The sequence below is a fragment of the Pinus tabuliformis genome, chromosome 9, assembly GCF_031772625.1.
Source record: "Pinus tabuliformis cultivar Carrire ecotype Pingquan chromosome 9, CPIR1, whole genome shotgun sequence".
Taxonomy (NCBI): Eukaryota; Viridiplantae; Streptophyta; class Pinopsida; order Pinales; family Pinaceae; genus Pinus; species Pinus tabuliformis.
In genome coordinates, this window is record NC_142307.1 from 447,332,406 (window position 1) to 447,476,584 (window position 144,179).

At 33.2% G+C, this 144,179-nt stretch overlaps 7 protein-coding genes and 3 pseudogenes across 7 annotated transcripts; 1 reads left to right on the plus strand and 9 right to left on the minus strand.

Moving 5' to 3' along the window:
• Positions 1 to 10,700: 10,700 nt before the first annotated feature.
• On the minus strand, positions 10,701 to 10,952 carry LOC149149109 (uncharacterized). The gene has a single exon (XM_089445080.1). It carries the CDS (start codon positions 10,950 to 10,952, stop codon positions 10,701 to 10,703), a length of 252 nt encoding a protein of 83 aa, XP_089301206.1.
• A 16,146-nt stretch (positions 10,953 to 27,098) lies between these two features.
• Positions 27,099 to 27,356, minus strand: LOC149149110 (uncharacterized). Its single transcript, XM_089445079.1, has one exon. It carries the CDS (start codon positions 27,354 to 27,356, stop codon positions 27,099 to 27,101), a length of 258 nt encoding a protein of 85 aa, XP_089301205.1.
• Positions 27,357 to 29,234: 1,878 nt separating this feature from the next.
• Positions 29,235 to 33,163, minus strand: LOC149149111 (GDP-L-galactose phosphorylase 1-like; annotated as a pseudogene).
• A 15,213-nt stretch (positions 33,164 to 48,376) lies between these two features.
• Positions 48,377 to 48,634, minus strand: LOC149149112 (uncharacterized). The gene has a single exon (XM_089445078.1). The coding sequence runs from the start codon at positions 48,632 to 48,634 to the stop codon at positions 48,377 to 48,379; it is 258 nt and encodes an 85-aa protein (XP_089301204.1).
• Positions 48,635 to 62,229: 13,595 nt separating this feature from the next.
• On the minus strand, positions 62,230 to 62,490 carry LOC149149113 (uncharacterized). The gene has a single exon (XM_089445157.1). It carries the CDS (start codon positions 62,488 to 62,490, stop codon positions 62,230 to 62,232), a length of 261 nt encoding a protein of 86 aa, XP_089301283.1.
• Positions 62,491 to 64,951: 2,461 nt separating this feature from the next.
• LOC149149114 (uncharacterized) lies at positions 64,952 to 68,331 on the minus strand (annotated as a pseudogene).
• Positions 68,332 to 81,844: 13,513 nt separating this feature from the next.
• Positions 81,845 to 85,073, plus strand: LOC149149115 (uncharacterized). Its single transcript, XM_089442388.1, has 3 exons — positions 81,845 to 82,261; positions 82,537 to 84,647; positions 84,938 to 85,073. Exons 1-3 carry the CDS (start codon positions 81,845 to 81,847, stop codon positions 85,071 to 85,073), a joined length of 2,664 nt encoding a protein of 887 aa, XP_089298514.1.
• Positions 85,074 to 95,176: 10,103 nt separating this feature from the next.
• LOC149149116 (uncharacterized) lies at positions 95,177 to 95,434 on the minus strand. The gene has a single exon (XM_089445076.1). The coding sequence runs from the start codon at positions 95,432 to 95,434 to the stop codon at positions 95,177 to 95,179; it is 258 nt and encodes an 85-aa protein (XP_089301202.1).
• Positions 95,435 to 122,359: 26,925 nt separating this feature from the next.
• On the minus strand, positions 122,360 to 122,617 carry LOC149149117 (uncharacterized). Its single transcript, XM_089445077.1, has one exon. The coding sequence runs from the start codon at positions 122,615 to 122,617 to the stop codon at positions 122,360 to 122,362; it is 258 nt and encodes an 85-aa protein (XP_089301203.1).
• A 2,452-nt stretch (positions 122,618 to 125,069) lies between these two features.
• On the minus strand, positions 125,070 to 128,454 carry LOC149149118 (GDP-L-galactose phosphorylase 1 pseudogene; annotated as a pseudogene).
• Between the last annotated feature and the right edge of the window lie 15,725 nt (positions 128,455 to 144,179).

The window sequence follows — 144,179 nt, forward strand, 5'->3', positions numbered from 1 at the left end:
TTGAAGAGATATGACAATAGTACCAACATCATTGGAGAGATCCTCCAAAGTATTACCCCCTTAAAAAAAAAGACCCTCACAGGATAGTCGAGAAGCTCCATGATATTAACCTTGCCTTTCTCAGACCTTCATGGTACTTTTTTTTGGTGCTTTTTCAATGAGGAAAGGAATGTTGAGGTAATATCCTTTCCGCATTAATTCATCATGCCAATTTTCACAATATTTAGATATCACAGTTGTAATCATATCTCTATAGTTTAAAAATTTGTTATCAAATTGAAAAAAATAAAAAGAATGAAATATTTAACCTCTTCTTATTATTCAAAATTTCCACCAAAATTGTTTCAATCCATAAAGCGTCAAATGTTGCAACTAAAATGGTGGAGTTAAGTGGAATTGTAGTTGGTTTATAGTTGTAAAATATCAGAGTCTCTTGTACCCATGAGAGAAAACAAGAACTCCACTTCATAAATAAGAGAATTCACCCATCTAACACATTCTTACCACTCCCCCAAATTATGAGTAGTGAAGGAAAACAAGAACTTCACTTCATAGATCAGGGAATTCACCCATCTAACACATTCTTCCCACTTCCAAAAATTATGAGTAGTGTTGTGACCTACAATAGAAAAAAATGCATATAACTCAAACTCCCTCTCTCTGACATAGAAATGTATATGTATAATAATTCCACCTCGAAGAAAAAGTTTCGAGCTTAATGGTTTGTACCAAAAAAAAATAAAAAAAAAATTGAATCAATGAATATTATTACATGTTTCTTTAAAATGTATTTATTTTTAACTAGTATATTTATTCTTTTAATAATAATAATAATAATAATAATAAAAAATAAAATAATAATTCAGTTATGTTTAATGATATTGATATGTATAATGAAGATGTAATTTTGATATGTTTATCAATGTTTACCAATTGTTTAATTTATATGATCATCCTAATTTAATTATAATTAACTAAACACACTTTTCAATATTAAAATCATAGAACCATACATCTTTATAATTCACAGACTCGTTTAATTTATATGATCATCCAAATTTAATTATAATTAACTAAACACACTTTTCAATACTAAAGTCATAGAACCATACAACTGAACCATGGCCCAATTTGAAGAAAACATAAAATTCCTATCAATTTATTGTTTTTGTATTTCTGTATTGTATTCTTTCATGTGGGCATGATCTTAAATTAACCTTTTATTTCCTTAACAAATTTACTTGTATTTTTATTTCCCTCTTAATTTATCTTAAACTAATTAATTATAGAAAATATCATATCAACACATATAATATTAGGTATGTGGTATTAAGTCGTGGTATTGGCCCATGGTAATATAAGAGGAGTTATTTACAAGTTAGGAATTTCCATGATAAAATGAATAAATGAATATTGTTACGTATTTGTTTAAATGTATTTATATTTAACTAATATATTTACTCTTTTCATAATAATAATAATAACAATAATAATAATAATTTAAAAATAAAATCATAGTTTAGTTAATTTTTATGATATTGAGATGCATAATGGAAATTTATTTTTGATATGTTTATCAATGTTTACCAACCTTTTAATTTATATGATTATCCTAATTTAATTATAATTAACACACCATACTTTTCAATACTAAACATAGAATCATATATCTTTATAATTCGCAAGTATGTATGTCACGATTTTAAAAATAAAAATGTTTTCCTATCAATTTCTATTTCTTGTTTTAGTACCTATATATTGTATTATTTCATGTGCACGTAGTCTTAAATTAACCTTTTATTTCCTAAAGAAATTTACTTGTATTTTTTCCCTCTTAATTTATTTTAAATTAATTAATTAAAGAAAATATCATATCAACACATATAATATTAGGCATGTCGTATTGATAAGTAGTGGTATTGGCCCATGGTATTATAAGAAGAGATATTTACAAGTTAATAATTTCTATGATAAATTGAATCAATAAATATTATTACATTTTTTTTCTTCAATTTATTTATGTTTAACTAATATATTTAGTCTTTTAATAATAATGACAATAATTTAAAATCACAATTTAATTAACTTTTATGATATTAAAATGCATAATAAAAACATATTTTTGATATATTTATCAATGTTTATCAACCATATAATTTATATAATTATTCTAATTTAATTATAACTAACTCAATACACTTTTACATATTAAAAAATAAAACCATACATCTTTATAATTCACAAATTTGATTACCTATAAAATCTCAGTGCATTTTAAATATAAACATCTTTTCCTATCCACTTTTTGTTTTAGTATTTATGTATTATATTCTTTCATGTATGCATGATTCTAAATTAACTTTTTTATTTCGTAAAAAAATTTACTTTCATTGTTCTTCCCTTATTTCGTGTTTATTAAACTAGATTACCTACGAAACCATGTTGCGATTTTAAAAATAAACATGCTTTCGTATTAATGTTTTGTTTTATTACATGTGTATTATACTTTTTCATATGCGGTTGCATGATCTTAAATTAACCTTTTACTTCTTAAAGAAAGTTTTTTCCCATTTATATTTAGTACTCGTTGAACTGGAAACATGCTACGATTTAAAAATAAATACTTTTTCTTATCAATTTGTGATTTGAGTACTGTTATATTGTATAATTCATGTGGACCTGATTTTAAATTAATTTTTTATTTCCTAAAGAAATTTACTTGTATTTTGTTTCTCTTATATTTAGTGCTTATTGATCTTGTAATTTTTTTTTCTTATATTTTATATTTGTTAATGGGGTAGGTTTTTTTTTAATCTAATCATACCATTTGACCCTACTCATTATGATGAATTTGGGAATCGAGGGAATAATAAAGACTTTGAAAATATTCAATATTTCTTTCCCAATGAAAGTATGCAGAAGAAAAAAGACATATATATATATATATATATATATATATATATATATTTTGATAATATTAGATATGAATGATTCTTTCCAATTTGATTTTGATAGAAAAAGATTTTTTTTTGCTCAAAATTTAACATTTTTTTTGGATATCACAGTTTTCTTTAACCCCACTCATTATGATGAATTTGGGATTCCACGGAATACTCAAGACTTTGAAAATATTCAATATTTATGTCTAGATGACTTTGAAAATATTCAATATTTTATGTCTAGATGAAAATATAAAGGGGTAACATATCATGTAGTGCTTATTATTTCATCTTGTAAAACAAAGTATTATGTCTACATTTCTTATTTGATTTTTTTTCTAAATTTTGATAATATTACATAGGAATCATCCTTTCCAATTTGATTGTTGGAGAAGAAGTATTGAAGAGAGTGTGTGGTTATTATTTCATCTTGTAAAACAAAGTATTATGTCTACATTTCTTATTTGATTTTTTTTCTAAATTTTGATAATATTACATAGGAATCATCCTTTCCAATTTGATTGTTGGAGAAGAAGTATTGAACAGAGTGTGTACGCAGTTATTTCATCTTGTAAAACAAAGTATTATGTCTACATTTCTTATTTGATTTTTTTTCTAAATTTTGATAATATTACATAGGAATCATCCTTTCCAATTTGATTGTGGCAGAAGAAGTATTGAACAGAGTGTGTACGCGGTTTTTTTTTTTTTTTTTTTTTTTTTTTTTTCTTCTGAAATTTTAATAACTATTTTTCTGGTAATACAATTTTGTTTGACCGCACTGATTATGATGAATTTAGGAATCGATGATGAATTTGTGAATCTAGGGAATACTGAAGACTTTGAAAATATTCAATATTTCTCTCATGATAAAAATATTCAGAAAGGAGCCACATTATTTCATCTTGTAAAACAATGTATTATGACAACATATTTTTAATTTTATTTTTATTTTTTCTATTTTTTGATAATATTACATAGGAATCATCCTTTCCAATTTGTTTGTAACAAAAGAACTGTTGAATATTATTGAGAGCCCATACATAGACTCCTTTTTGTTAAATTTTAACAATTGTTTTTCTGATATTACAATTTTGTTTGTACATTTTAAATGCCGATATGGAATACTGAAAGGAGGTATTAATTGAAAATTTCTCATTTCATTCAAAGATTCTAAAAAATGTTCAACCCTTTAGATTTGAATACCAGTTTAGGAATTTGCGAAATAGATTTATATAGTTTGAAATACAAGAACAAGGACACTTTACGCCCAGTTCTGTTGAATGTAAACGTGGGCATTATAGAGGAAAATAGATATCTATAGTGTAAGGAGACATATTTGGAGACTACTTTTTTTATCAAAATGATGGACAAAAAAACTACCAAAGATTAGGATCGTATGATATTAAAGATTAGGGTTACTAATCTAGGAGGATTTCGTTGATTCAATTGCATAGGTGTTCAAGTGTCGTCATCAGTATTCAGTGTTGTTGTCAATTCAGTTCAACTTCGACAGTTTGACAATGTTGGTTATGGATCATGTTGTTCATGTAATGTTTATGGTTTTCATGGCATTTAGAAGATATGGGTTTGTACCTGGCTGTAGACTTGTGTCCATCAATAGTCCTGCCATGATTGGTTGATGACATGTGTCATGTCATTTCCTCGTAGGTTGATCATCATTGTGGGTTGTCATCCACATTGCAGGGTTTGATATGGTATGTCAACATAGGGTATCGTCATGTGATATTGGTACAAATGTAACTTTGTGATGAAGAAAAGGTACATAGGTTATTTTGTGAAACCTAAACCTAATACAAACTTAATGTTAAAAACTTAAACCCTAAGTGCATTAACCTAACACCTAAGCCCTAAACCATTTATCAAAGCCTAATTCTATACCTAATGAATCATTTCCTAAGTCTAAACCTCTAAACCTATGCTCATATAACTCTGGACTATATTCATATGTTAAAAACTTGCAAAAAAAACATAAAACCAAGGCCATAGGCCTTGACCACAACCACGTAGAAGGTTAGCTGCCACATGTAACCACTGGGAAGTTGTCACATGTGGGTGGTTAACGAAGCCATCATCAAAACCATCAGGATAGCCGCCAGATGTTAGGTCGTGGTTAGACCGCCCTGTTCACATGTGGGCGGTCAACCTCCTCTGCGTGGTTAGCGAGCTGCCAACGGTCCTGTGGTTATTATAAAGTTTATTTATGGTTTTTTTTGTTGAATTTGTTAAAACAACAAATGTGATGGTCATTAAACCTCACCTAGGTGTCATGGAACCACAATACCAAGTTCCACTCATCCTGAGGCAACCAAATTCACCCTGAATTTAGCCAAGGTGGTTTTCATGAACCTGGAGGCTTTTAAAAAGTGAATTTTTCCTTCATTGATGAGAAGAGTGGTTTTTTTACTTTTTGCTTACAGATTCTTGAGGTCCTAGGAAATTTTGTTTTTAGTGTTATAGGAACATCTCGGGTCGGAATTAGAATCCATAAGAGGTGTTGGAAAGCTGGTTCAGAGGACTACATGATATATCCCATTGAGTTAAAATAATTGGCTTAATTGTGGTCATTACAAAATGTAAGTCTGTAAATGTAGTAGCTGCGTAGAAAGAAAGCAAGAAATCCACTTCATAGATAAGAGAATTCACCCATCTAACACATATTCTTACCACTCCCCGAAATTATGAGTAGTGAAAGAAAACAAGAACTCCACTTCATAGATCAGAGAATTCACCCATGTAACACATATTCTTCCCACTTCCCCAAATTATGAGTAGTGTTGTGACATAGAATAGAAATAATAATTATCACTCAAACTCCCTGTCTCTGACAATGTATATGTATAATAATTCCACCTCGAAGAAAAGGTTTCGAGCTTAATGGTTTGTACCAAAAAAAGTTAAAAATAAAATTGAATCAGTGAATATTATTACATGTTTTTTTTAAATGTATTTATGTTTAAATAATATATTTATTCATTTAATAATAATAATAATAATAATAATAATAATAATAATAATAATAATAAATAAATAAAATAATAATTTAGTTATATTTTATGATTTTGAGATATATAATGAAGATGTAATTTTGATATGTTTATCAATGTTTATGAATCGTTTAATTTATATGATCATTCTAATTTAATTATAATTAACTCAACCGAGTTTTCAATACTAAGGTCATAGAACCATACATGTTTATAATTCACAAACTGGATTTGCTACAAAACCATGCTGCAATTTAAAGAAAACAAAAATTTCTATCAATTTCTTGTTTTAGTATTTTTCTATTGTATTCATCCATGTGGGCATGATCTTAAATTAACATTTTATTTCCTACAAAAATTTACTTGTATTTTTTCCCTTTTAATTTATCTTAAATTAATTAATTATAGAAAATATGATATCAACACATATAATATTAGGTATGTGATATTAAGTCGTGGTATTGGCCCATGGTAATATAAGAGGAGTTATTTACAAGTTAAGAATTTCCATGATAAACTGAATCAATGAATATTGTTACATGTTTTTTTTAAATGTATTTATATTTAACTAATATATTTACTCTTTTAATAATAGTAATAATAATAATTTAAAAATAAAATCACAATTTAGTTAATTTTCATGATATTGAGATGCATAATGGAAATGTATTTTTAATTTGTTTATCAATGGTTACGAACCATTTAATTTATATGATTATCCAAATTTAATTATAATTAGCTCACCATACTTTTCAATACTAAACATAGAATCACATATCTTATATGATTATCCAAATTTAATTATAATTGACTCACCATACTTTTCAATACTAAACATAGAATCACATATCTTTATAATTCACATAGTCGATTACCTACAAAATTATGCTGCTATTTTAAAAATAAAAATGTTTTCCTATCAACCTATATTTCTTGTTTTAGTACCTGTGATTGTATTCTTTCATGTGTGCATAATCTTATATTAACCTTTTATTTCCAAAAGAAATTTACTTTTATTTTTTTTCCCTTTTAATTTATCTCAGATTAATTAATTAAAGAAAATATCATATCAAAACATATAATCTTAGGTATGTGGTATTAATCCGAGGTATTGGCCCATGGTAATATAAGAGTTATTTACAACTTAAGAATTTCCATGATAGACTGAATCAATGAATATTATTATATGTTTTCTTAAATGTATATATATTGAACAAGTATATTTACTCTTTCAATAATAATGATAATAATTTAAAAATAAAATCACAATTTAGTTAATTTTTATGATATTGAGATGCATAATGGAAATGCATTTTTAATATGTTTATCAATGTTTACCAAACATTTAATTTATATGATTATCCTAATTTAATTATAATTAACTCACCATACTTTTCAATACTAAACATAGAATCATATATCTATATAATTCTCATACCCAAGTTTGATTAATAAAAATCCTTCAATGTCTTTCAATACTCTCCCTGATTCAACCTCAGTCCATTAAATTCACCCACAATCTTGATTTTCTCGACTCCTAACCATTGTCACAGACAAAACCTTTGATGCAATAAAATAAGACACAAAGAAGTCTCAATTTGATATAGTAATTACAATGCCAATTCTATATATTTCCATGAATATATTCAATCACGAATTCTTGGATAAATTTCCTAACAATGATAACTCCTCATCTACATGATTTGGAGACACCTTAGTTATGGTCTTATGATGGGCATAAACATTGGTGTTTCCTCTCTCAGGTATCACACCATTTAGCTGCAAGTAAATGAACTCAATGTAGAAGAACCCATTTCAATTTTAGGAAACAAAATTGGAAAGCCATTCATAAATGACACAAACACACTCATCAGCCTAATCAGTTTTGTGTTAGCCTGCTGGGACAAGTGTAGCCCTCTCCCTCTGCTCCTGATTAGCTTCTACTTTGGGAAATAGATCTTTTGGCTCTCCAGGCTCCAACTCTAGCTTCTTCCTCTAAAACTTGACTTCTCCTTAGCAAATACGAATCTCCCTCTAAAGGTATGCGATGCCTCTCTTCACTGTGTCAAGATTTCTGTGGAGTACACTCTCTCTCTACTATGCACTCGCCAGATCTGGAAAAACTTCCTTCCAAATACTATCTCTGCCCCTCGCTGCAAGAAACCACTTCAAATCTCTCTTTCGTAACTATTGCGTCACTCTCTTCATAAATTTGATCTCTGATATCTTACTCGATGTTCTCTCCAACTTCCGAGTAAGCCTGCTCTTATAATCCTTCAATTGAGAACCAATGACCTAGATTAGATTCTAATCAATGGCTCAAATAATTTTTGATTGATCCTCGTCTTCTTCTAGAAGTTTCACCCACAGATTGATTAATACCATTTAATGATTTTAATTTCCTAAGCTTAGAATTAGGGACCCATTAAAAATAATTAATTATTTTAATAAAATTGTCTCGAGGTGGAATTTCCAAAAATGATTTCTACGTATTATGGAATACATGTGCCCAAGGCTCCCTACAATTTTTCAAGCTTACAACACATCGGATACTATCAGAAATCAACAATTTACACCTTTGTAAGTCATGCTAGCCACATATTCTAGGAATCAAAAGTGCATATCATCATGTTTATATTCATATCATCACTAAGTTTGAAATCGTCCCTTTTACAAAGAGTGGTATGCATGACATCTACAATTTAGCATGGAAATTAGAGAACCAATAACATATCGGAATCTTCCATTCCTATCATTTGAAATTATGATGTCAGCACATTCATACAATGCACAACCATCATCAAAATTATGTAGTAGAGCCCCACTTCCTTCTCGAAGGGTGATCCATTACTTGTGTTAACATTTCCAAAAAATTTAAATATTACAATTTGTCATGACATTTGCAATATGGGTAGTAAAAGGGTTTTCACACTAGAATACAAGTGTACACCTCAGCTTCACATTTTTTACCTTTCCAATGGTCCATAAGGCCAAAAGTGCCAGCTCTTCAAACTCAAAACAACCTAGATACTTTTTCAAATTGGGGCGCATTACTAAACATTAAAACCCACTATTCACATTAAGAAGTTGTGTTTTGAGAAAGATATAAGTTCCTTTTATTCCATTTTGTTTCTAATGACAGACTAGTCAGTTGTAGTCATAGGTCGTTATGGTAAATTTCTAGTGAGTATTCTAAGTGAGCGATGAGTCATTCCTAAAAAAAAATACTCATTTTACTCTCTAATATTTAATTTTTAGCTATTTCAAAGCGATGAGTCATTCCTAAAAAAAAATACTCATTTTGCTCTCTAATATTTAATTTTTAGCTATTTCAACTAATGTATTTGAGAATCATATATTTGGAGAGCATTTTCTAGGCAATGTAAGGAAATGTCACTTGATAAATAGGTTTAGATGTTTCTAAATTTACATTGTTATCATATTAATATAAATATGTCCTAAAAGTAAAAATAATACTACACATGTTTTAATGAGTTCAATGATTAAGAAATAGAGTAAATTAGAAAAATAAAAGCATTTGTTACCACTTTGTGTATACTTTTAATTTATTCTTCTTTCTAGACATCTATAGTTGTATTCAAATGACAAATCTTTGATGTCGAACATTATTAGATATAGGAAGAATGAATCTCATACAATAGATATGATGTAATAACTTATTATAATTAGGTACTAATTCTCTCCATTTTCCTATATCACCATAGTCATTACTAAGAATTTTGTCGAACAACATGGAAAGTAGTCCAAATCATACATATGAGTTCCTTGTTTCATTAGAAGCACATGTCATTTCTTCTAAAAAATTACAATGAGAAACAAAAAAAGAATGAAAATATTTAAGGATGAACATGCAATACTATGAATCATTTAGTTCATATCTTAGAGTTGATTCATGACTAAATTTACATGCACGCCATGTATAGTTCTTTTATGATATACGAAAGGGATATATATATATATATATATATATATATATATATATATATATATAGTTTTAATACACAAGTTTTAGATATATTAATGGGCCAAAATTAAATGTTGAAATTAAGTTTCATTTTGTATCATTTGGATGGATATTCAATTTATTACAGAAAAAAATTATGAGATATGTTAAATTTCTAATCATTAATTGACATGCCTTGACCTCAAACCATGTCTTTATATTTGATCCTTGAAGGCAAGTGTTATCACATCATGATGAGAACAAATCATTTAGAAAATTGTAAACACTATTTATATCCTAAGAATTAATAGATGATTTCACAATTTTTCCATAAAATAATCTTACAATCCTTTAGGCCGAAATGAATTTTTGATATGTTAGTTTAAAGAGTATCAATATAAAAAGAAAAATAAAATATTAATTAAATTTAAAAAATTACTATTTTTAGGTTTAATAAAACTTTATAATGTGTAATACTATTTTTTTTATCACCACTAATAATATAAATGATTTCAAATACTATTCAGATAAAAGGGACATTCATATCATCATGCATAAATAACTAACTGTAACCATTATTTTAAAACTTATACCAAAAAGGTTCACACAATTTTATTGAGATTGAGATAAGAGAAATGTTTTGCCAAATGATTACATTACTTGAATGGCATTTATTTATTTACTTGCTAGGAGGTGATGAGAACCTAGGGTAAAAGCAAGCAGACCACATTAGTGATGTGCATGTGCTCCTGGTGAGATTTAATAACACAAAATATGAGACCAGGGAGATTAAGCATGCGGGATAGGACGAAGGCGATGGGCATGGGGAGGTGGAGATGGAGGGCAGTGAGAATGAGGGGGTACAGGGTAGCCCGGCTTGTGGCACCCGGATGCGGCCTTTGTCGACCCTTCTGCCAATCTTCCAGAACCTACTTCTTCGTTAGACTTAGCGGCAGCAGCTTCAGCTCTAGCGTGTGTCACCAGAATCGTCGAAGTTAACAACAGCATTGCTACTATTGATATCCAGCACAACCGCGCCATTTCCGTCTTCTTGGATTTCATGGCCATCTTGTTGATATAAAGTGAAAATAAAATGATGAATTCTAACTCTACTTGCAGAATGTATAACGGAATCGATATTAGAAAAAGGAATTGAGAATTGGGTTTTGGAATTGTAGTGCGATGGATGGAATTTACTTATAGACAACACACCGGCATGGCATGGAGGGTTTACAATCGGTCGAAGGAATTCAGTGAAACTCAACCCGAAATCGTGTCAAAGCGAAACCCGACTTTCTCACTCTCCGTCACGGTCAACATCTACTTGTGCGTGACACTCGTTTTTCACAATCACCCCATCTCTCAAATCTGTTACATGAATCCCCAGTATTTGATTTTGCGTGTTAATCTTTGACTCTTGAAATTTAGAATCTGATTTCAACTTGCACGATGATGGAATCCTTGTTGCCGGGAATGAAAAGAAGTGCAGGCCGATACAAATTTAATTATTGTAAAAGCCCTCATGGTAATTTCTTAACTAGGTTTTAATTATGTTGGTTCAAATCTATATTTCTAAAAAACTATCCATTCACATCAATGGTAAATTGAGAGAGAGTGAGTTACTTAAGGTTCATACCCTTCTAGGGTACTCCCGAAATCGTGTCAAAGCGAAACCCGACTTTCTCACTCTCCGTTACGGTCAACATCTACTTGTGCGTGACACTTGTTTTTCACAATCACCCCATCTCTCAAATCTGTTACATGAATCCCCAGTATTTGATTTTGCGTGTTATTCTTTGACTCTTGAAATTTAGAATCTGATTTCAACTTGCACGATGATGGAATCCTTGTTGCCGGGAATGAAAAGAAGTGCAGGCCGATACAAATTTAATTATTGTAAAAGCCCTCGTGGTAATTTCTTAACTAGGTTTTAATTATGTTGGTTCAAATCTTTATGGGAAAATGAATGTTAAGGTAATAAGTTTGCCACATTGGTTCATCATGTCAATTTTCATAGTTTTGAGATATCATAGTTGTAATTATATCTCTATAGATCCAAATTAGTTATCAAATCGAAAAAAATAAAAATGATACATATTTTTAGTGGCTTTATAATTATACATAAAATCCCACATTTGGAGAGTCTCATAACAATACATGGAGCAAATGTGTATCGAATGTCATCTTTCTAACCCCATTGAGTATAGTACCACAGAGGTATATTATACTTGTCTTCATCAAAGGTACTACAATTTTCATTACTGATATGCTTCTAGGCCGAAAACATCGAACCCCAAAGAAGCCATTTATTTAAAGATTTCCGCGACTATTTCCGAAACCTTGTACATAGGGGTATCCTCTTTTTGGAATCAACTTACCATTTAAGTTTATAATGAATTCATGTTTTTCCACATAGAAGGATGAACTTGAGTATCTATTCTCCCAAAGCTTGTTTTTTTGCATAATGCTAGTTACATAAACAATTTGAAGATATTTAGTAATATAAAAAGGGATTCTATTCTTTATAAAAAGAAACAAGTATCAACACAACCACCAATGCAAACTACACTACTACATGAGGAAGGAACACATATTGGTAATATGCTATTACAATATACTTCAGGAAATGAAAATGTTGTTTTGCAGCAATTTGCAATGAGAACATTGTATGGTATGTTGTTACGTTGAATACAAATCCAAGCACTACCAACAACATTAGAGAGATCCTCCAAAGTGTTACCCCCTTAAAAAAGCAAGCCCCTCACAAGATAGTCAAGAAGCTCCAAGATATTGTCCCCACCTTGTCAGACTTCCATGGTACTCCTTTTGTGGGTGTGGGAAAGAACGTTAAGATAATAATCATTCCACATTGATTCATCATGTCAAATTGTACAATTTTAGGATATCACAGTTGTAATCATATCTCTACAGTTCAAAATAAGTTATTGAATAAAAAAATTAAAACAATGAATTATTTAACATTTTATTTATGTTCAAAAGTTGTACCAAAATAGTTTCAATGAGTAGAGAGTCACATGTTGGAACTAAAATAGTGTACTTAAGTGGAAGTGTAGATGGTTTATAGTTGCAAAAGATCCGAGGCTATTGTAACCAAGACGAAAAATTGGATTTCCAGCCTCGAAAACCAAATGCAATGGTAACGATAAGCTATCATGGTAAATACATTGTGGAAAGCATTCCAATACGCTAGGCACAATTACCACATGCCCCTATTCAATTGGATGCACCTACAGTATAGAAAAGAATAACATTAGAAGCGCATCATTGAATAATATAAAACCCAAAAAACTCCATGGAAAGGTGTTGTCATAATCATTATTTCTAATTAAATTTATGGAACACACATTTGGACTGTCAGGGGCATGAAGAGACTCTTTCCGCCCTACTTTGGTGAAGTTGAACTTACAAGGGTTGAAGCCCTGCAAGACCTTCTACACTTGAAATTCAGTAGGAAATTTCTTAAGATGATGTCCTTCATTCAGTTGAGCAATGAAAACATATTCGTCTGTGATGATCTACAATTTATTACACTCGCATAGTCTGCGGATAGAATCCATGTTAAAATGTGTCCTTAAAAGCATCACCCCAAAAGGCATAAGCAAGTTAATGTGTGTTCAATAGGAAATTTCAAGAATTTGCATCACATTTTGCACTTTGAAATTTTATATGTTCCTACAATTTTCCATACATTCAATGCTTTTATGGGATGCAATATTTTAGTATGTATTAGGTTCCTATACCTAAAGAAATTCGAACAATTCTTAGTAACTCTCACAATAGGTAAATTGTTTATTTACATAATAATGAATATAAAAGGTGAGAAAGTGAGGGTATTGATTTAAATCCTACAAAGGAGTGGTATACCTATTTGAAAAATAGGGAAAACAAGTGTATTAATCTCACCTCGTAAAACCGAATAGAATTCCACGGGAGACTGACATTCATGCGAACAATGGAGATATTGGCACAAAACACAAATTTTACAAGCTCAAAGAAATGTAAATGGGAAGCCTAGATATAACCCATAAAATGAAGAATAATTTTCATTAGTATGGTCATTCCAAAATGTAAGTATATCAATGTAGTAGCTGCATAGAAAGAAAACAAGAACTCCATTTCATAGATTAGAGAATTCACCCATTTAACACATATTCTTCCCATTACCCCAAATTATGGGTAATGTTGTGACCTAGAATAGAAATAAATGCAAATCTCTCTCTCTCTCTCTCTCTCTCTCTCTCTCTCTCTCTCTCTCAGAAATATATATGTATTAGAATTTCGCATCAAATAAAAGGTTTCGAGCTTAATGATTTGTAAACAACACAAGTAAAAAATCAAAAGAAGTCATCTAACCAGAGAATAAATATCAATAAGCTTTAAAATTACAAATGCTTCAATATGATAAAATTAAATAACAAGATATCCTCTACATTGAGATGAGGTGTTTGTCTTACATATAAATTCTTTGATAGTAATTTATGAGCTTGATATAGATTCTCAGTAACTTCTGTCACTACCTTAGTGGTTTGTTAAACAATTTCTATGATATTTTTGAGCTTTTTGGGTTCTATGTTTTCAAGATTTGCAAAGATAATGATTGTTTAAAATGTTTTCTAAAGGTATAGTTAATACTATTAGGAATAAGTAATATATCGGCCCAATTTTGGGTAGTTATGATAGTATTTATATTTTATTGGAATAATAAAAAAGAACCAAACTTTGTGAGAGCTAGCAAGATCTTCGACACAGATGTATGAATCCTTAACCAAGGGACAAAACAAGTGTGGTGTATAGAACCAAATGATAAAACCGGGTCTTACATATCCACTGAACTACATTTCTGGTTAGTGGTTTTTCAATTATACATAAAATCCCTCATTTGGAGAGTCTCATAACAATACATGGAGAAAATGTGCATAAAATTCCATCTTTCCAACCATTGAGTACATTACCACAGTATATTATACATGTCTTCATCAAAGCTATGACAATGCTCATTACTGATATGCTTCTAACCCAAAAACTTTGAACCCCCAAGGAAGCCATTTATCTAAGCATTTCCTGGACTATTTCTCAAACCTTGTATATAGGGATATCCTCCTTTTGCAATGAACTTACCATTTATGTTTTCCCACATAACAATATTAACTTGAGTGTCTAATATATCTTAGTCCACTTCTCTCAAAGCCTATTTTTCTACTTAGCATTAGTTATATACACAATTCAGAGATGTTTAGTAATATAAAAAAGGATTATACACTTTATTAAAAGAAACAAGTCTCAACATAGCCATTAATGTTAACTACGATGTCGCATGAGGGAGGAACAAATATTGGTAATATGCTACTACAATATACCTAAGGAAACAAAAAACCCTTTTTGCCACCAATTTGCAATGAGAACAATGTATGGTATGTTTTTATTTGAAGACATATGACAACACTACCAACATCATTGGAGAGATCCTCTGAAGTATTACCCCCTTAAAAAAACAGACCCTCATAGGATAGTCGAGAAGCTCCATGATATTGACCCTGCCTTTCTCAGACCTTCATGGTACTTTTTTTGGGTGCTTTTTCAATCAGGAAAGGAATGTTGAGGTAATAACCTTTCCGCATTAATTCATCATGCCAATTTTCACACTATTTAGATATCACAGATATCTCTATAGTTTAAAAATTTGTTATCGAATTGAAAAAAATGGAAAGAATGAAATATTTAACCTCTTCTTATTTCTATTCAAATGTTCCACCGAAATTGTTTCAATCTAAAAAGAGTCAAATGTCACAACTAAAATAGTGGAGTTAAGTGGAATTGTAGTTGGTTTATAGTTGTAAAATCTCAGAGGATTTTGTACCCATGAAAAGAAAATGGGTTCCCAACCTCGACAACCAAATGAAATTCTAGCAACAAACTATCATGGTTAATGTGTTTAGGCAAGCAGTCCAATACTCAAGAAGCACATTCTCACACTCAATTTGACTCACCTACAGTATAAGAAACAATAACATGAGAAGTGCATCAAAGTGCACTCAAAACCCTCAAACACTGCATCAAAAGGTGCTTACATCCTCGCTATTTATGGTTACATTTATGGAAATCAGAGTTGGACTATTAAAGATAGGGAATTTTTCCAAGTACTGAAATTTTTTTTGCTCACTTTCTTCAAAATGGAAAAACACCTCTTCCTCGCCTACTTTGGTGAAGTTGAATTTACTAGGGTTGAAGCCCTAAAGCACCTTGTCCACTAAAATTCAGTAGGACATTTCTTAATATGACACCATTCATTCAATTGAGAAATGAAACCATATTTTATAGGGATGATGTGGAATTTAATACCCCCACACAATTTGTGGATACAATCCATGTCAAAACATGTCCTTAAAAACATCACCCAAAAAGGCATACCCAAATCAATTTGTGTTGAATAGGAAATTTCAATAATTTGCATCACATTTTGCACATTGAAATTTTATATGTTCATGTTGTTTTCCATACTTTTAACACTTTTATTGAATGTAATATTTTTAGTATGTATTCAGTTCCATATAAAAAAATACTAACAATTCTAAGTAACTTTGACAACATCGCAACAATTTATTTATATAAAAATGAACAAAAAAGGTGAGAAAGTGAATGTCTTAATTTAAATCCTATAAAGGAGTGGGATACTTGTTTGCAAAATAGGGAAAACAAGTCTATCAATCTCACCTAGTAAAAATAGACATAATTCCACATGAGACTCACATTCATGCCAACAATGGATAAATTGGAACATATCATAAATTTTTCAAGCTCAGAGAAAGGTAAATGGGGAAGCTAGATATATCCCATATAATGAAAGTAATTAGCTTCATTGTGGTCATTCCAAAATGTAAGTCTGTAAATGTAGTAGCCGCATAGAAAGAAAACAAGAACTCCACTTCATAGATAAGAGAATTCACCCATCTAACACATATTCTTACCACTCCCCCAAATTATGAGTAGTGAAAGAAAACAAGAACTCCACTTCATAGATCAGAGAATTCACCCATCTAACACATATTCTTCCCACTTCCCCAGATTATGAGTAGTGTTGTGACCTAGAATAGAAATAAATGCATATAACTCAAACTCCCTCTCTCTGACATAGAAATGTATATGTATAATAATTCCACCTCGAATAAAGGGTTTCAAGCTTATGGTTTGTACCAAAAAAAAATTAAAAATAAATTTGAATCAATAAATATTATTACATGTTTTTTTAAAATGTATTTATGTTTAACTAGTATATTTATTCTTTTAATAATAATAATAATAATAATAATAATAATAATAATAATAATTTAGTTATGTTTTATGATATTGAGATGTATAATGAAGATGCAATTTTGATATGTTTATCAATGTTTACTAATCACTTAATTTATATGATCATCATAATTTAATTATAATTAACTAAGCACACTTTTAAATAATAAAATCATAGACCCATACATCTTTATAATTCACAAACTTGTTTAATTTACATGATCATCCAAATTTAATTATAATTAACTAAACACACTTTTCAATACTAAAATCATAGAACCATACAGATTTATAATTCACAGACTTGATTACCTATGGAAGCATGGTACAATTTGAAGAAAACAAAAAATTCCTATCAATTTCTTTTTTTGGTATTTCTATATTGTATTCTTTCATGTGGGAATCATCTTAAATTAACCTTTTATTTCCTAAAGAAATTTACTTTTATTTTTATTTCCCTCTTAATTTATCATAAATTAATTAATTATAGAAAATATCATATCAACATATATAATATTAGGTATGTGGTATTAAGTCGTGGTATTGGCCCATGGTAATATAAGAGGAGTTATTTACAAGCTAAGAATTTCCATGATAAACTGAATAAATGAATATTGTTACATATTTTTTTAAATGTATTTATATTTAACTAATATATTTACTCTTTCAATAATAATAATAATATTAATTTAAAAATAAAATCACAATTTAGTCAATTTTTAGGATATTGAGATGCATAATGGAAATTTATCTTTAATATGTTTATCAATGTTTACCAACATTTTAATTTATATGATTATCCTAGTTTAATTATAATTAACTCACCATACTTTTCAATACTAAACATAGAATCATATATCTTTATAATTCACATACTCGATTACCTAGGGAAGTATGTCGCTATTTTAAAAATAAAAATGTTTTCCTATCAATTTCTCTTTCTTGTTTTAGTACCCGTGTATTGTATTATTTCATGTGCACATAGTCTTAAATAAACCTTTTATTTCCTAAAGAAATTTACTTGTATTTTTTCCCTCTTAATTTATCTTAAATTAATTAATTAAAGAAAATATAATATCAAGACATATAATATTAGGCATGTGGTATTGGCCCATGGTAATATAAGAAGATATATTTACAAGTTAATAATTTCTATGATAAATTGAATCAATAAATATTATTACATTTTTTTCTAAATTTATTTATGTTTAACTAATATATTTAGTCTTTAATAATAATAACAATAATTTAAAATCACAATTTACTTAATTTTTTTATGATATTGAGATATATAATAAAAACGTATTTTTGATATATTTATCAAAGTTTATCAACCATATAATTTATATAATTATAATTAAGTCAATACACTTTTAAATATTAAAAAATAAAACTATACATCTTTATAATTCACAAATTTGATTACTTATAAAATTCCGTGCATTTTAAATATAAATATCTTTTCCTATCAACTTTTTGTTTTGTTTTAGTATTTATGTATTATATTCTTTCATGTATGCATATCCTAAATTAACTTTTTATTTCCTAGGAAAATTTACTTTCATTGTTTTTCCCTTATTTCAGGTTTATGTAACTAGATTACCTACGAAACCATACTGCGATTTTAAAAATAAACATGTTTTGATTTATTACATGTGTATTAAATTTTTTCATATGCGCTGGCATGATCTTAAATTAACCTTTTACTTCTTAAAGAAAGTTACTTGTATTATTTTTTCCCATTTATATTTGGTATTCGTTGAACTAGAAACATGCTACGATTTAAAAATAAATACGTTTTCCTTTCAATTTCTGATTTTATATTTTATATTTCATGTGTACATGATTTTAAATTAATTTTTTGTTTTTTAAAAGAAATTTACTTGTATTTTGTTTCTCTCTTATATTTAGTGCTCATTGATCTTGTAATTTTTTTCTTCTTATATTTTATATTTGTTAATCGTGTAAGTTTTGTTTTTTTAATCTAATCATATCACTTAACCTTACTCATTATAATGAATTTGGAAATCCAGAGAGTAATAAATAGCATTGAGATCAAGGTGGGACTATCTACCATTTTTTGATTGACTTTGGCATTGATGATATAGTTGACCTAGTGGTCTAGCACACACAATTGCTAGGGAAATTCCAGTCAACACCAGTGGCCAGTTATTGTGTGAGGGAGCTCCATGGCTCATCAGGTTATGTTGGTTATGCATGGGGTCACGAGTTAATCAACACACCCTTGCAGGAGATTGTCAGAGGAGGTGGCATTGGCAGGCCACCAGACAGTGCCTTGTATGGGGTTGGGAATTCTCCATAGTTATGTGGGGCACAAAGGACATAGAGGAGCAGAGCATTGGTGGCATCACTACTAGTACGTAAGGAGATTCACTTCTCGAGTCCCTCCAGGAGGATTTGGAGGGGAGATTCATTCATCGAAGGGTATGATGATGCAATAGTGGAGGTGATGATGAAAATCGGGTGTAGGCCGACGCATACTGACACAAATTTAGGCCATGGAATCCAGGGATATGTAGGAGCATACACTGATGAGCAATGGCCTACAAAGGAGCACAAAGATGCATGGTTATTTGTTGTAGCATGTTGGTGTGTGCTGTGGAGTAGGAGGAGCGACTCCCATCACACTGAGTACACACAGGGAGTGTTAGGTACAGTGACATAGGTAGTTTTTTTCTCAAAATTTAACATTTTTTTTTGGATATTACAATTTTGTTTAACCCCACTCATTATGATGAATTTGGGATTCCACGGGATACTCAAGACTTTGAAAATATTGAATATTTATGTCTAGATGAAAATATAAAGGGGTAACATATCATGCAGTGCTTATTATTTCATCTTGTAAAAAAAAGTATTATGTATACTTTTTTTATTAGATTTTTTTCTAAATTTTGATAATATTACATATGAATCATCTTTTCCAATTTGATTGTGACAAAAGAAGTACTTAATAGAGTGGATACGCAGTTTTTTTTTCAAATTTTAATAACTATTTTTCTGATATTACAATTTTGTTTGACCGCGTTGATTATGATGAATTTAGGAATCGATGATGAATTTGTGAATCTAGGGAATACTGAAGACTTTGAAAATATTCAATATTTCTCTTGTGATGAAAATATTCAGAAAGGAGCCACATTATTTCATCTTGTAAAATGATGTATTATGTCTACATATTTTTAATTTTATTTTTTTTCTATTTTTTGATAATATTACATAGGAATCATCCTTTCCAATTTGATTGTAACAAAAAAACTGTTGAATATTATTGAGAGTCCATACATAGACCCCTTTTTCTCAAATTTTAACAATTGTTTTTCTGATATTACAATTTTGTTTGTACATTTTAAATGCCGATATAGAATACTGAAAGGAGGTATTAATTGAAAATTTCTCATTTCATTCAAAGATTCTAAAAAATGTTCGACCCTTTAGATTTGAATGTCAGTTTAGGAAGTTGCAAAATAGATTTATATAGTTTGAAAATACAAGAACAAGGACACTTTACACCCAGTTCTATTGAATGTAATCACGGGCATTATAGAGAAAATAGATATCTATAGTGTAAGGAGACATATTTGGAGACTACTTTTTTTATCAAAATTATGGACAAAAAAACTACCAAAGATTAGGATCATATGATATTAAATATTAGGGTTACTGATCCAAGAGGATTTCATTGATTCAATTGCATCGGTGTTCAAGTGTCATCATGAGTATTCAATGTTGTTGTCAATTCAGTTTAGCTTCGACAGTTCGACAATGTTGGTTATGGATCATGTTGTTCATGTAATGTTTATGGTTTTCATGGCATTCAGTGGATATGGGTTTGTACCTAGCTATCGACTTATGTCCATCAACAGTTCTGCAATGATTGGTCAATGACATGTGTCATGTCATTGCCTCACGGGTTTATCATCACTACGGGTTGTCATCCACATTGCAGGGTTTGATATGGTTTGTCGACATAGGTTATCGTCCTGTGATATTGGTACAAATGTAACTTTGTGACGAAGAAAAGGTACATATGTTATTTTTTGAAATCTAAACCTAATACAAACCTAATGCTAAAAACATAAACCCTAAGTGCATTAACCTAACACCTAAGCCCTAAACCATTTATCAAAGGCTAATTCTATACCTAATGAATCATTGCCTAAGTCTAAACCTCTAAACCTATGCTCATATAAATTTGGACTATATTCATATGTTAAAAATTTGTAAAACAAATATAAAACCAAGACCATAGGCCTTGACCACAACCACATCTAAGGTTGGCTGCTAGATGTAACCACTGGGTAGTTGTCACATGCGGGTGGTTAACAAAGTTGTCGCTGAAATCATCGGGATAGCCGTCAGATGTCAGGTCGTGGTTAGACTACCCCATTCACATGTGGGCGGTCAACATCCTATGCCCAGTTAGCAAGCCGCCAATGGTCCTGTGGTTATTATAAAGTTTATTTATGGTTTTTTTTGTTGAAGTTGTTAAAACAACAAATGTGATGGTCATTAAACCTAGCCTAGGTGTCATGGAGCCATAAGACCAAGTTCGAAAACTCATCCTGAGTCAACCAAATTCACACTGAATTCAGCCAAGGTGGTTTTCATGAACCTGGAGGCTTCTAAAGGGCGAAGTTTTCCTTCATTGATGAGAAGAGTGGTTTTTTTTACTTTTTTCATATAGATTCTTGAGGTCCTACGAAATTTTGTTTTTAGTGTTATAGGAGAATCCGGGGTCGGAATTGGAATCCGTAAGAGGCATTGGAACGCTGGTTTAGAGGACTACCAGATATATCCCATTGAGTGTAAATAATTGGCTTCATTGTGGTCATTACAAAATGTAAGTCTGTAAATGTAGTAGCTACATAGAAAGAAAGCAAGAAATCCACTTCACAGATAAATGAATTCACCCATCTAACACATATTCTTACTACTCCCCCAGATTATGAGTAGTGAAAGAAAACAAGAACTCCACTTCATAGATCAGAGAATTCACCCATGTAACACATATTCTTCCCACTTACCCAAATTATGAGTAGTGTTGTGACATAGAAGAAAAGGTTTCGAGCTTAATGGTTTGTACCAAAAAAAGTTAAAAATAAAATTGAATCAGTGAATATTATTACATGTTTTTTAAAAATGTATTTATGTTTAACTAATATATTTATTCGTTTAATAATAATAATAATAATAATAATAATAATAATAATAATAAAAAATAAAATAATAATTTAGTTATGTTTTATGATTTTGAGATGTATAATGAAGATGTAATTTTGACATGTTTATCAATCGTTTAATTTATATGATCATCCTAATTTAATTATAATTAACTCAACGCACTTTTCAATACTAAAATCATAGAACCATACATCTTTATAATTCACAGACTGGATTTCCTACGAAACCATGCTGCAATTTAAAGAAAACAAAAAATTTCTATCAATTTCTTGTTTTAGTATTTTTGTATTTTATTCTTCCATGTGGGCATGATCTTAAATTAACCTTTTATTTCCTACAGAAATTTACTTGTATTTTTTCCCTCTTAATTTATCTAAAATTAATTAATTATAGAAAATATCATATCAACACATATAATATTAGGTATGTGGTATTAAGTCGTGGTATTGGCCCATGGTAATATAAGAGGAGTTATCTACAAGTTAAGAAATTCCATGATAAACTGAATCAATGAATATTGTTACATGTTTTTTTTAAATGTATTTATATTTAACTAATATATTTACTCTTTTAATAATAGTAATACTAATAAGTTAAAAATGAAATCACAATTTAGTTAATTTTTATGATATTGAGATGCATAATGGAAATGTATTTTTCTTATGTTTATCAATTTTTACGAACCATTTAATTTATATGATTATCCAAAATTAATTATAATTAACTCACCATACTTTTCAATACTAAACATAGAATCACATATCTTTATAATTCACATAGCCGATTACCTACAAACGTATGCTGCTATTTTAAAAATAAAAATGTTTTCCTATCAATTTCTATTTCTTGTTTTAGTACCTATGATTGTATTCTTTCATGCGTGCATAATCTTAACTTAACCTTTTATTTCCTAAAGAAATTTACTTGTACTTTTTTTCCCTTTTAATTTATCTTAAATTAATTAATTAAAGAAAATATCATATCAAAACATATAATCTTAGGTATGTGGTATTAATCCGTGGTATTGGCCCATGGTAATATAAGAGGAGTTATTTACAAGTTAAGAATTTCCATGATAAACTGAATCAATGAATATTATTACATGTTTTTTTTTAAATGTATATATATTTAACAAGTATATTTACTCTTTTAATAATAATAATAACAATTTAAAAATAAAATCACAATTTAGTTAATTTTAATGATATTGAGATGCATAATGGAAATGCATTTCTGATATGTTTATCAATGTTTACCAACCATTTAATTTATATGATTATCCTAATTTAATTATAATTAACTCACCATACTTTTCAATACTAAACATAGAATCATATATATATATATATATATATATATATATATATATATATATATATATATATATATATATATATATATATATATATATATATATATATAATTCGCATACCCAAGTTTGATTAATAAAAATCCTTCAATGTCTTTCAATACTTTCCCTGATTTAACCTCACTCCATTAAATTCACCCATAATCTCGATTTTCTCCACTCCTAACCATTCTCACAGACAAAACATTTGATGCAATAAAATAAGACACAAAGAAGTATCAATTTGATATAGGAATTACAATGCCAATTATATATATTTCCATGAATATATTCAATCATAAATTCTTGGATAACTTTCCTAAGAATGATAATTCCTCGTCTGCATGATTTGGAGACACCTTAATTATGGTCTTATGATGGGCATAAACATTGGTGTTTCCTCTCTCAGGTATCACAACATTTAGCTGCAGGTAAATGAACTCAATGTAGAGGAACCCATTTCAATTTTAGGAAACAAACTTGCAAAGCCATTCATACATGACACAAACACACTCATCAGCCTAATCAGTTTTGTGTCAGCCTGCTGGGACAAGCGTAGCTCTCTCCCTCTACTCTTGATTAGTTTCTACTTTGGGAAATAGATCTTTTGGCTCTCCAGGCTCCCACTCTATCTTCTTTCTCTGAAAATTGACTTCTCCTCAACAAATATAAGTCTCCCTCTAAAGGTATGTGCTGCCTCTCTTCACTGCATCAATATTTCTATGGAGTACACTCTCTCTCTACTATGCACTCACCGGATCTGGAAAAACTTCCTTCCAAATACTATCTCTGGCCCTCACTGCAAGAAACCACTTCAAATCTCTCTTTGGTAACTGTTGCGTCACTCCCTTCAGAAATTTGATCTCTAATATCTTACTCGATGTTCTCTCCAACTTCTGAGTAAGCCTACTCTTATAATCATTCAGTTGATAACCAATGACCCAGATTAGATTCTAATCAATGGCTCAAATAATTTTTGATTGATCATTGTCTTCTTCTAGAAGTTTCACTCATAGATTTATTAATACCATTTAATTATTTTAATTTCCTAAGCTTAGACTTAGGGACCCATTAAAAATAATTAATTATTTTAATAAATCTGTCTCGAGGTGGAATTTCCCAAAATGATTGCTACGTATTATGGAATACATGTGCCTTAGCCTCCCTACAATTTTTGAAGCATACAAAACATCAGATACTATCAGAAATCAACAGTTTACACCTTTATAAGTCATGCTAGCCACATATTCTAGGAATCAAAAGTGCATATCATCATGTTTATATTCATATCATCACTAAGTTTGAAATCGTCCTTTTTACAAAGAGTGGTATGCATGAAATCTATAATTTAGCATGGAAATTAGAGAAGCAATAACATATCAGAATCTTCCATTCCTATCATTTGAAATTATGATGTCAACACATTCATACAATGCACAACCATCATCAAAATTATATAGTAGAGACCCACTTCCTTCTCGACAAATAATGAAGGTGATCCATTACTTGTGTTAACATTTCCAAAAAATTTAAATATTACAATTCGTCATGACATCTACAATACGGGTATTAAAAGGGTCTTCACACTAGAATACAAGTGTACACCTCAACTTCACATTTTTGATCTAATAATGGTCCATAAGGCCAAAAGTGCCAGCTCTTCAAACTCAAAACAACCTAGATACGTTTTCAATTTGGGGTGCATTACTAAACATTAAAAACCACTATTCACATTAAGAAGTTGTGTTTCGAGAAAGATACAAGTTCCTTTTATTCCATTTTATTTCTAATGATAGACTAGTCAATTGTAGTCATAGGTCGTTATGGTAAATTTATAGTGAGTATTCTAAGTGAGTCATGAGTCATTCCTAAAAAAAATACTCATTTTACTCGCTAATATTTAGCTTTGAGCTATTTCAACTAATGTATTTCAGAATCATATATTTGGAGAGCATTTTCTAGGCAATGTAAGGAAATGTCACTTGATAAATAGGTTTAGATGTTTCTAAATTTACATTGTTATCATATTAATATAAGTATGTCCCAAAAGTGAAAATAATATTACACATGTTTTAATGAATTCAATGATTAAGAAATAGAGTAAATTAGAAAAATAAAAGCATTTGTTACCACTTTATGTATACTTTTACTTCATTCTTCCTTCTCAACATCTATAGTTGTATTCAAATGAGAAATCTTTGATGCCGAACATTATTAGATATAGGAAGAATGAATCTCATACAATAGATATGAGGTAATAACTTATTATAATAAGGTTGTTAGGTACGAATCCTCTCAATTTTCCTATATGACCATAGTCATTACTAAGAATTTTGTTGAACAACATGGCAAGTAGTCCAAATCATAAGTATGAGTTCCTTGTTTCATTCGAAGCACATGTCATTTCTTCTAAAAAAAATTACAATGAGAAACAAAAAAAGAATGAAAATATTTAAGGATGAACATGCAATACTATGAATCATTTAGTTCATATATTAGAGTTGATACATAACTAAATTTACATGCATGCCATGTATATTTTTTAATGATATATGAAAGGTTTAAGAAATATATATATATAATTTTTTAATACACAAGTTTTAGAAATATTAATGGACCAAAATTAAATGTTGAAATTAAGTTTCATTTTGTATCATTTGGATGGATATTCAATTTATTACAGAAAAAAATTATGAGATATGTTAAATTTTTAATCATTAATTGACATGCCTTGATCTCAAACCATGTCTTTATATTTGATCCTTGAAGGCATCCGTTATCACATCATGATGAGAACAAATCATTTAGAAAGTTGTAAACACTATTTATATCCTAAGAATTAATAGATGATTTCACAATTTTTCCATAAAATAATCTTACAATCCTTTAGGCCGAAATGAATTTTTGATAGGTTAATTTAAAGAGTATCAATATAAAAGGAAAAATAAAATATTAATTAAATTTAAAAAATACTATTTTGAAGTTTAATAAAGCTTTATAATATGTAATAGTATTGTGTTTATCACCACTAATAATATAAATGTGTTCAAATACTATTCGGATGAAAGAGACATTCATATCATCATGCATAAATAACTAGCTGTAACCATTATTTTAAAACTTATACCAACAAATTTCACAGAATTTAATTGAGATCGAGATAAGAGAAATGTTTTGCCAAATGATTACATTACATGAATGGCATTTATTTATTTACTTGCTAGGAGGTGATGAGAACCTAAGGTGAAAGCAAGCAGACCACATTAGTGATGTGCATGTGCTCCTGGTGAGATTTAATAACACAAAATATGAGACCAGGGAGATTAAGCATGCGGGATAGGACGAAGGCGATGGGCATGGGGAGGTGGAGATGGAGGGCAGTGAGAATGAGGGGGTACAGGGTAGCCCGGCTTGTGGCACCCAGATGCAGCCTTTGTCGACCCTTCTGCCAATCTTCCAGAACCTACTTCTTCGTTAGACTTAGCGGCAGCAGCTTCATCTTCAGCTCCAGCGTGTGTCACCAGAATCGTCGAAGTGAACAACAGCATTGCTACTATTGATATCCAGCACAACCGCGCCATTTCCGTCTTCTTGGATTTCATGGCCATGGCCATCTTGTTGATACAAAAGTGAAAATAAAATGATGAATTCTAACTCTACTTGCAGAATGTATAACGGAATCGATAATAGAAAAAGGAATTGCGAATTGCGTTTTGGAATTGTAGTGCGATGGATGGATCTTACTTATAGACAACACACCGGAATGGCATGGAGGGTTTACAATCGGTCGAAGGAATTCAGCGCAACTCAACCCGAAATCGTGTCAAAGCGAAACCCGACTTTATCACTCTCCGTTACGGTCAACATGTACTCGTGCGTGACACTTGTTTTTCACAATCACCCCATCTCTCAAATCTGTTACATGAATCCCCAGTATTTTATTTTGCGTGTTAATCTTTGACTCTTGAAATTTAGAATCTGATTTCAACTTGCACGATGATGGAATCCTTGTTGCCGGGAATGAAAAGAAGTGCGGGCCAATTCAAATTTAATTTATTCTAAAAGCCCTCATGCTAATTTCTTCACTAGGTTTTTTATCCAATTTCTTAACTAGCTTTCTTATCCAAGGTTGTTTTTGTGTTTTCCTTACCCTCCACACATACCTATTTTTTTTTGTTTTTTAATTCATTTTACTATACTATTAAGGCCTCTCTTTTTTTCTTCTTCTTTTTCTTTTTTCTTTTTTCTTTCTTTATCTTTTTTTTTTTCCTTTTTTTATTTATCTTTACTATATTATATTCATTATATCTTATAGTTAATATTTAATGATTAAATGCTATTATTATTATCTATCACTTAATAAATGTTTTTTAGCTAGGTAAGCACCCACGAGGATTTGAACTAGTAACCTATCACAAAGAGTGCTTTAAGAGGGCACCCATTCACCGTCAATCCAAAGTCCCATGGGCTTATCACTTAATAAACATTATTTTAGTTATGTTGGTTCAAATCTATATTTCTAAAAAATATCAATTCGATTCAATGGTAAATTTCATATATATATATATATATATATATATATATATATATATATATATATATATATATATATATATATAGAGCTTTACTTCAGGTTCATACCCTTCTAGGGTACTAGCTAGCTTGGAAATTTGGAAATGAATGGTTTGTGAATGTAAGTATGGATCTTTTATTGAATGTGATGGTTCTCTCACGACGATGTTTTTTTAAGATGCAATGAACCCGTAACTTTGACTTTTTCTGCTGGCAAGAGTAAAGACATTCTTTGGCGAAATGGGTGAAGAGCTTAGTGAGCATTGTCTTTATTGGTAGTCGAAGTGATGTTGTTTAGTAAAATGACTATATCAACAATATTTAGTTGTTTCATATGCATTTATCTTAAAAGCATCACCCAACCTTTCTCAGACTTCAATGATACTCTCTTTTTGGGTGCTTTTTTTATGGGAAAAGGAATGTTAAGGTAATAAGTTTGCCACATTGGTTCATCATGCCAATTTGCATAGTTTTGAGATATCATAGTTGTAATCATATCTCTATAGTTACAAATTAGTTATCAAATCGAAAAAAATAAAAATGATACATATCCTTAGTGGCCTTATAATTATACATAAAAGCCCGCATTTGGAGAGTCTCATAACAATACATGGAGCAAATGTGTATCGAATGTCATCTTTCTAACCACTGAGTATAGTACCACAAAGGTATATTATACATGTCTTCATCAAAGGTACGACAATGTTCATTACTGATATGCTTCTAAGCCAAAAACATCGAACCCCCAAAGAAGCCATTTATTTAAACATTTCAGCAACTATTTCCGAAACCTTGTATATAGGGGTATCCTCTTTTTGCAATCAACTTACCATTTAAGTTTTTAAATGCATTCATGTTTTTCCACATAGAAGGATTAACTTGAGTATCTAATATCTCTTGGTCCACTTCTCCCAAATCTTGTTTTTTTGCATAATGCTAGTTACATAAACAATTTGAAGATATTTAGTAATATAAAAAGGTATTCTATACTTTATAAAAAAAACAAGTATCAACACAACCATCAATGCAAACTACACTACTACATGAGGGAGGAACAAATATTGGTAATATGCTATTACGATATACTTGAGGAAACGAAAACATTGTTTTGTAGCAATTTGCAATGAGATCATTGTATGGTATGTTGTTACATTGAATACAAATGCAAGCACTACCAACAACATCAGAGAGATCCTCCAAAGTGTTACCCCCTTTAGAAACCAGGCCGCTCACAGGATAGTCAAGAAGCTCCAAGATATTGTCCCCACCTTCTTAGACTTCCATGGTACTCCTTTTGTGGGTGCGGGAAAGAACGTTAAGATAATAATCATTCCACATTGATTCATCACGTCAAATGTACAATTTTAGGACATCACAGTTGTAATCATATCTCTATAGTTCAAAATAAGTTATTGAATAAAAAAATTAAAACGATGAACTATTTAAAGTTTTATTTATGTTCAAACGTTTCACCAAAACAGTTTCAATGAGTAAAGAGTCACATGTTGCAAGTAAAATAGGGCACTTAAGTGGAAGTGTAGATGGTTTATAGTTGCAAAAGATCCGAGGCTATTGTAACCAAGACGAAAAATTGGATTGCCAGCCTCGAAAAGCAAATACAATGTTAACGATAAGCTATCATGGTAAATACATTGGGGAAAGCATTCCAATACTCTAGGCACAGTTACCACATGCCCCTATTCAATTGGATTTGCCTGCAGTATAGAAAAGAATAACATTAGAAGTGCATCAATGAACAATAAAAAACCCCAAACACTCCATGAAAAGGTGTTGTCATAATCATTATTTCTAATTAAATTTATGGAAAACACATTTGGACTGTCAAAGGCTTGAAGTGTCTCTTTCCGCCCTACTTTGGTGAAGTTGAACTTACTGGGGTTGATGCCCTGCAAGACCTTCTACACTTGAAATTCAGTAGGACATTTCTTAAGATGATGTCCTTCATTCAGTTGAGCAATGAAACCATATTCATTTGGGATGATCTACAATTTATTACCGCCGCGTAGTCTGTGCATAGAATCCATGTTAAAATGTGTCCCTAAAAACATCACGCCAAAAGGCATAACCAAATTAATGTATGTTCAATAGGAAATTTCAAGAATTTGCATCACATTTTGCACTTTGAAATTTTATATGTTCCTACAATTTTCCATACTTTCAATGCTTTTATGGGATGCAATATTTTTAGTATGTATTAGGTTCCTGCATCTAAAAAAATTCCAACAATTCTTAGTAACTCTCACAATAGCTAAACTGTTTATTTACATAGCAATGAATATAAAAGGTGAGAAAGTGAGGGTATTTATTTATTTCCTACAAAGGAGTGGGATACCTATTTAAAAATAGAGAAAACAAGTGTATTAATCTCACCTTGTAAAACCTAATAGAATTCCACAGGAGACTGACATTGATGTGAACAATGGAGAAATTGGCACAAATCACAAATTTTACAAGCTCAAACAAATGTAAATGGGAAGGTTAGATATAACCCATAAAATGAAGAATAATTTTCATTAGTATGGTCATTCCAAAATGTAAGTATATCAATGTAGTAACTGCATAGAAAGAAAACAAGAACTCCACTTCATAGATTAGAGAATTCACCCACCTAACACATATTCTTCCCATTCCCCCAAATTATGGGTAATGTTGTGACTTAGAATAGAAATAAATGCAAATCACTCAAAATCTCTCTCTCTCTCTCACTCTGAGAAATGTATATGTATTAGAATTTTGCATCAAATAAAAGGTTTCAAGCTTAATGATTTGTAAAAAACACAAGAAAAAAATCAAATGAGGTCATCTAACTAGAGAATAAATATCAATAAACTTTAAAATTACAAATGCTTCAATATGATAAAATTAAATAACAGGAGATCCTCTACATTGAGACGAGGTGTTTGTCTTACATATAAATTCCTTGATAGTAATTTATGAGCTTGATATAGATTGTCAATAACCTATGTCACTACTTTAGTGGTTTGTTGAACAATGTCTTGATGATATTTTTGAGCTTTTTGGGTTCTATGTTTTCAAGATTTGCAAAGATAATGATTGTTTAAAATGTTTTGTAAAAGTCTAGTTAATACTATTAGGAATAAGTAATATATCAGCCCAACTTTAGGTAGTTATGGTAGTATTTATATTTTATTGGAATAGTGAAAAAGAACCAAACTTTGTGAGAGCTAGCAAGATCTTCCACACAGATGTATGCATCCTTAACCAAGGGACAAAACAAGTGTGTTGTGTATAGAAAAAAACGATAAAACCGGGTCTTACATATCCACTAAACTATATTTTTGGTTAGTGGTTTTGTAATTATACATAAAATCCCTCATTTGGAGAGTCTCATAACAATACATGGAGAAAATGTGCATCAAATGCCATCTTTCCAACCACTGAGTACATTACCACAGTATATTATACATGTCTTCATCAAAGCTATGAAAATGCTCATTACTGATATGCTTCTAACCCAAAAACTTTGAACCCCCAAAGAAGCCATTTATCTAAACATTTCCTGGACTATTTCTCAAACCTTGTATATAGGGGTATCCTCCTTTTGCAATGAACTTACCATTTATGTTTTCCCACATAACAATATTAACTTGAGTGTCTATGTTGGGATCACGATTTCTATTACACCAAAACCCGCAGGTGTTAGTAAACGGACGCATTGCCAGAGTTAACGGATCCTCGAGAGGCAGTTAGTCCATGTCATGAAACACACGGGGAGCGCTGGATTCTCTAATGCCCAACAATCTCCCCCCCAGTGCGAGCCGGGTGTGATTCGAACTAGAGACCTTTGGCTCTCATACCACTTGTTGGGATCACGATTGTCGTTACACCAAAACCCCCAAGTGTTAGTAAATAGACGCATCGCCAGAGTTAACGAATCCTCGAGAGGCGGTTAGTCCATGTCATGAAACACACGAGCTCCGATACTAGAATGTTGACACCTAATCCTTGTGATTGGGTGAATTTATGTAAATAGATAAATAGGAAATATGAACAGTCTTTGGGAGACGAACTAAACAGTCTCTCCCTCATGTATATAATGAAGACCTACCTGATGGAATAAACACATGAATCAGTTTTTGCTTTGAGGAGTTACTGCCTGGTCTGACATGGTATCAGAGCCAGCTCGAAAAATAGCTGTAACTCCCTTTGGCCTCCTGTTCTCTGTTCACTGCCCCTGTGTGCTCTATCTGCCATGAGTCTGAAACCTCTGACCTGTCAGCCTCAGACCTAAAAACCATCCGAATCGCTGCATGCCTTGAGGCCGTGTTGCTACATTGGTGCCTCCACGCAAGAGCGAACTATGTTGCTCTTGCATCTTGAATGCTACTCCTTTGAAGAACCATCCGTTGAAGAACCAGAACAAATCAAAACCATTGTTGGGATCTGCGTGCGTGAACCAGGTTCCATTGCTGGGATCTTACAAAATTAATTTGTTGAAAACTAGCCGATGCGCGTGGTATCAATGCTGTGTATTACTGTGTGTCAACGCTGTGTATTAGCATTGTGAATTTTCACGTCAGTTTCATGTTAAGGATGTTTATTAATGCTACTATCATTGTATGCGTTGAACTCTTGATACGCCGATAGTTTGTTTCACCCTGTTCTTCCTTGAGGTTCCTCACTAATTGTTGCTGCTCTATCAATATTAGTGGCCCTTCTCCTGACAGTCCAGCGGCCTGGTTGTGCATTGAGAAATTTTTTGATTTCCTCATACATGTCTCTTAGTGGTTCGTTTGCCCGTGGATTCTTGCATCCTCTTACCAGATTTCTCCATTTACGAACACGTCTCTGCACTTCTTCCATATCCTCGTTCTTTCATGTTTTCTGATATATTTTCCCACAAAGTTTCGTGCTTTACTACTGCCTTGTTGAATGTGGTGTGCATTTCAACCTTCGATTTAATCAAGAACTGTATCTCTGGCTTCTTCCAGTTGCCATGGGCGATAACCTTGTGGAGTTTGCTTCGAAACTCCTTATCAGATTCAGTTCCATGGTTGCTCTGTACTCTGGCTTACATTTAAGGCAGTTTCTATTTACTATCGATGGATTTGTTGTAACTTTCTTTTCATGCATGGAGATGTGATGACTTGTCACTTACATTTTTTTAAACTGACAGTGACTTACAAAAGGCCGTGCAAGTTGAGCACTCATCGTTATCAGCACTCATGAGCTGTGGAGTCGATGGTTGCTATTAATGATAAATAGTTACTTGTATATATAAACAATGCTTGTTTGATGCATAGTTTTGGAGGGGATCGTGGACTCCTTGGTGTTGGCGTTTGAACACCCTTTTTTTCCTTTGTGATTGGTTGGATTGTTTTTTTCCAAAGTTGTACGATTCCAACCTACACCTACTTCAGTTTTGTTCAAGGATAAATTTATACCAGTATAAATGGTATATAATGCAAAAGCCTTTTAGTGGACACAGTGCTTTATGTTGTTGAGGATATTTTTTTGGACTTAATATACTGTCATATTCTATACTTTAAAGTTGTGGAGATGAATGTGAATTGACATTTGAGTTTGCTGTCAAGTCACATCAAAACTATATTTTTCCTTCCCATTAAGAGTAAAATTTTGTAGCAGAAGTATTTTTTTTTGTTACAGTATGCATTCAAGAGAAAGAGGAAGATATTTCAAAGGCAGGGGGGCAGACATTCTCAAGGAGAAAAGGCAGATTTTCACTGCATTCGCTGCAAAAGAAATGGATCACATGATGCCTCTACATGCAAGCTACCATGGGACAAAATTGAGCAGAAAAGAAACCAACAGAAAGGTAAAAGTGATGATACAGACAAAGATAAAGCACCTGAATCTGCTCACTATGTTGTGGCACAATGTAACATTGGAGTAAATGAAGATTTGTTTAATGCTTCACTTGCTTCTTGGAAAGATGGTTGGTTGCTTGATTTAGGGGAAACTTGCCACATGACTCATAGAAAAGATTTTTTTGAAGATTTCACTGACAATGTTGATGGAGTAGTATACTTTGTAGACCAATCAAAAATCAAGCCATCAGGGCTTGGCACAATCAGGCTTAAACTGCCTGGTCTCCCAGACTTTCTTCTGGATCATGTTCTATATCTCCCACAGCTCAAGAGAAACTTTTGTCCTTGGTCCACATCCACCAGCAAGTTCACTCCATTCATATGTTTGATGGCAAGCTTGAGGTAAGAAAAGCATCTCACCACTCACTTGTCATGAGGGGAATAGAGGAAGAAAGGCTTCTCAAACAAGGAACCTCTGCTCATGCACAACATTTCTCATACAATTCTCATCATGAAGAAGGTACACTTCCATCAAGTTTATTATGGCAAGCTAGATTTGGACATTTTAACTATGACAGTCTCCGCTTATTGAAGAAAAATGGTGTTTCCGGTTTGCCTACAATTCCTAGGTAACTTAAGCAATGTGATGCTTGCATTCTAGGAAAGCATAGAAAACAATATTTTCATGATTCACATTCAAGAGAACATAGAAAACTTTAACTCATTCATTCAGATTTATGTGGTCCAATGCCTGTTCCTTCTGCAAATGGAAATAAATATATCATGACATTTATTTATGACTACACCAGAATGCATTGGGTTTATTTATTGAAGAACAATTATGATGCTTTTCAAACATTCAAGAATTTTCATAAATGGATTGAAAATGATGCACAATCTCATATTGGGTCTATTCGCACTGATAATGGAAAATAATATACATCAAATGAATTTGAAAACTATCTTCGCCAACATGGGATCAAACATCAAACAACTGTGCCTTATAATCCCCAACAGAATGGTGTAGCTGAAAGAATTAATAGGACAATCTTAAATATGGTACGATCCATGCTCTTCTTCAAAAATGTAAAGATAATGTTTTGGGCTGATGCTGTTCTATGTGCTGAATATATAAAGAATAGATGTCCATCTAACGCTATAAGAAACAAGACTCCATATGAAATGTGGTATGGACATGTTCCTTCGGTAAAGCATCTCAAGGTCTTTGGTTCCACCTGTTATGCCTTGATACCAAAGGTACATAGAAACAAACTTGGTGCTATAAGTTGTAAGTGTATCTTTTTGGGGTATTCAAACACCTCCAAAGCATACCGCCTCTATGATGAAGTAAATAAGAAATTTCTTGTATCTAGAGATGTAATTTTCCTTGAATCATCCAAAATTGACAACGTTGTTGAGCGGCAACTTGATCGCTTGGATAGATTCGCAAAAGCAAAATCATTTCAAGAATTTGATAATTAGATTCCACATCTTGAAGGGGGTATTCCTATACTAGATCAACATGTGGAATCTTCTTCTGAAGAACACTCTCCCCCGCATGAAACTCCAACAACAGATGATGCTTTAAGTGATGTAATTGATAGAATTGGGAGACACAATCTTGATTCAGTCCCAACTCAATCAACAGAGCAGCCTGGACCATCTGAGAAAGGTCCCCCAAAGTGGCTGAAAAAGACACTTGAAAGTGTTCATCCTGATGAAGTTGGAAAGACAGGAACCAGAAATTCAAACAGGAAAAATGGAGGTGATGTAGATGACTCTAATTCCCCTGTTGATATGGATGTTTCTTATGATTGTGAATTGAACTTGTCTACAGATTTTGAACCAACTTCCTTCAAAGAAGCTTCTTCTCATGATGAATGGAAAGAAGCGATGCAAAAGGAGTATGATGCCCTCATAAAGAATGACACTTGGAAGCTGGTTGATCCTCCATTAGGAACCAAACCAATTGGCTGCAAGTGGGTCTACAAGAACAAGTTTAAAGTTGATGGCTCACTTGACAAGCACAAAGCTAGGGTTGTGGCAAAAGGTTTTGCATAGAAGGAAGGGGTCGATTATGAGGAGACTTTTCCCCCCACAAAAAAATGGGCTACCATCCGGACACTCTTTACACTAGTAGCTAAGAACGATTGGAAAGTCCATCAAATGGATGTAAAACTACTTTCTTGAATGGAGATATACAAGAGAATGTTTTTATGTCCCAGCCTGAAGGATTTGCTATGAAAGGACATGAACATAAAGTATGCAAACTTGTGAAGTCATTGTATGGCCTCAAACAAGCACCACGAGCCTAGTATGAAAAACTAATTGAGCATCTTCTGAAACTCAATTTCAAACATTTTGATCTTGATGATGCAACTTTATTTGTCAAGAAAGTTGGCAAAACAGTTGTATATCTTGTGGTATATGTAGATGATCTTTTGATGACAGGGAACAATGAAAGCTACATTGCATCCATAAAGAAGGAATTGGGGAAAAGCTTTGAAATGACTGATTTGGGCTATGTTCATTACTATCTTGGCATTGAAGTAACCCAACATCCAAAGTCCATATTTCTTTCTCAAAAGAAATGCATTGGAGATCTGTTAAACATGTTTGGCATGACAGAGTGCAATCCTCTTACTACTCCAATGGAACAAAACTTAAAGCTCACATCTATTGAAGGAAAATAATTTTAGGATTCAACAAAGTATAGACAATTTGTAGGAAGTCTTAACTACCTAACTACTACCAGACTAGACATTTCGTTTTCTATTGGAATCCTCTCTAGGTTTATGCAAAAGCCTTGTGAGGGACATTGGTCTGCTGCAAAAAGAGCTCTAAGGTACTTGAAGGGAACTCAAGACTTTGAAATCAAGTCTACACAGGTGGATGACTTCAGTTTGATTGGATACTCTGATTCAAACTTCAATGGAGACAAAAAAAATGGGGTATCAACTTCAGGATATGATATGAGTCTTGGATTAGGAGCTGTCTACTGGAGATCACGCAAACAATCAGTTCCAATAGATTCCACAACAGAAGAAAAATACGTGGCAGCAGCTGAAGCAACAAAAGAAATTGTGCGGCTCAGGAAAATTCTTGAAGATTTGCAGGTAAAACAAGTACAATCAACTCCACTCATGATTGAAAATACCTCTACAATAAAGTTGGCCAAGAACCCAAAGTTCCATGATCGAACGAAGCACATCAATACTAAATATCATCTGATTCGACACCATGTTGAGGAAAAAACAATCCATCTCTGTCATTGTTCCACAAATGAGCAAATTGCAGACATCTTCACCAAAGCGCTTGGAAGAGAAAAGCTTGAACGATTCAAAATGATGCTTGGACTCACCAACATCCCTTCAGATTAAGGGGGGGAATGTTGACACCTAATCCTTGTGATTGGGTGAATTTATGTAAATAGATAAATAGGAAATATGAACAGTCATCGGGAGACGAACTGAACAGTCTCTCCCTCATGTATATAATGAAGACCTACCTGATGGAATAAACACATGAATCAGTTTTTGATTTGAGGAGTTACTTCCTGGTCTGACAATCTAATATATCTTAGTCCACTTCTCCCAAAGCCTGTTTTTCTACTTAGCATTAGTTATATACACAATTCAGAGATGTTTAGTAATATAAAAAAGGATTATACACTTTATTAAAAGAAACAAGTCTTAACATAATCATTAATTTTAACTACACTACTGCATGATGGAGGAACAAATATTGGTAATATGCTACTACAATATACCTAAGGAAACAAAAAACCTTTTTTTCCACCAATTTGCAATGAGAATAGTGTATATACGTTTTTATCTTGAAGAGATATGACAATAGTACCAACATCATTGGAGAGATCCTCCAAAGTATTACCCCCTTAAAAAAACAGACCCTCACAGGATAGTCGAGAAGCTCCATGATATTGACCTTGCCTTTCTCAGACCTTCATGGTACTTTTTTTTGGTGCTTTTTCAATGAGGAAAGGAATGTTGAGGTAATATCCTTTCCGCATTAATTCATCATGCCAATTTTCACAATATTTAGATATCACAGTTGTAATCATATCTCTATAGTTTAAAAATTTGTTATCAAATTGAAAAAAATAAAAAGAATGAAATATTTAACCTCTTCTTATTTCTATTCAAAATTTCCACCAAAATTGTTTCAATCCATAAAGCGTCAAATGTTGCAACTAAAATAGTGGAGTTAAGTGGAATTGTAGTTGGTTTATAGTTGTAAAATCTCAGAGTCTCTTGTACCCATGAGAGAAAACAAGAACTCCACTTCATAGATAAGAGAATTCACCCATCTAACACATTCTTACCACTCCCCCAAATTATGAGTAGTGAAGGAAAACAAGAACTTCACTTCATAGATCAGGGAATTCACCCATCTAACACATTCTTCCCACTTCCCCAAATTATGAGTAGTGTTGTGACCTACAATAGAAAAAAATGCATATAACTCAAACTCCCTCTCTCTGACATAGAAATGTATATGTATAATAATTCCACCTCGAAGAAAAAGTTTCGAGCTTAATGGTTTTTACCAAAAAAAAATAAAAAAAAAATTGAATCAATGAATATTATTACATGTTTCTTTAAAATGTATTTATTTTTAACTAGTATATTTATTCTTTTAATAATAATAATAATAATTAAAAAAATAAAATAATAATTCAGTTATGTTTAATGATATTGATATGTATAATGAAGATGTAATTTTGATATGTTTATCAATGTTTACCAATTGTTTAATTTATATGATCATCCTAATTTAATTATAATTAACTAAACACACTTTTCAATATTAAAATCATAGAACCATACATCTTTATAATTCACAAACTCGTTTAATTTATATGATCATCCAAATTTAATTATAATTAACTAAACACACTTTTCAATACTAAAGTCATAGAACCATACAACTTTTTAATTCACAGACTTGATTACCTACGGAACCATGGCCCAATTTGAAGAAAACATAAAATTCCTATCAATTTGTTGTTTTTGTATTTCTGTATTGTATTCTTTCATGTGGGCATGATCTTAAATTAACCTTTTATTTCCTTAACAAATTTACTTGTATTTTTATTTCCCTCTTAATTTATCTTAAACTAATTAATTATAGAAAATATCATATCAACACATATAATATTAGGTATGTGGTATTAAGTCGTGGTATTGGCCCATGGTAATATAAGAGGAGTTATTTACAAGTTAGGAATTTCCATGATAAAATGAATAAATGAATATTGTTACGTATTTGTTTAAATGTATTTATATTTAACTAATATATTTACTCTTTTCATAATAATAATAATAACAATAATAATAATAATTTAAAAATAAAATCACAGTTTAGTTAATTTTTATGATATTGAGATGCATAATGGAAATTTATTTTTGATATGTTTATCAATGTTTACCAACCTTTTAATTTATATGATTATCCTAATTTAATTATAATTAACACACCATACTTTTCAATACTAAACATAGAATCATATATCTTTATAATTCGCATACTCGATTACCTAGGGAAGTATGTCACGATTTTAAAAATAAAAATGTTTTCCTATCAATTTCTATTTCTTGTTTTAGTACCTATATATTGTATTATTTCATGTGCACGTAGTCTTAAATTAACCTTTTATTTCCTAAAGAAATTTACTTGTATTTTTTCCCTCTTAATTTATCTTAAATTAATTAATTAAAGAAAATATCATATCAACACATATAATATTAGGCATGTCGTATTGATAAGTAGTGGTATTGGCCCATGGTATTATAAGAAGAGATATTTACAAGTTAATAATTTCTATGATAAATTGAATCAATAAATATTATTACATTTTTTTTCTTCAATTTATTTATGTTTAACTAATATATTTAGTCTTTTAATAATAATGACAATAATTTAAAATCACAATTTAGTTAACTTTTATGATATTAAAATGCATAATAAAAATATATTTTTAATATATTTATCAATGTTTATCAACCATATAATTTATATAATTATTCTAATTTAATTATAACTAACTCAATACACTTTTACATATTAAAAAATAAAACCATACATCTTTATAATTCACAAATTTGATTACCTATAAAATCTCAGTGCATTTTAAATATAAACATCTTTTCCTATCCACTTTTTGTTTTAGTATTTATGTATTATATTCTTTCATGTATGCATGATTCTAAATTAACTTTTTTATTTCGTAAAAAAATTTACTTTCATTGTTCTTCCCTTATTTCGTGTTTATTAAACTAGATTACCTACGAAACCATGTTGCGATTTTAAAAATAAACATGCTTTCGTATTAATGTTTTGTTTTATTACATGTGTATTATACTTTTTCATATGCGGTTGCATGATCTTAAATTAACCTTTTACTTCTTAAAGAAAGTTTTTTTTTTTCCATTTATATTTAGTACTCGTTGAACTGGAAACATGCTACGATTTAAAAATAAATACTTTTTCTTATCAATTTGTGATTTGAGTACTGTTATATTGTATAATTCATGTGGACCTGATTTTAAATTAATTTTTTATTTCCTAAAGAAATTTACTTGTATTTTGTTTCTCTTATATTTAGTGCTTATTGATCTTGTAATTTTTTTTTTTTATATTTTATATTTGTTAATGGGGTAGGTTCTTTTTTTAATCTAATCATACCATTTGACCCTACTCATTATGATGAATTTGGGAATCGAGGGAATAATAAAGACTTTGAAAATATTCAATATTTCTTTCTCAATGAAAATATGCAGAAGAAAAAAGACATCATTATATATATATTCTAAATTTTGATAATATTAGATATGAATGATTCTTTCCAATTTGATTTTGATAGAAAAAGATTTTTTTTTCCTCAAAATTTAACATTTTTTTTGGATATCACAGTTTTCTTTAACCCCACTCATTATGATGAATTTGGGATTCCACGGAATACTCAAGACTTTGAAAATATTCAATATTTATGTCTAGATGACTTTGAAAATATTCAATATTTTATGTCTAGATGAAAATATAAAGGGGTAACATATCATGTAGTGCTTATTATTTCATCTTGTAAAACAAAGTATTATGTCTACATTTCTTATTTGATTTTTTTTCTAAATTTTGATAATATTACATAGGAATCATCCTTTCCAATTTGATTGTTGGAGAAGAAGTATTGAAGAGAGTGTGTGCAGTTATTTCATCTTGTAAAACAAAGTATTATGTCTACATTTCTTATTTGATTTTTTTTCTAAATTTTGATAATATTACATAGGAATCATCCTTTCCAATTTGATTGTTGGAGAAGAAGTATTGAACAGAGTGTGTACGCAGTTATTTCATCTTGTAAAACAAAGTATTATGTCTACATTTCTTATTTGATTTTTTTTCTAAATTTTGATAATATTACATAGGAATCATCCTTTCCAATTTGATTGTGGCAGAAGAAGTATTGAACAGAGTGTGTACGCGGTTTTTTTTTTTTTTTTTTTTTTTTTTTTCTTCTGAAATTTTAATAACTATTTTTCTGGTAATACAATTTTGTTTGACCGCGCTGATTATGATGAATTTAGGAATCGATGATGAATTTGTGAATCTAGGGAATACTGAAGACTTTGAAAATATTCAATATTTCTCTCATGATAAAAATATTCAGAAAGGAGCCACATTATTTCATCTTGTAAAACAATGTATTATGACAACATATTTTTAATTTTATTTTTATTTTTTCTATTTTTTGATAATATTACATAGGAATCATCCTTTCCAATTTGTTTGTAACAAAAGAACTGTTGAATATTATTGAGAGCCCATACATAGACTCCTTTTTGTTAAATTTTAACAATTGTTTTTCTGATATTACAATTTTGTTTGTACATTTTAAATGCCGATATGGAATACTGAAAGGAGGTATTAATTGAAAATTTCTCATTTCATTCAAAGATTCTAAAAAATGTTCAACCCTTTTGAATACCAGTTTAGGAATTTGCGAAATAGATTTATATAGTTTGAAATACAAGAACAAGGACACTTTACGCCCAGTTCTGTTGAATGTAAACGTGGGCATTATAGAGGAAAATAGATATCTATAGTGTAAGGAGACATATTTGGAGACTACTTTTTTTATCAAAATGATGGACAAAAAAACTACCAAAGATTAGGATCGTATGATATTAAAGATTAGGGTTACTAATCGAGGAGGATTTCGTTGATTCAATTGCATAGGTGTTCAAGTGTCGTCATCAGTATTCAGTGTTGTTGTCAATTCAGTTCAACTTCGACAGTTCGACAATGTTGGTTATGGATCATGTTGTTCATGTAATGTTTATGGTTTTCATGGCATTTAGAAGATATGGGTTTGTACCTGGCTGTAGACTTGTGTCCATCAATAGTCCTGCCATGATTGGTTGATGACATGTGTCATGTCATTTCCTCGTAGGTTGATCATCATTGTGGGTTGTCATCCACATTGCAGGGTTTGATATGGTATGTCAACATAGGGTATCGTCATGTGATATTGGTACAAATGTAACTTTGTGATGAAGAAAAGGTACATAGGTTATTTTGTGAAACCTAAACCTAATACAAACTTAATGTTAAAAACTTAAACCCTAAGTGCATTAACCTAACACCTAAGCCCTAAACCATTTATCAAAGCCTAATTCTATACCTAATGAATCATTTCCTAAGTCTAAACCTCTAAACCTATGCTCATATAACTCTGGACTATATTCATATGTTAAAAACTTGCAAAACAAACATAAAACCAAGGCCATAGGCCTTGACCACAACCACGTAGAAGGTTAGCTGCCACATGTAACCACTGGGCAGTTGTCACATGCGGGTGGTTAACGAAGCCATCATCAAAACCATCAGGATAGCCGCCAGATGTTAGGTCGTGGTTAGACCGCCCTGTTCACATGTGGGCGGTCAACCTCCTCTGCGTGGTTAGCAAGCTGCCAACGGTCCTGTGGTTATTATAAAGTTTATTTATGGTTTTTTTTGTTGAATTTGTTAAAACAACAAATGTGATGGTCATTAAACCTCACCTAGGTGTCATGGAACCACAAGACCAAGTTCCACTCATCCTGAGGCAACCAAATTCACCCTGAATTTAGCCAAGGTGGTTTTCATGAACCTGGAGGCTTTTAAAAAGTGAAGTTTTCCTTCATTGATGAGAAGAGTGGTTTTTTTACTTTTTGCTTACAGATTCTTGAGGTCCTAGGAAATTTTGTTTTTAGTGTTATAGGAACATCTCGGGTCGGAATTAGAATCCATAAGAGGTGTTGGAAAGCTGGTTCAGAGGACTACATGATATATCCCATTGAGTTAAAATAATTGGCTTAATTGTGGTCATTACAAAATGTAAGTCTGTAAATGTAGTAGCTGCGTAGAAAGAAAGCAAGAAATCCACTTCATAGATAAGAGAATTCACCCATCTAACACATATTCTTACCACTCCCTGAAATTATGAGTAGTGAAAGAAAAAATAATAATAATAATAATAATAATAATAACAATAATAACAATAATAACAATAACAATAACAATAGCAATAACAATAACAATAATAATAATAATAATAATAATATATAAAATAATAATTTAGTTATATTTTATGATTTTGAGATGTATAATGAAGATGTAATTTTGATATGTTTATCAATGTTTATGAATCGTTTAATTTATATGATCATTCTTATTTAATTATAATTAACTCAACCAAGTTTTCAATACTAAGATCATAGAACCATACATGTTTATAATTCACAAACTGGATTTCCTACAAAACCATGCTGCAATTTAAAGAAAACAAAAATTTCTATCAATTTCTTGTTTTAGTATTTTTCTATTGTATTCATCCATGTGGGCATGATCTTAAATTAACATTTTATTTCCTACAAAAATTTACTTGTATTTTTTCCCTCTTAATTTATCTTAAATTAATTAATTATAGAAAATATGATATCAACACATATAATATTAGGTATGTGGTATTAAGTCGTGGTAATGGCCCATGGTAATATAAGAGGAGTTATTTACAAGTTAAGAATTTCCATGATAAACTGAATCAATGAATATTGTTACATGTTTTTTTTAAATGTATTTATATTTAACTAATATATTTACTCTTTTAATAATAGTAATAATAATAATTTAAAAATAAAATCACAATTTAGTTAATTTTCATGATATTGAGATGCATAATGGAAATGTATTTTTAATTTGTTTATCAATGGTTACGAACCATTTAATTTATATGATTATCCAAATTTAATTATAATTAACTCACCATACTTTTCAATACTAAACATAGAATCACATATCTTATATGATTATCCAAATTTAATTATAATTAACTCACCATACTTTTCAATACTAAACATAGAATCACATATCTTTATAATTCACATAGTCGATTACCTACAAAAGTATGCTGCTATTTTAAAAATAAAAATGTTTTCCTATCAACCTATATTTCTTGTTTTAGTACGTGTGATTGTATTCTTTCATGTGTGCATAATCTTATATTAACCTTTTATTTCCAAAAGAAATTTACTTTTATTTTTTTTCCCTTTTAATTTATCTCAGATTAATTAATTAAAGAAAATATCATATCAAAACATATAATCTTAGGTATGTGGTATTAATACGAGGTATTGGCCCATGGTAATATAAGAGTTATTTACAACTTAAGAATTTCCATGATAAACTTAATCAATGAATATTATTATATGTTTTTTTAAATGTATATATATTGAACAAGTATATTTACTCTTTCAATAATAATGATAATAATTTAAAAATAAAATCACAATTTAGTTAATTTTTATGATATTGAGATGCATAATGGAAATGCATTTTTAATATGTTTATCAATGTTTACCAAACATTTAATTTATATGATTATCCTAATTTAATTATAATTAACTCACCATACTTTTCAATACTAAACATAGAATCATATATCTATATAATTCCCATACCCAAGTTTGATTAATAAAAATCCTTCAATGTCTTTCAATACTCTCCCTGATTCAACCTCAGTCCATTAAATTCACCCACAATCTTGATTTTCTCGACTCCTAACCATTGTCACAGACAAAACCTTTGATGCAATAAAATAAGACACAAAGAAGTCTCAATTTGATATAGTAATTACAATGCCAATTCTATATATTTCCATGAATATATTCAATCACGAATTCTTGGATAAATTTCCTAACAATGATAACTCCTCATCTACATGATTTGGAGACACCTTAGTTATGGTCTTATGATGGGCATAAACATTGGTGTTTCCTCTCTCAGGTATCACACCATTTAGCTGCAAGTAAATGAACTCAATGTAGAAGAACCCATTTCAATTTTAGGAAACAAAATTGGAAAGCCATTCATAAATGACACAAACACACTCATCAGCCTAATCAGTTTTGTGTTAGCCTGCTGGGACAAGTGTAGCCCTCTCCCTCTACTCCTGATTAGCTTCTACTTTGGGAAATAGATCTTTTGGCTCTCCAGGCTCCAACTCTAGCTTCTTCCTCTAAAACTTGACTTCTCCTTAGCAAATACGAATCTCCCTCTAAAGGTATGCGCTGCCTCTCTTCACTGTGTCAAGATTTCTGTGGAGTACACTCTCTCTCTACTATGCACTCGCCAGATCTGGAAAAACTTCCTTCCAAATACTATCTCTGCCCCTCACTGCAAGAAACCACTTCAAATCTCTCTTTGGTAACTATTGCGTCACTCTCTTCATAAATTTGATCTCTGATATCTTACTCGATGTTCTCTCCAACTTCCGAGTAAGCCTGCTCTTATAATCCTTCAATTGAGAACCAATGACCTAGATTAGATTCTAATCAATGGCTCAAATAATTTTTGATTGATCCTCGTCTTCTTCTAGAAGTTTCACCCACAGATTGATTAATACCATTTAATTATTTTAATTTCCTAAGCTTAGAATTAGGGACCCATTAAAAATAATTAATTATTTTAATAAAATTGTCTCGAGGTGGAATTTCCAAAAATGATTTCTACGTATTATGGAATACATGTGCCCAAGGCTCCCTACAATTTTTCAAGCTTACAACACATCGGATACTATCAGAAATCAACAATTTACACCTTTGTAAGTCATGCTAGCCACATATTCTAGGAATCAAAAGTGCATATCATCATGTTTATATTCATATCATCACTAAGTTTGAAATCGTCCCTTTTACAAAGAGTGGTATGCATGACATCTACAATTTAGCATGGAAATTAGAGAACCAATAACATATCGGAATCTTCCATTCCTATCATTTGAAATTATGATGTCAGCACATTCATACAATGCACAACCATCATCAAAATTATGTAGTAGAGCCCCACTTCCTTCTCGAAGGGTGATCCATTACTTGTGTTAACATTTCCAAAAAATTTAAATATTACAATTTGTCATGACATTTGCAATATGGGTAGTAAAAGGGTTTTCACACTAGAATACAAGTGTACACCTCAGCTTCACATTTTTTACCTTTCCAATGGTCCATAAGGCCAAAAGTGCCAGCTCTTCAAACTCAAAACAACCTAGATACTTTTTCAAATTGGGGCGCATTACTAAACATTAAAACCCACTATTCACATTAAGAAGTTGTGTTTTGAGAAAGATATAAGTTCCTTTTATTCCATTTTGTTTCTAATGACAGACTAGTCAGTTGTAGTCATAGGTCGTTATGGTAAATTTCTAGTGAGTATTCTAAGTGAGTGATGAGTCATTCCTAAAAAAAATACTCATTTTACTCTCTAATATTTAGTTTTTAGCTATTTCAACTAATGTATTTGAGAATCATATATTTGGAGAGCATTTTCTAGGCAATGTAAGGAAATGTCACTTGATAAATAGGTTTAGATGTTTCTAAATTTACATTGTTATCATATTAATATAAATATGTCCTAAAAGTAAAAATAATACTACACATGTTTTAATGAATTCAATGATTAAGAAATAGAGTAAATTAGAAAAATAAAAGCATTTGTTACCACTTTGTGTATACTTTTAATTTATTCTTCTTTCTAGACATCTATAGTTGTATTCAAATGACAAATCTTTGATGTCGAACATTATTAGATATAGGAAGAATGAATCTCATACAATAGATATGATGTAATAACTTATTATAATTAGGTACGAATTCTCTCCATTTTCCTATATCACCATAGTCATTACTAAGAATTTTGTCGAACAACATGGAAAGTAGTCCAAATCATACATATGAGTTCCTTGTTTCATTAGAAGCACATGTCATTTCTTCTAAAAAATTACAATGAGAAACAAAAAAAGAATGAAAATATTTAAGGATGAACATGCAATACTATGAATCATTTAGTTCATATCTTAGAGTTGATTCATGACTAAATTTACATGCACGCCATGTATAGTTCTTTTATGATATACGAAAGGGTTAAGATATATATATATATATATTTTAATACACAAGTTTTAGATATATTAATGGGCCAAAATTAAATGTTGAAATTAAGTTTCATTTTGTATCATTTGGATGGATATTCAATTTATTACAGAAAAAAATTATGAGATATGTTAAATTTCTAATCATTAATTGACATGCCTTGACCTCAAACCATGTCTTTATATTTGATCCTTGAAGGCAAGTGTAATCACATCATGATGAGAACAAATGATTTAGAAAATTGTAAACACTATTTATATCCTAAGAATTAATAGATGATTTCGCAATTTTTCCATAAAATAATCTTACAATCCTTTAGGCCGAAATGAATTTTTGATATGTTAGTTTAAAGAGTATCAATATAAAAAGAAAAATAAAATATTAATTAAATTTAAAAAATTACTATTTTTAGGTTTAATAAAACTTTATAATGTGTAATACTATTTTGTTTGATTTCAAATACTATTCAGATAAAAGGGACATTCATATCATCATGCATAAATAACTAACTGTAACCATTATTTTAAAACTTATACCAAAAAGGTTCACACAATTTTATTGAGATTGAGATAAGAGAAATGTTTTGCCAAATGATTACATTACTTGAATGGCATTTATTTATTTACTTGCTAGGAGGTGATGAGAACCTAGGGTAAAGGCAAGCAGACCACATTAGTGATGTGCATGTGCTCCTGGTGAGATTTAATAACACAAAATATGAGACCAGGGTGATTAAGCATGCGGGATAGGACGAAGGCGATGGGCATGGGGAGGTGGAGATGGAGGGCAGTGAGAATGAGGGGGTACAGGGTAGCCCGGCTTGTGGCACCCGGATGCGGCCTTTGTCGACCCTTCTGCCAATCTTCCAGAACCTACTTCTTCGTTAGACTTAGCGGCAGCAGCTTCACCTTCAGCTCTAGCGTGTGTCACCAGAATCGTCGAAGTTAACAACAGCATTGCTACTATTGATATCCAGCACAACCGCGCCATTTCCGTCTTCTTGGATTTCATGGCCATCTTGTTGATATAAAGTGAAAATAAAATGATGAATTCTAACTCTACTTGCAGAATGTATAACGGAATCGATATTAGAAAAAGGAATTGAGAATTGGGTTTTGGAATTGTAGTGCGATGGATGGAATTTACTTATAGACAACACACCGGCATGGCATGGAGGGTTTACAATCGGTCGAAGGAATTCAGTGAAACTCAACCCGAAATCGTGTCAAAGCGAAACCCGACTTTCTCACTCTCCGTTACGGTCAACATCTACTTGTGCGTGACACTCGTTTTTCACAATCACCCCATCTCTCAAATCTGTTACATGAATCCCCAGTATTTGATTTTGCGTGTTAATCTTTGACTCTTGAAATTTAGAATCTGATTTCAACTTGCACGATGATGGAATCCTTGTTGCCGGGAATGAAAAGAAGTGCAGGCCGATACAAATTTAATTATTGTAAAAGCCCTCATGGTAATTTCTTAACTAGGTTTTAATTATGTTGGTTCAAATCTTTATGGGAAAATGAATGTTAAGGTAATAAGTTTGCCACATTGGTTCATCATGTCAATTTTCATAGTTTTGAGATATCATAGTTGTAATTATATCTCTATAGATCCAAATTAGTTATCAAATCGAAAAAAATAAAAATGATACATATTTTTAGTGGCTTTATAATTATACATAAAATCCCACATTTGGAGAGTCTCATAACAATACATGGAGCAAATGTGTATCGGCCGTCATCTTTAATTATTGTAAAACCCCATTGAGTATAGTACCACAGAGGTATATTATACTTGTCTTCATCAAAGGTAAAACAATTTTCATTACTGATATGCTTCTAGGCCAAAACATCGAACCCCAAAGAAGCCATTTATTTAAAGATTTCCGCGACTATTTCCGAAACCTTGTACATAGGGGTATCCTCTTTTTGGAATCAACTTACCATTTAAGTTTATAATGAATTCATGTTTTCCACATAGAAGGATGAACTTGAGTATCTATTCTCCCAAAGCTTGTTTTTTTGCATAATGCTAGTTACATAAACAATTTGAAGATATTTAGTAATATAAAAAGGGATTCTATACTTTATAAAAAGAAACAAGTATCAACACAACCATCAATGCAAACTACACTACTACATGAGGGAGGAACACATATTGGTAATATGCTATTACAATATACTTCAGGAAATGAAAATGTTGTTTTGCAGCAATTTGCAATGAGAACATTGTATGGTATGTTGTTACGTTGAATACAAATCCAAGCACTACCAACAACATTAGAGAGATCCTCCAAAGTGTTACACCCTTAAAAAAGCAGGCCCCTCACAAGATAGTCAAGAAGCTCCAAGATATTGTCCCCACCTTGTCAGACTTCCATGGTACTCCTTTTGTGGGTGTGGGAAAGAACGTTAAGATAATAATCATTCCACATTGATTCATCATGTCAAATTATACAATTTTAGGATATCACAGTTGTAATCATATCTCTACAGTTCAAAATAAGTTATTGAATAAAAAAATTAAAACAATGAATTATTTAACATTTTATTTATGTTCAAAAGTTGTACCAAAATAGTTTCAATGAGTAGAGAGTCACATGTTGGAACTAAAATAGTGTACTTAAGTGGAAGTGTAGATGGTTTATAGTTGCAAAAGATCCGAGGCTATTGTAACCAAGACGAAAAATTGGATTTCCAGCCTCGAAAACCAAATGCAATGGTAACGATAAGCTATCATGGTAAATACATTGTGGAAAGCATTCCAATACGCTAGGCACAATTACCACATGCCCCTATTCAATTGGATTCACCTGCAGTATAGAAAAGAATAACATTAGAAGCGCATCAATGAATAATATAAAACCCAAAAAACTCCATGGAAAGGTGTTGTCATAATCATTATTTCTAATTAAATTTATGGAACACACATTTGGACTGTCAAGGGCATGAAGCGTCTCTTTCCGCCCTACTTTGGTGAAGTTGAACTTACAAGGGTTGAAGCCCTGCAAGACCTTCTACACTTGAAATTCAGTAGGAAATTTCTTAAGATGATGTCCTTCATTCAGTTGAGCAATGAAAACATATTCGTCTGTGATGATCTACAATTTATTACACTCGCATAGTCTGCGGATAGAATCCATGTTAAAATGTGTCCTTAAAAGCATCACCCCAAAAGGCATAAGCAAGTTAATGTGTGTTCAATAGGAAATTTCAAGAATTTGCATCACATTTTGCACTTTGAAATTTTATATGTTCCTACAATTTTCCATACATTCAATGCTTTTATGGGATGCAATATTTTAGTATGTATTAGGTTCCTATACCTAAAGAAATTCGAACAATTCTTAGTAACTCTCACAATAGCTAAACTGTTTATTTACATAATAATGAATATAAAAGGTGAGAAAGTGAGGGTATTGATTTAAATCCTACAAAGGAGTGGTATACCTATTTGAAAAATAGGGAAAACAAGTGTATTAATCTCACCTCGTAAAACCGAATAGAATTCCACGGGAGACTGACATTCATGCGAACAATGGAGATATTGGCACAAAATCACAAATTTTACAAGCTCAAAGAAATGTAAATGGGAAGCCTAGATATAACCCATAAAATGAAGAATAATTTTCATTAGTATGGTCATTCCAAAATGTAAGTATATCAATGTAGTAGCTGCATAGAAAGAAAACAAGAACTCCATTTCATAGATTAGAGAATTCACCCATTTAACACATATTCTTCCCATTACCCCAAATTATGGGTAATGTTGTGACCTAGAATAGAAATAAATGCAAATCTCTCTCTCTCTCTCTCTCTCTCTCTCTCTCTCTCTCTCTCTCAGAAATATATATGTATTAGAATTTCGCATCAAATAAAAGGTTTCGAGCTTAATGATTTGTAAACAACACAAGTAAAAAATCAAAAGAAGTCATCTAACAGAGAATAAATATCAATAAGCTTTAAAATTACAAATGCTTCAATATGATAAAATTAAATAACAAGATATCCTCTACATTGAGATGAGGTGTTTGTCTTACATATAAATTCTTTGATAGTAATTTATGAGCTTGATATAGATTCTCAGTAACTTCTGTCACTACCTTAGTGGTTTGTTAAACAATTTCTATGATATTTTTGAGCTTTTTGGGTTCTATGTTTTCAAGATTTGCAAAGATAATGATTGTTTAAAATGTTTTCTAAAGGTATAGTTAATACTATTAGGAATAAGTAATATATCGGCCCAATTTTGGGTAGTTATGATAGTATTTATATTTTATTGGAATAATAAAAAAGAACCAAACTTTGTGAGAGCTAGCAAGATCTTCGACACAGATGTATGAATCCTTAACCAAGGGACAAAACAAGTGTGGTGTATAGAACCAAATGATAAAACCGGGTCTTACATATCCACTGAACTACATTTCTGGTTAGTGGTTTTTCAATTATACATAAAATCCCTCATTTGGAGAGTCTCATAACAATACATGGAGAAAATGTGCATAAAATTCCATCTTTCCAACCATTGAGTACATTACCACAGTATATTATACATGTCTTCATCAAAGCTATGACAATGCTCATTACTGATATGCTTCTAACCCAAAAACTTTGAACCCCCAAGGAAGCCATTTATCTAAGCATTTCCTGGACTATTTCTCAAACCTTGTATATAGGGATATCCTCCTTTTGCAATGAACTTACCATTTATGTTTTCCCACATAACAATATTAACTTGAGTGTCTAATATATCTTAGTCCACTTCTCTCAAAGCCTATTTTTCTACTTAGCATTAGTTATATACACAATTCGGAGATGTTTAGTAATATAAAAAAGGATTATACACTTTATTAAAAGAAACAAGTCTCAACATAGCCATTAATGTTAACTACGCTGTCGCATGAGGGAGGAACAAATATTGGTAATATGCTACTACAATATACCTAAGGAAACAAAAAACCCTTTTTGCCACCAATTTGCAATGAGAACAATGTATGGTATGTTTTTATTTGAAGACATATGACAACACTACCAACATCATTGGAGAGATCCTCCGAAGTATTACCCCCTTAAAAAAACAGACCCTCATAGGATAGTCGAGAAGCTCCATGATATTGACCCTGCCTTTCTCAGACCTTCATGGTACTTTTTTTGGGTGCTTTTTCAATCAGGAAAGGAATGTTGAGGTAATAACCTTTCCGCATTAATTCATCATGCCAATTTTCACACTATTTAGATATCACAGATATCTCTATAGTTTAAAAATTTGCTATCGAATTGAAAAAAATGGAAAGAATGAAATATTTAACCTCTTCTTATTTCTATTCAAATGTTCCACCGAAATTGTTTCAATCCAAAAAGAGTCAAATGTCACAACTAAAATAGTGGAGTTAAGTGGAATTGTAGTTGGTTTATAGTTGTAAAATCTCAGAGGATTTTGTACCCATGAAAAGAAAATGGGTTCCCAACCTCGACAACCAAATGGAATTATAGCAACAAACTATCATGGTTAATGTGTTTAGGCAAGCAGTCCAATACTCAAGAAGCACATTCTCACACTCAATTGGACTCACCTACAGTATAAGAAACAATAACATGAGAAGTGCATCAAAGTGCACTCAAAACCCTCAAACACTGCATCAAAAGGTGCTTACATCCTCGCTATTTATGGTTACATTTATGGAAATCAGAGTTGGACTATCAAAGATAGGGAATTTTTCCAAGTACTGAAATTTTTTTTGCTCACTTTCTTCAAAATGGAAAAACACCTCTTCCTCGCCTACTTTGGTGAAGTTGAATTTACTAGGGTTGAAGCCCTAAAGCACCTTGTCCACTAAAATTCAGTAGGACATTTCTTAATATGACACCGTTCATTCAGTTGAGAAATGAAACCATATTTTATAGGGATGATCTGGAATTTAATACCCCCACACAGTTTGTGGATACAATCCATGTCAAAACATGTCCTTAAAAACATCACCCAAAAAGGCATACCCAAATCAATCTGTGTTGAATAGGAAATTTCAATAATTTGCATCACATTTTGCACATTGAAATTTTATATGTTCATGTTGTTTTCCATACTTTTAACACTTTTATTGGATGTAATATTTTTAGTATGTATTCAGTTCCATATAAAAAAATACTAACAATTCTAAGTAACTTTGACAACATCGCAACAATTTATTTATATAAAAATGAACAAAAAAGGTGAGAAAGTGAATGTCTTAATTTAAATCCTATAAAGGAGTGGGATACTTGTTTGCAAAATAGGGAAAACAAGTCTATCAATCTCACCTAGTAAAAATAGACATAATTCCACATGAGACTCACATTCATGCCAACAATGGATAAATTGGAACATATCATAAATTTTTCAAGCTCAGAGAAAGGTAAATGGGGAAGCTAGATATATCCCATATAATGAAAGTAATTGGCTTCATTGTGGTCATTCCAAAATGTAAGTCTGTAAATGTAGTAGCCGCATAGAAAGAAAACAAGAACTCCACTTCATAGATAAGAGAATTCACCCATCTAACACATATTCTTACCACTCCCCCAAATTATGAGTAGTGAAAGAAAACAAGAACTCCACTTCATAGATCAGAGAATTCACCCATCTAACACATATTCTTCCCACTTCCCCAGATTATGAGTAGTGTTGTGACCTAGAATAGAAATAAATGCATATAACTCAAACTCCCTCTCTCTGACATAGAAATGTATATGTATAATAATTCCACCTCGAATAAAGGGTTTCAAGCTTGATGGTTTGTACCAAAAAAAAATTAAAAATAAATTTGAATCAATAAATATTATTACATGTTTTTTTAAAATGTATTTATGTTTAACTAGTATATTTATTCTTTTAATAATAATAATAATAATAATAATAATAATAATAATAATAATAATAATAATAATTTAGTTATGTTTTATGATATTGAGATGTATAATGAAGATGCAATTTTGATATGTTTATCAATGTTTACTAATCACTTAATTTATATGATCATCATAATTTAATTATAATTAACTAAGCACACTTTTCAATAATAAAATCATAGACCCATACATCTTTATAATTCACAAACTTGTTTAATTTATATGATCATCCGAATTTAATTATAATTAACTAAACACACTTTTCAATACTAAAATCATAGAACCATACAGATTTATAATTCACCTATGGAAGCATGGTACAATTTGAAGAAAACAAAAAATTCCTATCAATTTCTTTTTTTAGTATTTCTATATTGTATTCTTTCATGTGGGAATCATCTTAAATTAACCTTTTATTTCCTAAAGAAATTTACTTGTATTTTTATTTCCCTCTTAATTTATCATAAATTAATTAATTATAGAAAATTTCATATCAACATATATAATATTAGGTATGTGGTATTAAGTCGTGGTATTGGCCCATGGTAATATAAGAGGAGTTATTTACAAGCTAAGAATTTCCATGATAAACTGAATAAATGAATATTGTTACATATTTTTTTAAATGTATTTATATTTAACTAATATATTTACTCTTTCAATAATAATAATAATATTAATTTAAAAATAAAATCACAATTTAGTCAATTTTTAGGATATTGAGATGCATAATGGAAATTTATCTTTAATATGTTTATCAATGTTTACCAACATTTTAATTTATATGATTATCCTAGTTTAATTATAATTAACTCACCATACTTTTCAATACTAAACATAGAATCATATATCTTTATAATTCACATACTTGATTACCTAGGGAAGTATGTCGCTATTTTAAAAATAAAAATGTTTTCCTATCAATTTCTCTTTCTTGTTTTAGTACCCGTGTATTGTATTATTTCATGTGCACATAGTCTTAAATAAACCTTTTATTTCCTAAAGAAATTTACTTGTATTTTTTCTCTCTTAATTTATCTTAAATTAATTAATTAAAGAAAATATAATATCAAGACATATAATATTAGGCATGTGGTATTGGCCCATGGTAATATAAGAAGATATATTTACAAGTTAATAATTTCTATGATAAATTGAATCAATAAATATTATTACATTTTTTTCTAAATTTATTTATGTTTAACTAATATATTTAGTCTTTAATAATAATAACAATAATTTAAAATCACAATTTACTTAATTTTTATGATATTGAGATATATAATAAAAAAATATTTTTGATATATTTATCAAGGTTTATCAACCATATAATTTATATAATTATAATTAAGTCAATACACTTTTAAATATTAAAAAATAAAACTATACATCTTTATAATTCACAAATTTGATTACTTATAAAATTCCGTGCATTTTAAATATAAATATCTTTTCCTATCAACTTTTTGTTTTGTTTTAGTATTTATGTATTATATTCTTTCATGTATGCATGATCCTAAATTAACTTTTTATTTCCTAGGAAATTTACTTTCATTGTTTTTCCCTTATTTCATGTTTATGTAACTAGATTACCTACGAAACCATACTGCGATTTTAAAAATAAACATGTTTTCGTATTAATGTTTTGATTTATTACATGTGTATTAAATTTTTTCATATGCGCTGGCATGATCTTAAATTAACCTTTTACTTCTTAAAGAAAGTTACTTGTATTATTTTTTCCCATTTATATTTGTTACTCGTTGAACTAGAAACATGCTACGATTTAAAAATAAATACGTTTTCCTTTCAATTTCTGATTTTATATTTTATATTTCATGTGTACATGATTTTAAATTAATTTTTTGTTTTTTAAAAGAAATTTACTTGTATTTTGTTTCTCTCTTATATTTAGTGGTCATTGATCTTGTAATTTTTTTCTTCTTATATTTTATATTTGTTAATCGTGTAAGTTTTGTTTTTTTAATCTAATCATATCACTTAACCTTACTCATTATAATGAATTTGGAAATCCAGGGAGTAATAAATAGCATTGAGATCAAGGTGGGACTATCTACCATTTTTCGATTGACTTTGGCATTGATGATATAGTTGACCTAGTGGTCTAGCACACACAATTGCTAGGGAAATTCCAGTCAACACCAGTGGCCAGTTATTGTGTGAGGGAGCTCCATGGCTCATTAGTTATGTTGGTTATGCATGGGGTCATGAGTTAATCAACACACCCTTGCAGGAGATTGTCAAAGGAGGTGGCATTGGCAGACCACCAGACAGTGCCTTGTATGGGGTTGGGGATTCTCCATAGTTATGTGGGGCACAAAGGACATAGAGGAGCAGAGCATTGGTGGCATCACTACTAGTACGTAAGGAGATTCACTTCTCGAGTCCCTCAAGGAGGATTTGGAGGGGAGATTCATTCATCGAAGGGTATGAAGATGCAATAGTCGAGGTGATGATGAAAATCGGGTGTAGGCCTTTAGGCCATGGAATCCAGGGATATGTAGGAGCATACACTGATGAGCAATGGCCTACAAAGGAGCACAAAGATGCATGGTTATTTGTTGTAGCATGTTGGTGTGTGCTGTGGAGTAGGAGGAGCGACTCCCATCACACTGAGTACACACAGGGAGTGTTAGGTACAGTGACATAGGTAGTTTTTTTTCTCAAAATTTAACATTTTTTTTTGGATATTACAATTTTGTTTAACCCCACTCATTATGATGAATTTGGGATTCCACGGGATACTCAAGACTTTGAAAATATTGAATATTTATGTCTAGATGAAAATATAAAGGGGTAACATATCATGCAGTGCTTATTATTTCATCTTGTAAAAAAAAGTATTATGTATACTTTTTTTATTAGATTTTTTTCTAAATTTTGATAATATTACATATGAATCATCTTTTCCAATTTGATTGTGACAGAAGAAGTACTTAATAGAGTGGATACGCAGTTTTTTTTTTCAAATTTTAATAACTATTTTTCTGATATTACAATTTTGTTTGACCGCGTTGATTATGATGAATTTAGGAATCGATGATGAATTTGTGAATCTAGGGAATACTGAAGACTTTGAAAATATTCAATATTTCTCTTGTGATGAAAATATTCAGAAAGGAGCCACATTATTTCATCTTGTAAAATGATGTATTATGTCTACATATTTTTAATTTTATTTTTTTTCTATTTTTTGATAATATTACATAGGAATCATCCTTTCCAATTTGATTGTAACAAAAAAACTGTTGAATATTATTGAGAGTCCATACATAGACCCCTTTTTCTCAAATTTTAACAATTGTTTTTCTGATATTACAATTTTGTTTGTACATTTTAAATGCCGATATAGAATACTGAAAGGAGGTATTAATTGAAAATTTCTCATTTCATTCAAAGATTCTAAAAAATGTTCGACCCTTTAGATTTGAATGTCAGTTTAGGAAGTTGCAAAATAGATTTATATAGTTTGAAAATACAAGAACAAGGACACTTTACACCCAGTTCTATTGAATGTAATCACGGGCATTATAGAGAAAATAGATATCTATAGTGTAAGGAGACATATTTGGAGACTACTTTTTTTTATCAAAATTATGGAAAAAAAAACTACCAAAGATTAGGATCATATGATATTAAATATTAGGGTTACTGATCCAAGAGGATTTCATTGATTCAATTGCATCGGTGTTCAAGTGTCATCATGAGTATTCAATGTTGTTGTCAATTCAGTTTAGCTTCGACAGTTCGACAATGTTGGTTATGGATCATGTTGTTCATGTAATGTTTATGGTTTTCATGGCATTCAGTGGATATGGGTTTGTACCTAGCTATCGACTTATGTCCATCAACAGTTCTGCAATGATTGGTCAATGACATGTGTCATGTCATTGCCTCACGGGTTTATCATCACTACGGGTTGTCATCCACATTGCAGGGTTTGATATGGTTTGTCGACATAGGTTATCGTCCTGTGATATTGGTACAAATGTAACTTTGTGACGAAGAAAAGGTACATATGTTATTTTGTGAAATCTAAACCTAATACAAACCTAATGCTAAAAACATAAACCCTAAGTGCATTAACCTAACACCTAAGCCCTAAACCATTTATCAAAGGCTAATTCTATACCTAATGAATCATTGCCTAAGTCTAAACCTCTAAACTATGCTCATATAAATTTGGACTATATTCATATGTTAAAAAATTGTATAAAAAATATAAAACCAAGACCATAGGCCTTGACCACAACCACATCTAAGGTTGGCTGCTAGATGTAACCACTGGGTAGTTGTCACATGCGGGTGGTTAACAAAGTTGTCGCTGAAATCATCGGGATAGCCGTCAGATGTCAGGTCGTGGTTAGACTACCCCATTCACATGTGGGCGGTCAACATCCTATGCCCAGTTAGCAAGCCGCCAATGGTCCTGTGGTTATTATAAAGTTTATTTATGGTTTTTTTTGTTGAAGTTGTTAAAACAACAAATGTGATGGTCATTAAACCTAGCCTAGGTGTCATGGAACCATAAGACCAAGTTCGAAAACTCATCCTGAGGCAACCAAATTCACACTGAATTCAGCCAAGGTGGTTTTCATGAACCTGGAGGCTTCTAAAGGGCGAAGTTTTCCTTCATTGATGAGAAGAGTGGTTTTTTTTACTTTTTTCATACAGATTCTTGAGGTCCTACGAAATTTTGTTTTTAGTGTTATAGGAGAATCCGGGGTCGGAATTGGAATCCGTAAGAGGCATTGGAACGCTGGTTCAGAGGACTACCAGATATACCCATTGAGTGAAAATAATTGGCTTCATTGTGGTCATTACAAAATGTAAGTCTGTAAATGTAGTAGCTACATAGAAAGAAAGCAAGAAATCCACTTCATAGATAAATGAATTCACCCATCTAACACATATTCTTACTACTCCCCAGATTATGAGTAGTGAAAGAAAACAAGAACTCCACTTCATAGATCAGAGAATTCACCCATGTAACACATATTCTTCCCACTTACCCAAATTATGAGTAGTGTTGTGACATAGAAGAAAAGGTTTCGAGCTTAATGGTTTGTACCAAAAAAAGTTAAAAATAAAATTGAATCAGTGAATATTATTACATGTTTTTTAAAATGTATTTATGTTTAACTAATATATTTATTCGTTTAATAATAATAATAATAATAATAATAATAATAATAATAATAATAATAATTAAAAATAAAATAATAATTTAGTTATGTTTTATGATTTTGAGATGTATAATGAAGATGTAATTTTGACATGTTTATCAATCGTTTAATTTATATGATCATCCTAATTTAATTATAATTAACTCAACGCACTTTTCAATACTAAAATCATAGAACCATACATCTTTATAATTCACAGACTGGATTTCCTACGAAACCATGCTGCAATTTAAAGAAAACAAAAAATTTCTATCAATTTCTTGTTTTAGTATTTTTGTATTTTATTCTTCCATGTGGGCATGATCTTAAATTAACCTTTTATTTCCTACAGAAATTTACTTGTATTTTTTCCCTCTTAATTTATCTAAAATTAATTAATTATAGAAATATCATATCAACATATATAATATTAGGTATGTGGTATTAAGTCGTGGTATTGGCCCATGGTAATATAAGAGGAGTTATCTACAAGTTAAGAATTTCCATGATAAACTGAATCAATGAATATTGTTACATGTTTTTTTTAAATGTATTTATATTTAACTAATATATTTACTCTTTTAATAATAGTAATAATAATAAGTTAAAAATGAAATCACAATTTAGTTAATTTTTATGATATTGAGATGCATAATGGAAATGTATTTTTCTTATGTTTATCAATGTTTACGAACCATTTAATTTATATGATTATCCAAAATTAATTATAATTAACTCACCATACTTTTCAATACTAAACATAGAATCACATATCTTTATAATTCACATAGCCGATTACCTACAAACGTATGCTGCTATTTTAAAAATAAAAATGTTTTCCTATCAATTTCTATTTCTTGTTTTAGTACCTATGATTGTATTCTTTCATGCGTGCATAATCTTAACTTAACCTTTTATTTCCTAAAGAAATTTACTTGTACTTTTTTTCCCTTTTAATTTATCTTAAATTAATTAATTAAAGAAAATATCATATCAAAACATATAATCTTAGGTATGTGGTATTAATCCGTGGTATTGGCCCATGGTAATATAAGAGGAGTTATTTACAAGTTAAGAATTTCCATGATAAACTGAATCAATGAATATTATTACATGTTTTTTTTAAATGTATATATATTTAACAAGTATATTTACTCTTTTAATAATAATAATAACAATTTAAAAATAAAATCACAATTTAGTTAATTTTAATGATATTGAGATGCATAATGGAAATGCATTTCTGATATGTTTATCAAGTTTACCAACCATTTAATTTATATGATTATCCTAATTTAATTATAATTAACTCACCATATTTTAATACTAAACATACATTCTACATATAATATAATATATATAAATATATAATATTATATATATATAATATTTCAATATATATATATATATATATAAATATATATAATTTACCATAATAATATTTAAATTCGCATACTCAAGTTTGATTAATAAAAATCCTTCAATGTCTTCCAATACTATTCCCTGATTTAATCTCAACTACATTAAATTCACCCATAATCTGATTTTCTCCACTCCTTTCCATTCTCAAGACAAGTCATTTGAGCAATAAAATTAAGAGTCAAAGAAGTATCAATTTTGATTATAGGAATTACATGTCAATTATATATATTTCCATGAATATATTAATCATAAATTCTTGGATAACATGCAATAAGTATGATAATTCCTTGTCATAATGATTTGGAACACCATGTAATTATGATATTATGATGGGTTATAAATATATGGTGTTTTATATCTCAGGTATCACAAATTTAGCTGCATTAAATTAAATGTAGAGGAACCCAATTTCATTTTGTATCATTTGGATGGATATTCAATTTATTACAGAAACAAATTATGAGATATGTTAAATTTGTTAATGATTAATTGACAAGCCTTGATCTCAAACCATGTCTTTATATTCGATCCTTGAAGGCATCGGTTATCACATCATGATGAGAACAAATCATTTAGAAAGTTGTAAACACTATTTATATCCTAAGAATTAATAGATGATTTCACAATTTTTCCATAAAATAATCTTACAATCCTTTAGGCCGAAATGAATTTTTGATAGGTTAATTTAAACAGTATCAATATAAAAGGAAAAATAAAATAATAATTAAATTTAAAAAAATACTATTTTGAAGTTTAATAAAGCTTTATAATATGTAATAGTATTGTGCTTATCACCACTAATAATATAAATGTGTTCAAATACTATTCGGATGAAAGAGACATTCATATCATCATGCATAAATAACTAGCTGTAACCATTATTTTTAAAACTTATAGCAACAAATTTCACAGAATTTAATTGAGATCGAGATAACAGAAATGTTTTGCCAAATGATTACATTACATGAATGGCATTTATTTATTTACTTGCTAGGAGGTGATGAGAACCTAAGGTGAAAGCAAGCAGACCACATTAGTGATGTGCAAGCAGACCACATTAATAACACAAAATATGAGACCAGGGAGATTAAGCATGCGGGATAGGACGAAGGCGATGGGCATGGGGAGGTGGAGATGGAGGGCAGTGAGAATGAGGGGGTACAGGGTAGCCCGGCTTGTGGCACCCCGATGCATCCTTTCTCGACCCTCCTGGAAATCTTCCAAATTCACTTTTGTTCACAATCTCTTCTTCGTTAGACTTAGCGGCACCAGCTTCAACGTATGTTCCCAAAATCGTCGAAGTAAACAACAGTATTGCTACTGTTGATATCCACCACAACCGCGCCATTTCTGTCTTCTTCGATTTCATGGCCATGGCCATCTTGTTGATACAAAAGTGAAAATAAAATGATGAATTCTAACTCTACTTGCAGAATGTATAACGGAATCGATAATAGAAAAAGGAATTGCGAATTGCGTTTTGGAATTGTAGTGCGATGGATGGATCTTACTTATAGACAACACACCGGAATGGCATGGAGGGTTTACAATCGGTCGAAGGAATTCAGCGCAACTCAACCCGAAATCGTGTCAAAGCGAAACCCGACTTTATCACTCTCCGTTACGGTCAACATGTACTCGTGCGTGACACTTGTTTTTCACAATCACCCCATCTCTCAAATCTGTTACATGAATCCCCAGTATTTTATTTTGCGTGTTAATCTTTGACTCTTGAAATTTAGAATCTGATTTCAACTTGCACGATGATGGAATCCTTGTTGCCGGGAATGAAAAGAAGTGCGGGCCAATTCAAATTTAATTTATTCTAAAAGCCCTCATGCTAATTTCTTCACTCGGTTTTTTATCCAATTTCTTAACTAGCTTTCTTATCCAAGGTTGTTTTTGTGTTTTCCTTACCCTCCACACATACCTAATTTTTTTTGTTTTTTAATTCATTTTACTATACTATTAACCCCTCTCTTTTTTTCTTCTTCTTTTTCTTTTTTCTTTTTTCTTTCTTTATCTTTTTTTTTCCCTTATTTTATTTATCTTTACTATATTATATTCATTATATCTTATAGTTAATATTTAATGATTAAATGCTATTATTATTATCTATCACTTAATAAATGTTTTTTAGCTAGGTAAGCACTCACTAGGATTTGAACTAGTAACCTATCATAAAGAGTGCTTTAAGAGGGCACCCGTTCACCGTCAATCCAAAGTCCCATGGACTTATCACTTAATAAACATTATTTTAGTTATGTTGGTTCAAATCGATATTTCTAAAAAATATCAATTCGATTCAATGGTAAATTTCATATATAAAGAGCTTTACTTCAGGTTCATACCCTTCTAGGGTACTAGCTAGCTTGGAAATTTGGAAATGAATGGTTTGTGAATGTAAGTATGGATCTTTTATTGAATGTGATGGTTCTCTCATGACGATGTGGTTTGTGAATGTAAGTATGGATCTTTTATTGAATGTGATGGTTCTCTCACGACGATGTTTTTTTAAGATGCAATGAACCCGTAACTTTGACTTTTTTTGCTGGCAAGAGTAAAGACATTCTTTGGTGAAATGGGTGAAGAGCTTAGTGAGCATTGTCTTTATTGGTAGTCGAAGTGATGTTGTTTAGTAAAATGACTATATCAACAATATTTAGTTGTTTCATATGCATTTATCTTAAAAGCATCACCCAACCTTTCTCAGACTTCAATGATACTCTCTTTTTGGGTGCTTTTTTTATGGGAAAAGGAATGTTAAGGTAATAAGTTTGCCACATTGGTTCATCATGCCAATTTGCATAGTTTTGAGATATCATAGTTGTAATCATATCTCTATAGTTACAAATTAGTTATCAAATCGAAAAAATAAAAATGATACATATCCTTAGTGGCCTTATAATTATACATAAAAGCCCGCATTTGGAGAGTCTCACAACAATACATGGAGCAAATGTGTATCGAATGTCATCTTTCTAACCAATGAGTATAGTACCACAAAGGTATATTATACATGTCTTCATCAAAGGTACGACAATGTTCATTACTGATATGCTTCTAAGCCAAAAACATCGAACCCCCAAAGAAGCCATTTATTTAAACATTTCAACAACTATTTCCGAAACCTTGTATATAGGGGTATCCTCTTTTTGCAATCAACTTACCATTTAAGTTTTTAAATTCATTCATGTTTTTCCACATAGAAGGATTAACTTGAGTATCTAATATCTCTTGGTCCACTTCTCCCAAATCTTGTTTTTTTGCATAATGCTAGTTACATAAACGATTTGAAGATATTTAGTAATATAAAAAGGTATTCTATACTTTATAAAAAAAACAAGTATCAACAAAAACATCAATGCAAACTACACTACTACATGAGGGAGGAACAAATATTGGTAATATGCTATTACGATATACTTGAGGAAACGAAAACATTGTTTTGTAGCAATTTGCAATGAGATCATTGTATGGTATGTTGTTACATTGAATACAAATGCAAGCACTACCAACAACATCAGAGAGATCCTCCAAAGTGTTACCCCCTTTAGAAACCAGGCCGCTCACAGGATAGTCAAGAAGCTCCAAGATATTGTCCCCACCTTCTTAGACTTCCATGGTACTCCTTTTGTGGTTGTGGGAAAGAACGTTAAGATAATAATCATTCCACATTGATTCATCACGTCAAATGTACAATTTTAGGACATCACAGTTTTAATCATATCTCTATAGTTCAAAATAAGTTATTGAATAAAAAAATTAAAACGATGAACTATTTAAAGTTTTATTTATGTTCAAACGTTTCACCAAAACAGTTTCAATGAGTAAAGAGTCACATGTTGCAAGTAAAATAGGGCACTTAAGTGGAAGTGTAGATGGTTTATAGTTGCAAAAGATCCGAGGCTATTGTAACCAAGACGAAAAATTGGATTGCCAGCCTCGAAAAGCAAATACAATGTTAACGATAAGCTATCATGGTAAATACATTGGGAAAGCATTCCAATACTCTAGGCACAGTTACCACATGCCCCTATTCAATTGGATTTGCCTGCAGTATAGAAAAGAATAACATTAGAAGTGCATCAATGAACAATAAAAAACCCCAAACACTCCATGAAAAGCTGTTGTCATAATCATTATTTCTAATTAAATTTATGGAAAACACATTTGGACTGTCAAAGGCTTGAAGTGTCTCTTTCCGCCCTACTTTGGTGAAGTTGAACTTACTGGGGTTGATGCCCTGCAAGACCTTCTACACTTGAAATTCAGTAGGACATTTCTTAAGATGATGTCCTTCATTCAGTTGAGCAATGAAACCATATTCATTTGGGATGATCTACAATTTATTACCGCCGCGTAGTATGTGCATAGAATCCATGTTAATATGTGTCCCTAAAAACATCATGCCAAAAGGCATAACCAAATTAATGTATGTTCCATAGGAAATTTCAAGAATTTGCATCACATTTTGCACTTTGAAATTTTATATGTTCCTACAATTTTCCATACTTTCAATGCTTTTATGGGATGCAATGTTTTTAGTATGTATTAGGTTCCTGCATCTAAAAAAATTCCAACAATTCTTAGTAACTCTCACAATAGCTAAACTTTTTATTTACATAGCAATGAATATAAAAGGTGAGAAAGTGAGGGTATTTATTTATTTCCTACAAAGGAGTGGGATACCTATTTAAAAATAGATAAAACAAGTGTATTAATCTCACCTTGTAAAACCTAATAGAATTCCACAGGAGACTGACATTGATGCGAACAATGGAGAAATTGGCACAAATCACAAATCTTACAAGCTCAAAGAAATGTAAATGGGAAGGCTAGATATAACCCATAAAATGAAGAATATTTTTCATTAGTATGGTCATTCCAAAATGTAAGTATATCAATGTAGTAACTGCATAGAAAGAAAACAAGAACTCCACTTCATAGATTAGAGAATTCACCCACCTAACACATATTCTTCCCATTTCCCCAAATTATGGGTAATGTTGTGACTTAGAATAGAAATAAATGCAAATCACTCAAAATCTCTCTCTCTCTCTCTCACTCTGAGAAATGTATATGTATTAGAATTTTGCATCAAATAAAAGGTTTCAAGCTTAATGATTTGTAAAAAACACAAGAAAAAAATCAAATGAGGTCATCTAACTAGAGAATAAATATCAATAAACTTTAAAATTACAAATGCTTCAATATGATAAAATTAAATAACAGGAGATCCTCTACATTGACACGAGGTGTTTGTCTTACATATAAATTCCTTGATAGTAATTTATGAGCTAGATATAGATTGTCAATAACCTATGTCACTACTTTAGTGGTTTGTTGAACAATGTCTTGATGATATTTTTGAGCTTTTTGGGTTCTATGTTTTCAAGATTTGCAAAGATAATGATTGTTTAAAATGTTTTGTAAAAGTCTAGTTAATACTATTAGGAATAAGTAATATATCAGCCCAACTTTAGGTAGTTATGGTAGTATTTATATTTTATTGGAATAGTGAAAAAGAACCAAACTTTGTGAGAGCTAGCAAGATCTTCCACACAGATGTATGCATCCTTAACCAAGGGACAAAACAAGTGTGTTGTGTATAGAATCAAACGATAAAACCGGGTCTTACATATCCACTAAACTATATTTTTGGTTAGTGGTTTTGTAATTATACATAAAAACCCTCATTTGGAGAGTCTCATAACAATACATGGAGAAAATGTACATCAAATGCCATCTTTCCAACCACTGAGTACATTACCATAGTATATTATACATGCCTTCATCAAAGCTATGAAAATGCTCATTACTGATATGCTTCTAACCCAAAAACTTTGAACCCCCAAAGAAGCCATTTATCTAAACATTTCCTGGACTATTTCTCAAACCTTGTATATAGGGGTATCCTCCTTTTGCAATGAACTTACCATTTATGTTTTCCCACATAACAATATTAACTTGAGTGTCTATGTTGGGATCACGATTTCTATTACACCAAAACCTGCAGGTGTTAGTAAACGGACGCATTGGCAGAGTTAACGGATCCTCGAGAGGCGGTTAGTCCATGTCATGAAACACACGAGGAGCGCTGGATTCTCTAATGCCCAACAATCTCCCCCCCAGTGCGAGCCGGGTGTGATTCGAACTAGAGACCTTTGGCTCTCATACCACTTGTTGGGATCACGATTGCCGTTACACCAAAACCCCCAAGTGTTAGTAAATAGACGCATCGCTAGAGTTAACGAATCCTCGAGAGGCGGTTAGTCCATGTCATGAAACACACGAGGAGCTCTGATACTAGAATGTTGACACCTAATCCTTGTGATTGGGTGAATTTATGTAAATAGATAAATAGGAAATATGAACAGTCTTTGGGAGACGAACTAAACAGTCTCTCCCTCATGTATATAATGAAGACCTACCTGATGGAATAAACACATGAATCAGTTTTTGCTTTGAGGAGTTACTGCCTGGTCTGACATGGTATCAGAGCCAGCTTGAAAAATAGATGTAACTCCCTTTGGCCTCCTGTTCTCTGTTCACTGCCCCTGTGTGCTCTATCTGCCATGAGTCTGAAACCTCTGACCTGTCACCTTCAGAACTAAAAACCATCCGAATCGCTGCATGCCTTGAGGCCGTGTTGCTACATTGGTGCCTCCACGCAAGAGCAAACTATGTTGCTCTTGCATCTTGAATGCTACTCCTTTGAAGAACCATCCGTTGAAGAACCAGAACAAATCAAAACCATTGTTGGGATCTGCGTGCGTGAACCAGGTTCCATTGCTGGGATATTACAAAATTAATTTGTTCAAAACTAGTCGATGCGCGTGGTATCAATGCTGTGTATTACTATGTGTCAACGCTGTGTATTAGCATTGTGAATTTTCACGTCAGTTTTATGTTAAGGATGTTTATTAATGCTACTATCATTGTATGCGTTGAACTCTTGATACGCCGATAGTTTGTTTCACCCTGTTCTTCCTTGAGGTTCCTCACTAATTGTCGCTGCTCTATCAATATTAGTGGCCCTTCTCCTGACAGTCCAGCAGCCTGGTTGTGCATTGAGAAATTTTTTGATTTCCTCATACATGTCTCTTACTGGTTCGTTTGCCCGTGGATTCTTGCATCCTCTTACCAGATTTCTCCATTTACGAACACGTCTCTGCACTTCTTCCATATACTCGTTCTTTCATGTTTTCTGATATATTTCCCCACAAAGTTTCGTGCTTTACTACTACCTTGTTGAATGTGGCGTGCATTTCAACCTTCGATTTAATCAAGAACTGTATCTCTGGCTTCTTCCAGTTGCCATGGGCGATAACCTTGTGGAGTTTGCTTCGAAACTCCTTATCAGATTCAGTTCCATGGTTGCTCTTGTTGGTCAGGTAAATCCCCTCTGCGGACAGAGGCGATCCCACTAGCCTATAACAGAACTAGCCACAAACAAACCACGCTGCTACGCAAGTTCCTAGTTATGCATCAAAGGTGAATCAAGAAGACTAACCTGGATTCCAACGCTATGATTGAAGCAGAGTTGATATCCTCGCTCCCTTGCTCCAACAGATCACAAACGAACACCTGCACATGCAAAGGAAGAGACAAACACCAACATAAAAACTACCAAGGCACAACTATATTTCAGTCAGAAAGGAAATAAATCAACACATCACCATGATAGATAATGAGATTGGAACTATAATAGCAGTCGCTCATCAATTAATAAACAGGAAAAGTTACAACCATTGTTCTGATGTCGACCCTTCTCCTGGCTGGGCGAATAACTATATGTGTCTTGCCATGCATCTCCTCTCCGGCAGCATAACCTCTCTAGCACTCACTAGCATTCCTCCAAGAACTCAATAACTCAACATCTAACACTCCATGACCAATAATCATCACTACTATCACTCAATCACTAAATCACTAGCACTAACACTAACACTAACACTAACACTAACACTAACACTAACTTGTCCAATGCATAATGACAAGCTTATATAGATGAAGAAGGGAGGAGGATACAATGAACCGGGACACCTTTCGCGGATTAGCAAAAGCCATAAAGATGGATAAAGCTCGACAAAAGACTTTTTTATCCTCAGAAAAGCTCCATGTAATGAAGGAAACAACAGTCGGACGTGCGTTAAGGCAAAAAGCACGACTAAATTTGGTTGGCGTGACTGTTGCTCTAAGACAGAGCGCCAATGGTCGCGCCCTCTTTTGAGGATCTCCATCATTGGCGCGGGTAGGATACTGTGGACTTGCGCCAATGGAAAAAGAGCACTTTTTAGGGATAATCTGCAGAAGATGTCTTCAGGGAACATGGAGTACATACTCAGGGGAACATAATGCAAGTGTTTTTAGACTTTGTCACTTCTTATAAGTCCCGGGATGTGTCCTCCAAGGTACGACAAGAGGAGTAACAAGGATGGTGACAAATTACTGTGTAATAGATGCCCCCTAAAGCATGAAGTCTGAGAGGTGGAGAGGGGTGAAATGCTTTACAAGAACACACATAAGAACACATAAGAGCACATATAGTTATTGCCGCCGAGGAGCTGTATTAAGAGACATGACTGATAGTTCAATTACATGATGTACGTGGTATGGTCGCAGCCATCCATAAGAGAGTACATAAATAATCTGGATCCACAGTATGGACGCAACGATCTGGTTAGGATCAATGAACTGACTCAGGTATGGTTGCAGCCATCCAGTGAATGAGTCAAGTACCAAGAATCACGCCTGGATTACAACAGACACAATCCAGGGTCTTGCGCTCCATCTCGACCCGAGCAAGAGTACAAGTCCAAGCATGTGAATATATGAGCTGAAGTCGAACATGCATGAACATCGTCTGATTACCAGTCAATAATGGAAACTGTTAACAGACGCGAGAGGTACCACCAATAATGACAATGGCCCTCAAGGTACTATAGGTACAATCTACGGCGTGTGAATCAATGGTCTGAAGTCGAACACCCGTAGAATCATTCGATCGGAGGCCAATGATGAAAACCTCACGTCGAACATGAAGAACCTGCCATTGAGGCATGCAGGCTCCAAGGCACCGAAAAGGAGTCTCTAGATCAATTCCCTGGATAATGAGTTGAAGTCGACAGGGAGTGACCTTGATCGAAGGTGGGACATAATGTTTCCCACATCATCGACACGAGACATAGAGATGAAGTTGTGAATCAAGATTGTGCGAACTATCAAAGGGAGGTTGTTTTGCAGAGGTCAACTTCTCTTGAACATATCGGCGGCACATTAACGGAATTGGCAGTATTTGACATCAATGTATCAAAGGTCATGATGACGAGGCAATGAGTGAATGAGAGGTCAAATAGGGTACCCAAGTCCATGGAAGCAAGTGAAAGATATGAGATGAAATATCCCCACTTCGGACACGAAAGCAAAAAGTGCCATGTTCAAGAGCGACATACTGCCGTTACGGTAATAATTATGGTTCAAAAATTTTCTTTTCCCCCCGCCATTTCTGGCGAGTACCCCAGTTATTTTTAACAAGCTTGATGGGGATAGCATATGCTTGTGTTGTGACAAAATCCGATGTCATTAAGTTTTAACGAGTCTGACAAAGGAAGAACTCGGCGTCTTTTCACGTTTAGAGAGTTTGAAAGGACAGCAGAAAAGGAAACTCCAGGGATGTCCTTTTTCGTAAAGTTGTGTCTCTCGGGCCCGAAAAAGTATAAAATAATACCCGAAAGAACCGCCCGATCATTACGATCGAGGAGTACTTTTCATGATTAGTGACTTCGACCTGAAAAAGTAAAAAAGCGGTCAAAACCACGTCGTTTCGTAACCACTAACGAGTTTGAAATGACAAAAACCCGGTAATCTTTTTATGTTTTAACGGTCGACAAAAAGAACTTAAAACGACCGCCCCTTATCACCATTTAATGAGTCAAGAGGAGCGACTCGGCAATCTTTTCCTCTTTAAATGGTCAGAAAAGACCTGAAAGCGGACCTTGAAGTAACTTTTTCATGTTTTACCGAGCTCGAAAAACCGAAAAAAGGAGCTCGTTAAGTTGCTTGAGTGGCACTAATCCCTGTCAACATACAAAAACAGCGTAAAATCCTACTTTGACATAAAAATATTCACAAAAACATGATTTTAATGTGTTTTTTTTAAGCCAAAAGAAGTTATAAATAGTGAAATGGTAAAAAATAAATTTACTTTTCACTTTTTACCTTGTAAGTTTATCGTTGGAGGGTTTTGGGTGCAAACTTCAACTGCTGATTGCGACCAATCCAGGAGACCATTCGAGCCGCCGTTTGAAACAGGTAAGAGGCCTCATCTTTAGCTCCATTTCTATTCAATTTATTTAGTTTTTCTTCCACATAATGATCTTCTGCAAGGAGGATTGCAAAAATTAGGGTTGCGCCCATTGGCGCAAGTTTTCCTCACGGGACCACGCCAATGGGCAATTTTCTCTAAAGGAGACGTGCCATTGGCGCGACTGTTTTGAAAATAGTCGCGCCAACCGCGCGAACCAATTTTCCCATAATTTTGACCGTTGAACCTACAATTTTCTTTGATTTTTGGTTTCACCATTGATCTCATGATGTCATTTTGGTGTTTTGGTTGCAGGAATTGGTCAAAATGGCTATAGAATGGAGAGAAAGGGAACATGAGGCCATAGATGCTTTGGCATTGGAAGATGATGCATGCATGGATGCTTTGCGGGATTGTGGCTTGAAAAAATTCTTCCTTACCTCATATCTACGTGCACAGCCCGAGTTACTAAGCTTTATTGTGGATGCCTGGGATATTGAGGATCAGGTATTCCGCCTGAAAGACCAGACATTGGAGTTGGATGTCTCTGATGCCTATTTTATTACTGGACTATCTCGGCGGGGCGCACGGCCCATCTTGACCAGTAGTAGACATTCTGGGGAAAAGATGGGGGAGGTAATGGCCAGAGTTTGTCTTGGGGCCCATTTTGGATCCAATAGTGCCAAGGTGGACATTGTCACTATCCCAGTTTTGGTGCTACGAGTGGTACTATTCACTATCACTCAGACGGCTGGGGTACAGGCACCCCACGAGGCCAGCAAGAATCACTTGCTGCTGGAAACTGAGTGCCTACACCCTACATTATTTGATTGGGCCACGGCAGTAACAACAAATATCAAGAGGCAGCTTACCAAATGTAAGCGTGATGGCAATAAACAGTTCGGATATGGATCCATCATAGTATCGTTTTTCTTGGAGCGACTACCGATATTCCGGATCCCAGGAGGTATAGTGGCAGATCTAGTGCCACAGGAGCCGAGGTTAGATCGATGGGCACCACTTATCCCCAGCGGAGTCGCCAATTTGTTGGTCAGCTAAATCCCCTCTGCGGACAGAGGCGATCCCACTAGCCTATAACAGAACTAGCCACAAACAAACCACGCTGCTACGCAAGTTCCTAGTTATGCATCAAAGGTGAATCAAGAAGACTAACCTAGAGTCCAACGCTATGATTGAAGCAGAGTTGATATCCTCGCTCCCTTGCTCCAACAGATCACAAACGAACACATGCACATGCAAAGGAAGAGACAGAAACCAACATAAAAACAACCAAGGCACAACTATATTTCAGTCAGAAAGGAAATAAATCAACACATCACCATGATAGATAATGAGATTGGAACTATAATAGCAGTCGCTCATCAATTAATAAACATGAAAAGTTACAACCATTGTTCTGACGTCGACCCTTCTCCTGGCTGGGCGAATAACTATATGTGTCTTGCCATGCATCTCCTCTCCGGCAGCATAACCTCTCTAGCACTCACTAGCATTCCTCCAAGAACTCAAGAACTCAACATCTAACACTCCATGACCAATAATCATCACTACTATCACTCAATCACTAAATCACTAGCACTAACACTAACACTAACACTAACACTAACACTAACTTGTCCAATGCATAATGACAAGCTTATATAGATGAAGAAGGGAGGAGGATACAATGAACCGGGACACCTTTCGTGTATTAGCAAAAGCCATAAAGATGGATAAAGCTCGACAAAAGACTTTTTTATCCTCAGAAAAGTTACATGTAATGAAGGAAACAACAGTCGGACGTGCGTTAAGGCAAAAAGCACGACTAACTTTGGTTGGCACGACTGTTGCTCTAAGACAGAGCGCCAATGGTCGCGCCCTCTTTTGAGGATCTCCATCATTGGCGCGGGTAGGATACTGTGGACTTGTGCCAATGGAAAAAGAGCACTTTTTAGGGATAATCTGCAGAAGATGTCTTCAGGGAACATGGAGTACATACCCAGGAGAACATAATGCAAGTGTTTTTAGACTTTGTCACTTCTTATAACTCCCGGGATGGGTCCTCCAAGGTATGAAAAGAGGAGTAACAGGGATGGTGACAAATTATTGTGTAACAGCTCTGTACTCTGGCTTACATTTAAGGCAGTTTCTATTTACTATTGATGGATTTGTCGTAACTTTCTTTTCATGCATGGAGATGTGATGACTTGTCACTTACATTTTTTTAAACTGACAGTGACTTACAAAAGGCCGTGCAAGTTGAGCACTCATCGTTATCAGCACTCATGAGCTGTGGAGTCGATGGTTGCTATTAATGATAAATAGTTACTTGTATATATAAACAATGCTTGTTTGATGCATAGTTCTGGAGGGGATCGTGGACTCCTTGGTGTTGGCGTTTGAACACCCTTTTTTTCCTTTGTGATTGGTTGGATTGTTTTTTTCCAAAGTTGTACGATTCCAACCTACACCTACTTCAATTTTGTTCAAGGATAAATTTATACCAGTATAAATGGTATATAATGCAAAAGCCTTTTAGTGGACACAGTTCTTTATGTTGTTGAGGATATTTTTTTGGACTTAATATACTGTCATATTCTATACTTTAAAGTTGTGGAGATGAATGTGAATTGACATTTGAGTTTGTTGTTAAGTCACATCAAAACTATATTTTTCCTTCCCATTAAGAGTAAAATTTTGTGGCAGAAGTATTTTTTTTTTGTTATAGTATGCATTCAAGAGAAAGAGGAAGATATTTCAAAGGCAGGGGGGCAGACATTCTCAAGGAGAAAAGGCAGATTTTCACTGCATTCGCTGCAAAAGAAATGGATCACATGATGCCTCTACATGCAAGCTACCATGGGACAAAATTGAGCAGAAACGAAACCAACAGAAAGGTAAAAGTGATGATACAGACAAAGATAAAGCACCTGAATCTGCTCACTATGTTGAGGCACAATGTAACATTGGAGTAAATGAAGATTTGTTTAATGCTTCACTTGCTTCTTGGAAAGATGGTTGGCTGCTTGATTTAGGGGAAACTTGCCACATGACTCATAGAAAAGATTTTTTTGAAGATTTCACTGACAATGTTGATGGAGTAGTATACTTTGTAGACCAATCAAAAATCAAGCCATCAGGGCTTGGCACAATCAGGCTTAAACTGCCTGGTCTCCCAGACTTTCTTCTGGATCATGTTCTATATCTCCCACAGCTCAAGAGAAACTTGTTGCCCTTGGTCCACATCCACCAGCAAGTTCACTCCATTCATATGTTTGATGGCAAGCTTGAGGTAAGAAAAGCATCTGACCACTCACTTGTCATGAGGGGAATAGAAGAAGAAAGGCTTCTCAAACAAGGAACCTCTGCTCATGCACAACATTTCTCATACAATTCTCATCATGAAGAAGGTACACTTCCATCAAGTTTATTATGGCAAGCTAGATTTAGACATTTTAACTATGACAGTCTCCGCTTATTGAAGAAAAATGGTGTTTCCGGTTTGCCTACAATTCCTAGGTAACTTAAGCAATGTGATGCTTGCATTCTAGCAAAGCATAGAAAACAATATTTTCATGATTCACATTCAAGAGAACATAGAAAAATTTAACTCATTCATTCATATTTATGTGGTCCAATGCCTGTTCCTTCTGCAAATGGAAATAAATATATCATGACATTTATTTATGACTACACCAGAATGCGTTGGGTTTATTTATTGAAGAACAATTATGATGCTTTTCAAACATTCAAGAATTTTCATAAATGGATTGAAAATGATGCACAATCTCATATTGGGTCTATTCGCACTGATAATGGAAAATAATATACATCAAATGAATTTGAAAACTATCTTCGCCAACATGGGATCAAACATCAAACAACTGTCTTATAATCCCCAACAGAATGGTGTAGCTGAAAGAACTAATAGGACAATCTTAAATATGGTACGATCCATGCTCTTCTTCAAAAATGTAAAGATAATGTTTTGGGCTGATGCTGTTCTATGTGATGAATATATAAAGAATAGATGTCCATCTAACGCTATAAGAAACAAGACTCCATATGAAATGTGGTATGGACATGTTCCTTCGGTAAAGCATCTCAAGGTCTTTAGTTCCACCTGTTATGCCTTGATACCAAAGGTACATAGAAACAAACTTGGTGCTATAAGTTGTAATTGTATCTTTTTGGGGTATTCAAACACCTCCAAAGCATACCGCCTCTATGATGAAGTAAATAAGAAATTTCTTGTATCTAGAGATGTAATTTTCCTTGAATCATCCAAAATTGACAACGTTGTTGAGCGGCAACTTGATCGCTTGGATAGATTCGCAAAAGCAAAATCACTTCAAAAATTTGATAATTAGATTCCACATATTGAAGGGGGTATTCCTATACTAGATCAACATGTGGAATCTTCTTCTGAAGAACACTCTCCCCCGCATGAAACTCCAACAACAGATGATGCTTTAAGTGATGTAATTGATAGAATTGGGAGACACAATCTTGAATCAGTCCCAACTCAATCAACAGAGCAGCCTGGACCATCTAAGAAAGGTCCCCCAAAGTGGCTGAAAAATACACTTGAAAGTGTTCATCCTGATGAAGTTGGAAAGACAGGAACTAGAAATTCAAACAAGAAAAATGGAGGTGATGTAGATGACTCTAATTCCCCTGTTGATATGGATGTTTCTTATGATTCTGAATTGAACTTGTCTATAGATTTTGAACCAACTTCCTTCAAAGAAGCTTCCTCTCATGATGAATGGAAAGAAGTGATGCAAAAGGAGTATGATGCCCTCATAAAGAATGACACTTGGAAGCTGGTTGATCCTCCATTAGGAACCAAACCAATTGGCTGCAAGTGGGTCTACAAGAACAAGTTTAAAGTTGATGGCTCACTTGACAAGCAGAAAGCTAGGGTTGTGGCAAAAGGTTTTTCATGGAAGGAAGGGGTCGATTATCAGGAGACTTTTGCCCCCACAAAAAAATGGGCTACCATCCGGACACTCTTTACACTAGTAGCTAAGAATGATTGGAAAGTCCATCAAATGGATGTAAAACTACTTTCTTGAATGGAGATATACAAGAGAATGTTTTTATGTCCCAGCCTGACGGATTTGCTATGAAAGGACATGAACATAAAGTATGCAAACTTGTGAAGTCATTGTATGGCCTCAAACAAGCACCACGAGCCTAGTATGAAAAACTAATTGAGCATCTTCTGAAACTCTATTTCAAACATTTTGATCTTGATGATGCAACTTTATTTGTCAAGAAAGTTGGAAAAACAGTTGTATATCTTGTGGTATATGTAGATGATCTTTTGATGACAGGGAAAAATGAAAGCTACATTGCATCCATAAAGAAGGAATTGGGGAAAAGCTTTGAAATGACTGATTTGGGCTATGTTCATTACTATCTTGGCATTGAAGTAACCCAACATCCAGAGTCCGTATTTCTTTCTCAAAAGAAATGCATAGGAGATATGTTAAACATGTTTGGCATGACAGAGTGCAATCCTCTTACTACTCCAATGGAACAAAACCTAAAGCTCACATCTATTGAAGGAAAATAATTTTAGGATTCAACAAAGTATAGACAGTTTGTAGGAAGTCTTAACTACCTAACTACTACCAGACTAGACATTTCGTTTTCTATTGGAATCCTCTCTAGGTTTATGCAAAAGCCTTGTGAGGGACATTGGTCTGCTGCAAAAAGAGCTCTAAGGTACTTGAAGGGAACTCAAGACTTTGAAATCAAGTCTACACAGGTGGATGACTTCAGTTTGATTGGATACTTTGATTCAAACTTCAATGGAGACAAAAAAAATGGGGTATCAACTTCAGGATATGATATGAGTCTTGGATTAGGAGCTGTCTACTGGAGATCACGCAAACAATCAGTTCCAATAGATTCCACAACAGAAGAAAAATACGTGGCAGCAGCTGAAGCAACAAAAGAAATTGTGCGGCTCAGGAAAATTCTTGAAGATTTGCAGGTAAAACAAGTACAATCAACTCCACTCATGATTGAAAATACCTCTACAATAAAGTTGGCCAAGAACCCTAAGTTCCATGATCGAACGAAGCACATCAATACTAAATATCATCTGATTCGACACCATGTCGAGGAAAAAACAATCCATCTCTGTCATTGTTCCACAAATGAGCAAATTGCAGACATCTTCACCAAAGCGCTTGGAAGAGAAAAGCTTGAACGATTCAAAATGATGCTTGGACTCACCAACATCCCTTCAGATTAAGGGGGGGAATGTTGACACCTAATCCTTGTGATTGGGTGAATTTATGTAAATAGATAAATAGGAAATATGAACAGTCATCGGGGGACGAACTGAACAGTCTCTCCCTCATGTATATAATGAAGACCTACTTGATGGAATAAACACACGAATCAGTTTTTGCTTTGAGTTACTTACTGGTCTGACAATCTAATATATCTTAGCCCACTTCTCCCAAATCCTGTTTTTCTACTTAGCATTAGTTATATACACAATTCGGAGATGTTTAGTAATATAAAAAAGGATTATACACTTTATTAGAAGAAACAAGTCTTAACATAATCATTAATTTTAACTACACTACTGCATGATGGAGGAACAAATATTGGTAATATGCTACTACAATATACCTAAGGAAACAAAAAACCTTTTTTTCCACCAATTTGCAATGAGAACAGTGTATATACGTTTTTATCTTGAAGAGATATGACAATAGTACCAACATCATTGGGGAGATCCTCCAAAGTATTACCCCCTTAAAAAAACAGACCCTCACAGGATAGTCGAGAAGCTCCATGATATTGACCTTGCCTTTCACAGACCTTCATGGTACTTTTTTTTGGTGCTTTTTCAATGAGGAAAGGAATGTTGAGGTAATATCCTTTCCGCATTAATTCATCATGCCAATTTTCACAATATTTAGATATCACAGTTGTAATCATATCTCTATAGTTTAAGAATTTGTTATCAAATTGAAAAAAATAAAAAGAATGAAATATTTAACCTCTTCTTATTTCTATTCAAAATTTCCACCAAAATTGTTTCAATCCATAAAGCGTCAAATGTTGCAACTAAAATAGTGGAGTTAAGTGGAATTGTAGTTGGTTTATAGTTGTAAAATCTCAGAGTCTCTTGTACCCATGAGAGAAAACAAGAACTCCACTTCATAAATAAGAGAATTCACCCATCTAACACATTCTTACCACTCCCCCAAATTATGAGTAGTGAAGGAAAACAAGAACTTCAATTCATAGATCAGGGAATTCACCCATCTAACACATTCTTCCCACTTCCCCAAATTATGAGTAGTGTTGTGACCTACAATAGAAAAAAATGCATATAACTCAAACTCCCTCTCTCTGACATAGAAATGTATATGTATAATAATTCCACCTCAAAGAAAAAGTTTCGAGCTTAATGGTTTGTACAAAAAAAAAATAAAAAAAAATTGAATCAATGAATATTATTACATGTTTCTTTAAAATGTATTTATTTTTAACTAGTATATTTATTCTTTTAATAATAATAATAATAATAAGACTACTGCAGCGGTTTCTCATCAACCTTCAACCGCTACATGTCGTTTTCGTCGGGATTCACTGCACCGCAAAGCGCTTACCGTTCCGAGGAGTAGATAACTATGGAAGACCTGGAGACCGTGGATTACTCAGCCGACCCCTTGGAGGGGGTTTCCATCTGGCGAACCGCCAATGCCAGCTCAGAAGGTATGTTTTTCGATGATTTCTCTGGGGTTTGCTCTCAGTACTCACATGGTGAATCTTCCAGATCTCTACCGGTGGTCCTCCCGGACGAACCCCCCACCTGGCCGGCTCTCTCGACGCCTCCCCACTCTCCGGCGACCCTGGGGTTTGTTGCTGGCAGCCTAAACCCTACCCTAGGGTTAACCCCACAGACTGTCGGTTCATCTCACCGCCATCCCCACAACCCTAACCTGGTTCTTGCCTCTTCCGGCCCCGTGGGTTACCTTGGTCCCTCGTCTGGCTGTTTTTCTTCCGTACCCCCGCTCTCGGGCCCCATTTCTGGTTTCTCTCACGTTTCTCCTGCTGGTATCCCTGCAACCTTTCAACCATCGGCACCAGCTCATTTCCCTCCACCGGCTTCTGGCAATCCGAGGAACCCTATCCCGCCCGGCGGCCCTAGAAGGAAATCAAAGTGTTTCAAATCAAGAGAAGTTGATTATTTTCTCAGACTGGAAGAGGACATACAGTGGGGCGAAGCGATGGATTTTGCGGACCGGGTTTTGGTCGGGCGCATCAGGGGACGCAGCTATACGGCGGCACGCTTGAAGGCTTGGGCTACTGAGATTTGGGGGCATCACTTGGTTGATATCCCGTTTGTGCAGACATTTGTGAGGGTATGGTTTGCACTTAGGTTCGAGCGTGCCGATCATACAAACTGGGTTCTGTCCTCACGTTGGCACTTTGACCACGCGCCGGTGCTCCTCAAACGATGGACACCCTTATTTGATCCTGAGACAGAGCAGATTGGGGTTGGTCCTATCTGGATTCGACTACCTGGCCTCCCTCTTCAATACTGGTCTGAAGAAATTTTCAAGCGCATAGGCAATGCACTCGGAACTTATATGGGCTATGACAAGTCCTATCTACAGACGGGCATGATGGCTTATGCCAGGATCCTCATATACATGGATACTCGGGGAGGACTTTATGAGTACATAACTATTCAGTGGAGAGATTCGGCGCGAAGGCAGATTATCGACTATGAGGGCATCCCATATCGCTGCCGCAGATGCCACAAAGTAGGGCATCTCTACAGGGACTGCCCGCTTCTTCGGAAAACACAAAGGAATGAGCAAGAAGAGGTCGCTGATATCAACCGGTCGACACCTCTAGATCAACATCCGGTTCAGCCTCCTGAGACTCATCAGCGCTCACCAGGGGATGATGCACCTCAGGATGGACCTGGACCTGGAAGTATAGAGACTGTTGCACCCCCCCCGGCACCGCCATCGTCCTTAGAGGCTCAGGAGCACACACTGACCCCTTCGACGGACACTGCGGTTACGGGTATGTCATCTCCTCCTAACTCTTTGACATCTTATGCATCTTGCATTACATCGGTCTCTACACACTCTGTTCCCCCTGTTACTCTAACATCAATCACTCACTCTCATTCATCACTCACTTGCACGATCCTGCCACCTCCTCCTTTGGCTCCCCCCCCTCTGATTACTTCGACCTCAGCACTATCCAAGCCATCTCCCCGATACTCCCTTCGTCCTCGGATCAAAGATAGAGGACCGGATGTTATTGGTCTTGACCCTGTTTGTCCCCCCACCTCCCACAAGTCCACTCGAGGTCGTCCATCCCGTATCACTAAAGCTAGGCAGACTGCGGATGAGGAGGTCGCCCTTGGGTGACAACACACCATTTTTGGGGCCCTTAGAGCGAAGGATGGCCCTCCCCCTCCTTCCTCATGAAATTCCTCTCATACAACTGTAGGGGGTTTGCTAGTTCAGCCAAAAAACTAGCACTCAGGAGGTTGTTAACCTCGGATCGACTGGATATTATTTTTCTACAGGAGACCCTCTGCCAGGCGGACCACCTCATTCGCTCTCTTTCTTCTTGGCTCCCGAATTGGACTTTCCATGCACTTGATGCATCAGGCAGATCTGGGGGCCTGGCTATTGGGGTCTGTAACAAGACTGTGGACATTTACAATTTTTGGGGTGGAAAAGGGTTCATAGGCCTCGACATACATGAGCATACACTTGCAAGGGATCTCCGCATAATAAATGTCTATGGACCCTGTTCTGATCGAGTTACTTTCTGGAGATCCCTTCTTGAAAGGGGGCTCTTTCAAGCTGATAACATCATTTTGGGGGGTGACCTTAATTTCTCCCTGGGCTATTGTGAATCCTGGGGGCATATGGCCCAAGTGGATACTCTCTCTGATTCCATCTCCTCCCTATTGGAGGACCACCACTGGGTTGACATACCTTCTGCTAGACTTCAGTATACCTGGACAAATAATAGGAGTGGAGATCAGAGTTTGGCCAGAAGACTTGACCGCTTCCTCATTAAAGAATGGTTATACAATGATCTACCCAGAGTTCGTCAATGGGTAGGATCGGGTGGCTTATCGGATCACAGGCCTATCTTCCTGGAGGTAGATGGCCTCACTCGCAAAATTAAGAGCCCCTTCAAATTCAATGATGCCTGGCTACAAGATCCATCATACATTCAGCTGGTCCATGAATACTGGAAAAATAACCCAATCCAGGAAGATGAGGAACTGTCTACAGGCTTTGTCAGGAAGTTAACTAAACTCAAGCTGATTACTAAAAAGTGGGCACATTAGAAGAGGATCCAAGATAACCACACTCTCATGGAGGCAGAAAGGATCATCACTGAGTATGAAAACTCTTCATCAGGAACTTTCAACTCCCCGGAGAGTAAGGAACAGTATAACCATCTGCTTGCTAAACGATCTCAAATATTGAAGGAAAGAGAAGAGAGCATGAGATTGAGAAGCAGGGCTATTTGGCTCACTAAGGGAGACAATAACACAAAGTTCTATCATAAATTTTCCAATGGTCGGAAAGCCATCAATACTATATGGGAATTAAAGGATGAGCATGGCCTCACCATCTCCAATCAGCAGAATTTGGCCAGGCTGGCCACCGAACACTTTAGAGGTATCTATAAGGTGCCAGGAAATGTTAATATACTGGAGATCATGAGAGTGGCAGAGCTTTTTCCCAGATATGTGGACCAGGACAATTCGGAAGAGATACTAAAGGAGGTGACCATGGATGAGCTGGAAGCAACTCTGAAATGGTTTAAAAAGGACAAAAGCCCTGGTCCAGACGGATGGACCATTGAATTTTACATCTCTTTCTTTGACATTCTGGGCCAAGATTTATTGAGTATAGTGGAGGACAGCAGGAAAAGAGGTCGAATATCATCAGCCATCAAATCCACCTTCATAGCCCTCATACCTAAGACTGATGATCCGACCTCTTTTGATGATTTCCAACCCATCTCACTCTGTAACTATCTTTACAAGATTATTGCCAGATTATAGCAAACTGTCTCAAGCCCATCCTCTCTCAGCATATATCATCAGAACAGTTTGCCTTCCTTCATCACAGGCAGATCCATGAAGCCATAGCTACAGCACAGGAGCTCATGCACACTCTACAAATCAAGAAGCATAAAGGAATGATTCTCAAAGTAGACCTCTCTAACGCATTTGACAGAAAAAACTGGCTGTATCTTAGGTTGTTGCTCACTCATCTTGGTTTCCCATATGATTTTATCAAATGGATGATGAGCTGCATCAATAATGTAACTTATAGTGTCCTCCTCAATGGAGAAGCTACTCCCTTTTTCACTGCTGAGAGAGGGCTCAGGCAGGGATGCCCTCTCTCACCGTTGCTCTTCCTCCTGATTATGGAAGGGCTGAGTAGGATAATCTTATCCACCAGGGATCGACACCTAATCACAGGAATCAAAATAGTGGATAATTTCTTCCTTACTCACCTCTTATTCGTTGATGATATCCTCATCTTCCTTAATGGCAGTATTGGTGACTCCTCCACTCTACATAACTCCTTCCTACTTTTCCAGCAGGCCACGGGGATGCAGATTAACAATAATAAATCCACCATTACATCAGTTGGCTGCTCGGCACATGAAATCAACTATGCCTCACAGCGATTCCCATTTGTCACCTTGGAATTATCGGATGGGATTAAGTATCTGGGTTTTAGATTGAAGCCATCGGGCTATAAAATTGCTGATTGGTTATGGCTCATCTCCAAAGTAGAGAAGAGGTTACAAGTCTGGTACCACAAATATCTTTCGAGAGCCGGAAGACTTGTTCTCATTAAAGCGGTCATTGAAGCTACACCTGTGTACTGGATGGCCCTGGCTTGGATACCAAGGGGCATTCTGAACAGGCTCCAGAGCATATGCTGCAGATTCCTTTGGAAAGGGCACCAGCTAGGGCGCATTTTTGCATGGGTAAAATGGGAGACCATTACTAAGCCTAAGAGCTGGGGAGGATGGGGCATTAAGAGACTGGTTATCTTCTCTAAAGCTCTGGCAGCCAAACTTGGATGGAGTTTACTCACTACAGACAATCTCTGGACCAGGGTGGCTTATTCCAAGTACATTAAGCCACTACCCATATTAGATTGGTTCTGTACCAGACATGGACACAATTATCACTTCTCCAACATCTGGAAAGCTGTCATTGATTCAATTCCCCTGTTGCGAGAAGGCATCACATGGCGGATCAAAGAAGGGAATGCAGTTCGTATTGGAGTGGACCCTTGGGTTGGATGTGGGAATGCCCACAGACTGCCGGCTGATCTTATTCGATATCTCCATGACAGAGGAATCACATATATCAAACACATTGGTGACCAAGCTAATTCCTCATTCCTCCAGCAGGCTTGGTTATCTGCCAGAGCTCTAAATATGCCTCACCAATGGTTTGATGATTGGAAGGATTATACTTCTGCTCTCACTCAAGCACATATCAGATTAATGGAGGGACCAGATGAGATTATCTGGGCACATGCTAAACATGGTGTGTACTCACCCAAGCTGGGATACCTCAAGCTTATGGAGCCACATAAACCACCTGACATCCTTCCCACTTGGAAGTCGATATGGAAATTCAAGGCTGCGCCCAGGACAAGACTTCTGATGTGGAATATCATCTTTGATAAGATCCCCACAGGTTCTAATCTTATGAAACGATCCTTCTATGGACCCTTTCGTTGTCATCTTTGTCTTAATGCTGAGGAAAGCACAGAGCATCTGTTTCTAACTTGCAGCTCGACCATTAACTTCTGGCAGTCCATATCATCACATATCCCGCATCTGAAGCAATGGCATGGGAACACCCTACAGGAGGCTTGGTCTAACTGGTGCTCAGAGCATACAGGCAAGGCCAAGAACCTACCTCTGTTGATTTGTTGGGCTATATGGATAGCTCGTAATCAACCCATCTTCCAATTGAAGATGCCTCACTGGCCATTGATTATTCTTCATACTGTGGCAGATTACAATTTATCACCTGATGAGGACCCTGCCACTGCACCTAGAACTCTCAATCCTATCCCCATTGATTACTCAAAGCCCTGGGCTTTTTTTGATGGCTCAGCCCAAGATGATGGGTGCGGGGGGGTGCCATTCTTCACCTAAACGACAGACACCACTACAAGATTCAAATTAACCTTGGCAGAGGCACAAACAACTTCGCAGAACTCATCACAGCCAAGCATATCATTCATTTTGCTATCCTAAAACAATGCAGACACTTACAGATTTTTGGTGACTCCAAAGTTGTTTGCAATTGGCTCAATAATGCATCTCATTGTCATGCATTTGCTTTAAGACATATTCTTGATGAAGCTAAGAGATTGATTACGTCATTTGAATCTTTTGTCTGTCATCACATCTACAGGGAACAGAACACCACTGCAGATCAGCTCTCCAAAGCGGCAGCGCACAGAATAGGGGAGGATTGGTGGATCCAGGAGGAAATCGATGGCACCTTTTATCAGTACTATCATCGGCCATTTGATGAACTATTGGAATGATGGGCTATAAGCCCATATACATATGCAGATATTTTTGCTTTTTCAGTATGTAGATACAGCAGAACAGTACATCTTTTTGTTTATATTACAGTGTATATTGCTCTCTGCGAAGAGCCAGGCACAAATTTTGAACATAGATCTGACTTATTTACATGCTCCCTGCGTGGAGACTTTTAGATATATAGTAGCTATAAATGAACTCGACAGGCATAAGCCTGCTTTTGAATATGCTTCGGCATCTGCAAAATGTAATTTTCTTAACCTTAATGAAAATTACGACTTTTTCCCAGGGGAAAAATAATAATAATAATAATAATAATAATAATAATTAAAAAATAAAATAATAATTCAGTTATGTTTAATGATATTGATATGTATAATGAAGATGTAATTTTGATATGTTTATCAATGTTTACCAATTGTTTAATTTATATGATCATCCTAATTTAATTATAATTAACTAAACACACTTTTCAATATTAAAATCATAGAACCATACATCTTTATAATTCACAGACTCGTTTAATTTATATGATCATCCAAATTTAATTATAATTAACTAAACACACTTTTCAATACTAAAGTCATAGAACCATACAACTTTTTAATTCATAGACTTGATTACCTACGGAACCATGGCCCAATTTGAAGAAAACATAAAATTCCTATCAATTTATTGTTTTTGTATTTCTGTATTGTATTCTTTCATGTGGGCATGATCTTAAATTAACCTTTTATTTCCTTAACAAATTTACTTGTATTTTTATTTCCCTCTTAATTTATCTTAAACTAATTAATTATAGAAAATATCATATCAACACATATAATATTAGGTATGTGGTATTAAGTCGTGGTATTGGCCCATGGTAATATAAGAGGAGTTATTTACAAGTTAGGAATTTCCATGATAAAATGAATAAATGAATATTGTTACGTATTTGTTTAAATGTATTTATATTTAACTAATATATTTACTCTTTTCATAATAATAATAATAACAATAATAATAATAATTTAAAAATAAAATCACAGTTTAGTTAATTTTTATGATATTGAGATACATAATGGAAATTTATTTTTGATATGTTTATCAATGTTTATCAACCTTTTAATTTATATGATTATCCTAATTTAATTATAATTAAGACACACCATACTTTTCAATACTAAACATAGAATCATATATGTTTATAATTCGCATACTCCATTACCTAGGGAAGTATGTCACGATTTTAAAAATAAAAACGTTTTCCTATCAATTTCTATTTCTTGTTTTAGTACCTATATATTGTATTATTTCATGTGCACGTAGTCTTAAATTAACCTTTTATTTCCTAAAGAAATTTACTTGTATTTTTTCCCTCTTAATTTATCTTAAATTAATTAATTAAAGAAAATATCATATCAACACATATAATATTAGGCATGTCGTATTGATAAGTAGTGGTATTGTCCCATGGTATTATAAGAAGAGATATTTACAAGTTAATAATTTCTATGATAAATTGAATCAATAAATATTATTACATTTTTTTTCTTCAATTTATTCATGTTTAACTAATATATTTAGTCTTTTAATAATAATGACAATAATTTAAAATCACAATTTAATTAACTTTTATGATATTAAAATGCATAATAAAAACATATTTTTAATATATTTATCATGTTTATCAACCATATAATTTATATAATTATTCTAATTTAATTATAACTAACTCAATACACTTGTACATATTAAAAAATAAAACCATACATCTTTATAATTCACAAATTTGATTACCTATAAAATCTCAGTGCATTTTAAATATAAACATCTTTTCCTATCCACTTTTTGTTTTAGTATTTATGTATTATATTCTTTCATATATGCATATTCTAAATTAACTTTTTTATTTCGTAAAAAAATTTACTTTCATTGTTCTTCCCTTATTTCGTGTTTATTAAACTAGATTACCTACGAAACCATGTTGCGATTTTAAAAATAAACATGCTTTCGTATTAATGTTTTGTTTTATTACATGTGTATTATACTTTTTCATATGCGGTTGCATGATCTTAAATTAACCTTTTACTTCTTAAAGAAAGTTTTTTCCCATTTATATTTAGTACTCGTTGAACTGGAAACATGCTACGATTTAAAAATAAATACTTTTTCTTATCAATTTGTGATTTGAGTACTGTTATATTGTATAATTCATGTGGACCTGATTTTAAATTAATTTTTTATTTCCTAAAGAAATTTACTTGTATTTTGTTTCTCTTATATTTAGTGCTTATTGATCTTGTAATTTTTTTTTTCTTATATTTTATATTTGTTAATGGGGTAGGTTATTTTTTTAATCTAATCATACCATTTGACCCTACTCATTATGATGAATTTGGAAATCGAGGGAATAATAAAGATTTTGAAAATATTCAATAGTTCTTTCCCAATGAAAATATGCAGAAGAAAAAAGACATCATTATATATATATATATATATCTAAATTTTGATAATATTAGATATGAATGATTCATTCCAATTTGATTTTGATAGAAAAAGATTTTTTTTTCCTCAAAATTTAATTTTTTTTTTTGGATATCACAGTTTTCTTTAACCCCACTCATTATGATGAATTTGGGATTCCACGGAATACTGAAGACTTTGAAAATATTCAATATTTATGTCTAGATGACTTTGAAAATATTCAATATTTTATGTCTAGATGAAAATATAAAGGGGTAACATATCATGTAGTGCTTATTATTTCATCTTGTAAAACAAAGTATTATGTCTACATTTCTTATTTGATTTTTTTTTTCTAAATTTTGATAATATTACATAGGAATCATCCTTTCCAATTTGATTGTTGGAGAAGAAGTATTGAAGAGAGTGTGTGGTTATTATTTCATCTTGTAAAACAAAGTATTATGTCTACATTTCTTATTTGATTTTTTTTTCTAAATTTTGATAATATTACATAGGAATCATCCTTTCCAATTTGATTGTTGGAGAAGAAGTATTGAAGAGAGTGTGTGGTTATTATTTCATCTTGTAAAACAAAGTATTATGTCTACATTTCTTATTTGATTTTTTTTCTAAATTTTGATAATATTACATAGGAATCATCCTTTCCAATTTGATTGTGGCAGAAGAAGTATTGAACAGAGTGTGTACGCGGTTTTTTTTATTTTTATTTTTATTTTTTTCTTCTGAAATTTTAATAACTATTTTTTGGTAATACAATTTTGTTTGACCGCGCTGATTATGATGAATTTAGGAATCGATGATGAATTTGTGAATCTAGGGAATACTGAAGACTTTGAAAATATTCAATATTTCTCTCATGATAAAAATATTCAGAAAGGAGCCACATTATTTCATCTTGTAAAACAATGTATTATGACAACATATTTTTAATTTTATTTTTATTTTTTCTATTTTTTGATAATATTACATAGGAATCATCCTTTCAATTTGTTTGTAACAAAAGAACTGTTGAATATTATTGAGAGCCCATACATAGACTCCTTTTTGTTAAATTTTAACAATTGTTTTTCTGATATTACAATTTTGTTTGTACATTTTAAATGCCGATATGGAATACTGAAAGGAGGTATTAATTGAAAATTTCTCATTTCATTCAAAGATTCTAAAAAATGTTCAACCCTTTAGATTTGAATACCAGTTTAGGAATTTGCGAAATAGATTTATATAGTTTGAAATACAAGAACAAGGACACTTTACGCCCAGTTCTGTTGAATGTAAACATGGGCATTATAGAGGAAAATAGATATCTATAGTGTAAGGAGACATATTTGGAGACTACTTTTTTTATCAAAATGATGGACAAAAAAACTACCAAAGATTAGGATCGTATGATATTAAAGATTAGGGTTACTAATCTAGGAGGATTTCGTTGATTCAATTGCATAGGTGTTCAATTGTCGTCATCAGTATTCAGTGTTGTTGTCAATTCAGTTCAACTTCGACAGTTCGACAATGTTGGTTATGGATCATGTTGTTCATGTAATGTTTATGGTTTTCATGGCATTTAGAAGATATGGGTTTGTACCTGGCTGTAGACTTGTGTCCATCAATAGTCCTGCCATGATTGGTTGATGACATGTGTCATGTCATTTCCTCGTAGGTTGATCATCATTGTGGGTTGTCATCCACATTGCAGGGTTTGATATGGTATGTCAACATAGGGTATCGTCATGTCATATTGGTACAAATGTAACTTTGTGATGAAGAAAAGGTACATAGGTTATTTTGTGAAACCTAAACATAATACAAACTTAATGTTAAAAACTTAAACCCTAAGTGCATTAACCTAACACCTAAGCCCTAAACCATTTATCAAAGCCTAATTCTATACCTAATGAATCATTTCCTAAGTCTAAACCTCTAAACCTATGCTCATATAACTCTGGACTATATTCATATGTTAAAAACTTGCAAAACAAACATAAAACCAAGGCCATAGGCCTTGACCACAACCACGTAGAAGGTTAGCTGCTACATGTAACCACTGGGCAGTTGTCACATGCGGGTGGTTAACGAAGCCATCATCAAAACCATCAATATAGCCGCCAGATGTTAGGTCGTGGTTAGACCGCCTTATTCACATGTGGGCAGTCAACCTCCTCTGCGTGGTTAGCAAGCTGCCAACGGTCCTGTGGTTATTATAAAGTTTATTTATGGTTTTTTTTGTTGAATTTGTTAAAACAACAAATGTGATGGTCATTAAACCTCACCTAGGTGTCATGGAACCACAAGACTAAGTTCCACTCATCTTGAGGCAACCAAATTCACCTTGAATTTAGCAAAGGTGGTTTTCATGAACCTGGGGGCTTTTAAAAAGTGAAGTTTTCCTTCATTGATGAGAAGAGTGTTTTTTTTACTTTTTTCTTACAGATTCTTGAGGTCCTAGGAAATTTTGTTTTTAGTGTTATAGGAACATCTCGGGTCGGAATTAGAATCCATAAGAGGTGTTGGAAAGCTGGTTCAGAGGACTACATGATATATCCCATTGAGTTAAAATAATTGGCTTAATTGTGGTCATTACAAAATGTAAGTTTGTAAATGTAGTAGCTGCGTAGAAAGAAAGCAAGAAATCCACTTCATAGATAAGAGAATTCACCCATCTAACACATATTCTTACCACTCCCCGAAATTATGAGTAGTGAAAGAAAAGAAGAACTCCACTTCATAGATCAAAGAATTCACCCATGTAACACATATTCTTCCCACTTCCCCAAATTATGAGTAGTGTTGTGACATAGAATAGAAATAATAATTATCACTCAAACTCCCTGTCTCTGACAATGTATATGTATAATAATTCCACCTCGAAGAAAAGGTTTCGAGCTTAATGGTTTGTACCAAAAAAAGTTAAAAATAAAATTGAATCACTGAATATTATTACATGTTTTTTTTAAATGTATTTATGTTTAAATAATATATTTATTCGTTTAATAATAATAATAATAATAATAAAAAAAATAATAATTTAGTTATATTTTATGATTTTGAGATGTATAATGAAGATGTAATTTTGATATGTTTATCAATGTTTATGAATCGTTTAATTTATATGATCATTCTAATTTAATTATAATTAACTCAACCCAGTTTTCAATACTAAGATCATAGAACCATACATGTTTATAATTCACAAACTGGATTTCCTACAAAACCATGCTGCAATTTAAAGAAAACAAAAATTTCTATCAATTTCTTGTTTTAGTATTTTTCTATTGTATTCATCCATGTGGGCATGATCTTAAATTAACATTTTATTTCCTACAAAAATTTACTTGTATTTTTTCCCTCTTAATTTATCTTAAATTAATTAATTATAGAAAATATGATATCAACACATATAATATTAGGTATGTGGTATTAAGTCGTGGTATTGGCCCATGGTAATATAAGAGGAGTTATTTACAAGTTAAGAATTTCCATGATAAACTGAATCAATGAATATTGTTACATGTTTTTTTTAAATGTATTTATATTTAACTAATATATTTACTCTTTTAATAATAGTAATAATAATAATTTAAAAATAATTTAGTTAATTTTCATGATATTGAGATGCATAATGGAAATGTATTTTTAATTTGTTTATCAATGGTTACAAACCATTTAATTTATATGATTATCCAAATTTAATTATAATTAACTCACCATACTTTTCAATACTAAACATAGAATCACATATCTTATATGATTATCCAAATTTAATTATAATTAACTCACCATACTTTTCAATACTAAACATAGAATCACATATCTTTATAATTCACATAGTTGATTACCTACAAAAGTATGCTGCTATTTTAAAAATAAAAATGTTTTCCTATCAACCTATATTTCTTGTTTTAGTACTTGTGATTGTATTCTTTCATGTGTGCATAATCTTAAATTAACCTTTTATTTCCAAAAGAAATTTACTTTTATTTTTTTTTCCCTTTTAATTTATCTCAGATTAATTAATTAAAGAAAATATCATATCAAAACATATAATCTTAGGTATGTGGTATTAATCCGAGGTATTGGCCCATGGTAATATAAGAGTTATTTACAACTTAAGAATTTCCATGATAAACTGAATCAATGAATATTATTATATGTTTTTTTAAATGTATATATATTGAACAAGTATATTTACTCTTTCAATAATAATGATAATAATTTAAAAATAAAATTACAATTTAGTTAATTTTTATGATATTGAGATGCATAATGGAAATGCATTTTTAATATGTTTATCAATGTTTACCAAACATTTAATTTATATGATTATTCTAATTTAATTATAATTAACTCACCATACTTTTCAATACTAAACATAGAATCATATATCTATATAATTCCCATACCCAAGTTTGATTAATAAAAATCCTTCAATGTCTTTCAATACTCTCCCTGATTCAACCTCAGTCCATTAAATTCACCCACAATCTTGATTTTCTCGACTCCTAACCATTCTCACAGACAAAACCTTTGATGCAATAAAATAAGACACAAAGAAGTCTCAATTTGATATAGTAATTACAATGCCAATTCTATAAATTTCCATGAATATATTCAATCACGAATTCTTGGATAAATTTCCTAACAATGATAACTCCTCATCTACATGATTTGGAGATACCTTAGTTATGGTCTTATGATGGGCATAAACATTGGTGTTTCCTCTCTCAGGTATCACACCATTTAGCTGCAAGCAAATGAACTCAATGTAGAAGAACCCATTTCAATTTTAGGAAACAAAATTGGAAAGCAATTCATAAATGACACAAACACACTCATCAGCCTAATCAGTTTTGTGTTAGCCTGCTGGGACAAGTGTAGCCCTCTCCCTCTACTCCTGATTAGCTTCTACTTTGGGAAATAGATCTTTTGGCTCTCGAGGCCCCAACTCTAGCTTCTTCCTCTAAAACTTGACTTCTCGTTAGCAAATACGAATCTCACTCTAAAGTTATGCGATGCCTCTCTTCACTGTGTCAAGATTTCTGTGGAGTACACTCTCTCTCTACTATGCACTCGCCAGATCTGGAAAAACTTCCTTCCAAATACTATCTCTGCCCCTCGCTGCAAGAAACCACTTCAAATCTCTCTTTGGTAACTATTGCGTCACTCTCTTCATAAATTTGATCTCTGATATCTTACTCGATGTTCTCTCCAACTTCCGAGTAAGCCTGCTCTTATAATCCTTCAATTGAGAACCAATGACCTAGATTAGATTCTAATCAATGGCTCAAATAATTTTTGATTGATCCTCGTCTTCTTCTAGAAGTTTCACCCACAGATTGATTAATACCATTTAATGATTTTAATTTCCTAAGCTTAGAATTAGGGACCCATTAAAAATAATTAATTATTTTAATAAAATTGTCTCGAGGTGGAATTTCCAAAAATGATTTCTACGTATTATGGAATACATGTGCCCAAGGCTCCCTACAATTTTTCAAGCTTACAACACATCGGATACTATTAGAAATCAACAATTTACACCTTTGTAAGTCATGCTAGCCACATATTCTAGGAATCAAAAGTGCATATCATCATGTTTATATTCATATCATCACTAAGTTTGAAAGCGTCCCTTTTACAAAGAGTGGTATGCATGACATCTACAATTTAGCATGGAAATTAGAGAACCAATAACATATCGGAATCTTCCATTCTTATCATTTGAAATTATGATGTCAGCACATTCATACAATGCACAACCATCATCAAAATTATGTAGTAGAGCCCCACTTCCTTCTCGAAGGGTGATCCATTACTTGTGTTAACATTTCCAAAAAATTTAAATATTACAATTTGTCATGACATTTGCAATATGGGTAGTAAAAGGGTTTTCACACTAGAATACAAGTGTACACCTCAGCTTCACATTTTTTACCTTTCCAATGGTCCATAAGGCCAAAAGTGCCAGCTCTTCAAACTCAAAACAACCTAGATACTTTTTCAAATTGGGGCGCATTACTAAACATTAAAAGTTCCTTTTATTCCATTACTAAACATTATAAGTTCCTTTTATTCCATTTTGTTTCTAATGACGGACTAGTCAGTTGTAGTCATAGGTCGTTATGGTAAATTTCTAGTGAGTATTCTAAGTGAGTGATGAGTCATTCCTAAAAAAAATACTCATTTTACTCTCTAATATTTAGTTTTTAGCTATTTCAACTAATGTATTTCAGAATCATATATTTGGAGAGCATTTTCTAGGCAATGTAAGGAAATGTCACTTGATAAATAGGTTTAGATGTTTCTAAATTTACATTGTTATCATATTAATATAAATATGTCCTAAAAGTAAAAATAATACTACACATGTTTTAATGAATTCAATGATTAAGAAATAGAGTAAATTAGAAAAATAAAAGCATTTGTTACCACTTTGTGTATACTTTTAATTTATTCTTCTTTCTAGACATCTATAGTTGTATTCAAATGACAAATCTTTGATGTCGAACATTATTAGATATAGGAAGAATGAATCTCATACAATAGATATGATGTAATAACTTATTATAATTAGGTACGAATTCTCTCCATTTTCCTATATCACCATAGTCATTACTAAGAATTTTGTCGAACAACATGGCAAGTAGTCCAAATCATACATATGAGTTCCTTGTTTCATTAGAAGCACATGTCATTTCTTCTAAAAAATTACAATGAGAAACAAAAAAAGAATGAAAATATTTAAGGATGAACATGCAATACTATAAATCATTTAGTTCATATCTTAGAGTTGATTCATGACTAAATTTACATGCACGCCATGTATAGTTCTTTTATGATATAAGAAAGGGTTAAGATATATATATATATATATATATATATATATATATATGGTTTTAATACACAAGTTTTAGATATTTTAATGGGCCAAAATTAAATGTTGAAATTAAGTTTCATTTTGTATCATTTGGATGGATATTCAATTTATTACAGAAAAAAATTATGAGATATGTTAAATTTCTAATCATTAATTGACATGCCTTGACCTCAAACCATGTCTTTATATTTGATCCTTGAAGGCAAGTGTTATCACATCATGATGAGAACAAATCATTTAGAAAATTGTAAACACTATTTATATCCTAAGAATTAATAGATGATTTCACAATTTTTCCATAAAATAATCTTACAATCCTTTAGGCCGAAATGAATTTTTGATATGTTAGTTTAAAAAGTATCAATATAAAAAACAAAAAAAATATTAATTAAATTTAAAAAATTACTATTTTTAGGTTTAATAAAACTTTATAATGTGTAATACTATTTTGTTTATCACCACTAATAATATAAATGATTTCAAATACTATTGAGATAAAAGGGACATTCATATCATCATGCATAAATAACTAACTGTAACCATTATTTTAAAACTTATACCAAAAAGGTTCACACAATTTTATTGAGATTGAGATAAGAGAAAAGTTTTGCCAAATGATTACATTACTTGAATGGCATTTATTTATTTACTTGCTACGAGGTGATGAGAACCTAGGGTAAAAGCAAGCAGACCACATTAGTGATGTGCATGTGCTCCTGGTGAGATTTAATAACACAAAATATGAGACCAGGGAGATTAAGCATGCGGGATAGGACGAAGGCGATGGGCATGGGGAGGTGGAGATGGAGGGCAGTGAGAATGAGGGGGTACGGGGTAGCCCGGCTTGTGGCACCCGGATGCGGCCTTTGTCGACCCTTCTGCCAATCTTCCAGAACCTACTTCTTCGTTAGACTTAGCGGCAGCAGCTTCAGCTTCAGCTCTAGCGTGTGTCACCAGAATCGTCGAAGTTAACAACAGCATTGCTACTATTGATATCCAGCACAACCGCGCCATTTCCGTCTTCTTGGATTTCATGGCCATCTTGTTGATATAAAGTGAAAATAAAATGATGAATTCTAAGTCTACTTGCAGAATGTATAACGGAATCGATATTAGAAAAAGGAATTGAGAATTGGGTTTTGGAATTGTAGTGCGATGGATGGAATTTACTTATAGACAACACACCGGCATGGCATGGAGGGTTTACAATCGGTCGAAGGAATTCAGTGAAACTCAACCCGAAATCGTGTCAAAGCGAAACCCGACTTTCTCACTCTCCGTTACGGTCAACATCTACTTGTGCGTGACACTCGTTTTTCACAATCACCCCATCTCTCAAATCTGTTACATGAATCCCCAGTATTTGATTTTGCGTGTTAATCTTTGACTCTTGAAATTTAGAATCTGATTTCAACTTGCACGATGATGGAATCCTTGTTGCCGGGAATGAAAAGAAGTGCAGGCCGATACAAATTTAATTATTGTAAAAGCCCTCATAGGTTTTAATTATGTTGGTTCAAATCTATATTTCTAAAAAATATCCATTCACATCAATGGTAAATTGAGAGAGAGTGAGTTACTTAAGGTTCATACCCTTCTAGGGTACTCCCGAAATCGTGTCAAAGCGAAACCCGACTTTCTCACTCTCCGTTACGGTCAACATCTACTTGTGCGTGACACTTGTTTTTCACAATCACCCCATCTCTCAAATCTGTTACATGAATCCCCAGTATTTGATTTTGCGTGTTAATCTTTGACTCTTGAAATTTAGAATCTGATTTCAACTTGCACGATGATGGAATCCTTGTTGCCGGGAATGAAAAGAAGTGCAGGCCGATACAAATTTAATTATTGTAAAAGCCCTCATGGTAATTTCTTAACTAGGTTTTAATTATGTTGGTTCAAATCTTTATGGGAAAATGAATGTTAAGGCAATAAGTTTGCCACATTGGTTCATCATGTCAATTTCCATAGTTTTGAGATATCATAGTTGTAATTATATCTCTATAGATCCAAATTAGTTATCAAATCGAAAAAAATAAAAATGATACATATTCTTAGTGGCTTTATAATTATACATAAAATCTCACATTTGGAGAGTCTCATAACAATACATGGAGCAAATGTGTATCGAATGTCATCTTTCTAACCCCATTGAGTATAGTACCACATAGGTATATTATACTTGTCTTCATCAAAGGTACGACAATTTTCATTACTGATATGCTTCTAGGCCAAAAACATCGAACCCCAAAGAAGCCATTTATTTAAAGATTTCCGCCACTATTTCCGAAACCTTGTACATAGGGGTATCCTTTTTTTGGAATCAACTTACCATTTAAGTTTATAATGAATTCATGTTTTTCCACATAGAAGGATGAACTTGAGTATCTATTCTCCCAAAACTTGTTTTTTTGCATAATGCTAGTTACATAAACAATTTGAAGATATTTAGTAATATAAAAAGGGATTCTATACTTTATAAAAAGAAACAAGTATCAACACAACCATCAATGCAAACTACACTACTACATGAGGGAGGAACACATATTGGTAATATGCTATTACAATATACTTCAGGAAATGAAAATGTTGTTTTGCAGCAATTTGCAATGAGAACATTGTATGGTATGTTGTTACGTTGAATACAAATCCAAGCACTACCAACAATATTAGAGAGATCCTCCAAAGTGTTACCCCCTTAAAAAAGCAAGCCCCTCACAAGATAGTCAAGAAGCTCCAAGATATTGTCCCCACCTTGTCAGACTTCCATGGTACTCCTTTTGTGGGTGTGGGAAAGAACGTTAAGATAATAATCATTCCACATTGATTCATCATGTCAAATTGTACAATTTTAGGATATCACAGTTGTAATCATATCTCTACAGTTCAAAATAAGTTATTGAATAAAAAAATTAAAACAATGAATTATTTAACATTTTATTTATGTTCAAAAGTTGTACCAAAATAGTTTCAATGAGTAGAGAGTCACATGTTGGAACTAAAATAGTGTACTTAAGTGGAAGTGTAGATGGTTTATAGTTGCAAAAGATCTGAGGCTATTGTAACCAAGACGAAAAATTGGATTTCCAGCCTCGAAAACTAAATGCAATGGTAACGATAAGCTATCATGGTAAATACATTGTGGAAAGCATTCCAATACGCTAGGCACAATTACCACATGCCCCTATTCAATTGGATTCACCTGCAGTATAGAAAAGAATAACATTAGAAGCGCATCAATGAATAATATAAAACCCAAAAAACTCCATGGAAAGGTGTTGTCATAATCATTATTTCTAATTAAATTTATGGAACACACATTTGGACTGTCAAGGGCATGAACCGTCTCTTTCCGCCCTACTTTGGTGAAGTTGAACTTACAAGGGTTGAAGCCCTGCAAGACCTTCTACACTTGAAATTCGGTAGGAAATTTCTTAAGATGATGTCCTTCATTCAGTTGAGCAATGAAAACATATTCGTCCGTGATGATCTACAATTTATTACACTCGCATAGTCTGCGGATAGAATCCATGTTAAAATGTGTCCTTAAAAGCATCACCCCAAAAGGCATAAGCAAGTTAATGTGTGTTCAATAGGAAATTTCAAGAATTTGCATCACATTTTGCACTTTGAAATTTTATATGTTCCTACAATTTTCCATACATTCAATGCTTTTATGGGATGCAATATTTTAGTATGTATTAGGTTCCTATACCTAAAGAAATTCGAACAATTCTTAGTAACTCTCACAATAGCTAAACTGTTTATTTACATAATAATGAATATAAAATGTGAGAAAGTGAGGGTATTGATTTAAATCCTACAAAGGAGTGGTATACCTATTTGAAAAATAGGGAAAACAAGTGTATTAATCTCACCTCGTAAAACCGAATAGAATTCCACGGGAGACTGACATTCATGCGAACAATGGAGATATTGGCACAAATCACAAATTTTACAAGCTCAAAGAAATGTAAATGGGAAGCCTAGATATAACCCATAAAATGAAGAATAATTTTCATTAGTATGGTCATTCCAAAATGTAAGTATATCAATGTAGTAGCTGCATAGAAAGAAAACAAGAACTCCATTTCATAGATTAGAGAATTCACCCATTTAACACATATTCTTCCCATTACCCCAAATTATGGGTAATGTTGTGACCTACAATAGAAATAAATGCAAATCTCTCTCTCTCTCTCTCTCTCTCTCTCTCTCTCTCTCTCTCTCTCTCTCAGAAATATATGTATTAGAATTTCGCATCAAATAAAAGGTTTCGAGCTTAATGATTTGTAAACAACACAAGTAAAAAATCAAAAGAAGTCATCTAACCAGAGAATAAATATCAATAAGCTTTAAAATTACAAATGCTTCAATATGATAAAATTAAATAACAAGATATCCTCTACATTGAGATGAGGTGTTTGTCTTACATATAAATTCTTTGATAGTAATTTATGAGCTTGATATAGATTCTCAGTAACTTTTGTCACTACTTTAGTGGTTTTTTAAACAATTTCTATGATATTTTTGAGCTTTTTGAGTTCTATGTTTTCAAGATTTGCAAAGATAATGATTGTTTAAAATGTTTTCTAAAGGTATAGTTAATACTATTAGGAATAAGTAATATATCGGCCCAATTTTGGGTAGTTATGATAGTATTTATATTTTATTGGAATAATAAAAAAGAACCAAACTTTGTGAGAGCTAGCAAGATCTTCGACACAGATGTATGAATCCTTAACCAAGGGACAAAACAAGTGTGGTGTATAGAAACAAATGATAAAACCGGGTCTTACATATCCACTGAACTACATTTCTGGTTAGTGGTTTTTCAATTATACATAAAATCCCTCATTTGGAGAGTCTCATAACAATACATGGAGAAAATGTGCATAAAATTCCATCTTTCCAACCATTGAGTACATTACCACAGTATATTATACATGTCTTCATCAAAGCTATGACAATGCTCATTACTGATATGCTTCTAACCCAAAAACTTTGAACCCCCAAGGAAGCCATTTATCTAAGCATTTCCTGGACTATTTCTCAAACCTTGTATATAGGGATATCCTCCTTTTGCAATGAACTTACCATTTATGTTTTCCCACATAACAATATTAACTTGAGTGTCTAATATATCTTAGTCCACTTCTCTCAAAGCCTATTTTTTTACTTAGCATTAGTTATATACACAATTCAGAGATGTTTAGTAATATAAAAAAGGATTATACACTTTATTAAAAGAAACAAGTCTCAACATAGCCATTAATGTTAACTATGTTGCCGCATGAGGGAGGAACAAATATTGGTAATATGCTACTACAATATACCTAAGGAAACAAAAAACCCTTTTTGCCACCAATTTGCAATGAGAACAATGTATGGTATGTTTTTATTTGAAGACATATGACAACACTACCAACATCATTGGAGAGATCCTCCGAAGTATTACCCCCTTAAAAAAACCGACCCTCATAGGATAGTCGAGAAGCTCCATGATATTGACCCTGCCTTTCTCAGACCTTCATGGTACTTTTTTTGGGTGCTTTTTCAATCACGAAAGGAATGTTGAGGTAATAACCTTTCCGCATTAATTCATCATGCCAATTTTCACACTATTTAGATATCACAGATATCTCTATAGTTTAAAAATTTGTTATCGAATTGAAAAAAATGGAAAGAATGAAATATTTAACCTCTTCTTATTTCTATTCAAATGTTCCACCGAAATTGTTTCAATCCAAAAAGAGTCAAATGTCACAACTAAAATAGTGGAGTTAAGTGGAATTGTAGTTGGTTTATAGTTGTAAAATCTCAGAGGATTTTGTACCCATGAAAAGAAAATGGGTTCCCAACCTCGACAACCAAATGAAATTCTAGCAACAAACTATCATGGTTAATGTGTTTAGGCAAGCAGTCCAATACTCAAGAAGCACATTCTCACACTCAATTGGACTCACCTACAGTATAAGAAACAATAACATGAGAAGTGCATCAAAGTGCACTCAAAACCCTCAAACACTGCATCAAAAGGTGCTTACATCCTCGCTATTTATGGTTACATTTATGGAAATCAGAGTTGGACTATCAAAGATAGGGAATTTTTCCAAGTACTGAAATTTTTTTTGCTCACTTTCTTCAAAATGGAAAAACACCTCTTCCTCGCCTACTTTGGTGAAGTTGAATTTACTAGGGTTGAAGCCCTAAAGCACCTTGTCCACTAAAATTCAGTAGGACATTTCTTAATATGACACCGTTCATTTAGTTGAGAAATGAAACCATATTTTATAGGGATGATCTGGAATTTAATACCCCCACACAGTTTGTGGATACAATCCATGTCAAAACATGTCCTTAAAAACATCACCCAAAAAGGCATACCCAAATCAATCTGTGTTGAATAGGAAATTTCAATAATTTTCATCACATTTTTCACATTGAAATTTTATATGTTCATGTTGTTTTCCATACTTTTAACACTTTTATTGGATGTAATATTTTTAGTATGTATTCAGTTCCATATAAAAAAATACTAACAATTCTAAGTAACTTTGACAACATCGCAACAATTTATTTATATAAAAATGAACAAAAAAGGTGAGAAAGTGAATGTCTTAATTTAAATCCTATAAAGGAGTGGGATAATTGTTTGCAAAATAGGGAAAACAAGTCTATCAATCTCACCTAGTAAAAATAGACATAATTCCACATGAGACTCACATTCATGCCAACAATGGATAAATTGGAACATATCATAAATTTTTCAAGCTCAGAGAAAGGTAAATGGGGAAGCTAGATATATCCCATATAATGAAAGTAATTGGCTTCATTGTGGTCATTCCAAAATGTAAGTCTGTAAATGTAGTAGCCGCATAGAAAGAAAACAAGAACTCCACTTCATAGATAAGAGAATTCACCCATCTAACACATATTCTTACCACTCCCCCAAATTATGAGTAGTGAAAGAAAACAAGAACTCCACTTCATAGATCAAAGAATTCACCCATCTAACACATATTCTTCCCACTTCCCCAGATTATGAGTAGTGTTGTGACCTAGAATAGAAATAAATGCATATAACTCAAACTCCCTCTCTCTGACATAGAAATGTATATGTATAATAATTCCACCTCGAATAAAGGGTTTCAAGCTTGATGGTTTGTACCAAAAAAGATTAAAAATAAATTTGAATCAATAAATATTATTACATGTTTTTTTAAAATGTATTTATGTTTAACTAGTATATTTATTCTTTTAATAATAATAATAATAATAAAATAAAATAATAATTTAGTTATGTTTTATGATATTGAGATGTATAATGAAGATGCAATTTCGATATGTTTATCAATGTTTACTAATCACTTAATTTATATGATGATCATAATTTAATTATAATTAACTAAGCACACTTTTCAATAATAAAATCATAGACCCATACATCTTTATAATTCACAAACTTGTTTAATTTATATGATCATCCGAATTTAATTATAATTAACTAAACACACTTTTCAATACTAAAATCATAGAACCATACAGATTTATAATTCACAGACTTGATTACCTATGGAAGCATGGTACAATTTGAAGAAAACAAAAAATTCCTATCAATCTCTTTTTTTAGTATTTATATATTGTATTCTTTCATGTGGGAATCATCTTAAATTAACCTTTTATTTCCTAAAGAAATTTACTTGTATTTTTATTTCCCTCTTAATTTATCATAAATTAATTAATTATAGAAAATATCATATCAATATATATAATATTAGGTATGTGGTATTAAGTCGTGGTATTGGCCCATGGTAATATAAGAGGAGTTATTTACAAGCTAAGAATTTCCATGATAAACTGAATAAATGAATATTGTTACATATTTTTTTAAATGTATTTATATTTAACTAATATATTTACTCTTTCAATAATAATAATAATATTAATTTAAAAATAAAATCACAATTTAGTCAATTTTTAGGATATTGAGATGCATAATGGAAATTTATCTTTAATATGTTTATCAATGTTTACCAACATTTTAATTTATATGATTATCCTAGTTTAATTATAATTAACTCACCATACTTTTCAATACTAAACATAGAATCATATATCTTTATAATTCACATACTCGATTACCTAGGGAAGTATGTCGCTATTTTAAAAATAAAAATGTTTTCCTATCAATTTCTCTTTATTGTTTTAGTACCAGTGTATTGTATTATTTCATGTGCACATAGTCTTAAATAAACCTTTTATTTCCTAAAGAAATTTACTTGTATTTTTTCCCTCTTAATTTATCTTAAATTAATTAATTAAAGAAAATATAATATCAAGACATATAATATTAGGCATGTGGTATTGGCCCATGGTAATATAAGAAGATATATTTACAAGTTAATAATTTCTATGATAAATTGAATCAATAAATATTATTACATTTTTTTCTAAATTTATTTATGTTTAACTAATATATTTAGTCTTTAATAATTTAAAATCACAATTTACTTAATTTTTATGATATTAAGATATATAATAAAAACTTATTTTTGATATATTTATGAAGGTTTATCAACCATATAATTTATATAATTATAATTAAGTCAATACACTTTTAAATATTAAAAAATAAAACTATACATCTTTATAATTCACAAATTTGATTACTTATAAAATTCCGTGCATTTTAAATATAAATATCTTTTCCTATCAACTTTTTGTTTTGTTTTAGTATTTATGTATTATATTCTTTCATGTATGCATGATCCTAAATTAACTTTTTATTTCCTAGGAAAATTTACTTTCATTGTTTTTCCCTTATTTCATGTTTATGTAACTAGATTACCTACGAAACCATACTGCGATTTTAAAAATAAACATGTTTTCGTATTAATGTTTTGATTTATTACATGTGTATTAAATTTTTTCATATGCGCTGGCATGATCTTAAATTAACCTTTTACTTCTTAAAGAAAGTTACTTGTATTATTTTTTCCCATTTATATTTGGTACTCGTTGAACTAGAAACATGCTACGATTTAAAAATAAATACGTTTTCCTTTCAATTTCTGATTTTATATTTTATATTTCATGTGTACATGATTTTAAATTAATTTTTTGTTTTTTAAAAGAAATTTACTTGTATTTTGTTTCTCTCTTATATTTAGTGCTCATTGATCTTGTAATTTTTTTCTTCTTATATTTTATATTTGTTAATCGTGTAAGTTTTGTTTTTTTAATCTAATCATATCACTTAACCCTACTCATTATAATGAATTTGGAAATCCAGGGAGTAATAAATAGCATTGAGATCAAGGTGGGACTATCTACCATTTTCCGATTGACTTTGGCATTGATGAAATAGTTGACCTAGTGGTCTAGCACACACAATTGCTAGGGAAATTCCAGTCAACACCAGTGGCCAGTTATTGTGTGAGGGAGCTCCATGGCTCATCAGGTTATGTTGGTTATGCATGGGGTCACGAGTTAATCAACACACCCTTGCAGGAGATTGTCAGAGGAGGTGGCATTGGCAGGCCACCAGACAGTGCCTTGTATGGGGTTGGGAATTCTCCTGTAACATCCCTTGTGAAAAGTTAATGTTAGTAAATAGTGAAAGTAATTATTGAACAAAGACTTTATTTGAGAAATATATATATTCCTATTATTAATTTTATGTGAATGAAAAACAGTTGTGTTGGTACTATTTGAATTGAGTTATGATTAATCATGGTTAGTAACTGAGGAATCAGTTAGAGTGGAACCCTAACTACCTTGAGGTAGTTGAGACACCAGAGGAAAAAGGGGGAAATGCCATGTCTGGTTAGGATTAGATGGCAGAGGAAAAAGAAGACATTCTTGCTATGTCTGGTTAGGATCAGATGGCATAAGAGGAAAGAATTTCCTGTGTACGCTATGTCTGGTGAGGATCAGATAGCGTTTACTGGCAAGACCAGTGTAATTGCGGTCGAGTAGGACCTGCAAGTGCTTGGGGGTGGAAGGTCAGAGAAGGACTCTTCCTACGGACGGGTGGACTAGCAAGCATTCAAGTAGGTTTGCAGAGAAGCAGGTATGGCCTACTATGAGACTATTTATTTACTGAAGTTGTCTCTTATACTGTACTGTGCTAAACTAATACACTGTTCTGTGATAAGAAATGGTAACAGTAGGGATTAGTTGACTATTATTCTTAACTGAGAATGAAAAGAAAATCAAACAGTATTTGTTGTAATATAGACAGAGACCGAAAACGCATTTGTATTTGAAGCGATAACAGACATCAACCCTTGCATTTATCTAGAAATAACATTAAGATACAAATCAGAATAAACAAGTCCTTATTATCTGAGTGATGGTTAGAAATATGGAAGGGGTGGTGCCGTAGACCCTCTGTGTTATTTTACAAGTCAAGCAAACGAAATATACGTTCTGTACAGCAAGAATCGAGTGAAATAGAACATGCATTCTTGAATAGAAACTGATAATACGCATTCACATAAGGCGGACTGGTAAGTCTCGCAACAAGATGAGAACAGATAAACGATAACGTTGTTTACATAAAATAAAGAAACATAAATGCAGACCAAACCCCGACCTGGATAGCCGTAACCGGAGAGCGGTAAGAACCTCATAAGGTATGAATCGAACCCTGTAACTTTTGCATGCACGGGTTACATATTCCAAACAAAACGTATTTTGACTATTATATAAATAAACAATATGCGCGACAAGGATAGTATGATATCTGTGGTATATGCATTCCTCAGTCCGATTCTTAAGTAAACCCTCAGCTACAAAGTTGGACGGAAATGAGTACAAGCCCGCAAGGTATCACAATCGAACACACCAAACCAAAATACATCATATAACAGAAAGATCATAACCGTAACACAATAACATATCAGTAGTGAACCTCATAACATTAATACGATATCAGAACGGTAATGGAACTTCATAACTGTGTAATAATTATTCTGCGTAGAAAAACTCTGCATATTAAACTTGGAACAGAAGATGAAATCCGCCCGAGAGGACTGTAAACAGGAGAATGTGAACAACTGAACTTGAAAGGTTAACCTCATTGTATACAGGAAAGTATTAAACAGTCTATAACAGAGTCAAAACTATAAGTTCGTTCACAAACATTTGTCCGTAGACAAAACGAGCCGAATGGCTTAAGATTAAAATAAACATTTCAAATAACCCTGGACTAATCAAGCGAAGCTCAGATTGTTGTGCTTCCCGACAATGGGGTCCTGCCTGAGCAGGCAAGAAGCTGTCTTATTGCCAGAGAGAGAACCCTGGTTGTGCGGGAGCCGAATCGAAATGGATAATGACTGACTTCCCTGCTCAAGGGAAGCAGGATTCAGACTTCGATTCGAATGAAGAGAATGTGAAATAACCAACAGTATTATACATACCTGGTTAAGGACGGCCGGCAGCATGTAGAAAGCTACCCTTGCCCTCAATATTCGACGACAGCCTTTACCTGAACCAGCAACTAATAATCAATTAGACCCGAGAACGAAATGCAGAATGGAGCAGATGTAAAATAAAAACTAACACTGTAGAATATTAGCTGGAAATCGTTGCAGATGAAAGAACTGTAACAGCTTAGAAATAAAGGGAGACTTAGTGTATTACCAGCTAGCAAATATTGAAGCGTTGTAAACCTTAATTGAACGCATACCTGAACCATCTCGTAGCCATAACAGCAGCTGGAAAATGTATGAGATTTACACAGGGTTACAGAGCTACAGCAGTTCGTCGCTTGACCAAATGAATAATAGAGTCCGATAGAAAGGGAATGGGTTTATAAACTTTCCATACCTCTTACCGTTTCGTGGCAAGTTTTCCTCCGTTGATCTGCCATAAGCCTTAGTTACCGTCCGATAGCCGGTGGAGTTGGGCGCGAAATCAACGTTCACCGAGGTGCCAGGCCGTAACACATCGAGCTCCGGGAGCACATGGCCAAGCGCCATCGCACCGTCTACCTCGCCAAATGGACGACGCAGGTTTGAACAGCTGGTACCCAATGCAGAGGCCGGACGAATGTATTGAATGCAGGTAAGTTCGGGATATGGAAATCCGAACGGTAGTTGTTGCTATTTAATGATAATTGAACTCTGTGCAATGTATATGTTCCGAAGGCTTCATAGTGGCGGAAACATTTTAAAGGGTTTATGTAAATGAACGCCATGCATATATATATAACCATATAACCTTAGTCAACGAATATCACACTGGTTAACATTGTTTGCATGCAGACTATATACATGCCACATATGTATGGAATCAACTTTAATTTGTGCCGCTACTTTATTACATATAGAGGTTGAAGAATCCGCTGCTTTGTGTTATAAGTTTATTTCTGTGTTTAATATCAAGTAATGTAACTACCATGTTTTATTAAGGTAAAGATTACCATGTAACATTAAAAAAAAAATTCTTAGTATGGGAGAGTGTGACAAATTGGTATCAGAGCCAAGGTTACAACTCTGTGACCTTTGGGAAAATTTCAAAATTACAGTAGCATGAATATAAATGGTATCATGATAAAAGTTCAGAATACGCCAAGATGAATTATGTCTGTTTAATGAGTTATTCTGTAGCAGGTAGTAGCAGAATGAGGAGAGAAAATAGTGCTCCTTATGGAAATCCGGAACCACCGGATAACATGGAACAACCTCAGGGAAATTCTGAGTTTTGGGTACAATTGGGAGCAGCAGGTCGCAATGCTGACTCGACATTGTTGAGGACAGTGCAGGAGCTAAAGGACGAAATGGCTCGGCTGCGTGCGGATAACGAGAGATTAAATGTTGAACATGAGAGGATTCTGAAAAGTCTATCTGATAAGCAACATCAACAGCAGTCACATCCGAGACCTGAACCTGAACAGCCAAGAATAACAGATGAACAGAGCCATCATACTGAACCAGAAGAAGACAGGGCAGAGACGCGAGGAGAAAAGTCTGTCAATGCCTCCGAATATCAAACCCCAAAAAGACCCCGGATGGAACTACAAGGGGAATTTCGGAAAATTAAACCACCTCATTTCGATGGGGAATCTGAAGAGGCTGCGGAGGCATGGCTGATTAATATGAATAAGTATTTTCAAGTGTATGAATATGATCATCATCTTAAGGCAAGGCTGGCCATATTCCAGCTGCAGGCCAAAGCCACGCTATGGTGGGAGGAGGTCAAGATGGTGCGGGGAGTGAGTGATCAAGATGTGACATGGGAAACGTTTCAAAGATATTTCAAGGAGAAGTATCTAACAGAACGCTTTTATGATGAAAAAGCGCGGGAATTTCATGATCTGCGGCTGGGACAGCAGACCATTGACGAGTTCGTAACTAAATTCACTTCCCTGCTTCGTTATGTACCCTATATTCGTGAAGAGAAGGCTAAGGTACAAAGATTTGTTAGCAGCTTACCTCTGACAATGCGAGAAAGGATAGAGTTCGATAATCCGAAGACCATGGATGAAGCAATTCGGAAGGCAAGACTGTGTTATCAGCAGAACAAATCAAAAGGAGAAAATTCTGGTAAGCGATGGACAGATAAGCGGGGCAGTAAAATGCCTATGGGAAGTAAGGGAGCACGCAGCAGTTTTCAAAAAGGATTCCCGAAAGGAGCCAACACTAAGAATCCAACGAAGAATCAGAACAGATTCAAGCCTCCTGCAGAATCCAGATACAGTGAACAGCAAGTTAGATTGGACAATGAAGGTTCAGCTCGGCCACCTGTTCAGTGTTGGGGTTGTGGCGGACCCCATTACATTAGAAACTGCCCTCATCGGAAGGACAGCGACCAGCTGTCCCAGATTTATGAAGCTTCAACAGTAGGAGATGTGGCTCGATCCATGCCCAGAATAAATGCAGCACTGGAAGATCGACAAGCTGATTATCAGCCAACAATGATAGAGTTTGAAGGTAAGATCTTTGATCGAACTGTTTCTGTTTTAGTAGATCCAGGAGCTACTTTAAGCTACATAAGCCCCAAAGTTGTGGAAAGTTGTGGTTTGCAAACTTCTAAATTTAAAAGTCCTTGGCTAGTACAGCTGGCCACTGGTACCAAAAGACGAGTACTAACCAAGGTCAGCAACTGTCCATTAAGGTTAGCGGGCCAAACAATAACAACTGAATTAAATGTACTCCCTCTTGGTTCCTATGACGTGCTGATAGGTATGGACTGGTTGGAACGACGGTGGTCTGTAATTAATTGTAAAACAAAAACAGTCTCTTACCGAGATGAGCTGGGTGTGGGAAAAGAGATTCAAGGCATCCAGAAACCAGTGCAGATTCGGCCGATCACAGCCTCACAGCTGGTTAAGTGTATCCGTAATAAGTGTCAGATTTATGCAGTACAAGTGGGGTTTGCAGATTCTGTGGATAAGGTTGCAACTGTTAAAGATATACCAGTAGTGCAAGATTTTGCAGACGTATTCCCTGAAGAAATCCCAGGGCTGCCACCCAAAAGGGATTTGGACTTCACCATTGAGCTGATACCCGGAGCAGCCCCAGTGTCCCGAGCACCCTATCGGATGAGTGTGCCGGAGTTAACTGAGTTAAAAATGCAACTGCAAGAGTTGCTGGAAAAGAAGTACATCTGCCCCAGTGTTTCTCCTTGGGGAGCCCCTGTGCTATTTGTGAGGAAAAAGGATGGGACTTTGCGGATGTGCATAGATTATAGACAGCTGAATAAACTGACAGTTAAGAACAAATATCCACTACCCCGCATTGACGAGCTGTTTGATCAGGTGAAGGGGGCGACCATCTTCTCAAAGATCGATTTAAGATCAGGTTACCATCAAATCAGAATCAAAGATGAGGACATAGCCAAGACAACTTTTCGTACTCGTTACGGACATTACGAGTTTGTGGTACTGCCTTTTGGATTAACTAATGCACCTGCAACATTCATGTGTTTGATGAATAGTGTATTTCATCAATACTTAGAAAAATTTGTATTGATCTTCATTGATGATATACTTATCTACTCCCGGAATAAGAAAGAGCATGAGGAACATTTAAGGATAGTGTTACAGACTTTACGGGAACATCAGTTATATGGAAAGTTCAGCAAATGTGATTTTTACAAAGAACAAATCCAGTACTTGGGTCACATTATTACAAAGGAAGGTATAGCTGTAGACCCCGAAAAGATTAAAACTATAACGGAATGGCCTACACCCAAAGACGTAGCAGATATTCGATCCTTCATGGGGCTGGCTGGATATTACCGGCGGTTTGTAGAAGGTTTTTCTAAAGTTGCCTACCCCATTACCTCCTTGCAAAAGAAGGGAAAAGTGTTTAAATGGACAGCGGACTGTCAGCGGAGTTTCGAACAGCTCAAGCATTTGCTTACCACAGCACCTGTGTTGTGTGTGGCAGATCCCGAAAAGGAGTATGTAGTTTGTACAGATGCCAGTAAGGAGGGCGTGGGTGGAGTGCTAATGCAGGAAGGTAAAGTAATTGCCTATGAATCCAGGAAGTTGAAGGAGCATGAGCAGAAATATTCTGCTTATGATCTGGAATTAACCGCTGTGATCCATGCTTTGAAGATGTGGCGCCATTACCTAGTGGGGAGGAAATTTTTGCTAATGACGGATCACCACAGCTTGACTAGTTACTTTAGTCAACCCACGTTAAACGCAAGACAAGCAAGATGGGTGGACTTTTTGGGAAATTTCGATTTCGAAATTAAACACCTAAAGGGAAAGGAGAACAGAGTAGTTGATGCACTAAGCCGAAAAGTGCATTGCATTTATGAGATTAGTATCAGTCAAGGATGGTCCACTCTTGACAAAGATATTGAGGAGGCTGCGGCGCAAGATCAGATTTATTTGCAAAAGAAGCATTTAGTGCAGAACTCAGATACCCGTTCTATACAACAAGGTTACACCTTGAATACAGCCGGCATTTTGTGCTATCGGAAAAAGATTTATATACCCAATCAGAGCAGTATTAAAGAAAAGATTCTGGATGAAAATCATAGAAGTCCTTATGCAGGACATCCTGGTTACCAGAAATTAATCACCTCACTAAGGAAGGAGTATTACTGGCCAGGCATGAAGAAGGATGTTGTAGAATACCTGGCACGTTGTTTGGAGTGTCAACAGGTGAAGGCTGAACATCAGCATCCTGCGGGACTATTACAGCCAATACCCATACCAGAATGGAAATGGGAGACCATAACCATGGACTTTATTACAGGTTTGCCGAGGTCCAAAAAGAATAATGATTCTATAATGGTGGTAGTGGATAAACTCAGCAAGTCAGCTCACTTTATACCGGTTCAATCCACTTATCGTGCAGCCCAAATCGCAAACATTTTTATGCAAAATATATTTAAACTTCATGGGCTGCCGAAGGTAATAATATCTGATCGTGATGTTAAATTTACCTCAGCCTTTTGGAGGACCTTGTTTGAGGGTCTAGGAACACAATTGAGCTTCAGCACCGCATATCATCCGCAAACTGACGGACAGACTGAGCGAGTGAATCAAGTGTTGGAGGACATGCTGCGGTCTTATGTGATGCAGCAACCTACGCGATGGGAGGAGTATCTACATCTAGTGGAATTCGCCTATAACAATGGCTATCATTCATCCTTGAAGATGAGCCCATTCGAAGTACTCTACGGCCGGAAATGCCGCACACCCTCCAGTTGGGGTGGACCGGAGGATAAATTTTTGCTGGGTCCTGAGATGTTGGAAGAGATGGAGATCATGGTGAAAAAATTTCGAGCTAATCTAAAGATGGCACAGGACAGGCAGAAGAATTTTGCAGATCGGAAGAGAACATTTAAAGAGTATCAAGTGGGTGAACATGTGTACATCAGAATTCGAGCTAGGAAAAGTACCCTCCAATAGAATGCCTGTGCCAAATTGGCACCGCGTTTTTGTGGACCATTCCAAATTCTGGCACGAGTAGGGCCGGTAGCTTACCAGCTCGCCCTACCTAGCCATATTCGGGTCCATAATGTCTTCCATGTATCAGTTTTAAAGAGATATGTTTATGACCCTAGGCATATAATAAGTTGGCAAGATATTCAGGTAAGTGAAGACTGTTAAATAATGTAACTGAATTAGAATACTAATAAGCAGCTGACCTGATTGTTATGTATTTCAGGTGGAACCGGAAGGAGAGTTCCTGGTCGAACCAGTGAGCATATTAGATCGGAGAAAGGTCGAGCTGCGGAAAAAGGTCATCAGCCAGGTTAAAGTGCGGTGGCAGCACTTTGGGCCTGAAGAGGCCACCTGGGAAGATGAACAAATGATGAGGGACACTTATCCCAGACTGTTTTTGGATGAACAGCAACATCGGGACGATGTAGACTTTCAGGAGGGGGAGATGTAACATCCCTTGTGAAAAGTTAATGTTAGTAAATAGTGAAAGTAATTATTGAACAAAGACTTTATTTGAGAAATATATATATTCCTGTTATTAATTTTATGTGAATGAAAAACAGTTGTGTTGGTACTATTTGAATTGAGTTATGATTAATCATGGTTAGTAACTGAGGAATCAGTTACAGTGGAACCCTAACTACCTTGAGGTAGTTGAGACCCCAGAGGAAAAAGGGGGAAATGCCATGTCTGGTTAGGATCAGATGGCAGAGGAAAAAGAAAACATTCATGCTATGTCTGGTTAGGATCAGATGGCATAAGAGGAAAGAATTTCCTGTGTACGCTATGTCTGGTTAGGATCAGATAGCGTTTACTGGCAAGACCAGTGTAATTGCGGTCGAGTAGGACCTGCAAGTGCTTGGGGGTGGAAGGTCAGAGAAGGACTCTTCCTACGGACGGGTGGACTAGCAAGCATTCAAGTAGGTTTGCAGAGAAGCAGGTATGGCCTACTATGAGACTATTTATTTACTGAAGTTGTCTCTTATACTGTACTGTGCTAAACTAATACACTGTTCTGTGATAAGAAATGGTAACAGTAGGGATTAGTTGACTATTATTCTTAACTGAGAATGAAAAGAAAATCAAACAGTATTTGTTGTAATATAGACAGAGACCGAAAACGCATTTGTGTTTGAAGCGATAACAGACATCAACCCTGCATTTATCAAGAAATAACATTAAGATACAAATCAGAATAAACAAGTCCTTATTATCTGAGTGATGGTTAGAAATATGGAAGGGGTGGTGCCGTAGACCCTCTGTGTTATTTTACAAGTCAAGCAAACGAAATATACGTTCTGTACAACAAGAATCGAGTGAAATAGAACATGCATTCTTGAATAGAAACTCATAATACGCATTCACATAAGGCAGACTGGTAAGTCTCGCAACAAGATGAGAATAGATAAACGATAACGTTGTTTACATAAAATAAAGAAACATAAATGCAGACCAAACCCCGACCTGGATAGCCGTAACCGGAGAGCGGTAAGAACCTCATAAGGTATGAATCGAACCCTGTAACTTTTGCATGCACGGGTTACATATTCCAAACAAAACGTATTTTGACTATTATATAAATAAACAATATGCGTGACAAGGATAGTATGATATCTGTGGTATATGCATTCCTCAGTCTGATTCTTAAGTAAACCCTCAGCTACAAAGTTGGACGGAAATGAGTACAAGCCCGCAAGGTTTCACAATCAAACACACCAAACCAAAATACATCATATAACAGAAAGATCATAACCGTAACACAATAACATATCAGTAGTGAACCTCATAACATTAATACGATATCAGAACGGTAATGGAACTTCATAACTGTGTAATAATTATTCTGCGTAGAAAAACTCTGCATATTAAACTTGGAACAGAAGATGAAATCCGCCCGAGAGGACTGTAAACAGGAGAATGTGAACAACTGAACTTGAAAGGTTAACCTCATTGTATACAGGAAAGTATTAAACAGTCTATAACAGAGTCAAAACTATAAGTTCGTTCACAAACATTTGTCCGTAGACAAAACGAGCCGAATGGCTTAAGATTAAAATAAACATTTCAAATAACCCCTGGACTAATCAAACGAAGCTCAGATTGTTGTGCTTCCCGACAATGGGGTCCTGCCTGAGCAGGCAAGAAGCCGTCTTATTGCCAGAGAGAGAACCCTGGTTGTGCGGGAGCCGAATCGAAATGGATAATGACTGACTTCCCTGCTCAAGGGAAGCAAGATTCAGACTTCGATTCGAATGAAGAGAATGTGAAATAACCAACAGTATTATACATACCTGGTTAAGGACGACCGGCAGCATGTAGAAAGCTACCCTTGCCCTCAATATTCGACGACAACCTTTACCTGAACCAACAGCTAATAATCAATTAGACCCGAGAACGAAATGCAGAATGGAGCAGATGTAAAATAAAAACTAACACTGTAGAATATTAGCTGGAAATAGTTGCAGATGAAAGAACTGTAACAACTTAGAAATAAAGGGAGACTTAGTGTATTACCAGCTAGCAAATATTGAAGCGTTGTAAACCTTAATTGAACGCATACCTGAACCATCTCGTAGCCATAACAGCAGCTGGAAAATGTATGAGATTTACACAGGGTTACAGAGCTACAGCAGTTTGTCGCTTGACCAAATGAATAATAGAGTCCGATAGAAAGGGAATGGGTTTATAAACTTTCCATACCTCTTACCGTTTCGTGGCAAGTTTTCCTCCATTGAACTGCCATAAGCCTTAGTTACTGTCCGATAGCCGGTGGAGTTGGGCGCGAAATCAACGTTCACCGAGGTGCCAGGCCGTAACACATCGAGCTCCGGGAGCACATGGCCAAGCGCCATCGCACCGTCTACCTCGCCAAATGGACGATGCAGGTTCGAACAGCTGGTACCCAATGCAGAGGCCGGATGAATGTATTGAATGCAGGTAAGTTCGGGATATGGAAATCCGAACGGTAGCTGTTGCTATTTAATGATAATTGAACTCTGTGCAATGTATATGTTCCGAAGGCTTCATAGTGGCGGAAACATTTTAAAGGGTTTATGTAAATGAACGCCATGCATATATATATAACCATATAACCTTAGTCAACGAATATCACACTGGTTAACATTGTTTGCATGCAGACTATATACATGCCACATATGTATGGAATCAACATTAATTTGTGCTGCTACTTTATTACATATAGAGGTTGAAGAATCCGTTGCTTTGTGTTATAAGTTTATTTCTGTGTTTAATATCAAGTAATGTAACTACCATGTTTTATTAAGGTAAAGATTACCATGTAACATTAAAAAAAATTACTTAGTATGGGAGAGTGTGACATCTCCATAGTTATGTGGGGCACAAAGGACATAGAGGAGCATAGCATTGGTGGCATCACTACTAGTACATAAGGAGATTCACTTCTCGAGTCCCTCCAGGAGGATTTGGAGGGGAGATTCATTCATCGAAGGGTATGCTGATGCAATAGTGGAGGTGATGATGAAAATCGGGTGTAGGCCGACGCATACTGACACAAATTTAGGCCATGGAATCCAGGGATATGTAGGAGCATACACTGATGAGCAATGGCCTACAAAGGAGCACAAAGATGCATGGTTATTTGTTGTAGCATGTTGGTGTGTGTTGTGGAGTAGGAGGAGCGACTCCCATCACACTGAGTACACACAGGGAGTGTTAGGTACAGTGACATAGGTAGTTTGTTTTCTCAAAATTAAACAGTTTTTTTTGGATATTACAATTTTGTTTAACCCCACTCATTATGATGAATTTGGGATTCCACGGGATACTCAAGACTTTGAAAATATTGAATATTTATGTCTAGATGAAAATATAAAGGGGTAACATATCATGCAGTGCTTATTATTTCATCTTGTAAAAAAAGGTATTATGTATACTTTTTTTATTAGATTTTTTTCTAAATTTTGATAATATTACATATGAATCATCTTTTCCAATTTGATTGTGACAGAAGAAGTACTTAATAGAGTGGATACGCAGTTTTTTTTTTTCAAATTTTAATAACTATTTTTCTGATATTACAATTTTGTTTGACCGCGTTGATTATGATGAATTTAGGAATCGATGATGATTTTGTGAATCTAGGGAATACTGAAGACTTTGAAAATATTCAATATTTCTCTTGTGATGAAAATATTCAGAAAGGAGCCACATTATTTCATCTTGTAAAATGATGTATTATGTCTACATATTTTTAATTTTATTTTTTTTCTATTTTTTGATAATATTACATAGGAATCATCCTTTCCAATTTGATTGTAACAAAAAAACTGTTGAATATTATTGAGAGTCCATACATAGACCCCTTTTTCTCAAATTTTAACAATTGTTTTTCTGATATTACAATTTTGTTTGTACATTTTAAATGCCGATATAGAATACTGAAAGGAGGTATTAATTGAAAATTTCTCATTTCATTCAAAGATTCTAAAAAATGTTCGACCCTTTAGATTTGAATGTCAGTTTAGGAAGTTGCAAAATAGATTTATATAGTTTGAAAATACAAGAACAAGGACACTTTACACCCAGTTCTATTGAATGTAATCACGGGCATTATAGAGAAAATAGATATCTATAGTGTAAGGACACATATTTGGAGACTACTTTTTTTATCAAAATTATGGACAAAAAAACTACCAAAGATTAGGATCATATGATATTAAATATTAGGGTTACTGATCCAAGAGGATTTCATTGATTCAATTGCATCGGTGTTCAAGTGTCATCATGAGTATTCAATGTTGTTGTCAATTCAGTTTAGCTTCGACAGTTCGACAATGTTGGTTATGGATCATGTTGTTCATGTAATGTTTATGGTTTTCATGGCATTCAGTGGATATGGGTTTGTACCTAGTTATCGACTTATGTCCATCAACAGTTCTGCAATGATTGGTCAATGACATGTGTCATGTCATTGCCTCACGTGTTTATCATCACTACGGGTTGTCATCCACATTGCAGGGTTTGATATGTTTTGTCGACATAGGTTATCGTCCTGTGATATTGGTACAAATGTAACTTTGTGACGAAGAAAAGGTACATATGTTATTTTGTGAAATCTAAACCTAATACAAACCTAATGCTAAAAACATAAACCCTAAGTGCATTAACCTAACACCTAAGCCCTAAACCATTTATCAAAGGCTAATTCTATACCTAATGAATCATTGCCTAAGTCTAAACCTCTAAACCTATGCTCATATAAATTTGGACTATATTCATATGTTAAAAATTTGTAAAACAAATATAAAACCAAGACCATAGGCCTTGACCACAACCACATCTAAGGTTGGCTGCTAGATGTAACCACTGGGTAGTTGTCACGTGCGGGTGGTTAACAAAGTTGTCGCTGAAATCATCGGGATAGCCGTCAGATGTCAGGTCGTGGTTAGACTACCCCATTCACATGTGGGCGGTCAACATCCTATGCCCAGTTAGCAAGCCGCCAATGGTCCTGTGGTTATTATAAAGTTTATTTATGGTTTTTTTTGTTGAAGTTGTTAAAACAACAAATGTGATGGTCATTAAACCTAGCCTAGGTGTCATGGAACCATAAGACCAAGTTCGAAAACTCATCCTGAGGCAACCAAATTCACACTGAATTCAGCCAAGGTGGTTTTCATGAACCTGGAGGCTTCTAAAGGGCGAAGTTTTCCTTCATTGATGAGAAGAGTGGTTTTTTTTACTTTTTTCATACAGATTCTTCAGGTCCTACGAAATTTTGTTTTTAGTGTTATAGGAGAATCCGGGGTCGGAATTGGAATCCGTAAGAGGCATTGGAATGCTGGTTCAGAGGAGTACCAAATATATCCCATTGAGTGAAAATAATTGGCTTCATTGTGGTCATTACAAAATGTAAGTCTGTAAATGTAGTAGCTACATAGAAAGAAAGCAAGAAATCCACTTCATAGATAAATGAATTCACCCATCTAACACATATTCTTACTACTCCCCCAGATTATGAGTAGTGAAAGAAAACAAGAACTCCACTTCATAGATCAGAGAATTCACCCATGTAACACATATTCTTCCCACTTACCCAAATTATGAGTAGTGTTGTGACATAGAAGAAAAGGTTTCGAGCTTAATGGTTTGTAGCAAAAAAAGTTAAAAATAAAATTGAATCAGTGAATATTATTACATGTTTTTTTAAAATGTATTCATGTTTAACTAATATATTTATTCGTTTAATAATAATAATAATAATAATAATAATTAAAAAATAAAATAATAATTTAGTTATGTTTTAGGATTTTGAGATGTATAATGAAGATGTAATTTTGACATGTTTATCAATCGTTTAATTTATATGATCATCCTAATTTAATTATAATTAACTCAACGTACTTTTCAATACTAAAATCATAGAACCATACATCTTTATAATTCACAGACTGGATTTCCTACGAAACCATGCTGCAATTTAAAGAAAACAAAAAATTTCTATCAATTTCTTGGTTTAGTATTTTTGTATTTTATTCTTCCATGTGGGCATGATCTTAAATTAACCTTTTATTTCCTACAGAAATTTACTTGTATTTTTTCCCTCTTAATTTATCTAAAATTAATTAATTATAGAAAATATCATATCAACACATATAATATTAGGTATGTGGTATTAAGTCGTGGTATTGGCCCACGGTAATATAAGAGGAGTTATCTACAAGTTAAGAATTTCCATGATAAACTGAATCAATGAATATTGTTACATGTTTTTTTTAAATGTATTTATATTTAACTAATATATTTACTCTTTTAATAATAGTAATAATAATAAGTTAAAAATGAAATCACAATTTAGTTAATTTTTATGATATTGAGATGCATAATGGAAATGTATTTTTCTTATGTTTATCAATGTTTACGAACCATCTAATTTATATGATTATCCAAAATTAATTATAATTAACTCACCATACTTTTCAATACTAAACATAGAATCACATATCTTTATCATTCACATAGCCGATTACCTACAAATGTATGCTGCTATTTTAAAAATAAAAATGTTTTCCTATCAATTTCTATTTTTTGTTTTAGTACCTATGATTGTATTCTTTCATGCGTGCATAATCTTAACTTAACCTTTTATTTCCTAAAGAAATTTACTTGTACTTTTTTTCCCTTTTAATTTATCTTAAATTAATTAATTAAAGAAAATATCATATCAAAACATATAATCTTAGGTATGTGGTATTAATCTGTGGTATTGGCCCATGGTAATATAAGAGGAGTTATTTACAAGTTAGGAATTTCCATGATAAACTGAATCAATGAATATTATTACATGTTTTTTTTAAATGTATATATATTTAACAAGTATATTTACTCTTTTAATAATAATAATAACAATTTAAAAATAAAATCACAATTTAGTTAATTTTAATGATATTGAGATGCATAATGGAAATGCATTTCTGATATGTTTATCAATGTTTACCAACCATTTAATTTATATGATTATCCTAATTTAATTATAATTAACTCACCATACTTTCAATACTAAACATAGAATCATATATATATATATATATATATATATATATATATATATATATATATATATATATATATATATATATATATATATATATATATATATATATATATATATATATATATATATATATATATATTCGCATACCCAAGTAAAATTCGCATACCCAAGTTTGATTAATAAAAATCCTTCAATGTCTTTCAATACTTTCCCTGATTTAACCTCACTCCATTAAATTCACCCATAATCTCGATTTTCTCCACTCCTAACCATTCTCACAGACAAAACATTTGATGCAATAAAATAAGACACAAAGAAGTATCAATTTGATATAGGAATTACAATGCCAATTATATATATTTCCATGAATATATTCAATCATAAATTCTTGGATAACTTTCCTAAGAATGATAATTCCTCGTCTGCATGATTTGGAGACACCTTAATTATGGTCTTATGATGGGCATAAACATTGGTGTTTCCTCTCTCAGGTATCACAACATTTAGCTGCAGGTAAATGAACTCAATGTAGAGGAACCCATTTCAATTTTAGGAAACAAACTTGCAGAGCCATTCATACATGACACAAACACACTCATCAGCCTAATCAGTTTTGTGTCAGCTTGCTGGGACAAGCGTAGCTCTCTCCCTCTACTCTTGATTAGTTTCTACTTTGGGAAATAGATCTTTTGGCTCTCCAGGCTCCCACTCTATCTTCTTTCTCTGAAAATTGACTTCTCCTCAACAAATATAAGTCTCCCTCTAAAGGTATGTGCTGCCTCTCTTCACTGCATCAATATTTCTATGGAGTACACTCTCTCTCTACTATGCACTCACCGGATCTGGAAAAACTTCCTTCCAAATACTATCTCTGGCCCTCACTGCAAGAAACCACTTCAAATCTCTCTTTGGTAACTGTTGCGTCACTCCCTTCAGAAATTTGATCTCTAATATCTTACTCGATGTTCTCTCCAACTTCTGAGTAAGCCTACTCTTATAATCATTCAGTTGATAACCAATGACCCAGATTAGATTCTAATCAATGGCTCAAATAATTTTTGATTGATCATTTTCTTCTTCTAGAAGTTTCACTCATAGCGTTATTAATACCATTTAATTATTTTAATTTCCTAAGCTTAGACTTAGGGACCCATTAAAAATAATTAATTATTTTAATAAATCTGTCTCGAGGTGGAATTTCCCAAAATGATTGCTACGTATTATGGAATACATGTGCCTTAGCCTCCCTACAATTTTTGAAGCTTACAGAACATCAGATACTATCAGAAATCAACAATTTACACCTTTATAAGTCATGCTAGCCACATATTCTAGGAATCAAAAGTGCATATCATCATGTTTATATTCATATCATCACTAAGTTTGAAATCGTCCTTTTTACAAAGAGTGGTATGCATGAAATCTATAATTTAGCATGGAAATTAGAGAAGCAATAACATATCAGAATCTTCCATTCCTATCATTTGAAATTATGATGTCAACACATTCATACAATGCACAACCATCATCAAAATTATATAGTAGAGACCCACTTCCTTCTCGACAAATAATGAAGGTGATCCATTACTTGTGTTAACATTTCCAAAAAATTTAAATATTACAATTCGTCATGACATCTACAATACGGGTATTAAAAGGGTCTTCACACTAGAATACAAGTGTACACCTCAACTTCACATTTTTGATCTAATAATGGTCCATAAGGCCAAAAGTGCCAGCTCTTCAAACTCAAAACAACCTAGATACGTTGTCAATTTGGGGTGCATTACTAAACATTAAAAACCACTATTCACATTAAGAAGTTGTGTTTCGAGAAAGATACAAGTTCCTTTTATTCCATTTTATTTCTAATGATAGACTAGTCAATTGTAGTCATAGGTCGTTATGGTAAATTTATAGTGAGTATTCTAAGTGAGTCATGAGTCATTCCTAAAAAAAATACTCATTTTACTCGCTAATATTTAGCTTTGAGCTATTTCAACTAATGTATTTCAGGATCATATATTTGGAGAGCATTTTCTAGGCAATGTAAGGAAATGTCACTTGATAAATAGGTTTAGATGTTTCTAAATTTACATTGTTATCATATTAATATAAGTATGTCCCAAAAGTGAAAATAATATTACACATGTTTTAATGAATTCAATGATTAAGAAATAGAGAAAATTAGAAAAATAAAAGCATTTGTTACCACTTTATGTATACTTTTACTTCATTCTTCCTTCTCAACATCTATAGTTGTATTCAAATGAGAACTCTTTGATGCCGAACATTATTAGATATAGGAAGAATGAATCTCATACAATAGATATGAGGTAATAACTTATTATAATAAGGTTGTTAGGTACGAATCCTCTCAATTTTCCTATATGACCATAGTCATTACTAAGAATTTTGTTGAACAACATGGCAAGTAGTCCAAATCATAAGTATGAGTTCCTTGTTTCATTCGAAGCACAAGTCATTTCTTCTAAAAAAATTACAATGAGAAACAAAAAAAGAATGAAAATATTTAAGGATGAACATGCAATACTATGAATCATTTAGTTCATATCTTAGAGTTGATACATAACTAAATTTACATGCATGCCAGGTATATTTGTTAATGATATATGAAAGGGTTAAGAAATAGAAATAGATATATATATATATATATATATATATATATATATATATATATATATATATATATATATATATATATATATATATATATAGTTTTTTAATACACAAGTTTTAGAAATATTAATGGACCAAAATTAAATGTTGAAGTTAAGTTTCATTTTGTATCATTTGGATGGATATTCAATTTATTACAGAAGAACATTATGAGATATGTTAAATTTTTAATCATTAATTGACATGCCTTGATCTCAAACCATGTCTTTATATTTGATCATTGAAGGCATCCGTTATCACATCATGATGAGAACAAATCATTTAGAAAGTTGTAAACACTATTTATATCCTAAGAATTAATAGATGATTTCACAATTTTTCCATAAAGTAATCTTACAATCCTTTAGACCGAAATGAATTTTTAATAAGTTAATTTAAAGAGTATCAATATAACAGGAAAAATAAAATATTAATTAAATTTAAAAAAATACTATTTTAAAGTTTAATAAAGCTTTATAATATGTAATACTATTGTGTTTATCACCACTAATAATAATATAAATGTGTTCAAATACTATTCGGATGAAAGAGACATTCATATCATCATGCATAAATAACTAGCTGTAACCATTATTTTAAAACTTATACCAACAAATTTCACAGAATTTAATTGAGATCGAGATAAGAGAAATGTTTTGCCAAATGATTACATTACATGAATGGCATTTATTTATTTACTTGCTAGGACGTGATGAGAACCTAAGGTGAAAGCAAGCAGACCACATTAGTGATGTGCATGTGCTCCTGGTGAGATTTAATAACACAAAATATGAGACCAGGGAGATTAAGCATGCGGGATAGGACGAAGGCGATGGGCATGGGGAGGTGGAGATGGAGGGCAGTGAGAATGAGGGGGTACAGGGTAGCCCGGCTTGTGGCACCCAGATGCAGCCTTTGTCGACCCTTCTGCCAATCTTCCAGAACCTACTTCTTCGTTAGACTTAGCGGCAGCAGCTTCATCTTCAGCTCCAGCGTGTGTCACCAGAATCGTCGAAGTGAACAACAACATTGCTACTATTGATATCCAGCACAACCGCGCCATTTCCGTCTTCTTGGATTTCATGGCCATGGCCATTTGTTGATACAAAAGTGAAAATAAAATGATGAATTCTAACTCTACTTGCAGAATGTATAACGGAATCGATAATAGAAAAAGGAATTGCGAATTGCGTTTTGGAATTGTAGTGCGATGGATGGATCTTACTTATAGACAACACACCGGAATGGCATGGAGGGTTTACAATCGGTCGAAGGAATTCAGCGCAACTCAACCCGAAATCGTGTCAAAGCGAAACCCGACTTTATCACTCTCCGTTACGGTCAACATGTACTCGTGCGTGACACTTGTTTTTCACAATCACCCCATCTCTCAAATCTGTTACATGAATCCCCAGTATTTTATTTTGCGTGTTAATCTTTGACTCTTGAAATTTAGAATCTGATTTCAACTTGCACGATGATGGAATCCTTGTTGCCGGGAATGAAAAGAAGTGCGGTCCAATTCAAATTTAATTTATTCTAAAAGCCCTCATGGTAATTTCTTCGCTAGGTTTTTTTATCCAATTTCTTAATTAGCTTTCTTATCCAAGGTTGTTTTTGTGTTTTCCTTACCCTCCATACATACCTAATTTGTTTTGTTTTTTAATTCATTTTATTATACTATTAAGACCTCTCTTTTTTTCTTCTTCTTTTTCTTTTTTCTTTTTTCTTTCTTTATCTTTTTTTTTCCTTATTTTATTTATCTTTACTATATTATATTCATTATATCTTATAGTTAATCTTTAATGATTAAATGCTATTATTATTATCTATCACTTAATAAATGTTTTTTAGCTAGGTAAGCACCCACGAGGATTTGAACTAGTAACCTATCACAAAGAGTGCTTTAACAGGGCATCCATTCACCGTCAATCCAAAGTCCTATGGTCTTATCACTTAATAAACATTATTTTAGTTATGTTGGTTCAAATCTATATTTCTAAAAAATATCAATTCGATTCAATGGTAAATTTCATTATTTATATATATATATATATATATATATATATATATATATATATATATATGTAAAGAGCTTTACTTCAGGTTCATACCCTTCTAGGGTACTAGCTAGCTTGGAAATTTGGAAATGAATGGTTTGTGAATGTAAGTATGGATCTTTTATTGAATGTGATGGTTCTCTCACGACGATGTTTTTTTAAGATGCAATGAACCCGTAACTTTGACTTTTTCTGCTGGCAAGAGTAAAGACATTCTTTGGCGAAATGGGTGAAGAGCTTAGTGAGCATTGTCTTTATTGGTAGTCGAAGTGATGTTGTTTAGTAAAATGACTATATCAACAATATTTAGTTGTTTCATATGCATTTATCTTAAAAGCGTCACCCAACCTTTCTCAGACTTCAATGATACTCTCCTTTTGGGTGATTTTTTTTATGGGAAAAGGAATGTTAAGGTAACAAGTTTGCCACATTGGTTCATCATGCCAATTTGCATAGTTTTGAGATATCATAGTTGTAATCATATCTCTATAGTTACAAATTAGTTATCAAATCAAAAAAAATAAAAATGATACATATCCTTAGTGGCCTTATAATTATACATAAAAGCCCGCATTTGGAGAGTCTCATAACAATACATGGAGCAAATGTGTATCGAATGTCATGTTTCTAACCACTGAGTATAGTACCACAAAGGTATATTATACATGTCTTCATCAAAGGTACGACAATGTTCATTACTGATATGCTTCTAAGCCAAAAACATCGAACCCCCAAAGAAGCCATTTATTTAAACATTTCAGCAACTATTTCTGAAACCTTGTATATAGGGGTATCCTCTTTTTGCAATCAACTTACCATTTAAGTTTTTAAATGCATTCATGTTTTTCCACATAGAAGGATTAACTTGAGTATCTAATATCTCTTGGTCCACTTCTCCCAAATCTTGTTTTTTTGCATAATGCTAGTTACATAAACAATTTGAAGATATTTAGTAATATAAAAAGGGATTCTATACTTTATAAAAAAAACAAGTATCAACACAACCATCAATGAAAACTACACTACTACATGAGGGAGGAACAAATATTGGTAATATGCTATTACGATATACTTTAGGAAACGAAAACATTGTTTTGTAGCAATTTGCAATGAGATCATTCTATGGTATGTTGTTACATTGAATACAAATGCAAGCACTACCAACAACATCAGAGAGATCCTCCAAAGTGTTACCCCCTTTAGAAACCAGGCCGCTCACAGGATAGTCAAGAAGCTCCAAGATATTGTCCCCACCTTTTTAGACTTCCATGGTACTCCTTTTGTGGGTGCGGGAAAGAACGTTAAGATAATAATCATTCCACATTGATTCATCACGTCGAATGTACAATTTTAGGACATCACAGTTGTAATCATATCTCTATAGTTCAAAATAAGTTATTGAATAAAAAAATTAAAATGATGAACTATTTAAAGTTTTATTTATGTTCAAACGTTTCACCAAAACAGTTTCAATGAGTAAAGAGTCACATGTTGCAAGTAAAATAGGGCACTTAAGGGGAAGTGTAGATGGTTTATAGTTGCAAAAGATCCGAGGCTATTGTAACCAAGACGAAAAATTGGATTTCCAGCCTCGAAAAGCAAATACAATGTTAACGATAAGCTATCATGGTAAATACATTGGGGAAAGTATTCCAATACTCTAGGCACAGATACCACATGCCCCTATTCAATTGGATTCGCCTGCAGTATAGAAAAGAATAACATTAGAAGTGCATCAATGAACAATAAAAAACCCCAAACACTCCATGAAAAGGTGTTGTCATAATCATTATTTCTAATTAAATTTATGGAAAACACATTTGGACTGTCAAAGGGATGAAGTGTCTCTTTCCGCCCTACTTTGGTGAAGTTGAACTTACTGGGGTTGATGCCCTGCAAGACCTTCTACACTTGAAATTCAGTAGGACATTTCTTAAGATGATGTCCTTCATTCAGTTGAGCAATGAAACCATATTCATTTGGGATGATCTACAATTTATTACCGTCGCGTAGTCTGTGCATAGAATCCATGTTAAAATGTGTCCCTAAAAAAATCACGCCAAAAGGCATAACCAAATTAATGTATGTTCAATAGGAAATTTCAAGAATTTGCATCACATTTTGCACTTCGAAATTTTATATGTTCCTACAATTTTCCATACTTTCAATGCTTTTATAGGATGCAATATTTTTACTATGTATTAGGTTCCTGCATCTAAACAAATTCCAACAATTCTTAGTAACTCTCACAATAGCTAAACTGTTTATTTACATAGCAATGAATATAAAAGGTGAGAAAGTGAGGGTATTTATTTATTTCCTACAAAGGAGTGGGATACCTATTTAAAAATAGAGAAAACAAGTGTATTAATATCACCTTGTAAAACCTAATAGAATTCCACATGAGACTGACATTGATGCGAACAATGGAGAAATTGGCACAAATCACAAATTTTACAAGCTCAAAGAAATGTAAATGGGAAGGCTAGATATAACCCATAAAATGAAGAATAATTTTCATTAGTATGGTCATTCCAAAATGTAAGTATATCAATGTAGTAACTGCATAGAAAGAAAACAAGAACTCCACTTCATAGATTAGAGAATTCACCCACCTAACACATATTCTTCCCATTCCCCCAAATTATGGGTAATGTTGTGACTTAGAATAGAAATAAATGCAAATCACTCAAAATCTCTCTCTCTCTATCTCTCTCACTCTGAGAAATGTATATGTATTAGAATTTTGCATCAAATAAAAGGTTTCAAGCTTAATGATTTGTAAAAAACACAAGAAAAAAATCAAATGAGGTAATCTAACTAGAGAATAAATATCAATAAACTTTAAAATTACAAATGCTTCAATATGATAAAATTAAATAACTGGAGATCCTCTACATTGAGATGAGGTGTTTGTCTTACATATAAATTCCTTGATAGTAATTTATGAGCTTGATGTAGATTGTCAATAACATATGTCACTACTTTAGTGGTTTGTTGAACAATGTCTTGATGATATTTTTGAGCTTTTTGGGTTCTATGTTTTCAAGATTTGCAAAGATAATGATTGTTTAAAATGTTTTGTAAAAGTCTAGTTAATACTATTAGGAATAAGTAATATATCAGCCCAACTTTAGGTAGTTATGGTAGTATTTATATTTTATTGGAATAGTGAAAAAGAACCAAATTTTGTGAGAGCTAGAAAGATCTTCCACACAGATGTATGCATCCTTAACCAAGGGACAAAACAAGTGTGTTGTGTATAGAATCAAACGATAAAACCGGGTCTTACATATCCACTAAACTATATTTTTTGTTAGTGGTTTTGTAATTATACATAAAATCCCTCATTTGGAGAGTCTCATAACAATACATGGAGAAAATGTGCATCAAATGCCATCTTTCCAACCACTGAGTACATTACCACAGTATATTATACATGTCTTCATCAAAGCTATGAAAATGCTCATTACTGATATGCTTCTAACCCAAAAACTTTGAACCTTCAAAGAAGCCATTTATCTAAACATTTCCTGGACTATTTCTCAAACCTTGTATATAGGGGTATCCTCCTTTTGCAATGAACTTACCATTTATGTTTTCCCACGTAACAATATTAACTTGAGTGTCTATGTTGGGATCACGATTTCCGTTACACCAAAACCCGCAGGTGTTAGTAAACGGACGCATTGCCAGAGTTAACGGATCCTCGAGAGGCGGTTAGTCCATGTCATGAAACACACGAGGAGCGCTGGATTCTCTAATGCCCAACACTCTCCCCCCCAGTGCGAGCCGGGTGTGATTCGAACTAGAGACCTTTGGCTCTCATACCACTTGTTGGGATCACGATTGCCATTACACCAAAACCCCCAAGTGTTAGTAAATAGACGCATCGCCAGAGTTAACGAATCCTCGAGAGGCGGGTAGTCCATGTCATGAAACACACGAGGAGCTCTGATACTAGAATGTTGACACCTAATCCTTGTGATTGGGTGAATTTATGTAAATAGATAAATAGGAAATATGAACAGTCTTTGGGAGACAAACTAAACAGTCTCTCCCTCATGTATATAATGAAGACCTACCTGATGGAATAAACACATGAATCAGTTTTTGCTTTGAGGAGTTACTGCCTGGTCTGACATGGTATCAGAGCCAGCTCGAAAAATAGCTGTAACTCCCTTTGGCCTCCTGTTCTCTGTTCACTGCCCCTGTGTGCTCTATCTGCCATAAGTCTGAAACCTCTGACCTGTCAGCGTCAGACCTAAAAACCATCCGAATCGCTGCATGCCTTGTGGCCGTGTTGCTACATTGGTGCCTCCACGCAAGAGCGAACTATGTTGCTCTTGCATCTTGAATGCTACTCCTTTCAAGAACCATCCATTGAAGAAACAGAACAAATCAAAACCATTGTTGGGATCTGCGTGCGGGAAGCAGGTTCCATTGCTGGGATCTTACAAAATTAATTTGTTGAAAACTAGCCGATGTGCGTGGTATCAATGCTGTGTATTACTGTGTGTCAACGCTGTGTATTAGCATTGTGAATTTTCACGTCAGTTTCATGTTAAGGATGTTTATTAATGCTACTATCATTGTATGCGTTGAACTCTTGATACGCCGATAGTTTGTTTCACCCTGTTCTTCCTTGAGGTTCCTCACTAATTGTTGCTGCTCTATCAATATTAGTGGCCCTTCTCCTGACAGTCCAACGGCCTGGTTGTGCATTGAGAAATTTTTTGATTTCCTCATACATGTCTCTTAGTGGTTCGTTTTCTCGTGGGTTCTTGCATCCTCTTACCAGATTTCTCCATTTACGAACACGTCTCTGCACTTCTTCCATATCCTCGTTCTTTCATGTTTTCTGATATATTTTCCCACAAAGTTTCGTGCTTTACTACTGCCTTGTTGAATGTGGCGTGCATTTCAACCTTCGATTTAATCAAGAACTATATGTCTGGCTTCTTCCAGTTGCCATCGGTGATAACCTTGTGGAGTTTGCTTTGAAACTCCTTATCAGATTCAGTTCCATGGTTGCTCTGTACTCTGGCTTACATTTAAGGCAGTTTCTATTTACTATCGATGGAGTTGTTGTAACTTTCTTTTCATGCATGGAGATGTGATGACTTGTCACTTACATTTTTTTAAACTGACAGTGACTTACAAAAGGCCGTGCAAGTTGAGCACTCATCGTTATCAGCACTCATGAGCTGTGGAGTCGATGGTTGCTATTAATGATAAATAGTTACTTGTATATATAAACAATGCTTGTTTGATGCATAGTTTTGGAGGGGATCATGGACTCCTTGGTGTTGGCATTTGAACACCCTTTTTTTCCTTTGTGATTGGTTGGATTGTTTTTTTCCAAAGTTGTACGATTCCAACCTACTACTACTTCAGTTTTGTTCAAGGATAAATTTATACCAGTATAAATGGTATATAATGCAAAAGCCTTTTAGTGGACACAGTGCTTTATGTTGTTGAGGATATTTTTTTGGACTTAATATACTGTCATATTCTATACTTTAAAGTTGTGGAGATGAATGTGAATTGACATTTGAGTTTGCTGTCAAGTCACATCAGAACTATATTTTTCCTTCCCATTAAGAGTAAAATTTTGTAGCAGAAGTATTTTTTTTTGTTACAGTATGCATTCAAGAGAAAGAGGAAGATATTTCAAAGGCAGGGGGGCAGACATTCTCAAGGAGAAAAGGCAAATTTTCACTGCATTCGCTGCAAAAGAAATGGATCACATGATGCCTCTACATGCAAGCTACCATGGGACAAAATTGAGCAGAAAATAAACCAATAGAAAGGTAAAAGTGATGATACAGACAAAGATAAAGCACTTGAATCTGCTCACTATGTTGTGGCACAATGTAACATTGGAGTAAATGAAGATTTGTTTAATGCTTCACTTGCTTCTTCGAAAGATGGTTGGTTGCTTGATTTAGGGGAAACTTGCCACATGACTCATAGAAAAGATTTTTTGGAAGATTTCACTGACAATGTTGATGGAGTAGTATACTTTGTAGACCAATCAAAAATCAAGCCATCAGGGCTTGGCACAATCAGGCTTAAACTGCCTGGTCTCCCAGACTTTCTTCTGGATCATGTTCTATATCTCCCACAGCTCAAGAGAAACTTGTTGTCCTTGGTCCACATCCACCAGCAAGTTCACTCCATTCATATGTTTGATGGCAAGCTTGAGGTAAGAAAAGCATCTGACCACTCACTTGTCATGAGGGGAATAGAATAAGAAAGGCTTCTCAAACAAGGAACCTCTGCTCATGCACAACATTTCTCATACAATTCTCATCATGAAGAAGGTACACTTCCATCAAGTTTATTATGGCAAGCTAGATTTGGACATTTTAACTATGACAGTCTCCGCTTATTGAAGAAAAATGGTGTTTCCGGTTTGCCTACAATTCCTAGGTAACTTAAGCAATGTGATGCTTGCATTCTAGGAAAGCATAGAAAACAATATTTTCATGATTCACATTCAAGAGAACATAGAAAACTTTAACGCATTCATTCAGATTTATGTGCTCCAATGCCTGTTCCTTCTGCAAATGGAAATAAATATATCATGACATTTATTTATGACTACACCAGAATGCGTTGGGTTTATTTATTGAAGAACAATTATGATGCTTTTCAAACATTCAAGAATTTTCATAAATGGATTGAAAATGATGCACAATCTCATATTAGGTCTATTCGCACTGATAATGGAAAATAATATACATCAAATGAATTTGAAAACTATCTTCACCAACATGGGATCAAACATCAAACAACTGTGCCTTATAATCCCCAACAGAATGGTGTAGCTGAAAGAATTAATAAGACAATCTTAAATATGGTACGATCCATGCTCTTCTTCAAAAATGTAAAGATAATGTTTTTGGCTGATGCTGTTCTATGTGCTGAATATATAAAGAATAGATGTCCATCTAATGCTATAAGAAACACGACTCCATATGGAATGTGGTATGGACATGTTCCTTCGGTAAAGCATCTCAAGATCTTTGGTTCCACCTGTTATGCCTTGATACCAAAGTTACATAGAAACAAACTTGGTGCTATAAGTCGTAAGTGTATCTTTTTGGGGTATTCAAACACCTCCAAATCATACCGCCTCTATGATGAAGTAAATAAGAAATTTCTTGTATCTAGAGATGTAATTTTCCTTGAATCATCCAAAATTGACAACGTTGTTGAGTGGCAACTTGATCTCTTGGATAGATTCGCAAAAGCAAAATCATTTCAAGAATTTGATAATTAGATTCCACATCTTGAAGGGGGTATTCCTATACTAGATCAACATGTGGAATCTTCTTCTGAAGAACACTCTCCCCCGCATGAAACTCCAACAACAGATGATGCTTTAAGTGATGTAATTGATAGAATTGGGAGACACAATCTTGATTCAGTCCCAACTCAATCAACAGAGCAGCCTGGACCATCTGAGAAAGGTCCCCCAAAGTCGCTGACAAAGACACTTGAAAGTGTTCATCTTGATGAAGTTGGAAAGACAGGAACTAGAAATTCAAACAGGAAAAATGGAGGTGATGTAGATGACTCTAATTCCCCTGTTGATATGGATGTTTCTTATGATTGTGAATTGAACTTGTCTACAAATTTTGAACCAACTTCCTTCAAAGAAGCTTCTTCTCATGATGAATGGAAAGAAGCGATGCAAAAGGAGTATGATGCCCTCATAAAGAATGACACTTGGAAGCTGGTTGATCCTCCATTAGGAACCAAACCAATTGGCTGCAAGTGGGTCTACAAGAACAAGTTTAAAGTTGATGGCTCACTTGACAAGCACAAAGCTAGGGTTGTGGCAAAAGGTTTTGCATAGAAGGAAGGGGTCGATTATGAGGAGACTTTTGCCCCCACAAAAAAATGGGCTACCATCCGGACACTCTTTACACTAGTAGCTAAGAACGATTGGAAAGTCCATCAAATGGATGTAAAACTACTTTCTTGAATGGAGATATACAAGAGAATGTTTTTATGTCCCAGCCTGAAGGATTTGCTATGAAAGGACATGAACATAAAGTATGCAAACTTGTGAAGTCATTGTATGGCCTCAAACAAGTACCACGAGCCTAGTATGAAAAACTAATTGAGCATCTTCTGAAACTCAATTTCAAACATTTTGATCTTGATGATGCAACTTTATTTGTCAAGAAAGTTGGCAAAACAGTTGTATATCTTGTGGTATATGTAGATGATCTTTTGATGACAGGGAACAATGAAAGCTACATTGCATCCATAAAGAAGGAATTGGGAAAAGCTTTGAATTGACTGATTTGGGCTATTTTCATTACTATCTTGGCATTGAAGTAACCCAACATCCAAAGTCCGTATTTCTTTCTCAAAAGAAATGCATTGGAGATCTGTTAAACATGTTTGGCATGACATAGTGCAATCCTCTTACTACTCCAATGGAACAAAACTTAAAGCTCACATCTATTGAAGGAAAAGAATTTTAGGATTCAACAAAGTATAGACAGTTTGTAGGAAGTCTTAACTACCTAACTACTACCAGACTAGACATTTCGTTTACTGTTGGAATCCTCTCTAGGTTTATGCAAAAGCCTTGTGAGGGACATTGGTCTGCTGCAAAAAGAGCTCTAATGTACTTGAAGGGAACTCAAGACTTTGAAATCAAGTCTACACAGGTGGATGACTTCAGTTTGATTGGATACTCTGATTCAAACTTCAATGGAGACAAAAAAAAATGGGGTATCAACTTCAGGATATGATGTGAGACTTGGATCAGGAGCTGTCTACTGGAGATCACGCAAACAATCAGTTCCAATATATTCCACAACAGAAGCAAAATACGTGGCAGCAGCTGAAGCAAAAAAAGAAATTGTGCGGCTTAGGAAAATTCTTGAAGATTTGCAGGTAAAACAAGTACAATAAACTCCACTCATGATTGAAAATACCTCTACAATAAAGTTGGCCAAGAACCCAAAGTTCCATGATCGAACGAAGCACATCAATACTAAATATCATCTGATTCGACACCATGTTGAGGAAAAAACAATCCATCTCTGTCATTGTTCCACAAATGAGCAAATTGCAGACATCTTCACCAAAGCGCTTGGAAGAGAAAAGCTTGAACGATTCAAAATGATGCTTGGACTCACCAACATCCCTTCAGATTAAGGGGGGGAATGTTGACACCTAATCCTTGTGATTGGGTGAATTTATGTAAATAGATTAATAGGAAATATGAACAGTCATCGGGAGATGAACTGAACAGTCTCTCCCTCATGTATATAATGAAGACCTACTTGATGGAATAAACACATGAATCAGTTTTTTCTTTGAGTTACTTACTGGTCTGACAGTCTAATATATCTTAGCCCACTTCTCCCAAAGCCTGTTTTTCTACTTAGCAATAGTTATATACACAATTCGGAGATGTTTAGTAATATAAAAAAGGATTATACACTTTATTAAAAGAAACAAGTCTTAACATAATCATTAATTTTAACTACACTACTGCATGATGGAGGAACAAATATTGGTAATATGCTACTACAATATACCTAAGGAAACAAAAAACCTTTTTTTCCACCAATTTGCAATGAGAACAGTGTATGTTACGTTTTTATCTTGAAGAGATATGACAATAGTACCAACATCATTGGAGAGATCCTCCAAAGTATTACCCCCTTAAAAAAACAGACCCTCACAGGATAGTCGAGAAGCTCCATGATATTGACCTTGCCTTTCTCAGACCTTCATGGTACTTTTTTTTGGTGCTTTTTCAATGAGGAAAGGAATGTTGAGGTAATATCCTTTCCGCATTAATTCATCATGCCAATTTTCACAATATTTAGATATCACAGTTGTAATCATATCTCTATAGTTTAAAAATTTGTTATCAAATTGAAAAAAATAAAAGGAATGAAATATTTAACCTCTTCTTATTTCTATTCAAAATTTCCACCAAAATTGTTTCAATCCATAAAGCGTCAAATGTTGCAACTAAAATAGTGGAGTTAAGTGGAATTGTAGTTGGTTTATAGTTGTAAAATCTCAGAGTTTCTTGTACCCATGAGAGAAAACAAGAACTCCACTTCATAGATAAGAGAATTCACCCATCTAACACATTCTTACCACTCCCCCAAATTATGAGTAGTGAAGGAAAACAAGAACTTCACTTCATAGATCAGGGAATTCACCCATCTAACACATTCTTCCCACTTCCCCAAATTATGGGTAGTGTTGTGACCTACAATAGAAAAAATGCATATAACTCAAACTCCCTCTCTCTGACATAGAAATGTATATGTATAATAATTCCACCTCGAAGAAAAAGTTTCGAGCTTAATGGTTTGTACCAAAAAAAATAAAAATAAAATTGAATCAATGAATATTATTACATGTTTCTTTAAAATGTATTTATTTTTAACTAGTATATTTATTCTTTTAATAATAATAATAATAATAATAATAATTAAAAAATAAAATAATAATTCAGTTATGTTTAATTATATTGATATGTATAATGAAGATGTAATTTTGATATGTTTATCAATGTTTACCAATTGTTTAATTTATATGATCATCCTAATTTAATTATAATTAACTAAACACACTTTTCAATATTAAAATCATAGAACCATACATCTTTATAATTCACAGACTCGTTTAATTTATATGGTCATCCAAATTTAATTATAATTAACTAAACACACTTTTCAATACTAAAGTCATAGAACCATACAACTTTTTAATTCACAAACTTGATTACCTACGGAACCATGGCGCAATTTGAAGAAAACATAAAATTCCTATCAATTTATTGTTTTTGTATTTCTGTATTGTATTCTTTCATGTGGGCATGATCTTAAATTAACCTTTTATTTCCTTAAGAAATTTACTTGTATTTTTATTTCCCTCTTAATTTATCTTAAATTAATTAATTATAGAAAATATCATATCAACACATATAATATTAGGTATGTGGTATTAAGTCGTGGTATTGGCCCATGGTAATATAAGAGGAGTTATTTACAAGTTAGGAATTTCCATGATAAAATGAATAAATGAATATTGTTACGTATTTGTTTAAATGTATTTATATTTAACTAATATATTTACTCTTTTCATAATAATAATAATAATAACAATAATAATAATAATTTAAAAATAAAATCACAGTTTAGTTAATTTTTATGATATTGAGATGCATAATGGAAATTTATTTTTGATATGTTTATCAATGTTTACCAACCTTTTAATTTATATGGTTATCCTAATTTAATTATAATTAACACACCATACTTTTGAATACTAAACATAGAATCATATATCTTTATAATTCGCATACTCGATTACCTAGGGAAGTATGTCACGATTTTAAAAATAAAAATGTTTTCCTATCAATTTCTATTTCTTGTTTTAGTACCTATATATTGTATTATTTCATGTGCACGTAGTCTTAAATTAACCTTTTATTTCCTAACAAATTTACTTGTATTTTTTCCCTCTTAATTTATCTTAAATTAATTAATTAAAGAAAATATCATATCAACACATATAATATTAGGCATGTCGTATTGATAAGTAGTGGTATTGGCCCATGGTATTATAAGAAGAAATATTTACAAGTTAATAATTTCTATGATAAATTGAATCAATAAATATTATTACATTTTTTTCTTCAATTTATTGATGTTTAACTAATATATTTAGTCTTTTAATAATAAGGACAATAATTTACAATCACAATTTAATTAACTTTTATGATATTAAAATGCATAATAAAAACATATTTTTGATATATTTATCAATGTTTATCAACCATATAATTTATATAATTATTCTAATTTAATTATAACTAACTCAATACACTTTTACATATTAAAAAATAAAACCATACATCTTTATAATTCACAAATTTGATTACCTATAAAATCTCAGTGCATTTTAAATATAAACATCTTTTCCTATCCACTTTTTGTTTTAGTATTTATGTATTATATTCTTTCATGTATGCATGATTCTAAATTAACTTTTTTATTTCGTAAAAAAATTTACTTTCATCGTTCTTCCCTTATTTCGTGTTTATTAAACTAGATTACCTACGAAACCATGTTGCGATTTTAAAAATAAACATACTTTCGTGTTTTATTACATGTGTATTATACTTTTTCATATGCGGTTGCATGATCTTAAATTAACCTTTTACTTCTTAAAGAAAGTTTTTTCCCATTTATATTTAGTACTCGTTGAACTGGAAACATGCTACGATTTAAAAATAAATACTTTTTCTTATCAATTTGTGATTTGAGTACTGTTATATTGTATAATTCATGTGGACCTGATTTTAAATTAATTTTTTATTTCCTAAAGAAATTTACTTGTATTTTGTTTCTTTTATATTTACTGCTTATTGATCTTATAATTTTTTTTTTCTTATATTTTATATTTGTTAATGGGGTAGGTTCTTTTTTTAATCTAATCATACAATTTGACCCTACTCATTAGGATGAATTTGGGAATCGAGGGAATAATAAAGACTTTGAAAATATTCAATATTTCTTTCCCAATGAAAGTATGCAGAAGAAAAAAGACATCATTATATATATATATTCTAAATTTTGATAATATTAGATATGAATGATTCTTTCCAATTTGATAATTTTTTTCCTCAAAATTTAACATTTTTTTTTTGGATATCACAGTTTTCTTTAACCCCACTCATTATGATGAATTTGGGATTCCACGGAATACTCAAGACTTTGAAAATATTCAATATTTATGTCTAGATGACTTTTAAAATATTCAATATTTTATGCCTAGATGAAAATATAAAGGGGTAACATATCATGTAGTGCTTATTATTTCATCTTGTAAAACAAAGTATTATGTCTACATTTCTTATTTGATTTGTTTTCTAAATTTTGATAATATTACATAGGAATCATCCTTTCCAATTTGATTGTTGGAGAAGAAGTATTGAAGAGAGTGTGTGCTTATTATTTCATCTTGTAAAACAAAGTATTATGTCTACATTTCTTATTTGATTTTTTTTCTAAATTTTGATAATATTACATAGGAATCATCTTTTCCAATTTGATTGTTGGAGAAGAAGTATTGAACAGAGTGTGTACGCAGTTATTTCATCTTGTAAAACAAAGTATTATGTCTACATTTCTTATTTGATTTTTTTTCTAAATTTTGATAATATTACATAGGAATCATCCTTTCCAATTTGATTGTGGCAGAAGAAGTATTGAAGAGAGTGTGTACGTAGTTTTTTTTTTTTTTTTTTTTTTTTTTTTTCTGAAATTTTAATAACTATTTTTCTGGTAATACAATTTTGTTTGACCGCGCTGATTATGATGAATTTAGGAATCGATGATGAATTTGTGAATCTAGGGAATACTGAAGACTTTGAAAATATTCAATATTTCTCTCATGATAAAAATATTCAGAAAGGAGCCACATTATTTCATCTTGTAAAACAATGTATTATGACAACATATTTTTAATTTTATTTTTATTTTTTCTATTTTTTGATAATATTACATAGGAATCATCCTTTCCAATTTGTTTGTAACAAAAGAACTGTTGAATATTATTGAGAGCCCATACATAGACTCCTTTTTGTTAAATTTTAACAATTGTTTTTCTGATATTACAATTTTGTTTGTGCATTTTAAATGCCGATATGGAATACTGAAAGGAGGTATTAATTGAAAATTTCTCATTTCATTCAAAGATTCTAAAAAATGTTCAACCCTTTAGATTTGAATACCAGTTTAGGAATTTGCGAAATAGATTTATATAGTTTGAAATACAAGAACAAGGACACTTTACGCCCAGTTCTGTTGAATGTAAATGTGGGCATTGTAGAGGAAAATAGATATCTATAGTGTAAGGAGACATATTTGGAGACTACTTTTTTTATCAAAATGATGGACAAAAAAACTACCAAAGATTAGGATCGTATGATATTAAAGATTAGGGTTACTAATCCAGGAGGATTTCGTTGATTCAATTGCATAGGTGTTCAAGTGTCGTCATGAGTATTCAGTGTTGTTGTCAATTCAGTTCAACTTCGACAGTTTGACAATGTTGGTTATGGATCATGTTGTTCATGTAATGTTTATGGTTTTCATGGCATTTAGAAGATATGGGTTTGTACCTGGCTGTAGACTTGTGTCCATCAATAGTCCTGCCATGATTGGTTGATGACATGTGTCATGTCATTTCCTCGTAGGTTGATCATCATTGTGGGTTGTCATCCACATTGCAGGGTTTGATATGGTATGTCAACATAGGGTATCGTCATGTGATATTGGTACAAATGTAACTTTGTGATGAAGAAAAGGTACATAGGTTATTTTGTGAAACCTAAACCTAATACAAACTTAATGTTAACAACTTAAACCCTAAGTGCATTAACCTAACACCTAATCCCTAAACCATTTATCAAAGCCTAATTCTATACCTAATGAATCATTTCCTAAGTCTAAACCTCTAAACTTATGCTCATATAGCTCTGGACTATATTCATATGTTAAAAACTTGCAAAACAAACATAAAACCAAGGCCATAGGCCTTGACCACAACCACGTAGAAGGTTAGCTGCCACATGTAACCGCTGGGTAGTTGTCACATGCGGGTGGTTAACGAAGCCATCATCAAAACCATCAGGATAGCCGCCAGATGTTAGGTCGTGGTTAGACCGCCCTGTTCACATGTGGGCGGTTAACCTCCTCTGCGTGGTTAGCAAGCTGCCAACGGTCCTGTGGTTATTATAAAGTTTATTTATGGTTTTTTTTGTTGAATTTGTTAAAACAACAAATGTGATGGTCATTACACCTCACCTAGGTGTCATGGAACCACAAGACCAAGTTCCAAAACTCATCCTGAGGCAACCAAATTCACCCTGAATTTAGCCAAGGCGGTTTTCATGAACCTAGAGGCTTTTAAAAGTGAAGTTTTCCTTCATTGATGAGAAGAGTGGTTTTTTTACTTTTTGCTTATAGATTCTTGAGGTCCTAGGAAATTTTGTTTTTAGTGTTATAGGAACATCTCGGGTCGGAATTAGAATCCATAAGAGGCGTTGGAAAGCTCGTTCAGAGGACTACATGATATATCCCATTGAGTTAAAATAATTGGCTTAATTGTGGTCATTACAAAATGTAAGTCTGTAAATGTAGTAGCTGCGTAGAAAGAAAGCAAGAAATCCACTTCATAGATAGCAGAATTCACCCATCTAACACATATTCTTACCACTCCCTAAAATTATGAGTAGTGAAAGAAAACAAGAACTCCACTTCATAGATCAGAGAATTCACCCATGTAACACATATTCTTCCCACTTCCCAAAATTATGAGTAGTTTTGTGACATAGAATAGAAATAATAATTATCACTCAAACTCCCTATCTCTGACAATGTATATGTATAATAATTCCACCTCGAAGAAAGGGTTTCCAGCTTAATGGTTTGTACCAAAAAAAGTTAAAAATAAAATTGAATCAATGAATATTATTACATGTTTTTTTTTAAATGTATTTATGTTTAACTAATATATTTATTCGTTTAATAATAATAATAATAATAATAATAATAATAATAATAAAATAATAATTTAGTTATATTTTATGATTTTGAGATGTATAATGAAGATGTAATTTTGATATGTTTATCAATGTTTATGAATCATTTAATTTATATGATCATTCTAATTTAATTATAATTAACTCAACCGAGTTTTCAATACTAAGATCATAGAACCATACATGTTTATAATTCACAAACTGGATTTCCTACAAAACCACAATTTAAAGAAAACAAAAATTTCGATCAATTTCTTGTTTTAGTATTTTTCTATTGTATTCATCCATGTGGGCATGATCTTAAATTAACATTTTATTTCCTACAAAAATTTACTTGTATTTTTTCCCTCTTATTTTATCTTAAATTAATTAATTATAGAAAATATGATATCAACACATATAATATTAGGTATGTGGTATTAAGTGGTGGTATTGGCCCATGGTAATATAAGAGGAGTTATTTACAAGTTAAGAATTTCCATGATAAACTGAATCAATGAATATTGTTACATGTTTTTTTTAAATGTATTTATATTTATCTAATATATTTACTCTTTTAATAATAGTAATAATAATAATTTAAAAATAAAATCACAATTTAGTTAATTTTCATGATATTGAGATGCATAATGGAAATGTATTTTTAATTTGTTTATCAATGGTTACGAAGCATTTAATTTATATGATTATCCAAATTTAATTATAATTAACTCACCATACTTTTCAATACTAAACATAGAATCACATATCTTTATAATTCACATAGCCGATTACCTACAAAAGTATGCTGCTATTTTAAAAATAAAAATGTTTTCCTATCAACCTATTTTTCTTGTTTTAGTACCTGTGATTGTATTCTTTCATGTGTGCATAATCTTAAATTAACCTTTTATTTCCAAAAGAAATTTACTTTTATTTTTTTTCCCTTTTAATTTATCTCAGATTAATTAATTAAAGAAAATATCATATCAAAACATATAATCTTAGGTATGTGGTATTAATCCATGGTATTGGCCCATGGTAATATAAGAGTTATTTACAACTTAAGAATTTCCATGATAAACTGAATCAATGAATATTATTATATGTTTTTTTAAATGTATATATATTTAACAAGTATATTTACTCTTTCAATAATAATAATAATAATTTAAAAATAGAATCACAATTTAGTTAATTTTTATGATATTGAGATGCATAATGGAAATGCATTTTTAATATGTTTATCAATGTTTACCAAACATTTAATTTATATGATTATCCTAATTTAATTATAATTAACTCACCATACTTTTCAATACTAAAAATAGAATCATATATCTATATAATTCCCATACCCAAGTTTGATTAATAAAAATCCTTCAATGTCTTTCAATACTCTCCCTGATTCAACCTCAGTCCATTAAATTCACCACAATCTTGATTTTTTCGACTCCTAACCATTCTCACAGACAAAACCTTTGATGCAATAAAATAAGACACAAAGAAGTCTCAATTTGATATAGTAATTACAATGCCAATTCTATATATTTCCATGAATATATTCAATCACGAATTCTTGGATAAATTTCCTAACAATGATAACTCCTCATCTACATGATTTGGAGACACCTTAGTTATGGTCTTATGATGGGCATAAACATTGGTGTTTCCTCTCTCAGGTATCACACCATTTAGCTGCAAGTAAATGAACTCAATGTAGAAGAACCCATTTCAATTTTAGGAAACAAAATTGGAAAGCCATTCATAAATGACACAAACACACTCATCAGCCTAATTGATGGGGCCAGCCCACGTGGTCCCACGCTATCCCAACTTACGTGGACCTACACTAAGAATCTGGCTCGGATATATGGTGATTGCAAATTGATTTTGGTTTTAATTGACAATCAATCCACGGTACTTGGTATTGTTTCTCCTTATGACACCTGCCCTCCTCGAATTTGACAAACCCTAATTCAATTTTTACTGCCGGTTCGCGCCTCTCCCGTCATTCTTACCTTTGTTACTTGGTCTCGGTGGTCTCGGACTGGTTTTGGCTCTGCCTCTGGTTATCTCTGTTTGTGGTGAAACCCTGTTGAGTTTCCGCCGATCTTATGGTGAAATAATGCTGCTTAGCTCTGTCTGGTCATTACTGTGAGAGTCTATATATTCGGCTTCAAGTTTTTGTTGGTAAGTTACTGTGACTCCACCATCATTCAATTCGTTTTTATGACTGTGAGAACATTTCTGGGTTTGCCCTTGTGAATACTGTCGGTTCTGGTCTTCTTACCAAATTTGTGGTGAATGCCTGTAATGAATGATGTCTGGTCCGCTCAGTTGACAGATGCACAGGTCGATGGTCTCTCAGCTTGGTTCTTCTCCGGCGCTCGGCTCTGTAAACAAGGTATGACTCCGTTTCATGCTATTTTCCTTTTTCCTCTGTTTGTGCTGGAACTAACGTTCCGCAGCCCCTCCGTGGACAGGGTCAATGCTTCAGTTCTGTAGGCCTTTGGTTCCAGCTCACTGTAAGGTATGGTGACTTCACCTCAACCATACGTAGGTTTTCTTATACTTACAGTATCATAGTTTCATTCTTATGTGCAAGGGTTTTGTCTGGTTATAAACCCTGACCCTCCATCTTATATTTCGCTTGCAGGTGTGGCCGGTTCCCGTGTCTTCGCAAGGGCTCTTATCGATTCCACCCAGGTAGCTCTGCTCTCGTTTCACTTTCTTGCAGTGGCTCTTGGTCTTTGTCGTGTTTGCTATCGCTTGTTGTGTGACCTGTTAGTTGGTCTGTCGAGTTTGGGCTTGTTGGGTTTTCTCAAACCTTCAGCCGTAACGTAGGAGAGTTTTATTTGTGGGTCATCTGCAACTTGTTCGATGAACACTCGATGTACAGCATATGTAATTCTTTTGTTATGTAGAAATACAATGTAATATTCAGCGATATATAAACTTGGCTACAGTTGGTTCTGGTGGCTTACCCGGTTGCTGTTATGGTCTAGTTTGTCCCTCTGTATTTGCTGGTTCCTTCCCGCCTTGTTCTCACTGTTGTCTCGGCCAGTTAATCGATTCTTGGATACTGTAAAACACTGTTATTGTATTTACCTGAAATGAAATAATTATACAGCACTTATACATGTAGATTATTTGTTACTGAGGACATAAATATTTGAACAGTTTGTTTACTCGTGCACTGAATTAGATGAAGGAAAAAAATATGTATATCTATTATTCTCATTCAAATGCTCCGCTGCTGAACCCCTCTGTGTTATCTTGCTTGTCTTTTTGTACAATAGTTTCAGGCAGTTTGATAACTGCTGGTAGTTATTCTATTACAGTTTATTTTGCAGTTACTGTAGGCATGATTTTCTTGACTATTCATTAGTTTACTTTGTCTGCCTTTACACCATAAGGGTTAGTTGTCTTTAATCACCTATTGACACTAATCTATTCTTAACTTGTCTAACTAGGCCCTATTACAACATTTTAAATATAATGAACAGAAATTTAAAACAACAGAAGTCAATACTGTAGTTGACCATGAAAGAAATAAAACAAAAAAAAAAACATAGGAACTCGGACAGGCTTGCTGTCCACTCAATGAACTGTTTATCCTTCCCAATCTTCTTCAGAAACTGTGTTCGCCCTCTCTCGTTCTTCACCCTGTTGACCAGATGCTCCTGCATGAGGCTGCCGAGGTAAAAGAGAGATCTCATGGCTCCGTTCCATGAGTTTTTCCACCGAGTAGCCAGCCTTCAGAATCTGTGTCTCGTCGAGCCAGGAGCTGTCCTCCATTGGACGGTCCTTCCACTTGACGAGGTAACGCAGATACTCCTTCCTGCACGTCTTCTTGGCTACCTGTGTGCTGAGGATTCCTTCGATTTCATGGGTCCGGACCGAAGGCATCTGTTTCTTCCAAAGACTACTCTCGAACTGGGTGTCCCGTTGTGGCTGTACCATTCTATCATCTTCTGCCTCGGCATGATATGGGAATAGGTCTGCCACGTTGAATATGGGTGATATACCTATATCAGGTGGCAACTGAATTTCATATGCATTCGCTGAAAATTTCCGCAAAATTTTGCATGGGCCAATTTTCTTGAATTTCAGCTTGTTATACGTACCCTTAGGAAACCGTTCCCGGCGCAGATGCGCAAGGACTTCGTCTCCAATCTCAAAATGTACCTCTCGCCGCTTAATGTCTGCATGTTGCTTGTATTTCTGCGTACTGTCTTGTAATCTCAGTTTGACCTTTTCATGCAGTTCGCTCATTGCTTCGGCAAAATCTTCTCCGTCTGCACTTCTCCTTTCTAGCTGTCCCAAATCCCGTAGTTCATGTACTCCTCGCGGATGCATACCATACAAGATCTGAAATGGGCTAAGACCGGTGCTCCGATTGGGCGAATCGTTATAAGCGAATTCTGCCTGGGCAAGAGCTCGATCCCATAATCGCGAGTTTTCTCCTGTCAAACTTCGTAACAAGTTGCCCAAACTCCTGTTCACCACCTCTGTCTGTCCATCAGTCTGCGGGTGATACGCAGAACTGAAATTTAACTGTGTGCCCAGCTTTTTCCACAGGGTGTGCCAAAAGTGTCCTGTGAACTTCACATCCCTGTCTGAAACTATAGTTCTAGGTAAGCCATGTAATCGAACTACTTCTGTAAAGAAGAGGTGTGCCACGTTTGTGGCGTCGCTAGTCTTCCGGCAAGGAATGAAAAGAGCCATTTTTTAGAACCTATCCACCACCACCATCACTGAATCATATCCCCGCTGCGTTCTAGGCAATCCTAGGACAAAGTCAATGCTGACCGAATCCCACGGCCTGCTTGGAACAGGTAGGGGTGTGTACAGCCCAGTGTTTTGGCTGTGCCCTTTCGCCAGTTGGCAGACTTTACACCTGGTTACATATCTCTGTACGTCCCGACTCATTTTTGGCCAGTAATAAAAATGCCCGAGCTGCTCCAATGTTTTAT

What these genes read in the sequence shown, in the direction of transcription:
- LOC149149109 (XM_089445080.1), bottom strand. Translation starts at nt 10,952, where the DNA reads ATGGCGCGGTTGTGCTGGATATCAATAGTAGCAATGCTGTTGTTAACT.
- LOC149149110 (XM_089445079.1), bottom strand. Translation starts at nt 27,356, where the DNA reads ATGGCGCGGTTGTGCTGGATATCAATAGTAGCAATGCTGTTGTTCACT.
- LOC149149112 (XM_089445078.1), bottom strand. Translation starts at nt 48,634, where the DNA reads ATGGCGCGGTTGTGCTGGATATCAATAGTAGCAATGCTGTTGTTAACT.
- LOC149149113 (XM_089445157.1), bottom strand. Translation starts at nt 62,490, where the DNA reads ATGGCGCGGTTGTGGTGGATATCAACAGTAGCAATACTGTTGTTTACT.
- LOC149149115 (XM_089442388.1), top strand. Translation starts at nt 81,845, where the DNA reads ATGGAGGCAGAAAGGATCATCACTGAGTATGAAAACTCTTCATCAGGA. An exon ending in CGGAAGAGATACTAAAGGAG is followed by an intron (nt 82,262 to 82,536) that starts GTGACCATGGAT and finishes GATTATTGCCAG; the next exon opens with ATTATAGCAAACTGTCTCAA. An exon ending in GGCTCAGCCCAAGATGATGG is followed by an intron (nt 84,648 to 84,937) that starts GTGCGGGGGGGT and finishes TCACATCTACAG; the next exon opens with GGAACAGAACACCACTGCAG.
- LOC149149116 (XM_089445076.1), bottom strand. Translation starts at nt 95,434, where the DNA reads ATGGCGCGGTTGTGCTGGATATCAATAGTAGCAATGCTGTTGTTAACT.
- LOC149149117 (XM_089445077.1), bottom strand. Translation starts at nt 122,617, where the DNA reads ATGGCGCGGTTGTGCTGGATATCAATAGTAGCAATGTTGTTGTTCACT.